Genomic DNA, 144,179 nt, shown 5'->3' with positions numbered 1-144,179 from the left:
GGGCAGTTTTGAGGCGGTTGGGCTTGGGTGAAACCTTCCTCCAAAAAATTATGTCACTATACAGAGCACCCTCGGCACGGGTCCGGGTCAATGGGGTTTTGTCGGACACCATACATATTGCCAATGGTACGAGACAGGGTTGCCCACTTTCGCCCTTACTTTTTGTAATTTGTATGGAAGCACTGGCGAGGGCAATCAGAAGTAATCCTAATATTACTGGCCTTCAGATTGGTTCTCAGGAATATCGTCTTGCTCTCTTTGCAGACGACTTGCTGGCAGTAGTAACAAATCCTGTGACCTCTCTCCCTAATGTGATGGAGGAGTTTGATAGATTTGGCAAGCTCTCAAATTTCAAAATAAATTATACCAAGTTCACTGCATTGAACATTACCGCTTCAATGGAGACTGTTTCAGCTCTTCAGACCTCGTTCCCATTCACTTGGCATCCCACTCAGCTGAAATATTTGGGGATATTAATACCTAGCAGATTGTCCAAGCTATATGATTTAAAATATGTCTAAAATATGTCCCCCTTCTCAAAAACATCCGATCTGATTTTTCTAGATGGCTTCCAAGGAAACTGTCATGGCTGGGTAGAATGAATGTGGTAAAAATGAATGTACTTCCCAGATTACTGTATTTATTTCAAACTATACCTACAGCTTTACCTCCTCACTTTCTTTCATTAGTTCACAATGTTCTGAGGGATTTTGTGTGCAATGGTAGGAGGCCGAGGTTTAAGCATCAGGTCTTGTTTAGACGAAACTTGCAAGGCGGTAGACAACTCCCTATGGTTACAGCATACTACCAGGCCACGGTCCTTAACAGAATTGTGGATTAGTTTCGTGGCTCGCAAGAGAAACAATGAGTTGCCATTGAATCTGCTTCTACGAATTTATATTTATCAGTTATTCCGTGGTGCAATAAAGCGGTTAGTTCAGATCATCCTACCGTGGGACCGACTCTTAAATTGTGGTGGAGACTGAGGGGGAGGACTGGTGTCTCTTCCTTAGTCTCCCCCCTTACTCCTTTTATACATAATCCTTGTTTTGTACCCGGAACCACAGGTCATGTAGCTGCCAAATGGAGAGCCTTAGGTGTCACTAGGTTAGGAGGATTGGTCTCTGAAGGGGTAATTAAATCTTATACCATCTTAGCTAATGAATTACAGTTGACTAAACAAGATTACTGGTTTTATCTGCAAATATGTTCTTTTGTGTCCTCTTTAGGTGGGAGTGCCCAAATGGGGAGAGCCCTGACTCCTTTCGAGTCATTATGCACGGTTGATGCCGCCCCTAAACGTATTATTTCCGTTATTTACCAAATTCTTCTTTCCACTTCTCTCCCAGTTACTTCGGCATACCAGGATGCTTGGGATAAGGATATGGCCCCTAAGGGAATACAATTAAATTGGGATACAGTTTTCCATTACATTAATGCCTGTTCTACTAGTTTAGAAACTATGGAAACACAATTTAAGGTGTTGACAAGGTGGTACCATTGTCCAGATAATTTACATAAGTATTCCCCAGGAGTATCTGCTCTTTGTTGGAGATGTAAGAAGGATACAGGATCATTATTTCACATTTGGTGGGATTGTCAGTTAATTACACCATTCTGGGAGGCAGTTATAGCTTTGGCATCAGAAATCCTTGGTTTTTCTGTCCCCACTGGCCCAGACTTCTGGTTACTATCCCACTCTGACATTCCTATTTTTCAATACAAAAAATCCCTTCTGAGACATATGAATAATGCAGCGAGAGCAGTACTTCCAGTTAGGTGGCGTTCCCACTGTCCACCCACCATGTGGGATTAGTGTCAAAAATTATATTTTTATATGTACATGGATGACATATTTCTCTCCACCCCAGAAAAACAGTCTATTTCACTACCCAGTGATTTAATTGGTTGGAATTCAAGCTTTCTCCGTCTTATAAGGAGCTCATCCCTCAGACCCCAGGCTAATGTTTATTATTTGTTAGCTGCATAGGAGACCAATTGATACTTGATTAAGTGTGGATGCTGTACTACCACGCATTCGCTCTATTAACAGGAAGTAGTTTGTATGTTTCCCAGGCTTATCCCATCTGCACATCATCTTACTTCAGATCTTTCCTCTCCTTTTTCTCTTGTCTTTTCCTCCCCCCTTTGTATTGTCTTTATATTGTTTTGTTTTTGGGTTTTTTTGTTGATTTCTGTATATTGTTGTTGCAATCTACAATGTAAGAGCAAGTATCCTCTATATAAGTGTATCTGTTGGAAATGCAAATATTTCTTTCATTGAAAAACTAAAATAAAGAATTTACAAAAAAAAAAAAACTTGGATCCAGCACGGTCGCCAAAATCTATTGATCCGATTGTAAGATCCTGGCAACCCTTGGATCCTGGCAAAGCGAATAAAAGACTTGATCTGCAAGTCCAACATGATTAGTGGAATCTCTTTGTGTTAGCTCCTCCTTCAGTTTCTCAAACTGCTTTTCCAACAGTTTAATTAGGGGAATTACCTGACTTAAGCTAGCAGTGCCTGAACTCACTTCACAGGTGACTACTAGGGTTTCAGAACTTTGCACAACACATAAAGTATTTTCCACTATGCTTGAGTGAGGTAAATTCCCCCTCCTCTGCCATAGTTTGTTGTGTAGCTTTGGATGGCATTTTGCTGTTCCAGTTGCACCTTGTAACTACCTTTTGCTTCAGCTGGTGACAGAGCAAATTCAATATTTCTTGGTGGTGCTGCAATCTTCTACGTGTACCTGCTGAATGGCAAAAATATCCAGAAATTTTGCAGGCCACAGAGACCATCTCCTGCACGGCCTGTCTTTTTTTATAACATTTTGCACCACCAAGTTTGAGCAAAACATGGAACATGTTGGAATTCACCATTGTAATGCTCCCACAATATTGGTGGCATTGTCAGAAATCACAAATCCCTAGGAGAGTCCATGTGGGGTAAGCCATTTTGCAATGACTTCCCTGAGATTTTCTAAGAGGTTGTCATCCTCTTAGTGAAACCGGTGATATACAGAGTAGTTTGCCTTTGAATGAGCTGCTGTTTCTTAAATGCTGCTGCTGCTGTTGGTGGCACTGAAGGCAAACACCCACCCATATAATCTTTCATTTTCCCTGTTCCACTTGTCCACATATCTGTGGTTAAGTGGACAGTGGGTACAATGGCATTTTGGAGGACACTCATTTTTTAACGTCCCTGTACAAAATAGAAATTGCTTTTCTAGTGAAGTGGAACCTAGATGGGATCTAGTAGCAGGGACACAGGACTTCAATTAAATGTCTAAAACCCACTTCACTAATGGCGGATATTGGACGCACATCTAATACCAGCATAGATGTTATGGCGTCAGTGATCCGCCATGCAACTGGGTGACTGCTGTCATACTTGATCCCCCTTGTAAAGGATTGTTTAACAGTCAATTGTTTTTTTTAACTACTACTAGTAGTCTCCTGGTCCCCTTCTGGGATGAAGATCCACTCCCACCAGCAACAGCAGGCATTGTGCTCAAGGATTCTTCTAAGGAATCCAGGATTGAGGAGGACTGAGTTAGCCTTATCAATATGGATGCAGAACTAGTTCCGATCATGATTGAGGATATTGTTGGTGAAAGTGTTGGTGGTGAAAATGCCAGGTGCTTGGATCTAGCAGAGCGTGTGTTAGCATGACGCTGGACTGCTTGTTACTTTTTTAGCCAAAGTTTTTGAATTTTGCAAACACTTTTGAAGGATGCGTTGTAGATGATGTAACAGGGAGGAGGTTCCTAGATGGTTAAGGTCCCTACTTCTACTTACTCTGGCATGACAATGGGTACAGATGGCTTGACAATTTTTGTCCAGATTTGGGAAAGGATTCCACACATAAGAAGTGGCTTTTTTTGGTTTCTGCCCAGGCATGTCAATGGGCTTTTCCTTATCATGGGCAACAACTGTTTCCACTGGGGCCTGATTTACACAAACAACATCTTCATCAACAACATCCTCATCAACTTTCTTATTAGCATCAGCTACACAAATATCCTTTTCATCCTGGTGCACTTCCACAGAAGCATCCTCAATTTCTATGTCAGCATGTGACATTTGCAGAGGACGCACAGTTTTGGAAAGGTCAGGCTCACACATGGCACCTGCCGACATTTTTTTAAAACTTCTACAGGAAGAAGGGTTTACATCATAAGAGGCTAAATAAAGGCCAAGGCCTTAGCCTTTCCTTGCCACTTTGTGTGGAGAAAGGCATATTGCCAATTTTTGGTCTTTCTGCAGCTAACTTTCACTTTGATGTTTTTTTCTTTACCAATGTAAAAGATTGCTTCTTTGATTTTAGATGCAGTGACTTAAGCCCTGTATGCTCTTGGGCATGGGCTTTAATAGGTGATGTAGACGGACTAGCAGCAGCTCCAGCACTAGTATGTGGTTCCTGCTCTCCTCTCAACTGATCGTTCTCCATATCAACAAACACAAACAAATTGGGGTATAGTACACACGTCAATTTCTGCAAATCTTAAATATTACACTGTGGTATAAATGACCAGTGTCACAATATTTTTTATGAATTATGCACTGTGCTACCACTTACAGTGTCACATTATTTTTTATGAATAATACGCTGTGCTACCACTCACAGTGTCACAATATATTTAATGAATAATATACTGCGCTACCACTCAGTGTCACAATATTTTTTATTAATAATACACTGCATTTCCACTTACAGTGTCACTAATTTTTTATGAATAAAACACTGTGTTTCCACTTACAGTGTCACAATCTTTTTTTATGAATAATACACTGCACTATCACTTAGTGTCACAATATTTTTTATGAATTATGCACTTCTCTACCACTATCCCCAACATAGCCTGACAAAGCCCGCCGTGATGGGTGAAACACGTTGCCTTGTGGGTAATGGTTCATACAATCTTATTACACATATGTCTGCCGGCGGACGCCCTACCACTGCACCCTGCAACTTGATGCGCCTCTTCTTTAGACAGCACAGGAACACCGATCGGAAGATTGGAATTATTGCTGGTGAAAGAAAGGGTTTTCTCTACCACTGCACACCCTTGGGAACTCACACCGCTGAATACTGCCAGCCATGCCAGGTGAGTAACTTTATGCATTTATGCATTAATGATCCATATTCTATTCAGCACTATTCAGCACAAAGTGTCAAATACACTACGTAGACTTTGATCTCAAGTGCCATTAAGCTTGCTTGGATTTTTTTTCAGTAGTGACTTTTGAAATAATTTTTATCTTATATATGTTTGTCATGTCATGTTCAGTGTTTGTATACCGGTATTAGCTATATTTTACCATCCCTTTTTATACCAACCTTTTGGAGAGCAATATATGCAACATTTTTTAAATAACGAAAGCATATCTTTACTCTAGGTGAAAGACTCACCTGGATGAATTTATACTACTTTTACCATAATAAATTTCTATATATATCAATTGCAATTTGTATTTATTTATACCATCACACTTTGGTGAGCGCTGGTCCTCTGCATTAACCTTAATCCATTTTCGTGTAGGTGGGTTAACCTACTTAGTTCTAGCAGCCCCTTGTGCAAAGTGTCAGTGGAAGAGCACTTGTCTTTCACTTCCTTTCTTGCTACCACTTACAGTGTCACAATATTTTTTTATAAATACACTTATGAATATTTTTTTATGAATACAATATTTTTTTATGAATATTGTGAACACTATGCTTAGTGTTCACAATATTTTTTATGAATAATACACTGGGCTAGCACTTACAGTGTCACAATATTTTGTTATGAACACACTGCGGTTCCACTTACAATGTCACAATATTTTTTATGAATAATACACTGCATTTCCACTTACAGTGTCACAATATTTTTTATGAATACATTACGCTACCACTTACAGTGTCACAATAATTTTTATGAATACACTTGCATTTCCACTTATAGTGTCACAATATTTTTTATCAATACTACACTGTGCTACCACTTAGTTTCACAATATTTTTTATGAATAATACACTGTGTTTCCACTTACAGTGTCACAAAAAATTTTATGAATACACTGCGCTACCACTTACTGGGCCTGATTCAGACCCGGACGCTCTGACCAGAGCGCTCGCTCTGAATCAGGGCCCTCCTAAAATGGAGCGGCCTCTTGGACGCTCGCATAGCTGTGGGTGACCACCCACAGCTATAGCGAGCATCCATGACGATGGTCGCGATGGTCAAGACCATCGCGACCATCGGGCTTGTGACTGAGACCCTGTGGTAGGGGCTCGCTGCCACAAGCCCTGGAGTGATTTTGGCTCTATCAGAGCCAAAATCACTCCCACTGACATCACTACTGATGTCAGTGGGGCCGGATTCTGACGGTAGGCATTCCCATGGGAACGCCTCCATCTGGCAGCAACGCCCCCGGCACGCCCACCAAAGGGGGCGTGCTGTCAATCAACATCAACAGCACGCCCCCTTTGGTGCGAGACCCGGAGCGACGGCTACCCCGTCGCTAGCCGGGTCTCGCTCATGCGCACGATGGAGCTCCCTCCATCATGCGCATGCCCAGTAGGGCACCATCGACCCGCTTGTGAGCGTCCTGCGCTCGCGAGCGGGTCTGAATCAGGCCCACAGTGTAACAATACATGTTGAATATTACACTGCATTTCCACTTAGTGTCACAATATGTGTATGAATATTACACTGCACTATGATTTAAAAAAAAATAATATAGTACACTGGGGTACAAAAAAAAGCACAAAACAAAATAAAAATTTTAATTATATTATTAGCTTTTATTTTTTTACAATGGGCACCCTTGGATGGACAGAGCACCCCTGGATGGACACAGCAGCACCTGCCCTGGATGGACACAGCAGACCCTGGATAGACACAGTAAACCCTGCCCCTGGATGGGCACAGCAACCCCTGGATGGACACAGCAGCCCCTGCCCTGGATGGACAAAGCAGCCACTGCCCCTGGATGGACACAGTAACTCCTGGATGGACACAACAGCCCCTGCCCTGGATGGACACAGCAGCCCCTGCCCTGGATGGACAAAGCAGCCACTGCCCCGGGATGGACACAGTAACTCCTGGATGGACACAACAGCCCCTGACCTGGATGGACACAGGAGCCACTGCTCCTGGATGGACACAGCAACCCCTGAATGGACATAGCAGCCCCTGCCCTGGATGGACACAGCACCTCTCTGCTCACTACACTCTTCACAGCTGGAGTGAAATGGCACCAATGACCTGGTACTTTTCTTGTATCCAAAACCTGCGAGAATCTGACAGTGGGAGGATGATGTTTTGCCTCATTTTGGGATCCCTGTCAGGTGGGGAAACCCTGAGCCAGACTCAGATCCCGGCCCGGATCGCGAAGTTCTTTGGGGGTTCGGTTCTCTGAGAACCAGACCCACTCATCTCTAGTTCACATGTGTATTCATTGTGTACAGTGGATGGAACATGGAAGTAAAACAAGAGGACAGGAGCAAGCCATGTCCATCCAGTATCTGTCCTGAATGCTCCTATGTATTGTTGACACTTTATTCTTAGGGATCATTGAACCCTACTTGTAGTGGCAGTTGAGCTACATTATCCAACCAGGAAAAGTGCAGTGTAGGCATCTGTGCATATCTATATTAGGAGCAATTCCTACATCCAAGGGTCTGTTATTGTTTCTGAAGATCTGGATGAGGATCTGGCTGGCTCCTCATTCAGGAAGAGCACCAGGAGAACATACAACATACATTTTTAGAGCATTTTGAATCGGTCTTCGAGTGCCATATTATTTTTTCACTGGGTCTTGTTTTGCATCTCCAAGTCTCACTTCAGTGGAGAAGCAAATTTCATGTTGCCACTCAGAATAATCTAAAGAAAAATGTCACCCACACAAAATGTTAACCTGTAATATAGGCAGTCGCCCTGTCCCCTCAATTTCAGGATTCATTCTTCTACCTAGAGATGTGCTTAGGTTTGCTGAGACATTTCCAAAGAGGGAAGATGTCCACCTCAGTATTGTCTGGATTATCCAGATGCACTGATATAAAACCATTTGGTGGTGCACATCAGCTGCATTGGTAAGTGACCCCTGTTGTATTTCAAAGTTAACTTAATGTAACTTTTACCCAGCATACCCTTTCCACCCAACTAGGGGCTTCATGTCAAAGAGAACTTAACATCACCATCCCAACTAACAGGAGCAATTATCAATCTAAATCTCCTGGCACAAGCGCTGAATAAAAAGAACTAGGGATCTGATCTGAATAGGTCAAACATCCCACTCGCCCCTATTGTCTCAACATTGCCCAGTTGTGTCAAATTCGGGCCATCCAGCTGCAGTGGAACTACACATCCCAGCATGCACTGCCACAGTTTTACTCTGAGGGCATGCTAAAACTGTGTAAGGGCATTCTGAGATATGTAGTCCCACAGCAGCTGGATGGCCATGAGTTTGACACCCCTGCTCTAGACTTTAAGCTCTCTCAAGCAGCACTTTCTAAAAACACACAATATTGCCTTGATATAAGATTTCAATTGAATTATAATAGACATGAAGTGCTTTTTGACACCAGAAAAAAATATTTTTTTTGCACTAATACATTTTGGGAGTGCAGCTGACAGGGACACCACAACCAGTAAGTACAGTAACATATGCTGCCTCTCAAAAATACACAATATTTCCTTGATATACTATTTAAATTGAATTATAAAATACATTTTTAAACAAGAGAACAAAAAATGTTTTTTTCTGCATTTATAACTTTTTGGGTGCAGCTGACAGGGACACCACACCCAATAAGTACAGTAATATGCACTGCCTCTCAAAAACACATAATATTCCCTTTAGATATGATTTTAATTTAAATATAAGACAAGATTTTTTTAGACACCATTAAAAAAAATATATTTTTTTGCAATTATTATGTTTGGGTGCAGTTGATGGGGATACCACCACACCCAGAGTATGCACAGTTATATACATGCTGCCTCTCATACGCTCTTGAAATATGAAAGATGTCTTCTTTAAGTTCTTTGGGGTGTAGCTTATGCTTACAGCACAGTATTTTTTGGACAAATAAGCTTGAAAACAATTGTACTGTCTCTGCCCTCATGCACAAGTGACAATATATACTGCAATGTGGATAGAGGGCCTGATTCAGAGCCGGACGCTATTTGCGCTCGCTCATTCAGAAAAAGGGGCCGGCTATTTAAATTGAGTGCTCGCTCTTTGCGGTCTGTTGACGCCTCTATGTCTGAGCGAGCGAACGAAACATGCGCTCGCTATTTTGTAAAGACGCCCCCTGGCCGCTCGCATCCTACGTCATCTCCGCTATTTATTAGATGAATCGAGTACATCGAAAGGCGTCTGAACTGCTCTCAGTGCTTGTGGTTGGATTTTCCTACTGCAATCATGCGAACAGTTCAGGCTAAGAAACAACCAAGTGACGTGGCCGATGACGCTGCTTTGTTAATTATGCACACCCTTAAAACGCCCGTTTTGACCGTTTGGCACGCCTGCGATCGGATCTCCACTCCCCGTTTTCAAGCACCTTCCCTTGTTACCACCCACAAACGCCTCATCCTGTCACTCATATTAGCAGGCACTCGCAATTTTGCGAACAAACGATTTCCGACCGCACTGACTGGTTGGAGCATGCGCATTATGACCCATACGCATGCGCAGATGTGCGAACATCGCTTGTAGCGAACGAGCGGCCGCTTACGAGCGGCTCTGAATCAGGCCCAGAGATCCTTGTGAAAAACAAGTGCAAATTCACTGTTCACACAAGAGCCTGTTTGTACTGGATTGCAGGTTGTACTAGTGTATCTCAAACAAACACACAGTGACAAAGAAGCCTGCAGTCACCCTTCCCACCCACTCCATCTAACTACAACTCTCTCTAATGGCATTTATTTGAAACACAACTACAGCCCACACCCTCTTCATATACTCTCCTGAGCATGGGCGTATCTACCATAGGTGCAGGGGCATATTTATAACGGGTGCATGGTGTGCGGTGCACACGGGCCCACACCGCACACCCTGCACCCATGCTTTTTTTTTCATGCTTACCTCTCTGATGTCCCGCAGAGTTGAACTACAGAAAACACCTGGAAAACGGCCACCGTGGCAATTTTCCCGGCATTTTGCGCACGTGCAGTAGGAAATCACCGGGAAAATGGCTGCCGTGCCATCCTCCCGGTGAACAGCGCATGTGCAGTAGACGTCTGGTACACTCTAGTGCCCGGAGTCTACTGCTGTTATCAGTTCACTGACGGCAGCTGGGGAGAGAGGAGGGGGCCTCGGATGTGAAGTGAACACGGGCCACCTCCTCTCTTAATACGCACCTGCATAGGTGTAAAGGGTGCAGCTGCTATGGGGCCCAGAGCTGAGTGGGGCCCATCTTCCTTGTGAAAGCTACATGTGTTATATACATTTTTCACAATTGTTGCCACATAGGGACCCTTTTGCTATGGGGCCTTTAAATACCTTGTTACGACCCTGCTCCTCAGTGAAATAGCACCTGATCATGAGGGAGGGACTCATATATGTACTCCGATAAATGCGAGATCCGAAATTTCTGGGAAAATTACGTTTTGTCTAGTTTTAAGAACTGAACCTACTGGGAAGACCCGAGCCGGGACTCGGTTCTCCTCAGAAACCCTAAGTTCGGGTGTGCTCGGTTTTCTGCAAAAAAGGAACTGCTCATCTCCTTTTTCTATAGCCTTTGTCTCATGTCTGCTCAATCACACCAAGATACAATTACTCTACTGTATATTGCTGAACTGAGTTGCTGGTCAAACGCAGGTACAGTACTGCATCCTAAAGCTATACACGGTGGATATTGCTGTGGCATATAGTTTGTTCACTACTTTATACTCCTGTCTGCTGGACTGTGTTGCTGGCCCCATGCAGGTATTGCCTCTATTTTCTTAAAGACTGTGCAAGTTGGATAACAAGTGCCCTATGCTATCTCCATCCATTAGTGAGAGACAGCGGTCTGTAAGACCACCGCAACTTTGTTAGGAGGTCTGACCTGTGACATGCACTCCAGCACGTGTGCGGCTTCTTTGCATGTCTTTCTCCTCTGAATCCATGTTAAGAGGACGTGCCCAGAGACTCTCTCCAGCATTTCTGCCATACAAGGCCATAAAGGTGCCGTCCAGGCACCCTGTACCACCAACACTTTTCTAGTGGAGCACAGTGCCACACACCCCTAAGGTGTATGCTCCATTTCCACCTGGCGCACTACAGTGCCCAGCATACCCAATCACTCCAGGCTGCATGTTTTACAGTTATATTGTACCTGCTTTATCACCGTGTTGACAACCACCTCTATTTCTGCCTGGCTAATAAACCTAAGAACTGGTTAAGCTATTTTATGTGTGGACTAACTGCTACTAGCACCTTTGCTGCATACTTCACCTATCCAGCAGGCACCATCAGTACTCAGAGAGCTCAGAGTACTAGAACACCAACTCCACTAATACTCTGCTAATAGGTTACGGATCCAGGGTCCCATCTCTCAGTGGCGTAACTTCATCCCAGGTGCCCGGAGGCATGATAAATGTTGGTGCCCCCAAAAATTAAAGTTAACCACGCCCCCAGCACCTATGCCAGCCCTAGCTGCTGTTGCCCCCCTATGCAGTTCCCCCAGTAGTGGTTCCCCTGTGCAATGCCCTCTGTAGAGGTCTCCCTATGCAGTGCCCCCCAGTAGTCCCCCTATGCAGTGCCCACAGTAGTAAGCCACCTGTAATGCCCCCAGTAGTAAGCCCCTGTAGTGCCCCCAGTAGTAAGCACCCTGTAATGCCCCCAGTAGTAAGCCCCCTATAAGCCCCCAGTAGTAAGCCCCTGTAGTGCCCCCAGTAGTAAGCCCCCTGTAGTGCCCCCAGTAGTAAGCCCCCTTAGTGCCCCCAATAGTAAGCCCCCTGTAGTGCCCCTAGTAGTAAGCCCCCTGCAGTACACCCAGTAAAGCCCTCTGTAGTAAGCCCCCTTAGTGCCCTCAGTAGTAAGCCCCCTGTAGCACCCCCAGAAATGCCCTCTGTAGTAAGCCACTGTAATGCCCCCAGTAGTAAGCCCCCTGTAGTGCCCCCAGTAATGCCCTCTGTAGTAAGCCCCCTGTAATGCCCCAGTAGTAAGCCCCCTTAGTGCCCCCAGTAATGCCCTCTGTAGTAAGCCCCCTTAGTGCCCCCAGTAGTAAGCCCCCTGTAGTGCCCTCTGTAGTAAGCCCCCTGTAATAAGCACCCCCGCCACGCACACGCGGACAAAATTTAAAAAAACACTTACCTTAAACCCCGCTCCAGTGCTGCTGCCGTCCATCCCCGGCGCCCTCTCCTCGGAACTATGGGAGTGACGTCATGATGTTACTCCCATAGTGCATTGCGGGACCCAGCGGCCGGGGGAGGGAGGAAAAAAGAAGTGGGGGCCCGCTGAGCCACACTCAGCGGGTGCCCGGCCAGTTTTAACATTATACTTTTGTGCTTTTGATACATAGCTTAAATCTGTGTATTTTTTTTTTTACACACTAAAGACACTTTAAATTCCCCTCTTCTATACCACTGTAAAGTGGTACCTACAGGTCAGTTCTATATTCATACTAGCATCCTTTCCTATCAATCATCAATTAATCACCGTTCCGAGGTTAAGTCATGGGGACAACTAAGTACAGACAACCATAAAGCTTTCCATGGAAACGGGGGTTGCTATAGCCAAAAAACTCCCCAAGATCCTTACTGGTGACTTGTCATGTGTAGTGGTCTGTGACAGGAGATTTATTGTTCTGCATACAATTAGTCACGATACTATGTCCTAAGTGCATTTCTATAGCAAGCTATTATCTATGAAATATGCTTTTAGGTATACGTTGAACTTTTTGCATACAGGGATCAAATCACTTTATAAGATGCCATGTAATGTATAACCCGCTGTACAATTACTGGTATTGTTAAATATTTAAAAGCTCCAACATTTAACCCCAATGCCGGGGATACAAAGTAATAGATTTAATTTGTTACAATGGAGCTACATTAGGGAGTAGCATTCTGTTCTGTTTTCTGTCATCTGTATTGTGTTCTAACATCTCCCCTGGAAATAGGATTCAAGGTTTCCTCTTAACTCCACATAGGGAAAATGAATGAATAGTACAAAATGTGACAATTACAATATAAAGACAATGAGAGGTAACACGAGATCAGTGAATCATTAGAGGATGCTTTGGATTTTTATGTGAATTTTGACATAGTTTATAAATGTTCTCAGGTTCCAGTCTTTTGTCCCTGGAAATTCTTTTCATTTTCAGATTGCACAATACAATGAATTAGTTTACCTCCACCATAAGTGCCATTTTTGCCATTTCATCTCAGAGCACAATGCATTGATATGTTTTGTCCATCAGTATCTTAAATGCAAGAAAGTGCATTATTATCACATTCTGGGGTCTATTTACTAAGCAGTGTTAGGAGACAGAGTGAAAAGTGATAAGGTGCCAGCCAATCAGCTCCCACCTGCCATCTCACAGATTGTGTTTGAAAAATGACAGTTGGGAGCTGATTGGCTGGAACCTTATCACTTTTCACTCTGTCTCCTAACACTGCTTAATAAATAGACCCCTCTATAATGATGGCAGGCACGTTAGCTCTATGCACATTTCATGCGCACGCGTCGCGCTGCACCATCATTTTCCGTATCAACAGCAGCCATCTACTGATACTTACACCTACCCCATTCCGGTGAACGAGAGATCAGCGTGAAATAGGTGTCCGTTCTGCATATTCACAACTCAGAATGGGACACAAATCTGGCTACACGCCCACGACACTCCCAGGAGGCCATTTTCTTACGTGCGTCCCGCTGTTACCACCAAGAATCCCCCATTTCATTTAATGTATGGAGAGAAAAAGCTGGAATTCCGTCTGACCTAGAGATATGCAAAAAATCAGTATGTTCCCTATGGCGCAATTGCAAGATGCGGCCGCGTACGGAGCTAAGTGCAACTCAGAATTAGGCTGAATGTCACGTGCGACAGGCTAAAGATTCATCAATTTAGCAGCAATGAGTCACTCAATATCATTTTAAAATGTTAACAATTGTATACTGGATGGTCAGTGCTATAGCAGGATCATCAATTAGGCGACCTAGGCTCAGACTGCAATCAAAGAGTAGAATATAGATTCATACATTCACATTAGACATTAGTATTCTGGGAAATCACATAATTGCATTGAGTCGATACTGAAGGTTAATGAGAAATCATCACAAGAGGGAAAATACATCAACATGTTGAAATATTATTTACTAAATGTTTATTATCTATTTGAGGTGTTTTAGTTGTATTGAGGTTAAGCGTCTATTTATTGCAGTAACATTTTTATTATTATTATTATTTGTATTATTATTATTAACAGTTTCTTATATAGCGCAGAATATTCTGCTTCTTTTAGTAGTTTAATAGTATATGTAGAAGTCTAAGAGGTTGTTTTTATTGTAAAGCTTCTTTGTAGACTGTTACAGGTTTCAGCTTCAAGAGTGCAGACAAATAGTGGACTTGCCCTACAGACTCTGGAGCAGGCGATATATATATGACCGCGAGAGAAGCAGCTGGTCCTTAGGTCTACACCTGCGGTCCTGAGTGTCTGCCCATGTGATTTGTGTCACGCGGCCCTACACGCACAGATTGCCGCCAGCCGCACAATAACCCACCACTCACCCCGGAGCCATGTGGCCCTGCACACAATTAGGTTGGTGTTCACTACTTACCAACCTTGAGTATAGATGAGATGATCTACAGTATAGCCAATATTATTTCATGATATATACAAAATTGAATACTGAAAGTTTAATCAAAACCGGTCCAAAAGTTTTTAAGTTAATCCGGAACAAACAAGACCATAAAGACAAAAGTTCTAAAAATGCCTAATTTAGTCGAGGTACCCTACAGACCAACGTTTTTCAACCTCTGTGTCCTGCAAGTGGCTCTCAACCTCTGCGCTCACCAGTGCGCATCCTCATCACCAGTTTATCTTAGAACTTCGGGCCCAGCCACCGCTGGGCTCTTCCGGGTTGTTCAGACGCGGCCCCGGCAATGACCTGTGCCCTGTCCTATGAGGATGCGGCGGCGTGACTTCATAGGTCATGCATGCTGCGTGGCTCTTTTTTCAGTGGGGGTCATTGGGTCTACTAATTTGAACAGAAATAATAACAAATATCAACATATATTAAGTATATGTTGATATTTGTTATTAATATTATATTTGAAAAAAAAAAAACTAACGGTGTGCCTTGGCAGTTATAAAATTGTGTTTAGTGTGCAGCGAGTTGAAAAAGGTTGCTATAGACCAGTGTTGGCTAGCCTTGACACTCCAGCTGTTGTGGAACTATATATCCCAGCATGCCCTGCCACAGTTTTAGCATGCCCTAATAGCAAAACTGTAGCAGTGCATGCTGGGTTATGTAGTTCCATAACAGCTGGAGTGTCAAGGTTAGCCAACACTGCTATAGACTATACGTCTAAGCTGAACCCACCAACAAATTGTACAATTACAGAAAAAGCTAAAAATTTTATTAATTCATGAAACCAGACAGTTAACTAAAATCTCCTTATCAATTAATGGGATATAGTTACAATGCCGACACCCAGGAAGCCGTCTGACACAATCCTGGCGCAACCCTTAGTGGGATGTAGTTATAATGCCGACACCCAGGAAGCCATCTGACAGAATCCTGGCGCAACCCTTAGTGGGATGTCCTGATGCCCGGGAATCCCGGTGTCGAAATCTCGACATAGGACTAAAGATAGGCGTCGAAATTCCGATGCCTATCTTTAGCCCGATGACGGAATCCCGACAGACGGCTTACCGAACAAAGGTAGGCGGGGACAGGGTTACCGTTAGCCCCGGGTGGAAGGGCTAGGTTTAGGCACCCCCGGGGGGACTTAGGGTTAGGCACCCCCCAGGGAGGGTTAGGGTTAGGCTAGGGGAAGGAGGGGTTAGGGTTAGGCACCCCCGGGGGGGAGGTTAGGGTTAGACACCCCCTGGGAGGGTTAGGTTTAGGGTGCGGGCAGGGGGGGTTAGTTTTAGGCACCCCTGGGGGGATTTAGGGTTAGCCACCCCTAAGGGAGGGTTAGGGGGGGAGAGGGGTAGGGATAAGGCACTTACCTTCTCCTTCGGGATTCTGACTGCTCGATCTTCCAGCATCGGCATTTCATACGGCGGCTATGCAGCCCCCAATATTACATACCCAACCACCATTAGTCACTCATCACAGCTTGACATTTGTCTGCACAGCGCAACCTAGTGTTTGGAAGAGATGCCTAAAATGAAACAGATTGCAAACAGAATTAAAATATTTTGTTCATCTAGGCTACATTTATTCTGCTACTCTGTTTTGATTTACTGATTTATATAGTCCATATATAAGGGTGTATCCAAATTGTGTCCTGACATAAGGCGCCCCCTGTGTCACTCCAGCCCCCCAGGTTTCTCATATGATCCGTATGTGTCTTCAGGCCCCACTGTTTCTCTCCAGGACCCCATGACACTTCCTGTATCTCTACAGACTCCTCTGCGTCACTCCAAGCTCTTGTTATGTCACTCTAGGCTTCCCCCATGTCACCCCTCTTTGTCTTTCCGGGTCCCCCATGTCACCCATCTGTGTTTCTCCAGGATCTCCTGTGTCTCTCCAGCCCTTTACAGCCCAGTCACTTACCTTGTTGTCTTTTGGCTATAGCTCCTCTTAGCGCCTGGCGACAGCTCCTCTGGTTCTCAGTGGTGCAGTGTGGTGTGACGTCATGACATCACATGCACTGTGCTGCAATTAAAAATAAACTTGAATTCACTAGCCAACTGTACCGGATGGGGGCCTGTGAATTGACCAGTTGGGGAAGGGATGACTTCCCTTGCCGTGGGTGGTACCGTCAGGCGTCGCCCCTGGCATGTGCCGTCCTGGCCTTGATGAAGATAAGCCCCTGGCGATACTGCACGTTAATGGCAATCAAGTTTCTAATGAGTTGGTACCAAAGCTTGCACTTCATAGACAAGCAGTGAATATACCACAATAGAGCAGACATCACTGAAAATATGAGGTATGGGATCCATTAGGTTTCATTGTCATGCCTGTTTATATCATTTTACTGGTATCAACAAATCTGCTAAATGCATTGATTAGTTAAGGCGAGAAAAGGGGCCTTAAAATAAATGTCTTGGGAACTGCAGGACACATGGAAATCGCAGACATCTGACACACCTCCCAAACACCATTCATTTCGTTCATGTGGGTTGCATAAGATAACCAACTGAGGCAGAACATAACTACATTGTAACATTAGCATTAAAGCTCCACCAACCCATTTTGCTACAGAGTAATCGCAACTGTCCGAAACAGTGAATCCTGTAATTTTTTTAAAATGTGATTTCAAAGTGCTCTTCAGCTGTCATATCACACAAAGCATAAATCTGGCTCTGTTTTTATCAGTCAGAGGGAGAGGAACCTGCAATTTTCAGGGCTGCCGCATTAAAGCTGGCTGGCTTGAAGGTACCTATAAAGGATAAATTGATTTTTATAAAAGCACAGAGCTGTCTCCGTAGCGAGATCATAGGCAGGTAATGTAATCATGCTGGGGAAGGAAGAACATAACAGGAAAATTAGGAGGTGGACACACCGTAGGCAGCAGAAAATAAGTGTAACATCTGTTGGGAAATATACTTTGAGATTTAAGACTCAGATACTGTTGTCACAACACCTTCATTGAATTGTAACTATTTTTATCACTTTGTTTAAAAACAGCGATTCATAACGGGTTTCAAAAATGTCTCCACACGACTCCCGGGATGCAATAAAGTCTGTTAAATCATTTAATGTCATACTGTTCAGCAACTTTTACAGCTTCTCACCACAGTAATCATATTGATTATTATCCAGTATGTTTACAAAAGGCTCTCAAAAGTGTGTAAGGTGTTTCTTATTAGTATTGCAAAAGCACATGGATACAAAAAAAGGTTACAATAAGCATTTTATTAAATGTCTCCAAAACATACATACAAATGGAAGTATTACTTCATGGCCTAAGGAAGGGGTTGCAGTCGACGGCCGAAATGCCGACCGGTGGCTTCCCGACCGTGCAATCCCGACAGGGGACTAATGATAGGCGTTGAAATCCTGACGCCTATCATTATCCCTACGCCAGGAGCCAGACGGCCGGCATATCGAACGAAGGTAATCCGGGTGGCGGGCGCGGACCGCCGTGGGGGAAAGGGTTAGGTTTTAGGGCTTAGGGTACTCAGGGTTAGGCACCTCCCCCGGGACCTGATGTGTAATAGCAGACGACCTGTTATTAAACATCAAAAACCCAAACGAGGCTATCCCAGGTCTGTTGAATCTTCTAGGGGAATTTTCTAAGCATCAGGTTTTTTAGAAAATTATAACAAAACAGAAACACTAGCATTGCACCCAATAGCTAAAGCAGGATGGAATAACTACTTCCCATTTAAATGGGCAAGAGAAAACATAAAATATCTAGGGATAAATATTACACCTCAAACCCCTATATTCTATACTCTACATTCAGCCAACTTTCCACATATAATACAAAAGACATTAATAGACTTTGAGAGATGGAAATAACTCCCCCTTTCATGCCTAGGTAGATGCCAAGTAATTTTAATGATAACTTTCCCTAGATTCTTGTATTTATTCAAATGTTACCATTCCTAATGACTAAATTGGATCTAAAAACTATACGTAAAGCATTTACAGGTTGAGTCTCCCATATCCAAATGTTCCGAAATACGGAATATTCCGAAATACGGAATTTTTTAAGCATGACTGTGATAGTGAATCCTTAGCTTTTTGATGGTTCAATGTACATAAACCTCATTTAAAGCACATAAACATAAATTAATTTCATGTATGTACACTAACTTTGAGCCACAAAATTATTGAAAATATTGTATAAAATGACCTGCAGGCTGTGTGTATAAGGTGTATATAGAACATAAATGCATTCTGTGCTTAGATTTGGGTCCCTTTCCCAAGATATTTCATTATATTATGCAAATATTCCAAATTATGGAATATTCCGATATCCAAAATACTCCTGGTCCTAAGCATTTTGGATATGGGAGACTCAACCTGTAGTAGATGTATTTGGGCTGGAAAGAAACTAAGACTATCGATATATAAACTAACCCAACCAACGGACTTAGGTGTTATTAACGTATGTCATAGCTGCAAATTATACATATGCAGTAGATTGGATAAAAGATACAAATGAATTTGCCTACACTAAAGTAGAACAGTCTTTTTGCCCAAATAAATCTTTAGTGAGTTTATTACACACAAAATCACTTGCACATAATTCACAATTAAAACAAAATCTTTTAATTCACAATTCATATTTGGCATGGAATCAGACGAGAGCACAAAACAGTTTAAGCTCTAACATATCACTATTTTTACCTATTGGACATAACCCAGGATTTCACTCGGGGTTTTTTAATGCACCGTATAGTAAATGGCATAAGCAAGCGTTAAGATACAATCACCAAATTTTTGATAAGACAAATAAAAAACAATTTTCACATGTGAATACTTTAAGGAGAAATTTCCACAAATATAAATATCTTTATTCATGTACTTTCAAGTAAGAAGCTATGTCAATACAACAATCACAATAATTTTGGGTATGGGAATAGAAAGTGGTTAGATGACATCCTGCTCCGCAAGCTCAGGACAGGTCATTTTGACAACCAAAAATATATAATCAGATACGTAGTATAATAAATCTGGAAGCAGAAAAGATAGGCGTGGCTAGATGGAAGGAGATATTTCCAGATAGAACAATAGAAAATATGATTAAAAATATAGTAAAATGAAACAAACAACTTACTACTGCATCATAGAAATATAGAATTTGACGGCAGATAAGAACCACTTGGCCCATCTGGTCTGCCCCATTTTTAAACATGTTATTACCTCAACCCTTATTGATCCTTACTTCTTCTGAAGGAAATCCTTATGTCTATCCCATGCATGTTTAAATTGCTCTACTGTCTTAGCCTCTACCACCTCTGATGGGAGGCTATTCCACTTGTCCACTACCCTTTCTGTGAAGTAATTTTTCCTCAAATTTCCCCTGAACCTACCACCCTCCAGTTACAGAACATGTCCTCTTGTTCTAATACTTCTCTTTCTCTGAAGAATATCTCCTTCACCTTGTTGAACACCTTTATATATTTGAACGTTTCTATCATGTCCCCCCTTTCCCTTCTCTGCTCCAAAGTCCAAACTATACATATTAAGATCTTTTAGTCTTTCCTGGTAAGTTTTGTTGTGTAGACCTTGCACCATTTTAGTTGCCCTATACCATATACCGAGATGCATCTTAAAATACTATATAATGCATATATAACTCCAGAACTGAAATACAAAATTGGATTGACTTTAAACTCTGATTGTTTTAAGTGTAATCAACCTGAAGTGGGGATAATGTATTGTTTATAGGATTGCAGGGAAGTAAAAGCACTTTGGATACGAGTACAATTGTATATTAAAACAGTGTTGGGAACAACAGTTGAGATAACGCCAGAATGGGCAATATGGAATATCACAAATAGAGAAGGTAAGGATGGATTGACAACAGGGGGAAAAAAAAGGATAGGTAAAATTATAGCAGCTACAAAAAAAAAACATATTAGCCCAATGGATATCGAAGAATCCAATAGATATAACATTAGTGCATATAAGAGTTACATACTAATTCAGAATGGAATGGATAGAAATGTCAAAAGACAAAGAAAAGAAAGTAAAAGGGTTCATATTCACATGGGTGATATATATCAGAAATGCTTTACGAAGAGAAGTCAGACAGACGAAATGGTACGAGGAAGAAATTACACAAATAGGGGAGGAAATATTTTGATGTTGGATTATGTTATAAAATATGTAAGGAATATAAGATGTTAATAGAGAAGAATGGAAAATGATCGAGTAAGCTGTGTTAAAAAGTCGGATATAATATGTGCATAAATGTAATACCCCTGTGAAAGAATAATATGTAAAATGCAATCTTGAAATAAAAAATTATTGAAGCTAAATCATTTAATGTCATACTGTTTAGCAACTTATACAGCTTCTCACCACAGTAATCATATTGATTATTATCCAGTATGTTTACAAACCTAAGGCTCTCAAAAGTGTGTAAGATGTTTCTTATTATTAGTATTGCAAAAGCACATAGCTACAACAAAAGGTAACAATAAGCATTTTATTAAATGTCTCCAAAACATACATACAAATGGAAGTGTTACTTCATGGCCTAAGGAAAGGGATGCAGTCAGGAAGCCGACGTCCGAAATGCCGACCGGCGGCTTCCCGACTGTGCAATCCCGACAGGGGACTAATGATAGGCGTTGAAATCCCGTCGCCTATCATTATCCCTACGCCGGGAGCCTGATGCCCGGCATACCGAAAGAAGGTGAGCTGGGCGGCGGGTGCGAACAGCCGCGGGGAGGGGGCGGTTAGGTTTTAGGGCTCCCGGAGGGACTTAGGGTTAGGCACTCCCCCGGGAGGGTTAGGCTAGGAGAAGGGGGGTTTAGGGTTAGTCACCCCCGGGAGGGTTAGGTTTAGGCTGTGGGGACGGTGGGGTTAGGTTTAGGCACATACGGGGTGGTTAGGGTTAGGCACTAGGGGGGGAGGTTAGGGTTAGGCACCCCTAAGGGAGGGTTAGGGGGGGAGAGGGTTAGGGATAGTTACTCTGCTTACCGTTCAGGATTTTCACTCCTGCTGGTGTTCCAGCGTCGGGATTTGAATCGCCGGGCATAAGTCCGGCGGTCATTCATACTGATCCCCTAAGGATGTTTGCGCTGCAATACAATATAGAATTATTGGTGATAAGCATTGACTGTTGTATAACCATTATTGCAGGGGTTCCCTGCCATGCTTGAGCACAGGTGTATTAATTAGTACCGCAGTTATTTTGATTTAACCATCTGTGCTTAAGAATGGATATCACTAAGTCCTGGTCTGTTAGTGTGCCTTGAGGACCGAGGTAGGGAAACACTGCATTATTGTATAGATCCCCTATAAATATTATGGACATTAGATGTATTAGTTTAGTAGGTAGTGCAGACATTAATAGTGTTCATTCTAGCACCCTGCACCTGTCACAGCCCGTGCAGTTTCTCTTTCCTGCCTGGGGTGTCGCTCTCTGCTGTGGTGCTTCTAGCACACTCAGCTGATGCAACAAACTGCTGAGCTACTGACCAGAGTGTGCTAGAAGCACCAGAGCAGAGAGTAATACCCCAGGCAGGAAAGAGGAACTGCATGGGCTGTGACAGGTACAGGGTGCTTGAATGAACACTACATTAGCACAGTGCTCCTTATATCTATTACCCTTTATTTATATGACACCTCAAGGGTCTGCAGCACCTTACAAAGTACATAAACAGAAATAATAGGAACAAAACAAGATAAAAAGAGACTTACGTTATAAAACATGGCAGGACATGGACTACAAGGTTTATAAACATGGCTGCATCAGCAGTCACAATACACAAATAAGCAGCAACGGCTAAACCCAAAGGTTTGGTGCCACAGTTGGTATAACAGTGTAAGTGAGGGAAGGTAAAACCCATAAGAGAATAGAGCCCCTGCTTGTGAGAGCTTACAATCTAAGAGATGAGAGACAGGGAGCGAGGACCATGGAGCAGTGGGTTAGGATGAGAGCTAGATGGCTTTGATGAAGAAGTGGGTCTTAAGAGCCCGTTTGAAGCTTTGTAGTGAGGTGGAGAGTTTTATAGGGAAAGCATTCCAGTGGTGGGGGGCAGCACGGGCAAAATCTTGGAGGCAGGAGAGAAAGTAATCAGTTGGGAGGAGAGGTGGCAATCGTTTGTGGCGCTTAGTGGGTGGGTGGGAGTGTGAAGGGAGATGAGGTCGGAGATGTATTGTATGTGAGTGTGAGGAGTTCCACCCACAGCTTTTGCGAGCGGCCTGGCGATGGTCATGATTATCGCGACCATCGGGCTTGTGACGAGACCCGTGTAGTAGGGTCTCGGCTCCCACAAGCCCCAGTGAGCTTCCTGCTTTAATAGAACAGGAAGTTCACCACTGACATCACGAGTGATGTTAGTAGGGCCGCCCACAAACGGCAGGCGCTCCTTCGGGAACGCCTCCGTTTGTCCAGCCACCCCCCCTCCCCGCTTACAAAACGGGCGAGCTGTCGATCAACATCGACAGCCACCCCGTTTTGTAGCAAGCCCTGGAGCAAGTGAAGTTCTCACTCACACTGGGGCTCGTGCGTGCACACTGGCCGACCATCGACCCACTTGCAAGCGCTATGGGCTCGCGAGCGGGTCTGAATCAGGCCCTAGGTTCTGAAGGGGCAAGGGAGCCAGTGTAAGACCTGTAGGAGAGGAGAGGCAGATGTAGTACATTTGGACAAATCGGAACAACAAATTGGGCATATCGCTCAGTGTGTATGCCCGATTTGCGCCCTCCCGCAGTCGGATACAATATCGTCTGTTGCTGCACAGCCAACCGGACGACATCGCATGACGCGCAGCGCATATTAATGAAGGACGGAACAAGTGATTGTTCCGTACTTCATTACATCGTTGTAGTATGTACCGGCAATCATGTGATGTCCAGGGTGTCCCTGGACATCGGCACAATTGCCAGTTGCTCAAATGTGTACCCGGCTTTAGAAGAAAAACACTATGCAGACTAATATACACTGATTAAGTATTGTTGCTAAGAATGTGTGTTCATTATTTACAAACCTTCCAATACCATCACAATGCAAACGCTGGCAACAAGACTGTAAAACAAACAGTGGGAGAGCAGCGTCACCATTCTATTCCTGATCTAAGATAAAGTCCTGTCTAAATTCAGACTATAAAATGCGGATATAGATTAAAGACCATTTACAAAAAATATTTTTAATACAGCACTTCAGATCCACTAACAGTTTAGCAGGTGCAGGCAGTATTGGACCGTTCACCAAATACTATTTATATATGAGGGATGCAGTCGGGAAGCCGACGGTCGAAATGCCAACCGCTGGCTTCCCGACTGTCAGAACCCGGCAAGGTACCAATGACAGGCATCGAAATCCCGACGCCTGTCATTAGACCTACGCCGGGAGCCCGACATACTGAACGAAGGTAAGCCGGGCGCGGACAGCCGCGGGAGGGGGGGGTTAGGCTTTAGGGCTCCCGGGGGGACTTAGGGTTAGGCAGCCCTCCCAGGAGGGTTGGGTTCAGGCTAGGGGAAGGGGGGGTTAGGGTTAGGCATGCCCGGGGGGAGGTTAGGGTTAGGCACCCCCCAGGAGACTTAGGTTTAGGCTGCTGGGAAGGGGGGGTTAGTTTTAGGCACTAGGGAGGGAGATTAGGGTTAGGTACCCCTAAAGGAGGGTTAGTGGGGGGGGAGTAGGGTTAGTAGATACTTACCTTTGGAGCTGTCGGGATCTTCACTGCTGCCGGTCTTCCGGTGTCGCGATTAGAACCGCCGGACCTATATATGGGATGTATCTGAAATTATCCAATGTATTGTTACTCCTTTATTGTACTCCTTCTGCCTCTAACAAGGGCAAAAACTGATGCCGCGTGTGTTATATTCGCGATGGGTTATGCTAAAATGACTCTAGGCTTTCACAATTGTATTGCGTAACCTGCGGGAGTGCACTTGTTGAAAATAACCCGTGAAGTGCAAGGACAAAACTCCCGGCTGATTGAATCGGCATCAATGACGCAAAACATCATTTTAAAATCAATTTTTTTTTTAAACTATTGACACCTTAGGGACTAAGGGTCTCATTCAGAGGCGGTCGTTAGATGCAAGCGGTCGCTCTGAATGAGGGCGGCCGCTTGCATCTTGAAGTGCGGCCTCCTGGTCGCTAGCTAAGCTGTGGGTTACCACCCACAGCTTAGCGACCGACCATCTTGACCATCGGGGCTTGCAACGAGACCCTAAGGTTGGGTCTCGGCACTCGCAAGCCCCAGGGAGCTTCCTGCTCACTGGTGATGTCAGTGGGGCCGCCCCCAAACAGCAAGCGTTCCGTCTGGAACGCCTCTGTTTGGCCGTCCATCCCCCCGGCCCGCCTACCAACCAGAGCGAGCTGTCAATCAACATCGACAGCTTGCCCCCTTTGGGGCGAGACCCGGAGCGACGGAGCGCCCGTCACTAGCCGGGTCTCGCGCATATGCACGTCGGAGCCTGCTCCGACATGCACATGCCCAGTGGGCAAACATCGACCCGGTTGCGAGCACTTAGCTCTTGCGACCGGGTCTGAATGAGGCCCTAAGCCTTGTAGAGTGATAAAGTGGAGAGTGATCAAGTACCAGCCAATCAGCTCCTAGCTGTCATTTTTTCCCAGATACAGCCTGTATAATGACAGTTAGGAGCTAATTGTTTAGTACTTTATCACTCTACAAGGCTTAGTAAATATCCCCTTAACAAGGGTATCTGGCTAGTATATAAAATGAATATTTTCCTTTAAAGGCATATACTGTATGTACTGTGCAGAGGCCAAGTAGACCCTACCTGAATATCACTATGCAAATATTACAACTGAGATGAAACAATTGAATGGAACGGTTATAAATACTGTACACAGTGATATGCAGAATTCATTTTTGTTATTTTGTTTTTTTCTTAAACGAAACACATGCCAGCCTCCTGGGTGCCATATGGCACTCATTTGTTTTCTGGGAAATAATGTTTTGTTTCCTATCCAAACTCTAATCTCCAGGCACAAAGCAACTTAACACAGAACATATTGTACCGTTCGGTTACCTGCCGCTATAAAAAAAAACAATTATACAACTTTCTTTAGATAAGATTTGTTTTTATTAACTGTAAACATAATTTAAAGCATTAAGGACCTCATTCAGACCCACTCGCAAGCAGGTCGATGGTGGGGCACTGCTCACGCGCCATGCACAAACCCCGTAGCGAGTGGTAAATTCACTCGCTCCGGGGCTCGCTACAAATGGGGCGGCTGTCGATGTTGATCGACAGCGCGCCCCGTTTTGTAGGCGGGGAATGGGGGTGGCTGGTGAAACTGAGGCGTTCCTGAAGGAACGCCTGCCATATGTGGGTGGCCCTATTGACATCACTCGTGATGTCAGTAGTGAGCTTCTTGCTTTATTTGAGCAGGAAGCTCACTGGGGCCTGCGGAAGACGAGACCCTACCACAAGGGTCTCGTCGCAAGCCCGATGGTCGCGATAATCGCGACCATCACCTGGCCGCTCGCAAAAGCTGTGGGTGGTCACCCACAGCTTAGCGAGTGGCCAGGAGGCCGGGTTAAAAAAAAAAAAAGCGGTCGCCCTGATTCAGAGCGAGCGCTCGCTTTTTGCGAGCGCCTCTGAATGAGGTCCTAAATCTGAAACGAAAGCGACATTATTTAGAATATATGACTTCTGTATTAATATAAAAAGTAAGTTATCAGGCCTGAATATATTTCGGGTAATGATGTCATTTGGAGGGACATATTGTTTTCTATGCAGATCACTCTTCCTGTTTGTGAACTCACTTGCAACCACTCATCACTGGGGCATTACCAACTCACTAGCAATCAGTGTGATCACTGAGGCTCTATCAACTCACTAGCAACCAGTGTGATCACTGAGGCTCTATAAACTCACTAGTAACCAGTGTCATCACTGAGGCTCTATCAACTCACTAGCAAACAGTGTGTTCACTGAGGCACTATCAACCAGTGTGTTCACTGAGGCACTATCAACTCACTAGCAATCAGTGTGATCACTGAGGCACTATCAACTCACTAGCAACCAGTGTCATCACTGAGGCACTACCAACTCACTAGCAACCAGTGTCATCACTGGGGCACTACCTACTCACCATAAACCAGTGTGATCACTGATGCACTATCAACTCACTAGCAACCAGTGTCATCACTGAGGCTCTATCAACTCACTAGCAACCAGTGTCATCACTTGGGCATTATCAACTCACTAGCAACCAGTGTGATCACTGAGGCACTATCAACTCACTAGCAACCAGTGTGACTACACTGGGGCATTACCAACTCACTAGCAAACAGTGTGATCACTGAAGCACTATCAACTCACTAACGACCAGTGTGATCACTGAGGTACTACCAACTCACCAGCAACCAGTGTGATCACTGAGGCACTATGAACTCGCTAGCAACCAGTGTGATCACTGAGGCACTATGAACTCACTAGCAACCAGTGTGATCACTGAGGCACTATGAACTCACTTGCAACCAGTGTCATCACTGAGGCACTACCAACTCACTAGCAACCAGTGTGATCACTGAGGCACTCTCAACTCACTAGCAACCAATGTGATCACTGAGGCATTATCAATCCACTAGCAACCAGTGTGATCACTGAGGCATTATCAATCCACTAGCAACCAGTGTGATCACTGAAGCACTATCAATCCACTAGCAACCAGTGTGATCACTGAGGCACTATCAATCCACTAGCAACCAGTGTGATCACTGATGCACTATCAAATCACTAGCAACCAGTGTGATCACTGATACACTACCTACTCTAAAGGCACTACTGTTATTACGTAGACACTATTATCTTACTAGGAACTAGAGATATGCGCCGACTCCCATATAAAAAACAGCTAAAAGACATAGGGCCTGATTCAGACCCACTCACGAGCGGCTGTCCGCTCGCAAGTGGGTCGATGTTCTTCACTGAGCATGCGCACGACAGAGTGAGCTCCGTCGTGCGCATGCGCCAGACGCGACGAGCGAAGGAAAGTCCTTCGCTCGTTGTGTCTGTTCAAAGGGGGCGTGCTGTCGATGTTGATTGACAGCACGCCCCCTTTGGTGGGCGTGCCGGGGCATGCCTCCCTGACGGGGGCGTTCCTACGGGAACGCCTCCCGTCAGAAGCCGGCCCACTGACATCACTAGTGATGTCAGTGGGAGTGATTTTGGCTCTGATAGAGCCAAAATCACTCCGGAGCTTGCGGTTGAAAACCTCAACCGCAGGCTCCGGCTCGCAGTTTCGATGGTCGCGATGGTCACGACCATCGCAGCCATCAAAATGCACGCTCGTATAGGCTGTGGGTGGTGACCCACAGCTATACGAGCGTCCAGGAGGACGCTCCATTTTCATGGAGGGCGGCCCTCATTCAGAGCGTGCGCTCTGCTCAGAGCGTACGGCTCTGAATGAGGGCCATAATTTTGACCTGTGAGAATGCAATCCAAAACCCAAGTTCAGTTTTAAAATCCGAGTTCTGGACGAAGGGGAAGATCAAATCCCGGGACTTGGTCCGACTCGGTACCCCAAAGTGATTCCGAGCTCAGACTCTGTTTCGAATCAAAACCCCTAAATTCAGTTGCTGTCGGTTCTCTGAGAACTGGACCCGCACATCTCTACTAGGAACCAATGCTATCACTAAGAAACTCACTAAAATCCATTCCACTGAGTCAGGATTTGCTTACTAGGAAATAGTGGCCACCACTAAGAGAGTATTAGCTCATTACGCAATGGTTTCCTACTGCTAAGTTAGTATTAGCTCACTAGCGTACAGTGCAACCAATGAGGCAGTATTAGCTCACTAGGGGGCCTATTTATGAAGCCATTTTGCCCAATAAATAACGCAGCAACAGCAGTTTTTGCACTATTTGCAGAATGTTTATTTTGGGGCTTTTTATATGGAATTTGTTAATATGCCCCCAGATAATAGCGCTATCACTGAGGCACAAAGTGGATTGATGGGTTGCATAGTAATTAGAAGTATTGGTGACAATATAGCTAAACGATATTGGTGCCTTCACCATCTCCAGGTCCACTTTTATCATTCTTGTTAAATCAAATAGAAAGTTATGTGTTGAAAAATAAAAAGTAATGTGTGTCTACAACGCAAAGTTTGGATTTAACATTACGTCCAAGACTTGTTCTGAATACAGTTAGTAGGGTTGAACTAGGGATTATTAAATCACTTGGTTTCAAAGGATTTATAAATCTGACTACTAAAGGAACCAGAGGCTCATCTGTCTGACATCAAACAGAAATACAATCCATTGTGATAGATTGCAATGCCTTGTGTTCTAGACAGGAAAAAAAATTACTTGAGAACCAACTATTAGCATGTGTCTCATCAGGTTACCTAATTGAACATGTTAAACACAGCCTCATCTGACCTTTCAGTTCGATAGCAATGATTTATCTGTTCAACAAGTGTTCTAGTTTATCCATTTTATTTTTGCAAACAGTAATATTAATTTTAACCTGTGAGTGAATGGAATTTTGCTAAATTAAACATGGAGTATCCTATGTTACATCACACTTGCCTCTTCATGAGGATGTTCCGGATGCCTGGAAGAGTGGCCCGCCAGTAGGGATTGTTTATGGATGATGTCGAATGCTTTTACCATTGATGGAGAACCAGATGGCTTCCCTCCATCAGAGTTAAAGCATAACCAAATGGTTTTTTTTGCAATGTGCAGGGACACGGAGCATCTCTCTGTCCCCGACACCCCCGAAGCCCCACCCCCAGGTTCTGATTGGCCCATGGGCCAGTTGGTCAAAGAACAGGGATGATCATCGGTTGGTGAATCCATCGATGGTCATCCATTGCATAGTTGGTTACCATCGATGACCACTTGCTAAATCACCATCGATGGTAACCAAAGCGGTGGCCATCCCTACCCGCCAGCCGCCCACTTCCCAAGAGAAATGGGCAGCTGTGACTCACCCCTGCTTCATAATGGTAGACAGATAGAGAAGGTAGACAGATAGAGGAGGTAGGGCCACGAAAAGCGCCATCACACCCCTTCTCCTTGCGCCGCCCACTTGGCCACAACACACCCCCTGCGTCACTGACCTAGCTGCCTCCTCACGGTGTCAGTAAGTACTGTATGTGTTACATTATGATTGCAAATGCTGGTGCTATCAGGGTAGGGGTTTAATTCCGACCAGGGTTCTATCTGCATGGAATCTGTATGTTCATTGAGGATTTCCTCCTTTCATGTTATAAAGCTATAGTTAATGGTACAGTGCTATGGAATATGCTGGAACTATATAAAATCAATTTAATAAAGCAGTTTATAGGCATTGGTGTATATATTTGTGTGCCTGTGGTAGGGAAATTAGGGATCTATGTACTAAGTCTTGGGGAGAGATAATGTGGACAGAGATAAAGTACCAACCAATCAGCTCCTGTCACTTTACAAGCTATATTTGAAAAATTAGTTAGGATCTGATTGGTTGGTACTTTATCTCTCCCCAAGGCTTAGTATATAGACCCCTTATAGACTGTAAGCTCCACCCAGGCAGTGACTAATGCGCCTGAACAGATTTCTCTTATTGTAAAGGCAGCAATACGAATAAAGGATGATAATAGTAATGTCTATAGCATGGTGTAGAAGTGACGAATAAACAGCCTGGAATCCGTATCCTACGCTACTGAATGTGTCAGCTATACAATGCTGAGGTAATTGGAAAGATTATGCAGGAATAATGGAGTGTTTTAATGTAACATCCAACTGTTTGCACTAGATCTTTGTTACTTAGCCCACATTAACAGAGGTGCTTTGAATGCTTACAAGTAATGCTGTACAGGGTTTTTTCATTGACCATGTCCAATGTTTCCAGTGTTTTATCATCTAAATTTTTTATAAGGTTCATTCTCACTGAAACAAAGGCCCTGATTCAGAGCCGGACGCTTTGACCAGAGCGCTCGCTCTAAATCAGGGCCGTCCTATTTAATTGTGGAGCGGCCTTTTGGACGCTCGCATAGCTGTGGGTTACCACCCACAGCTTATGCGAGCGTCCATGATGACGCTAAGGGCGCCCCGGATTACTTTCATTCAGGCATTCGTCCTCCTGGATTCTGGCGTCGGGATTAAGATAGGCATCGGTATTTCGACGTCCATCTTAAGTCCTTTGTCAGGCTTCCAGCATCGGGATTGAGACCGGCGGCATCGCGGTCGCCGGTCTCATTACTACATCCCGCTATTGAATGCATTGAACTAAAGCTATGCCATGTTCCTGAATGTGGCCGCATGCTATTATGTAAATAATGGCAAATATTTTAGGAGTAAAGTTGCAGCAAAATGTCATCCAAATTGAGTTTATTGGCGGAACAGGTGACATGGCAGATATATAAAGCGCTGGTGGTACAATCTTTGAGCTTTGCGCTGCCGTTCTATAGAATGTTGTTATTCTTCTCTGTATTTGAAAAACTCTATTTGCAGAATGTACAGTCTATGAACAGAGGGCCTGATTCAGAGCCGGCCGCTCTGACAGAGCGCTCGCTCTGAATCAGGGCCGGTCTTTTTATTTTTAGCACGGCCTCCTGGCCGCTTGCATAGCTGTGGGTGACCCCCCCACAGCTATAGCGAGCAGCCATGATTATGGTCGTGATGGTCAAGACCATCGCGACCATCGGGCTTGCGACGAGACCTTTGTGGTAGGGTCTCGTTGCCGCAAGCCCCAGAGAGCTTTCAGCTCAAACAGAGCCGAAAGCTCTCCCACTGACATCACTTGTGATGTCAGTGGGGCTGCCCCCAGATGGTAGGCGTTCTCATGGGAACGCCTCTGTCTGCGCAGCCCCCCCCCGGCCCGCCCACCAAATGGGGCGTGTTGTCACTCAACATCGACAGCACGCCCCCTTTGGTGCGAGACCCGGAGCGACGGCTTGCCCGTCGCTATCTGGGTCTCGTGCATGCGCACGACTGAGCCGGCTCCATCATGCACATGCCCTCTGGGCCACCATCGACCCGGTTGCGAGCGCTCAGCGATTGCGACCGGGTCTGAATCAGGCCCAGAGTTGGGACAGAGATGGTCAATTAGATTTGTATCAAGCCTGGTGCTATTTCCCCCATTTTCAGAAGCCCTGACTCAGGCACATCCCCCTTCATCGCTTATCTCACCCCCATAATCCTTCGCATCAATGCACCCAGCTCCTGCTCCAACGTGTCAGACTGAGAGTGTGGCACTGCGCTGTGACCCGATCACTGACACGGAGTATCTACAGTGTTACAGTATATGTCACCCCCCTCTTCTGCCCACCTGCCCTACAAGGTAAGCAATGACAGGAGATGAGAGGACTGGGGGAACCATGCAAGATGTATTTACATAATTACATACATCCCCTAAGTGCAGTGTTCTCCCCAGGCTGTTTTCTGCGGGCGCATCCCTCGGCACTTTCCGCCGCTGTGGAACGCTGGCCTCTGAAGTGACCGGAGGCTAAAGAAGCTTCTCATCGCTTCAGAGGCCAGCGTTCCCAGTGATGCACTACGCGGGTGACGTCATGACATCACCCGCGACGTGAGGAGCCTGCCCCGCGCGCCTGCTGGATCTAGTTAGATCCAGTCAACGCGAGGCAACGGGAGCGGCCAGCAAGTAAAGGTAAGTGCTGAGCTGGGGCCAGTACCAGTCTGGGGGCACTGCCTAAGGGGCACTATTTAAACCTGGGGGCACTATATAGGGGGCCTACTTCAGCCAGGGGGCACTGCATAAGGGCAAAGCTAAACTAAAGGGGGCACTGCATAAAGGGGAAAACTACAGGGGGCACTGTATAAAGGGCACAGATACAGGGGACACTGCATAATGGGCACTTTTGACTGAGAGCCAGTGGGGGAGCAGCCTGAGATCTGTCGGGCTGGATTGGTAAGGGAGATAGCCCTTTTCCCGGCGCACGCATAATTGCGTAGGCCCCCACCCGGCTACTTTTGGATGCCACCCGGCTGGAAAAAATTTCTGGGGAGAACACTGAAGTGGCAACTTATTGGTCACTGTGTGAGACTTACTTTTTTTTTAATGAATAATGGATCAGTATGAAATACCGCCAGATGCATGTCCGGCGGTTCAAATCCCGAAAAACCAGCAGTGAAGATCCCGACAGGTAAGTATTTAAACTATTACCAACCTACTCCCCCCCCAACACCCCCCTTCTCCGCAGTCTAAACCTAAGTCTCCTGGGAGGTGCATAACCCTATCCTCCCCCCAGGGGTGCCTAACCCTAACCCTAGCCTAACCCTCCCTCCCACGCGCGACTGTCGTGCCCGGCTTACCTTTGATCGGTTTGCCGGACGTTGGGCTCCCGGCGTAGGTAAAATGACAGGTGTCGGGATTAACACCTGTCATTAGACCCCTGCCGGGATTAGACAGTTGGGAAGCCGGCGGTCAGCATTTCGACCGCCGCCTTCCTGGCTGCATCCCGTTCAGCTAAGCTTAGATGCAGCAATTCATACAATTTTCTTTGGCCCACCAAAGGAATTACAACATTAGTTATTCATTTTTGCCCACTCGCTTTTGATATGTATTATAGTTTTAGATTTTATCTGTCCTTGTAATGCAACTTTTCATTATCTAGTTGTAGATCTGTAGTTCCGCCTTTGATTATATCTACTGTGGCATTATAAAACCTGCAGGGAACAGGCAGAAATGTATAAGTTGAGATTCAAGTGTCACAGATGAACTTTCTCAAAGAATAGATAATGTATAGGTAAGGTATAGGTAGCGAAGAGGTCCTTCATTACTCGCTCAGAAACGCGTCAGTAAGCACCTATGGGATTTTGGGCCTGATTCAGACCCACTCGCGAGCGGCTGTCCGCTCGCAAGTGGGTCGATGTTCTGGACTGAGCATGCGCACGACGGAGGGAGCTCCGTCGTGCGCATGCGCCAGACGCGACGAGCGAAGGAAAGTCCTTCGCTCGTTGTGTCTGATCAAAGGGGGCGTGCTGTCGATGTTGATTGACAGCACGCCCCCTTTGGTAGGCGTGCCGGGGGCGTGCCTCCCTGACGGGGGCGTTCCCACGGGAACGCCTCCCGTCAGAAGCCGGCCCACTGACATCACTAGTGATGTCAGTGGGAGTGATTTTGGCTCTGATAGAGCCAAAATCACTCCGGAGCTTGCGGTTGAAAACCTCAACCGCAGGCTCCGGCTCGCAGTTTCGATGGTCACGACCATCGCGGCCATCAAACTGCACGCTCGTATAGCCTGTGGGTGGTGACCCACAGCTATACGAGCGTCCAGGAGGACTCTCCATTCTCATGGAGGCCAGCCCTCATTCAGAGCGTGCGCTCTGCTCAGAGCGTACGGCTCTGAATGAGGGCCTTTGTTCCTCTGCCAGAGTGGAACTTTTGAAAAGCAGCTTCCAACCAAGAGATATTCGGCTACATAATGGTTCATGATCCTATAAGCCAGACACACAGGAGGGACTCCACACAACTAGAGAGAGGCTGCTCCAGCTGGGGAGGTTATTCATAATTATCGCAACAGCCTATATATTACTCCTGTACTCTTGTGCAATGTATTATTATCCCCTATTGGAAAATGTCAGCCATTTTACCAACTTGCTGCTAGAGGAGAATTATCATCATGTGACATGCTAATTGCACTTTATAATAATCAGCTATATGAGATACCCTAGGTGGGACATTTATCAGTGCACACAAGTGACTGAGACTAATCATTTAATACTGATTTGAGGTGAAAGTGCTTTTCCACAATTGGTACATTTGAGCATTTATCAGGTTTACCAATTTATTGCACCAGAAACTCTCCCTTTGCCTAAACCCCGCTGCTACGTTGTCACCTCATCCTGAGCTCACTTACATCATCTCTTGAGCTTGCTCTTGCGTTTTTATCACCTTACAATTGCTGCATCTGATGCTGTAAGACAGGGGTGGGGAACCTTTTTTCTGCCGAGGGCCATTTTGATATATATAACATTATTTGTGGGCCTGGTGCAGGCCACACTTCCTACATGTGATGTCACATTGGGCAGGGCCACAATCACCGGTGATTACAGCAATGCCCGCAGCAGGGCAATGGTGTGACCGTCTGAAGCGTCCTATAGACACTCCAGGTGGCACTGCTGCATAGATTCTGGCTGCAGGGTGCCATTCTAGGCACCCTGCTGGCCAAATGAGGCTAGCAAAAAATAGCTCCGAGGGCCAGACCAAATGATTCTGTGGGCCTCATACGGCCCCCGGGCCTGAGGTTCCCCATCCCTGCTGTAGGACAGCATAATGATCTTAATATGTCCATTAATTGATAGAGATGAACAGTTCTGAAAACCAAACAGAACTGACCTTTGGGGTTTCAAGTAGAACAGAGTCCCGGCTCAGGTCTTCCCACAAGTTCAGATCTCGGACCTAAAATTTGAATTTTGTGTGTGGATTGCATGTAAGTCCCCCTCCTCGTTATTTCAGGTGCCAAAATTATTCAACATTGACTGGAAATTAATGTTATTGATATTATAATGCTATAGGAACAAAAACAAGTCAACACATGATTTTAGCGATTTTTATAACATTTTAAAGAAATCCAAAACCAAAAACACTTCAGAGTGGATTTGCCAAAACCAAAGCACTGCGTCTGTGATACCAATAGGATGCAAAATGTAAAGTAAAGGACGATACACTACACCTCTCAGAGCCGCTCAGTTGCGCCTGGCATCTCATGCTGTGTTGCATATGGAGGCTAGGGGGTATATTTACTAACGTGCGGGTTTTAAGAAGTGGAAATGTTGCCCTTACCAACCAATCAGATTCTACTTATCAATTATCTAGCACCTTCTAGGATAGTAGCTGGAATTTGATTGATTGCTATGGGCAACATCTCCACTACTAAAAACTCACACTTTAGTAAATATACCCCCTAGGTGTATGAGGACATCTTTATGTTAAAACTTATTTGAGTATCCTAGCAAAAGAAGAATGCACCTCTGGATATATAGCACCAACTTGTGGCTTTGTAATGTAATGTTAAGTGGCAACAGATCCCCTAGTTGCATTACCCCCACCACCCCAGTGTCCATATGTCACCACGGGTTGGATACGGGATGCCGGCGGTCAGAATCCCAACGCCGGCGTTCCGACAGGACCAGCACCTGTCTGTAAGTATCCTAACCCTATCCCTACCCCTCCCTCCCTGCTGCCTAAACCTAATCTCCCCCTAGTGCCTAACCCTAAGCATCCCCCTAGTGCCTTACCCCTCCCCTAACCCCACTACTTACCGTTGGCATCCCGACAACCAGTATTACAATTACCTCCCGCCACCACTTTAACATTATCCCCCACCTGCTGTCCACGGGTGTACATTGTAGTATTATACCCCCTAGAGTCCATATGTGACTATTTTAGTAGTAACCCCCAGTTACAGAAGACCCCCACCCACAGTAGTAATAAATGCCATAGTGGCAACAAATCCCTTCCCACCCAGTGATAGAAGACCCCCATTAGTAACATTACCCATTCCTGAGACCATTAGCCCCTCCTCTTCATGCAGAGCGCTGCTGGTCTCTGTACTCACAGAGATTGGCCTAATAGTGCTCAGAGTGCAACTGAAGTTCTCCTCACATGCGCCCCATTGGCACATGTGCTCTAGAATGTCCTTCAGATGGCAGTCTGCGGCGCAAAACCATCAGTAACTGTATGTCAATGGTTAGAGGGCCAGATTCAGCGCGAATCGCAAGTGCGAATGCAATAGCGACTACGAACGCAGTCTCACTGCGATAGTACGCTAATCCACTGCGATCACTATGCCGTTGCAGTACAACATAAGGACGCCCACCTTACCCTACACACATCGGTAATCTTTAGCAAGACTGCAAAACCATCGGTGCAATAGATATCATCGCAGCCTCACGCACACTTGCACAAGCCTTGACCTTACTCAGAAATTGTAAACCTTGTCACACGCTGTGAGTACACACACTTACCTACGTCATCGCAGTGAATCATTTATGCACGCCCCTGCAACGGCATGCCTGCGTTTCGCCGACCTCTCCCTCGTCACCACCCTCAAACGGTACTTCCTGTCAATCACTCTGCGATGGGTCTGCTTGGCCTCTGCGATCGCAATCCCGACCACAGTGAAGTGTTCGCGCACGTGCACTGCATACGCAGGACGCCACAAAAACGGCCGCTTGAGTGCGTAATCACAGTTGCTTAATCAGGCCTAGAGACAGCTATATAATGCCTGGGGCCAGTAAAGGGGGAAATCTACTTTGCCCAAGTGCAGAACGGATTTCCTCTTAAAACTATGGGGGAAGGAGCAGGACGGTATGGTCACATGGTTTATGCGACCGTGTCAGGGAATGCCCAGCTGGCTGCTGCCGCATCCCACTCAACAATGGCATTTAAGTAGTTAATGAAAAAAACACAAAGACATCCTCCAACAATAAATCATCTGTAACACACGGGAGAAGCAGCAACGCCAACAATGCACCTAATCAAGCAATTCAATTCTTGTCTCAATAACACACTTGATATAAACAATAGCACAGAACTATTACAAGCGAGAAATAGTAAGGAACTTCTAATACACAGTAACTACCAAACCTTGGCTAAAGAAACCTGCAATACCTGGTCTCCCCCTGTAACTGAAAGTTCTTATGGGAATCTCGTCCCAACTTTATTATAGTACATTTCAGGGAAGATTCTCCTCGGGACCTTCTGTTGTCTCATGATCACAGGATCCCCAGACATTCCCGTGTCTGTCCTGGTTATTTCTACTGTTTTGCACAATATCTCACATAGAAACATAACATACTTCCATAAATAACTTATTTCATTATTACATATATTTTTTTTCCACCTATTGAACTTCTTTTATCTGTTGTGACAACATCCTCTGGGCAATTACTTTACAACAAGCCCTCGGTTACTATATATGTTACATAAGTGAGGTAATGTGAGAATCCTTGATATCAGAATGCATTCACAGCAAGAAACCGGTTATTAATACCTATAGCTTTACACCCTGCAAATTAACAATACTTATTATACTGTTACATACACTTTAGGTTATAAAGAAATCAAAGATAGCACAAGTCTAAAATAGATGTCCTCTCCAGAAGCAATTGCAAATTCAGAAGCGAATAAACATCTGGGTTGGCCCACGTGCAGCGCCCCACCTCCACGTGCCACCGGCGGCGCCATGGTCTGTGTAATCTATTTGGAAAATGGTGCGTGCACAGATTATAGCAAAGACTGCGGCACAGTGCCACAGACTTTACCATCACCTACACTGGCGGCATCTTTCCAAATAGATCACACAGAAGATGGTACCCCCGGCATATTGGATAGAGAACCCGCTCCATGCACAATATTCTGAGTGCAGTGTGGGGCCCCACTTGATCACTGAAAGAAGGGTTCTGGGACTGCGTAATGCTATGAAGCAAGGCTCTATGAAGAGGGAGTAAGGCCAAATGACGCGATTCTCACAGATTTGCGGCATACTGGCCTTGCCCCCTCCTCAGGGACCCACAAAATACAGTATTATGCCGACTGTCCTGCCCATTTCAATAGTGGACAGGATGCAGGAGGGTCACCTACTCTTCCCAGAGTCCATGGGAATCCCCAAGAATTCTGGTGCCTCCAGGAGAGTAGGTAAGCATGGACTGCATCCATTATAGACACGCGGTGGGGCAAAACATGGGGCACTTGCTTTTGAGGAGAAGCCCGTCTCAGTCTTGTCTGCAAGTGCTGAAGCATCATTTAGGAAGGGACTGAAGCATGACCGCTCCTTAAGGAGTCAACATTTTTCAAAAGAAGCGAGAAGTATACAATACATCAGTAGTTTGGAAACAGACGGTTGGTCATTAATACTCAAATCTGTAATTGTAAGTCTGTCCGGATTAGTGCAGTGCAATGGCTGCTAGGCATCTATGAACAACTATGGGTGTTTCAGAGTCATATGCATGTCAGTTGCGTCTCCACTTGCAGCCTAATGGTTGCACTGGGCAGCAGTGGGGAACATCCATATTTATTTACGTGCAAGTAATGTGGCATCTCTGTATCAGGCCCTATATCCATTCCTCTTGACACCTTTACTGTAACAAATACCAGCCCCCCTGCCTCTGCTAAGTTATTAAACTATTAAATATGTCCGACTGCAGGCCATTTACAAAAGCATAGGGAGAGGGGCCCTAGATTGCACACCCTAAGCACAATGTGAGGGGCTACCTGCTGAGACTTGTAGTGCTGCAAGCAGAAAACGAAACAAGTGCAGGTGTACACTCTAATCATGCTGAACCTAATAATAATATTGCTCAATTGCATCAAAGAGGTTCTTAGCATAATGATGGCCATATCCAGGTGACCTCCTTCAGGCAGGTCCCTAAAACTCCTATGGAACAAATACAGGGCACGGGACCCCCAAGCCAACCCAGCAGAACCGCCCCATGGCATCACGCTAGTGTGATGCCATGGGGCGGTTCTGCTGGGTTGGCCTGGGGGGTTCCGTTTACAAAAGCAGTTTTGGTTGTGCCATGCAGATAAATATCCACCGATTTGCATTGGTCTACTAGGCAAGATGGCTGTGTTGACGCAGAAGAAGTCTGGAAACCAGGGGATAGAAACTGGGAGGAGTGAACTATTACATCTAATTGTATGAAGACCGATTACTATAATTGGATAAGTGGTGGTGCACTTTTAGAGGCCTCACTTCCTGTGTGAAGGACACCATTTCCACTCCTCAAAATGACTTGAGGCTTTGCACAAGCTTAGAGTCTTCTCATCCTATACTTCAAATAGGCCCTGTTTTGGACTTTGATGGACAAGCTAATTCCAGGAGTAATGTAATAAAAGATAGAAAACCCAAAAAGAGAAGTTTATTGTCTGAAAATGTCTGAAGAGATGGGAGGTTGGACTTTGAAGTGACATTTACAATTGTGCATCTCAGGGAGTCTCATTGGCTCTCCACACACATAGGTGCACTTCCACATTGAGGAAGAGTCTCCAGAAAGTAGAAGGGTAGGTAGCAAATTCTAGGTCCTCAATGAGGTTGCCCTGGTATACAGAGTGCAACCTGTTGATTTACCTACACCTTGGTGTTCCTATTGTTTATATCCACTGCAAAGTGCTATCTATCTGCTGCCTATTGACTTGGATTGGTTTCTGGAGGTTTTCTGATGTGGAGAGCCTGCTCCCATCATTAATCGATACACATTGAAAAACCAACCACAAGAATAGCGAGCAGTTCATACGCTGGTCGATGTACTCGATTAATCTAATAAATAGCGGACATGACGTAGGATGCGAGCGGCCAGAGGGCGTAGTTTTCCAAAAAAAGACCGCATGTTTTGTTCGCTCGTTCAGACCTAGAGGCGTGAACAGACCGCAAAGAGCGAATGGTTCATTTGAATAGCCACCCCTTTTTTCTGAACGAGCGAGCGCAAATAGCGTCCGGCTCTGAATGAGGTCCTCTGGCTTCAGTCACGTCAAATAGTCCCCCTCTTGCTTAAAATTATTGTTATTCGCATAAATTAAACTGGAAGCGACAAAACTACATTACTAGTTTACACTGATCAATTTGATGTGCGACATTTGTACATCTCTGTGCGAGTCTGCATCTCTGTAAGTAGGGCTTCGATGCAAGTGGCTCAGGCTTTTCCTCACGCTAAGTTTCATTGTGTTTAATCTGCAACTACGTACGTGCGTAAAACCAATTCCTCTGTGGTTATTGTCACAGTCAAGTAACTCTTGTCGAAGCCGGATACTTGGCTGAGACAGGATCAGTTTAAAATCAGATTTGCGCGATGCCATCTTGCAAATGGCGACACGAAGACTCCATCTTAGAAATAGGTCACACAGCGCCATTTTATCAAATCCACATAGTACAAAAAAACACAACGCTAAATTGCTAATTAATAGCACTTTTAATAATCTTCCCCAAACACATCCTGACAGTGTTCAACATACATAAAAATGACTTTCCAGCATTCACATTAACACATACATGCGATGTTAAACAGTGTACAACGCAAAATAGCTAATGATTAGCATGAGAACACTTTTATTAATCCTTCTCAAAATCATACTGTCAGTAGTCAAAACACCTAAGGATAACATTCCAACACACTGCAACACTTAGGCAGCGCTAGTTAGCGCTGTTTTCCCTGCACTCTCAGTAAAACACCTAGCCGCGAGGTTAACACAAATCTCATAGTGCATAGAGTGTAATATAGATAAACTGTGCTGTGCATCTGAAACGCATTAGAACACTTTATACAATCCCCACACAACCAATACTGACTTAGTCCTACACACTCAGATACCTTTTCAGCCTAGCGCTGCTCGCTAAGTACCCCACAGACTCCCAGACACACGCTATTTAGCGTTGTTTCCCTTGCATACATACATTTAAAGCAATAGTCCCGTAGCACAAAAGGGTTATTGTTACGCGATTCATTCACAATGCCAGCATGTAAATAAATGACTGTTTTCTGCAACTAAGGTTTAGTACATGGTAAGCAGACCGTGTCTGGTGTTGTACTGATCCACTGTGTTTCCACAGATTTCCGGTACCACCGGTGAGAAGATCGGAACAGACGTCTGCAAACTATGGACTGTAGAGAGTTAAAACATTAAAATGTACTCTTTAATGTTAGCAGCTTAGATTTGCATGCAGCGGGAAAAAGGATACAAATGGCGGTTGGAGGCCGTTTGTCTCCATTTGAAATTGCCCAATAAATGATCCTGTAACCAAGACAACTTTAAGAAGAACCAATCGAATCATGCCAAACTTGCCTATTGTATTCCCAATCCCTGAAAGAGTATATATGTGTGCTCTCTGACCCCAGTCTGCAGTCTTCTAAGCTGATGCTGTTGACGGAGGTTTCTTGCTGATGCTGGTAGCTGGTCACAGAGCGCGTGCGTATGTAACAACTGTACCTTGGGTCTGTATGATTTATTTACGCTAATTGTCTTTAGATCGCAACGTGTAACCATATGTTTTTATATTGAATAATAACTTTGTGCTTTGGAAACACATTCAAAGTCTGAAGGCATTTATTTACTGTGCGACTCATTACGCTAAATTGCGACAATTCTAGAAGGTATAGGCAGGATTTAGAAGGTATAGGCAGGATCGTACAGAGGTTTTAATTAGGTATCTATACTCTGGTACACCGAGTGATGTTTTGCTGCATCTGTGATGCGTATAAGATGCAGGTTGTAAAGATAAGTTTAGTATTTGTTATTTATCAGATTATATTTCAGCTCAACACCATCTGTAAAGCAACCTCTCGTTTCATGTCAGTCACCAGGAGACTTCTATAGAGGACAGTAGGGCCACCTTCCCCTATGATGTGATGCATTTAGGTACTTACTGTAGGAATAAATCAAAACAAGCAACACAAAAAGAACCAATTTCCACCTTGGCAAAAGCATGTTACACGACTGGTGGGGCACGTTTAAAATGAGCAGACAATTTTAGAGTGTTCTATTTTAATTCTAAATGTCAGTGTACCACCAAAGCTGCCCAGTATTCATTCACTACAGGAGAAAGGCCCACCCACCCAACTGCATGAAACCAATTTTTAACCCAAAAAGGGCTCTAACACTAATCAAACATACTTAAACAACATGATAGAACTAGATTACTTGTCATGAGTTACAGCGATTTTTTCCATTTATTTTACAGTTTGGTTGAAAGTCTCTTAAGTATTATATTGTAAGTATCTGGTAAAATTGGCAGTTTCAATTTATAAATTAGGCATTTATTGCAGTTCGATGTCAGCTTACACTAATTTGGTAAAAAACAAAAATAAGTCTTCCTATGTCATCGCATTGTCTAAGTCTTTTATCTTTCTTTCTCAGAATCTTCAATAACATCAAACTGTGTTTTAGGTTTTGTAGCTTCCCGCATAAGTTCATGTAACTGGCCAATCTGCTCCTCGCTCAGCGCGTCGAGTTTCTGCTTAGACAGAGTAACGCCATATTGGTTCCTTGTATCTGATTTATTCAGTCCTTCTTTGGCTTGTTCCCACAGCATCCCTGCATAGCTCTGGATAATAAAAGACATATTAGTGACAAATGGCCTGAACGAAATCTGGAAACATAAAAGACTAATAAACATCACAATGGGTTTGTCACAAAAATGGTATCTTTAAAACAATGAATATTGATTTGTTTAGTTTACATTATGGTAAAAACATATTTTTGTAATAACTATTTAATCCTATTTGCAAAATTGCAGGAGCTGGGTCATGTTCGTTTTTTACTTCTAGAATATCTGAAAAACACCATAAACTTCTGGTGCTAATACACAAAAAATACAATTGTAAATATACAAGAATATAGTATATGCAAATTGTAATTAAAGCACCAGTGTATCCTAATGGTAAGTATGTGGAAAGTCACCTAAATTAGTACAATTAAGAAAATGCAAGGTAAGAACTGTGCTATGAAAAAATACAGTATAGTGCTTTAATATGAGACAGCAGAAATTAGATCAATCGGGAAACAATTTCAGCTTGCATAAACCTTCGATATAAGGAAGATACAGTTTCTAGCAAAATCCTATAAACATCAATATCAAATTTATTTTAATTTCCACTTCTAGGGATCGACCTCCTGACCCTAAAGTTGTCAGTTCACTGCCTTGGTTTTCGAGGCACAAAAAGGTTTTATCAGAGATCAGAAGATCAACTTTCAGTGCAATGTTGTGCACTGGAAGTCCAGCTGCACTATCTTGTAAATCCCAAATCGGTTGCTACTTAACCTACAGTAACACTGAAAGGTTACAAGTAACATGACCAGCGACTCTATGATATGTAGTATTTGTCTTGGGTCACCATTTACTGGATTGACTTGCATATTGAAACCTCATGAGTCAGGATAAGCTGCCTGATTGGTGCTTAATATACTTGGATTTTCCTGCAAAATAGATCTTGAGATATATACATTTATGTATTTATATACATACATATAGGGCTCGATTCAATTCAGTGCGATGCCGATTAGCCTCGGGAGGGAGCTACCAGACATATTCAATTCACCATGCTGTTTGGTCCAGCAGTTGTCAGTTAAGTTGCAGAGTGACGGTTCCCGCAACTTAACATGGGTGTTTAGTCACAAGAACCGCCGTTCTCCAACTGTCAGCCACGTGGATATTAGTGCTGCGCTAAGCAGGAAAACAGCCGTGCAGCCGGCACCTTTGTAAGATTTCTCCTTGCACCCTCAGGAGGGTGCGAGAAGAAATCCTTTATTAGGACCAAACAGCGCGGTGAATTGAATAGCTCCGACAGCTCCCTCTCGGGGCTATGCAGCATCGCATTGGATTGAATCGAGGCCATAGAACTGTTTGCGTTCGGGGTGTGCAAAAAATAAAAGTTTGTCTCCATAGTACATAAACAGTCCCTAAAAGTATATTTGTCCCAAAAAAAATTATACAAGTATTTATATACATCTAGTCATTTTTGGCTTGAGGAGTCTGCACACGTCGAGTGTCAAGAGTCTGGTTTTTCCATTACTGCTCCTCTCCCTGATGTCACATTGTGATAATACATACCTCAGTTTCTTTCTAGGTGACTAAGCTGTACAATATTGAAAACACAATCCAAATTCATCCCGTAGTGTTTTTGCGAGAAGCCGGAACAAACAGACAAAAATTCTGAAAAAAATGTTTTTGTCTCCATAGTTCATACACAGTCCCAAGGAGAACATTTCTCCCCGAAAAACTATATGTACAAACACAACAATTACAACTTTATAATAAGTATAGATGCTACACAGCAAATGTAAAACTAAATGTTAAACATCAAGTTTATCCTGGGACGGTGAACCTTTACATACATTTTTTGAATGTTATCAGCAGCTCTTTTATCCAGTATAACTTGTATTTTAGGTTTAATGGTTGTTTATTTGAAAACGTAACCATGCTAGCAGCTACAGTACACCCCTAGAAGCCTCACCATGTAATCATTGCATGTAATTTATGCCTAGTAAAGCGTTACCTGACCAAGGGGATATTTTCACACGGTGACAAAAAGTTGATGCACATCTAATTTCAGACAATTCCTGCCGAATGCCAAACTTTACTTCTGAGCGTGATCAGTTTCCATAGTTTCAGCACAGTGAGGTTTTCTTGTACAGAGATGACAATTTCTCCAAATGACTGATGTGTGTAATCTTACATTTTGATTTTCTCAGAAACACTGACAATTTATTCAGTGGAAGACAAATGTATTTCATGTAGTTCAGACCCCTAACTGTGCATCCAATGCACAGCGTTATCATAAACTATGACTCTGTGCATAGATGCAGCTTCTGTACCGTGTGTGCTTGTCAATGCCAGCATTATAATGTCAGACAAAGGGCATCAGCTGGAGGAAAAGTCTACTCCGTATGCCAGCTTCGGCCACATACGGCTATTGTGATACAGGGCCGTATTCAATTTGGCTGCGAAAAGTCGTAATCGGCGATAAATTATCTCAGATTACGTTCTTTTTTGCATGTTTCAATTATCCCTGTATTCAATTACAAAGACTTTTCGCCGGTGCGAAAAGTCTTTGGAAAAAAGACGGGGACAAGTTTTCCCCATGTTTGACATGGCGAAAAAAAGTGCAGAATTGGGGTTTAGGGATGCAGGCTTAAGAAAAAAAATAGCCTGCACCCCTGAGGATAACCCCTAAAAATTAACTGTGTCAAAAAAAAAGTTTAAAAAAAAAAATAGGGACACCACACAAAAAAATTTTAATTTTGGGGTTAAAAAAAAAATATGGGGAACAAGTTTTATAAATAACGATATTAATTCAGGGGGGGTTCCCAAGTATGCGGCAGGTGTTTAAAAGAATGCGGGTGGTAGCGGCAGGTGGACTTTTGAAGAATTTTCAAAATGCACTTTAGGGACTTAAAAATATACTTGCACATATTTTGATGTACCCCAAATTTGATGGGAAGTTATTTTCCCCCCAAAAAAACCCAAAGTGCTATTCTTCATCACTTCATTATGCACCTGCCGTGGTTATTTAAAAATCCCGACCCAAATCGGGGGTACCTATAGTGATACCCCATGTCAGGACATATTTTGGGGTGTGCCAGGATCAATTCCCGAAAATTCAGAGGAATTTTCGCCAGTCAGTTTTTCGCCAGGTCCCGATTCCCCACCTTTTAAGTTGAATGCGGGAATAAGCGGGCACGCGCCCGATACTTTATCCCCACTCAAACCTCCGATGTGGAGCGAAAAGTCCAGCACAGACTTTTTGCTGCCATATTGAATATGCCCCAGAGTGGGTTGTATAGTCTGAGAAGTTTCAATGCTTTTAAGGTCAGTATAATATGTGCGTAAGATGTCACACAAACCAGGCGTCTGGGGATCATCGAAGTTAGCAAGCAGAGGACAGAAGTGCTACAATGGGTATGGCCGAGTCTGTCAAGTCCGAGAATTAAGCTGAATAAAATTATGTTTTACTGGATTTCATTCTATGTACTTTAGCTAAGAAAAAAAAAGAAGTTAGCCCCGGTTGTCTGAGCTGTTGCTCAAAATATTTCCACCTTTTCCAAATTGGACGTTGTCCATTAATGCAATGAGGTCCGGATTCAGAGTTCCGTCGTTTGTAAATATAAGTGGATCTCCATCTGTGTACAGAGTTGGCCGGATCTATGTGACCGCATCGCCCCTTGTCCATCTTCTGGCGATGGCAGACAAATCATCATCATGCATTTGCACCGGCAATAGCCCTGGTGCAAGAGAGCAGTCTCAAGTCAGCCATCTCTCTGCATACTCCCACTTCTGAATAGCGCGCAATCCCATGTACACACCCACGGAACACTTATCCGACAAGTGAACGGCCAGTTACACCCACTCAGCCACAAGTGACTGAGACGCCCACTTTGAGCATCTATAGATGCTCTAATAGCGCCTAGTGCATCTTTAGACGCCATCATCGGTCGCACCATCAAAACTTGCGCCAGCCCTATGGTAGGTGCAGACTCTCCGCCCAAGTATGACCTCCAATGTGAACGATTTTGCGCCTGTATACGCAAACACTTCTGCGACATGCCCACGACATTCTCATAATGCGCCCATAGACTGAACCATCTCCGTGCGTCTGAATAGCCACCTCCCAGTCACCGCCCAGGAACGAACAGCACATTTCCCATACCGCGCATTACATCACTTCTGTGCGTAAACTCCGTGTAACACATCTACCCTTTCAGTTTTTAGGGATTTTCGCGCACAAGCAAAAACAAAACCCTGCTCTCAATCAGGCCTTTACTGCAAATACTGTACCCCTTTTATGGGATGGTATACTATAAAGACAAGGGGGTATATTTACTAGAGTGCGGGTTTTTAGAAGTGGAGATGTTGCTTATAGAACCAATCAGATTCCCTCACCAGTGCCTAACCCTAACCGCCACCCCTAGTGTCTAAGCCTAACCTCTCCGTACCCTAAACCTAAGACCCCCTTCCCCGTGCCTAAACCTAACCCCCCTCCCTAGTGCCTAAACCTAACCTCCCCCTCCCCGCACCCTAATGCTAACACTCCCTCCCCGGAGCCTAACCCTAACCCTCCTCCTAATGCCTAACCCCGCACCCTAACCTCCCTCTAATACCCCTATACTTACCTTCGTGATGCTGGCGATCGGGATACTGGTGCCGGGATCCCGACCTGTCGGGATTCCAGCGACAGTATACAAACAGTCGGCATCCCACACGCCGGGATGCCGACTACATCCCGACCAGTCCATATGAAAAAACGAAAGCTAGTAACAGAACAAGTACTGTTCAGATTTGGTGATTTCGGTCCCTGAATGGAAAATCAGGACAGGCCAGGCCCTCATTCATCTGAACCACGCAACGGTCTGTCCATACCATACCAATTTTGGAGAAGACTCCTTTCCAGCAGAAGATGTCCCTGTTTATCGAATGGAAATTTGGACTATTGTCAGATTCAGAGTTGATGATATATTTTCGGGATTAATCTGCTTATGCTCACAGCGGGCTCCAGGAACCATGGGATTCATCGATATAAAGTGAACGAATACAAAAAAAGTGTGAATTTGTATCCTGTTGTATCCTTAAAGAAATGGAAATCCTAGTATATGGATACAACACAGCAGGCCAGATTTACTAATATTTCAATTTGGTGCAAAATTTGCACTAAACCACAGCAACTAATCAGACCTTTGCTTTCACTGTCAAACTGGCACAAGGCAGACGCTAACTGTTGATTGGTTGCTGTGGTTCAGTGGCCCTGATTCAGAGCCGGATGCTCACTAAGCTGTGGGTGATGATGGTCGCGATGGTCAAGACCATCGCGACCATCGGGCTTGCGACGAGACCCTTGTGGTAGGGTCTCAGTCCCGCAAACCACAGTGGGCTTCCTGCGCTAATAGAGCCTACAAAACATCGACAGCGGCCCCATTTTGTTGCGAGCCCCGGAGCGAGTGATTTCTCGCTTGCTCCGGGGCTCGTGCGCACAGCCCGGCCATCGTCCCGTTTTGCGAGCGAGTCTTAATCAGGCCCAGTGCCCTAAAATGCAATATTAACAAGTGAACCATAATTTGATCCCTCCTCATTATTTCCCATTGATTTAATAACCTAAAAGCACCAGACAATACGGTCATTCTTCTTTTCTCTACAAGTCAATTACGAAAGCCCAGCGACACATCTTCATTTGGCGAACTGTCCCGTCTTATCCGCCAAGTGCGTTTAAAAGTGCACGTCTCTTTTGTTTGATTGATTGACTGATTGAAGCATCCTGGCATCGCGTTTTAGTAATGTGCGGATAGCGGTGTCCTGATATTTTTGTCATTTTGTAAAATAAATGTAGCTGGCATTATACAAAAAAAAAAAAAAAACACATTACAGACGACAGGTAATATAGCAATGTACTAAAAGTTTCAATTAGCGGACTGAGTATAATAATAGGAGAAAGGTCATATTACATCAAAGGCTTGGCTGCGGAGCAGCGCGTGCCTTCAGAGGTGAAGGTCAAACCGTAGCTGAAGAAAATCAATAGACGTACAGCGATCATTCAGATGACAATTAAAGCAATTAGTCGGGAACAGGATGAGAGTAGACTGCTAAGTGAGTACAAGGAGCATAGTGTTATATCGCAGATGTGATGCTGCCCACTCTAAAGTTCTTAATAAAATATGTTTATCAATAAAGTGTCACCGCCTTCACTATTACTCAGAATTTAAACCTCCCAAGCCGGTTATACAAATAATTGTTGGTGTAATCTGTGTGCGACGGAGTGCTTGTCATCATAGCTAATGGCACGCTGTCCTTTTTACACTGTATAGCAATGTAGGTAACCTATGGCTTTATAACTAGCGTGCATGGAACGGTGGTACTTTTAGTTCCACTTTAGCAGCAGAGCCACAGATTGTATATATAATAGGTGCACCCAGGTGAATTTTATAGACGTTTTCCATTCAGTCTCTTTTGGGTGTTTCAGTAATTAGAGGCACAGAAGAGATTGAAGCTCACAGAGAACTTTTATCTTGACGGGCAAGGGGCTGGGAGGACAGTAGCCCAAATCCTACCTACTGTACACCCTTGCTCATTACCATTCATTGCTTATAAACGGAGGCACAAACATTATATTGCCAACGCGATTTGCCGATCCTGTCAAAACTTCAGTCTAAGGACGGTATCGAATTAGCTCCCAACATTGTTCGGCCGCTAATGGTTCCCCGCGATCGGCGAAAAACTGGGATTTTTTTGCCGATTATCCCCGTTTTTCAAACGAAATAATAGGAAATAGCTCACAAAAACACATAGGGTCCGCGATAAGTTCTCAGATATGTGTGTTTGCCTTTTTTGGGGTGGAAAAACTGCACTTGTCGCGGATTATTTTTCAGGAAACACATGAGGTCCCGAAAAATATCCACGATGAGTGCTGGCGCCGGTCGGCACTTCGGGGCTAATAGGATAGCCCCGCCGCAATCAATTAGCAGCGCTACTTTAGCGCTGCTAATTGGATACCGCCCTAAATAGTAATGAAGAGACTCAACAAGCTTCCGATGCTGTGAGACCTTGTATTTAAAATACACAAAACAACATTTTGAAATTTTCCTCTAATATGACCTAAGACCCTTACTCCATAAGGATGCAATGGACACTGGGCCTGATTCAGAGCCAGACGCTCTGACAAGAGCGCTCACTCTGAATCAGGGTCCTCCTACCTATTATTGGAGCGGCCTCCTGGACGCTCGCATAGCTGTGGGTGACCACCCACAGCTTATGTGAGCGGCCAAAAAGATGGTCGCGATGGTCAAGACCATCGGGCTTGCGACGAGACTCTGCGGTAGGGTCTCGCTGCCGCAAGCCCAGGAGTGCTGTTGGCTCTATCAGAGCCAAAAGCACTCCCACTGACATCACTAGTCACTCACCATCGACAGCACGCCCCCTTTGGTGCGAGACCCATAGCGACGGCTTGGCCGTCGCTATACGGGTCTCGCGCATGCGCACGACGGAGCTCCCTCCGTCGTGCGCATGTGCACTAGGGCACCATCGACCCGCTTGCGAGCGCTCAGCACGAGCGGGTCTGAATCAGGCCCCCTGATACTGATGTATTTGCTAATGGGAAATTATTTGGGGCCTACAGTATGCGGAGGTGGATGGAATTTGCATCCAAATCACAAGTGCAAATTGCGGCACAAAAAAGAAAAAAAGGCGCAAGTTGCTTAGCTCGCACAGCTGACCGTATGGCATGAGTAGCATATGCGCATGCTTCACTCCTAGGGGCTTATTCACTATTCAGCCCTCACTGAGCTGCCTAAGTGAAGGATCTTACTCAATGCAAGTTGCGACGATAGATCCAAAACAACCGGTTTGACGCAACAACGTTACTGCGCATGTGAGAAAAATGCATACGCACTGCGAGGGCCGGAGAGGGCGGACAAAACTAAATAGGTGCAGTCTTCACAACCCAGACTTCCTTCTCAGATGTGTCCGTGCGCATCTAGCCTCAATACGCCATGCAGAGCGACATGCCTGGCACGAGTGAGCATTGTAGCCAGGTCCCCTGCGACGCTGCTAGTGTCTGACGTCTATTTACCCTGAAAGTGTGTCTAAGTCGCAATGGAATGCGACTAGGACGCACCAGGAGAATGTGCTGATTCATTTGATATGTGACACATGTATATCTGTAAACGGAACTTGACGTAGAAAAAATCTGCGGCAGCTACACTGTCGCACTTCGCACGCTGATTGTATATCGCACACAGATATACAAAAGTCACATATTAAATTAAACAGCGCAGTCTCCTGGTGCAAACATTACGCCAGGCGCGCAGAGCATACATGCCTACCCTCCCGGTTTTCACGGGAGGCTCCCGATTTTTCTGGAGGGGTGCGAGCAGAAATCCTTAACAGCACGCTGAATTGAATAGCTCTGGGAGCTCCCTCCCGGCGCTATTAATTTACACTCAATGAAATCGAGCCCTAAGAGTCTGCACTCACCAAAACCTTTAAATCAATCAGAAAGTTTTTGAGCTTGTTCATGAATCTGGTTGACAGGAGACCAATCACTGCCTGTATGTACCGATATCTGTCTCCTGCACTAAAAAGACGCCATATGATTCAGCCCTTCAGACGCAAAGGCCAGATCTCACGTCATATAGACATCCATGTGATGTCAAACTGGAAAAGTCCGATCCACTAGGTCGGGACTATGTTTAACCAACCAAGGGCATGATTCTGCGATGGACACATCTGTGAAAATAGGCGCATCTCCAATCGCAGAACATAGTCCACGCATGCGCCGCACCATGTATCTGAAGTTGCAAGCAGGTGCATGCGTGCCGCATCCTGTGGAAACGGAGATCGGCGCGAAATAGGCATTTTTGGGGGGCGGCTATTTCTGATGGGCGTGTATGTACAGCTCCATGCGATTCCAAGTCGCGCATATGGGGAAGGGACGCCTGTTTCTGACTGATCTCTTGCAATTGCCAATATTCATGATGACGGTTGAGTCTGTGGGCGCTGGAACAGTGGGCAGGATAGGCTCGCACTTTCAGACGCACAGATTTGCGACTTAGGGGGTGTTATTCAGAGGTGGACGCTGTTCCGATTCGGTTGCAAATGACAGATATTTTCTATTCTGCGCATGCGTCGGTGCAGCAGTGCGCTTGTGCGGTGATGGTGTTGAGGCTCCGGAAGCACTGTGGTGTTACTCAGGGTTGGCAGGCGTTTTGGGGTGGCGAAGGGGAGTGTAGCTGGGATACGGAGGCGTATCGGTGCCATTTGGTGGGCTTGCCGAAGCCAGCGACTGCGTCTTCTCACGCAGATTCACTGGCCCCGACAGCCTAGTTGCAGTGGACTTTCCAAGAAACCTTAGGGTTGCCCAGATGTCCGATGGCCTGTGTGACGTTCCAAATATTGATCTGATGCTGAGTTTCTGGACACATGCAGCGAATGTGAGAAGCCAGCGGTGGGTGTCTCATTTCAAAAGAAGAGACCTACATCATTTAAAGATGTGCTGCAGAGATGTGCTGCAGCAGCACCGATCCCTTGTGTACCACCCTCTTAGCACGGCAGATCGTCGCATTAGCATGTGAAAGTGAGTACAAGACCGCAGAAGCGTGCAACTTAGAATCAGGCCCCTAATAACATTACCAGACCCTATATTGTGCAGGTGGGTGGGATCCAATCAAAAATCAAAAACACATATTAACCAATTGTTTTCTAGTTATGTGTCCACAACAGTGATGTTAGCGCCCTGAACTCCGATGGGCTGGGGTGAGAGTTAAAAGACTCCTGGGAATAATTGTATTACATGGGGTAAATTTACTAATATGAGAGTTTTTAGAAGTGAGTTTTAAAAGTGGTGTTGCCCATAGCAACCAATCAGATTCTATCTATTATCTTCTAGAAGGTGCTATTTAAATGTTAAGTAGAATCTGATTGGTTGCTATGGGCAACATCACTTTTAAAACTCCCTTCTAAAAACTCTCACTTTAGTAAATTTACCACCTAGTGTTTTGTGATAAGTGAATTGGGATTTTTGTCCCCGATATTCATTATCATTCCGTACATGGGGAACTGAATCTAAAAATGTCATATAGTACTTTTGTCTTTTACGGAACTGAACGCGGGAGGCCATTTTAAAACTGCGCACTTTCATACAGCAAAATACTCCTCAGAGTTGTATAAGTGCTTTAAAAAACACCTATTACACCACATTTATGTATAAGCATCGATAAAATAGGAGTTCATTTAGCCTGTGCTATGAATTTCAATTTTAAGCCATCTGCAACCTCGTAACCAATTCACCAAAGGGGCGATTTACTTTGTTATAGGTTTAACATTTTGGGACATTTCATTTTGCAAGGCATAAAATGTATCAGTCTGGGGTATCGGTAATACTGTGATGTCGTGCTGATAGAGCCTGCCAGGGAACGTGTCGCTCCACAATGACTCCCCTGCAAAATCAGTGCAACTCCCCTCAGTAATAACTCTCAGTGTAATTAAATCACTGCATCATAGCTGCAAGGCAACACAGTCTGAGAGAGACTCGGCACAGACATCGGAGCAGTCTTGTTTTCCTCCGAAAGGCTTCTAATCCTAATGGGCTGTTAGCATCTAATTGCAAAATGAGATTTAGCAAAATCGATAGTATAACTACTTTTGGTCCAGTACTGAGACAACCTTCAAAGGTAAACAATCATCACATAGAATTGTTCAATAATTGCATAAAATATGCATATGGGAGTATGGCAATTCATTTAACCTGAAAATTATATACTGCAGGAAGTTATTTAAATGCTTATGCCACCCCAAAAATTTATTTTTTAAACCATCATCATTCCTGTCCCGTGTCGGGATACTAAGATACAAAAGGATCTATGTACTGATAATCTCAGAACTATCGCATTTATTATCTATCCATATCGCAGAGGATATTTTAATTTTAAATGAAAATATCGATGCTATGTACAAAGAACTCGCAGGGTCAGCGATTGCGGTAACCACCGTCCCTGTAAGTTATATCCCCGGCAAACTATAGAAGTCTTTCACAGAAGTGAAAGGCATGGTTGGTATGTGCCGCAAGCTTTTATTTGACTGCTATTTGTCACAAGCTGTTGGACCAGGAGCAAGATAAGTAAAGCAGTGGGTCACGTACTGACCGCATTATTGATGCCTGGGTCCTACACAGGGGCATATATATAATGGGTGCAGGGTGTGTGGTGCACACAGGCCCCTGGGTCCAGGGAGTGCCAGGCCGTACACCCATCCGTTTTTTTTTTATACTTACCTCTCCGAAGTCCCATGAAGTAGCACTACACAAAACGCCTGGAATAAGGCACCGCTGCCATTTTCCCAGCGTTCTGCGCATGTGCAGCAGGAAATCACCGGGAAAATGGCTGTCGCACCATATTCTGTCATATCTACCATGGCTGTCAGTTCACTGATGGCAGCTGGGGAGAGAGATGGGGGCCCCGGACGTGGAAAGAAAACACGGGCCCCTGCCTCTATTAATACGCCACCGGTCCTACAGTACTGTTACTGCTGTAATGATTACTGGGTACTTATATAGTTGACACTATTGGGCATTACTACACCTTGTGGCATTACGGTTTTTCCTGACAAATTTTATACCAGGGAAATAATTCTTCTGTCATCTACCACAGTTGTTTTCCGTGGTCTTCCGGGTCTTTTGGTGTTGCTGAGCTCTTCGATGCGTTCTTTCTTTTTAAGAATGTTCCAAACAGTTGATTTGGCCACACCTAATGTTTTTGCTATCTCTCTGATGGGTTTGTTTTGATTTTTCAGCCTAATGATGGCTTGCTTCACTGATAGTGACAGCTCTTTGGATCTCATATTGAGAGTCAACAGCAACTGATTCCAAATGCAAATGTCACACCTAGAATCAACTCCAGACCTTTTACCTGCTTAATTGATAATGAAATAACGAGGGAATAGCCCACACCTGTCCATGAAATAGCTTTTGAGTTGATAGTCCCATTACTTTTGGCCCCTTAAAAAGTGGGAGGCACATATAGAAACCGTTGTAATTCCTACACCGTTCACCCGATTTGGATGTAAGTACCCTCATATTAAATCTGAAAGTCTGCAGTTAAAGCACACCTTGTTTGTTTCATTTCAAAGCCATTGTGGTGGTGAATAGAGGCCAAAATATGAAAATTCTGTCAATGTCCCAATATTTATGCACCTGACTGTATATATATTATTCACCACTAAAACTACAGGTGTCATACTATGGGACACAGTGGAATGTTAGACATTGCAATCGCTGGTGGATTATTACAAGGCACTGTTTTTGCTTTTATATTATTTAGGCATTACTAATGCTAATGGCTTCTAAATGATAACTACTGTAACTACTGACATATGTATTATTAGGAACTACTACTGCTGATTTATTAACGGGCATTACTATTGCTCATTATTATGGGTATATATTACTGGCCGACATGTGCGGCACATTTTCACCGCTGCTCTGCTATGTAGAGTTCTCAAATCAGGACAGTTGGGAGGCAGTGTTCTCCCCAGGCTGTTTGTTGCGGATGCAACGCCCAGCAAGAAACGGCTACCGCCCGGCACTTCCCTCTGCCCCAATGCCGCTACCCCTGCCCGGCTACCCCCCTCCGCCCCAGTGCCGCATCCCCTGCCCAGCAATCCCCCCGCCCCAATACGCTGCATCCCCTGTCATCCGGTCACCCTCAACGCGCCCTTGCTGCCACAGACACCGGATGTGACGTCAAGCCATGCCGACGTCACATGTTCTTCACATCGGAGGCTCCGTGTCCACTGGCAATAAGGCGCGTTAGTGAGGGTTCCGGGTGATGGGACACAGTGCATTGGGGTTGGGGAGGTGCCGGCCAGGGGACATAGTATTGGGTCGGGGGGGTGCAGGATTGGGGTGGGGGAAGATGTCCATCACAGGAGCGGTGTCAGGCTGGAGGGCACCTGTATAAAAGCACCGGCGCACTGTTCCGGCGGGAACAATTGCCTGAACTGATTAAGGAGAATAGACCTGCGTCCACTCTCTCTGTGTAGGAACTGAAAAAAAAAAAGGGGGACAGTATTTGGGAGTTTGAAAGTGGGGCCAGTATCTGTGGAGCTGTATAAAAAATATATTCTGTCGTGCCAGCAAGTTGGGCCTGTATCTGTGGAGCTGTATAAAAAAATATATTCTGTGGTGCCAGCAAATGCGGCCTGTATCTGTGGAGCTGTATAAAAATATATTCTGTGGTGCCAGCAAGTGGGGCCTGTATCTGTGGAGCTGTATAAAAAAATATATTCTGTCGTGCCAGCAGGTTGGGCCTGTATCTGTGGAGCTGTATAAAAAAATATATTCTGTGGTGCCAGCAAATGCGGCCTGTATCTGTGGAGCTGTATAAAAATATATTCTGTGGTGCCAGCAAGTGGGGCCTGTATCTGTGGAGCTGTATAATTTGAGATATGAACTTACCTTTGTTATCTCTATTTCTACGAAGTCCATAGGGTTCCACAGGATACCTTGGGGTATAGGTGATGATGTCAGGTATCGGGCACCATAGAGTTAAGTTTTCAGCCTCCCAGGATGCACCAGGGTCCCTCTCCTATACCCCACCCCGAGCCAAGGCATCTCAGTTACGTAACAAGCCATAGGCTGGAGGAGGAGAAGAAAGAGAGAGAAGAAAGATCTGGAAACACACAAGAATCACATTCTCACCAGAAGGAGATGGAAAAAACGGTGACCAGAGCAAAGCCCATCTGCAGTACAGGTGCGACAGGGCGGGAGTCCTGTGGAACCCTATGGACTTCATAGAAATAGAGATAACAAAGGTAAGTTCTTACCATATCTCATATTTTCTACATCAGGGTTCATAGGGTATCCACAGGATACCTTGGGGATGTCCCAAAGCAGTATCCTTTAAAGGTGGGGATGCTCCTGTGCTGAAAGGAGAATCCGCCGTCCGATGGAAGCATCCTGAGAGGCAAAGGTGTCAAAAGCGTAATACCTCACAAAGGTATGGACAGACGATCACGTGGCAGCCTTGCAAATTTTGACAGCAGAGGCACCACATCGAGCTGCCCACGAAGGACCTACAGACCTAGTGGAATGAGCCCTCACAGAGGATGGAACCGGAAGGCCTTCATGAAGATAAGCTTCCGAAATTGCCATACGAATCCATCCTGCTAAAGTTTGCTTTGAAGCAAGCCAACCCTTTTTATGGAAGCCATAGAGGACAAACAAGGCATCCGATTTCCGAAATGAAGAGGTGCGGTCAACATAAATCCTTAAAGCCCGCACAACATCCAGGGTGGCCTCACCCGCTGAAAGATGAGGGGATTTAAAGGCCAGCACAACGATTTCTTTGTTGATGTGGAAACTTGATACCACTTTAGGAAGGAATGCAGGATGAGTGCAAAGCACTGCCCTGTTCCTATGTAAAAATTAGAAAAGGGGGTCAACATGAGAGAGCCCCTAAATCCGAGACACATCAGGCCGAGGCAATGGCCAGAAGGAAAATAGTTTTAGTAGTAAGCCATTTGAGGTCCACTGAGCCCAGTGGTTCAAACGGCGATCCCTGAAGAGCTCTCAGGACCACAGCCAAATCCCAAGGAGCCACCGGTGGAATAAAAGGTGGCTGAATGCGAAGAACTCCCTGCATAAAGGTGCGGACATCAGGGAGCGCAGCAATCCTACAATGAAACCAGACTGACAGGGGAGACACCTGCACCTTCAGTGAAGCAAGGCAAAGACCGTGATCTAAGCCAGCCTGTAGGAAAGCCAACATCCTAGATAGGCAAAACACCCGAGGAGCATAACCTCTAGGGTGACACCACTGAAAGACAGTATGCCACACACAATAGTAAATTCTTGCAGAGGAAGGCTTTCGAGCTCTTAACATGGTTTGCACCACACAGCCGAAAACCCTCTGGACCTTAACAGGCCGTCTCAACAGAAACGCCGTCAAAGACAGCAGAGTCAGGTCCAGGTGAAGACAAGGACCCTGTGACAGCAGGTCCGGATGTAGCGGTAACCACAGAAGAACGCCTACTGATAGACTTTTTAGGTCCGAGAACCAGTGCCGTCTGGGCCACTCGGGAGCTATCAACAGGAGCGTGCCTCCTTCCTGCTTGAACTTGCGGATTACCCTTGGAAGAAGAGAAAACGGAGGGAAGAGGTAGGCGAACTGGAACGTCCACTGGACGGACAGTGCATCTACTAGAGACATCTCTTGTTTGAGACCCGTACACCGTCAACTTGTTGTGACAGGAAGCCATGAGGTTTACATGAGGAAAACCCCACCTATCCACCAGAGACCATTCTCCCGGATGCACGTCCTGTCGGCTGAGAAAATCTGCTTCCCAGTTGAGGACTCCCGGGATGAATACCGCTGATATGGCCGGGAGATTGCGCTCCACCCAAACCAGGATGCGGGACACTTCTGCTAGTGCTGCCCGACTTCTGGTTCCTCCTTGGCGGTTTATGTAGGCCATGGCGGTGGCGTTGTTTGACTGGACCTGCACCGGTTGTCCTTGGAGAACCTGATGTGCCTGCTGGAGAGCACTGAACACTGCGCAGAGTTCCAAGATGTTTATTGGAAGCCCTGCTTCCTGCTGACTCCACCTGCCCTGAGACAAGTATGGACCCGTGACAGCACCCCAAACCCGGAGACTGGCGTCCGTTGTCAAAAGGACCCAGTTCACCCCCCAAAATGGGCGACCCCTGCTGAGATGGGTCGTCTGCAACCACCAGGTTAGAGACAGGCGAACTTCCGGAGTGAATGCCATTATCTGAGACCTTATGCTCTGAGGCAACCCATTCCATTTGGACAGGATCAATTGTTGCAGAGGTCTGGAGTGAAACTGGGCATATTCCACCATGTCGAATACTGACACCATGGAGCCCAGTAGCCTCATTGCCGAGTGCACAGACACTCGGCGATCCTGTAGACAGCTGCGCACCCTCAACTGTAAGGCTGAGATCTTTTCCTCCGTCACAAAGATCCGCTGCTGCTGAGAGTCCAACAAGGCTCCGAGGTGTAGATTCCTCTGGGATGGGATCAGAGTGGACTTTGTCCAGTTTATCAACCAGCCATGATTCTGCAGGACCGAAATTGTCAGTTCCAGATGGCGTAGGAGGATCTCTGGGGACTCAGCCAACAACAGTAGGTCGTCCAGATACGGCAACAATCGGACTCCCTGTGTTCGCAGGTGAGCAGCCATGACCTTGGTGAAAACACGTGGTGCGGTCGCCAGGCCAAAAGGCAGCACCCGGAACTGAAAATGGTCGTTGCGGATTGCAAACCTTAGGAATTGCTAATGATGCAAAAGAATAGGGACATGCAGGTAAGCGTTCTGGATGTCCAACGACACCATGTAATCCCCAGGTTCCAGTACCAGAATAATACAACGCAGGGTCTCCATCGAAACCGAGGCACCCTCAAAGACTTGTTTAGGGCCTTGAGGTTGAGAATTGGACGATAATACCCATTGGGTTTCTGCACCAAAAAGAGATTGGAATAGAAACCCTGGCCCCTCTGGGATAACGGAACAGGTACTATAACTCCAGCCTGGAGCATAGTGTGCAATACCTTCCGCAGCGCCAACGCCTTGTGCTGGTCTAATGGAAGGCCGGTGGTGAAAAACCCGGGAGGGAGGCCTGAGTCGGAAGGAGAGGGCATAACCCTGAGAAACCACCTCGTGAACCCAAGTGTCCTGCGTTGTTGTCAACCAACACTGGGTGAACTGAAGCAGGCGACTTTCCACACTGGGATTCCCCAAAGGGAGGACCGGACCGTCAGGCCGCAGGCTTGTCATCCGACTTTGGAGCCACACGTCTGGTACTCTAGGCCTGTTTCCTGGGCTTGGCAGATTTCTTGGGGCCTGCCTGTCGTGGAAAAGACTGTGCTTTGGGCCTACCCGGGGCCCTGTAAGGCCGAAAGGACGACGTACCAGAACCTGAAGGGACCGTTGCAGACGGGAGACATGCAGACTTGGCTGCTGCCAGCGTAGCTACTATCTTGTCCAGATCAGGACCAAAGAGGACTTCCCCATTAAAAGACAAACATTCTAAGCCATTTTTGGAATCTGCGTCCGCTTTCCAGGAACGCAACCATAAGGTACGACGAGCGGAAACAGCTGCAGAGGAAATCATGGAGGTGAGGAGACTGATATCCAGGGCCGCCTCATTAATATAAGTGGCTGAGTCCCTGAGAATGCCCACTAACTCAGCCTGTTCCACCGAACAGTCCGAGTCTAAGGACGCCTCCAGGCTATCAGCCAGCCCAGCGCTCCATTGCTCTGGATACCCAACACACAGCCATAGCCGGTCTGGACACCTCTCCAGCAAGGGAGCAAATGGACTTAAGGCATATCTCAACCTTGCGGTCCGTAACATCCTTCAGGGAGGACATGGAAGGCATGGACAAAGTAGCACTTCTGACAAGATGTGTCACATGAGAATCCACCTGTGGAGGGGATTCCCACTTAGAAAAATAATTATCTGCAAACTGATAAGCCACCGCCAATCGCCTCTGAGACTGATCCACCGGTTGACCAGAAAGAGGAAACACTGTGGCATCACCCTTAATATCCTTGAAAAAGGCATATTTGGATTTGGCCACCGGATGATCGTCATCCTCAATGACTAAAGCCGTACGGACTGCCCGAATAAGGGCAGGAATATATACCTTAGACTTAGCGTCCGACTCTTTAGTACGGAGAGGCTCTTGTTCAGATAGGTCAAGAATCTCCCCATCATCGGTCGACACGTCATCATCATCATGAGCAGACTGAGACGCCAAAGGGCGCTTATGTGGCCGCAACAAAGACTCTCCCTGTAAAACATCGGACAAATGCTGTATCGTATTTGTCAATGAATTAACCCACGCAGGCTCTTGTGTAACCTGGGGAGGGGAAATAGGGAGACTGTGGGGTACCATCAGTTGTCTCGGGAACCCTTGCATGGGTGACGATACCACTGCTGGGATAATCCCATTTGAGTGAACGCAGGAGGCGGAGCTAGCTGGCCCACCAGGGTTGTAAGCACCTTAGTGAAACAAGCCCAGGGAGGTTCCTGCACCGGAGCAGTGACAGTAATTGGGCACGCCAATAAGTAACACTGCCAACATAACCCCTCCGCGTTACCATCTCCCTCCGCTATTGGTACACTGCATGTAGTACACAGAAGCTGGCGAGGAAAGTCACTCTCGACCAGATGGTAAAGTATGTGACCATCTCACTGATACTTATTAGTATAGTGGGAGAACACCCTGCAACACCGCACCGCAAGGGCATTAGCAGAGTAAGAGCAGGGACAGTAAAATGGCTGACAGTATAAAGTGAAAGTACAGGCAGCAGCGCTAGCAATAAGTCACATACAATGCAGAAGAAATCAATCCCTGCACTATCAGCGCTGTTTCTCAACTACACAGACACAGAGTCTGGTAGGACACAGCGCTGCATACACTGACCTTTTTGGAGGAGAGGCATGCAGGGGGACCCAGACCACGATGCCGCAGACACTCAGCTTCCAGCAATGTTCACCACACTTCCAAGAAGATGGCCACCGAGGAGCAGAGAGGAGGCCGGCCTGGGGGAGGAGCGCTGCCACAGGACCAATCGGCAGGTGCAGAGAGGACTGTGTGCAGCAGGGGAGGCGCCGGCTGTAAACAGGGAAGGCGCGCTCCCCTGGCATGCAATTAACCCCTGGGACGCCGTAACGCTTGCCGCTCAGCCGCGGCCTGCTGTCTCTGGGATATAGTGGAAGCACAGGTTATTTGCCTGGCTCCACGCTGCAGCCAGTACCCAGGGAGCCCCCTGCCTGGGGACTCTGGACAGTGTGTTCAGCGGGGACCCACTGCAGGACCCAGCCGCTTACCTGTCCCTCTTGGATCCGGCCACGTTCCGAAGCATCTGGGGTCTCCGCTAGCCGTGGCCCCAGATCCTTACCAGCATCCCCAGATCAGTCCTGGTGTTCTGGTACCGGTGGGGTGAAGGGGAGACTGCATGGACGTCAGTAGTGACTGTCCATGCTGTACTTCCAGATGTGCAGCCACAGCTGCCGTTTGTAGAAAACTTCAGGGGCTAATCTTAGCCCCCCTCTAAACATGTGCTCCGACTCCGAGCCGGGCACCAACAAAACTGAGATGCCTTGGCTCGGGGGCGGGGTATAGGAGAGGGACCCTGGTGCATTCTGGGAGGCTGAAAACGTAACTCTATGGTGCCCGATGCCTGACGTCATCACCTATATCCCAAGGTATCCTGTGGCTACCCTATGGACTCTGATGTAGAAAAAATATATATTCTGTGGTGCCAGCAAATGCGGCCTGAATCTGTGGAGATGTATAAAAAATATATTCTGTGGTGCCAGCAAGTGCGGCCAGTATCTGGGAGCTGTATCAAAAATAAATTTTTTTGGTGCCAGCACTAAATAACGTGATGCTGATTTCACTAGAGGGACCAGATCCTACAGACTTGACTATGAAAAAGCTGCAGACAACTGGGACTCTAAGTAGAAGAGGAGAATATATAAATTGTTATTTCAAGTTTAAATCATTATAAGGTCAAGATTTAAAAACATTTTATTATTGCGAAGGCCCCCACCCGGCTATTTCTTGATGCCACCCGGCTGGAAACATTTTTTGGGGAGAACACTGGGGAGCTTCGCCAAAGTGTTTTCATTTATGAACAATGAAAAAAAAAAAAAAAAAAAACTTGCAAATTGTCTTACTGCAAATAGAAAGTTCGGGGGCGGGATGCCCTAACGTCAGAAATGCGGTCAAACGCCATTTTCGGGGCTTTGATGAGGTGGGCAACGCCATCTTCATTGCCCAATAGAAGCCTACGTGCTTCTATTTTGCAGCTTCCCCCTAGGAGGGATCCAATCGGATCACTCCCAGCACTCCCCGCATCCATCTGCGCATGCGCAGAAAGACGCCAGAGGGACTTCTGGGTCATAGACCCAAAGTCTCTCATTCGCAAAGGTCAGCTCTTACCAAGAGAGCTGTCCTTTGTGATTTCCTTCATGCACACCGGCATGCATGATTGGGAAGGGTGGCGGGATGCATCGGATTCCAGATGCGATGCCTCATGCATCCCGCCCCGGATGAGTTACACAGTTAAGTATCGCTTACGCACAGAGAGAGGGGATACCGTATTCATGAAAGATTGGAGAGAGATACAATTGTGAAAAATAAAGTACCAACCAATCAGCTCCTGTCATTTTTCAAAGCAGTTAGGAGCAGATTGGCTGGTAAAATTGTGAGAAAGTACCAGCCAATCTGCTCCTGTCACTTTAAAAAATGACAGAAGCCGATTGGCTGGTACTCTCACAATTTTCTCTCTCTCCAAGCTTTCATAAATACCCCCCAGTGTAAGATGCTATCCAATAACAACTGGTAATTAGGTGCCTATTTATCAATGAGTTTTATCAACGAGTGGTGCTCCAGCCAATCAGCTCCCAACTGTCATCTGTTTGAAAAATGACAGTCAGGAGCTGATTGGCCTGAGAACCATTCATAATACGCGACAAGTTTGATCACTCGTTGCTTATGATAAAACTGGTTGATAAATAGGCCCCTTAATAATATTAGTGATCACTTATCCAGAGAAGCAGCTATTGATGAGTGCTCGTTCCACCCTCACTGTGGCTTCACTAACGTGTCATGTGCCCCCCTCCTCCCTCCAGCCCCACTTCCGGTGAAATAGAGCCATGTGACTTGCCATTGCCAGCTGTGGTAGTGTGAGAGGGGACTTGGTGGGGAACAAGTGGCGGTGCCTCAATCTTAGCTGTAAATCCGGTGACGGATTTACGGCAAATACCAAGCCAAGGAAACATCGTGGTGCATATGAAAAGTTATGGAGGAGGACTTGTCCATCCACAACAGCTGCAGAAAATGACATAGAGGGAAGTGGTAATGTGCAGCTGTCCATAATGCATGTAACAAAGCCATTCAATGCAGAACTGCATAAAAGAACAGACATTATCAGACTTATCAGAAAAACATCTAGAGCCAAAAGCTAAGTAAGATCAGTGCGGTGACCTCTCTGCATGCAGACTGCACCCTACACAGCTGGATTTACTAACAACTGTACATGACCGTAAATGATTCAGATTTGGAGGCAGCCGCGTCCGTGAGTTTTGTCTGTCGCACGTCTGCGACTCTACGCTAATGCCGCTACAAAATCCTTCCCTGGTGTACATGTGTGCGTCCAAATGTGCAAGGACTAAGATGCCCACTTACAGTGTCTACATATAGACCCTGCATTACCGTCTGGTGGGTCATTCTAGCACCCTGCACCTGTCACAACCTGTGCAGTTCCTCTTTCCTACCTGGGGTGTCATTCTCTGCACTGGTGCTTCTAGCACTCTCTGCTCTGTATCTCAGCAGTGTGTTGCATCAGCTGAGTGTGCTGGAAGCACCAGAGCAGAGAGTGACACCTCAGGCAGGAAAGAGGAACTGCACGGGCTGTGACCGATGCAGAGTGCTAGAATGAACACTAGTATACACTGCACAGGTGTCCCCATATAATAAAATTAACGTCCTTACAAAAGCTAGAGAACCATTCAAATAGAGCAGGCTTTGGTAATCTGTGGCTCTAAAGTGGTTGTGGGACTACATGTCCCAGAACACCCTTCTGGGTTTCTATTTCTAGGTGTCTGCCTGATGAGAGGCCATGGCTAGAGGGTACAGGCAGCCTGCAATGGTTGTGTTTTTTTTTGCTTCTATACCCTTTAGGAAAACCTGCAAGTTACTGTATCAGATGTATCATATGTATGTAGCAATGCCGACAACGCACAGTAGCAGCAACTTTCGGAGATTGATCATTCGCTGCCTAAACACACTTCCCACCATTCAATCACTCTCCATACATTTCTGTCCATAAAGCGTTTCCTTTATCCTTCCAGCAACATTTGGAGAAAGTCTTTAAAAAAATCAATATGAAAATAAAAAGAAGGAATGTATGGATTAGTGTTTAATAACTACCCACCCCACCCACACACACCTTGGACAGTAGCTTACAAGAGACAATAGTACTGAATAGCAGGCTCCAGGCATTACATGGAATAATAAATATACTCATCGGAGGCGCTTTTCCAGTTTTGTTCGTGATAAACAAAGATAGAGGCTACACAAAGGAGATATACTAGCTTTGTGTTTTTCTATTTTAAAGGTCACGTTATAATAAAACAGAATAAAAAAAACAGTAGGAGTCATTGGCTGAGTTTTATCCGTGCTGGAATCATACCTGGGAAATACAATATATGTATCTACCTCAATAGACAACATTACAGTACTTACTTAATACAAGTTTGGGTAGAAAAAGGGTTATAATCTATTGGAACCTATCACACACTAAAAGCATTTTTTTTTTTTATCATAGATTATAGTGAAACATTTTTCAAAAGACATATGGGAGCTTTTTAAAGCGCCAATCATTTTAAAGGCAAAATCAAGCTGGTTTTGCCTTTAAAATGATTGCCGCTTAAAAAATACGTGAAGACTCGCAGGAGTTCCTGCAGTGGCTGCAGATCGGGGGGAGATGTACTAAGCTCTGAAAAGTGATAAACTGGAGAGTGATAAACGACCAACCACTCAGCTCCCAACTGTCATGTTACAGGCTGTGTTTGAAAAATGACAGTTGGGAGCTGATTGGTTGGTGGTTTATTACTCTCCAGTTATCTCTTTTCAGAGTTTAGTACATCTGGCCCAGGGCATTCCATAAGCCCCATGGACACTTTATACAGTACTGGTGGCGTCACATGGGCGCTGTTTCAAACTGCAGAATCACTCCCAAACAGTGCGCCACCCTGGTAGAGCCTTTTAGGCGGTTGAATACTTTTGCAGGACACTGTATATGTATATACTAGGGATGTGCAGGCTCGGATAGGTTCGAGTTTGCACGTGGAGGTCGGATTTTTCCCTCCAAAAAAACGGAACTCAGAACGAGGCAAAACGTCATCTTACATGGACGAACATCATCATTCCTGGTCTTTTGTCCAGGAATGATGATGTTCGTCCATGTAAGATGACGGTTTGCCTCGTTCTGAGTTCCGTTTTTTTGGAGGGAAAAATCCGACCTCCACGTGCAAACTCGAACCTATCCGAGCCTGCACATCCCTAGTATATACTAAACTATAACTTAATTACGCAGTAAGGTGATCTATTACATCTTCCGAGCCAGTTTGTCAGGGGTCATGTTTATTTTCGCAGACAGGCAGGGGCTTATTTATAATGGGTGCCGGGTGTGTAGGCACATGGGCCCCCGGGTAAAGGGGGGGCCCGCACCACACACCCTGCACTCATATTATACTTACCTCTCCGGAGTCCTACGTCGGCGCTGGTGTCACCGCTGTAAAAACAGCAGGAAAATGGCCGCCGCTGCCATTTTCCCGTCGTTTTGCGCATGCGCAGTACAGGGAAAATGGCCGCCGTGGCCATTTTCCCGGTGACCTGCTCATGCACTATAGACTCTGGGCTCACTCTAGTGTCTATAAGTGCGGCTCTGGCCGCGCAGCTCTCAGTGCGCTGCTGGCCACCAGTCTGAGAGGAAGGGACCCGTGACAGAGACTGCACACGTGCCCCCTCCTCTCTAGAAACGCCCCTTCTGACAGGAATAAGTGATTGGACGAGATGATAATGCAGAGAATAGTGTGAGCCTGCTGTGCTTATCTATGTCTCCTGTCATTTGTCCCAGGACAATCCAAGCTTTTGTCACTTGTAGTCGTTCATTCCAAATGACAATTTTCTTATGACATCTCTACGTGGACCCATCCCGGATTTTACCAGAAATGGGAGACTATGGCCCTGATTCAGAGCCGGACGCTCTGAAAGAGCGCTCGCTCTGAATCAGGGCGTGTTTTTTTTTTTTTTGTGCGGCCTCCTGGCCACTCGCATAGCTGTGGGTGACCACCCAGAGCTATTGCAAGCGGCCAGGATGATGGTCGCGATGGTCAAGACCATCGCGACCATCGGGGCTTGCGGCGAGACCCTTGTGGTGGGGTCTCGTGGCCGCAAGCCCCAGAGAGATTTCGGCTCTAACAGAGCCGAAAGCTCTCCCACTGACATCACTGGTGATGTCAGTGGGGCCGTCCAATAACGGCAGGCGTTCGCATTGGAACGCCTCAGTTTGTGAAGCCACCCCCTCGCCACGCCTACAAAAGGGATGAGCTGTCGATCAACATCGACAGCCGCCCCTTTTGTAGTGAGCCACGGAGCGAGAGAATTTCTCTCCCGCTCCGGGGCTTGCGCACGCGCAGTGAAGACACTGCACGTGTGCAGAGCTCACCATCGACCCACTCGCAAGCACTCAAGCGCTTGCGAGCGGGTCTGAATCAGGCCCTATGTTCATTCTTATATATTGCAGTAGGCAGCCAAGCATCGGACGGTGCAGATACACAGCCAGCTATCCTCATGCCATAGGGGAGTCCCAGCTTTTTGCTTCATTATTATGTGATCCCTACGTTATTACAGGGAACCTGATGGAAGCTATGATTTTTTTTCATCCATTACATGACAGCCAGCTCATTAAGTAATACACTTATCCCAGCTCTTGTAAAGGGAAAATTGCTAAATGAGACCACTTCATATATCTCTATGATCATCCTGCTTGATGTACGAAGCTGCAATTTTCTGATATAAACAGAGAAGGGATCTTACTCGCCCCAAATCAGAACTTCTAAAGGAGATGCTGCACAAGGACACCTATACCCAGTGTACAATCTGCACCAAACAAGGTAAAAACAGCACAGGCATAGGAAAACCACACAGGCCCATGAAAGAGACCCTTTAACCATATTATTACTGAGGTCCTATGTGACCAGAACAATTTTCAGATGGATGCGATTGTTACAGAGTATAATTTGTATTATTACTATGTATTACTTAGGCTCAGCAAAGTGAATTTTATGATGGTCTTGTTCTAAAAGCTTTCCCTTAGCAGTATATGGGAATATTCCATTTAAACAACTCGTAATCATGATTCTGCCCTTTGCTCCATCATTTTTTTTCCTTTACGTTTAAATTCCCAATTCTACAAAAGTTTATATACAGCTTGTATTTCATACTAGAAGATATAGGGGAAATATTCTAAAGTAAGATTTGGGCGACAAGGTCCAATTATGCCACTAATCGTGGTAAAATTAGAGCGATTTTGGTCGCCAAACCTCCGGATGCATTCCCAGCCATTTGGAGCGTTCTAATGCAAATTCGATGTGCGTCGATTTCTGATGAGTTTGAAAGGCCAAATTCACAGACCACCAGAAAATGTCTCTGGCTGGCGACAATCCTCACACTACACGTTTCATCCATCCAGAACATAATACAGGCGGCGGTCGGCATTGCGACCGTCTCTCTGGGGCTTGCGGACACGAGACCCTACCACAAGGGTCTTGTCGCAAGCCCGATGGTCTTGACCATCGCGACCATCAACCTGGCCGCTCGCTATAGCTTTGGGCGGCCAGGAGGCCGCACATAAAAAAAAAAACGCCCTGATTCAGAGCAAGCGCTCTTTCAGAGCGTCCGGCTCTGAATCAGGGCCTTGGCCCTCAAAGCCCCCTTACAGTGCAGGTATTAAGGATATCCATACAGGTGTAGGAGTATTTTATTGAGATAAGAGGTGGAAAGGGCAAATTACAGGGAATCCCCTATTTTGCAGGCGGGCCCAGGGCCTGTCCCACCAGCAGACGGACACTGCAGAAGTCCTCTATATGTACTATTAGACACAGCAGGTGACCGCACAGGTATTTTGCAGCATATTGCTGGTTCTATTTCTGCAGGCAGATCCGCCTCATTGCTCCGGTTGCGGTCATGTCTATGATGTCACCTGGGGCCTGGCCCTTTGCTGATGCTCATTGGAATCAGCTACTTTAAATATCCAACAGTTTGAGAACTTATCATACGCACAAGTCATCCGCTAGGGCTTCTAAGCCGTCTGCCTTGTGCTGTTCTGTCTGCCGCCGGGGATATGATCACTGCTTGTGAAGTGTGCAAAACTGTGCTACTGGTGACGGGGGTCCTATTTAATGGATTAACCGGAGGTCACCAACCTCCCTAATTATAAATGAGAAATGGTACAAGGCCAGACACTCTCCTTATGTATTGATCCAGTGCATTTCTGGGTGAAGAATAATTCCAATATAGCAAACTATAACAATTACACAATCAAGTTTTATTAAAACTACTTTGTGAATATCCACGTTACATGTATGGTATAAAGGGCATAGGAAATGTCCCATGAATGTTAATTGTAAATGAGATCCTACTGTGATATATGCGCACTAAGGATACGGACACTGTACTACTTCGGAGGATTTTAAAAAGCTGTCCTAGACCAACGGTGCTAGTGTATGTGCCCAAATGGTGCACACAGAGTACATATAGGTGAAAAGCCTGATGCATGGTAACGTAAGTTGTATTCAGACTGATACACTGCTGCTTACTAAGGTGGACAATGGATAAAGGACACCACAATTTGGTGCATCTATATCTAAAGAGGCCTTACTGAGAAATAACACACACGAGACAACACCCACTAATGACAGAAAAATGAAATGGGGGGAGGGCAGATAAGGGGTAGGCAGTGGGAGTGTGGGGGAAGAGGAGGGGGGGGGATCTGGGTGCGAGCCTCAAATTTGGTCAATGTCACTGCTTATTAAGGTGAATTCTTAGTAAGGGCCCAATGGCGACCTCTGGACGGCGCAATGGTTCTTAGTGTGAATGGGAATCTCAGTTCCCCGATCTGTGCTGTGGTGATCAGTGGGGATCCGGTTGCATGCAGGACAGGCTCGGCTATACCGTTTGCTACCTGGACGGAATCTTAGCCTGTGACCCTGACAGGACCTTTACCTGTCGCCCCGGCTATCAGGCTGCTTTGCTGTCTGTTCCGTCCTCCCTATTGTGTACTGTCATTAATTTTGCACACCTCTACTGCCGCTTACCTATCTCCTAATCTACTGATGTGTCATCTGGCCTGTGTCACCTGCTTTGCTGGATAGTGTTCATTCTAGCACCATACATCTGTCAACATCCTGTGCAGTTCCTCTTTCCTGCCTGGGGTGTCACTCTCTGCTCTGGTGCTTCTAGCACACTCTGGTCTGTATCCCAGCAGTTTGTTGCATTAGCTGAGTGTGCTAGAACACTAGCTGGACAATATCTTAATTGCGATACCGCTTTCCCACTACTTCAGGTTTGCCCATTTTCATCAGTTACTATACAATAAGTATTTCTCTATACTGTCACAGACTAGCTGGTAAAACCCTGGAACTAGAGGATACAGTACACATTCCAGTACTGTTCAAGCACGCAGTGATCACCAATTTGAAAAAACTAAATTCTGACCCTAACTCTCTATCAAATTACCGTCCTATCTCCCAGCTCCCTTGCCCCTCCAAGCTACTGGAGAGACTTGCCTACACCCGCCTCACACACTTTCTTAACACCCACAACTTATTGGACCCACTTCAGTCAGGCTTTCGTTCCCAACACTCCACTGAGACAGCACTGACTAAGGTAATAAATGATCTGGTCACTGCCAAGGCTAAAGGCCATTACTCACTTCTAATTCTTCTAGATCTCTCTGCTGCCTTTGACACTGTTGACCACTCTCTTCTCATACAAACACTACAATCCCTAGGTCTTCAAGACACAGCCCTTTCTTGGTTCTCATCCTACCTATCTAATCGCTCTTTCACTGTTCGCTTTTCTGATTCTGCCTCCTCTTCGCTACCTCTATCAGTGGGAGTACCAAAGGCTCAGTATGGGTCCTCTGCTTTTCTCAATATATACCACCTCTCTTGGCAAACTAATCAGCTCTTTTGGTTTTCAGTATCATCTGTACGCGGACGATACTCAAATTTACCTATCCTCCCCAGGTTTGTCGCCATCTGTGCTGGTCCGTGTCACTGAATGTCTCTCTGCCATTTCATCTTGGATGTCATCTCGCCACCTCAAACTTAATATATCCAAAACAGAATTAATTATATTTCCACCGGCCAATGGCAGTTACCAACCTGATATCTCTATTACTGTTGACAACTCGACAATCAACCCCACATCACAAGCTCGCTGCCTAGGTGTCATCCTTCACTCTTAACTGTCTTTTGTTCCCCACATTCAATCTGTCTCTAAATCCTGTTACATACATCTAAAAAAACATAGCCAAAATTTGACCATATCTTACACAAGACACTGCAAAAACTCTAATGCATGCACTCATTATTTCCCGCATTGACTATTGCAATAGTCTCCTTACTGGTCTTCCGAAAAACAGGCTCTCCCCACTACAATCCATTTTGAATGCAGCTGCGAGGCTGACCTTTCTCACCAAACGTTCAGTGTCTGCTGATCTACTCTGTCAGTCCCTCCATTGGCTGCCGGTGTTCTACCGTATTCAATATAAACTACTTACACTCCCACATAAAGCTATTAACCAAACCACACCAACATACATCTCTTCACTTATCTAAAAAATATCTTCCAACACGACATCTCCGCTCCACACAAGATCTGCGTCTCTTATCCCCACGCATTACTTGTTCCCATGCACGGTTACAGTACTTTTTTCGGGCTGCACCCACCCTGTGGAATGTCCTCCCAGGCACAATAAGACTTTCCACTAGTTTCCCAACATTCAAGCGTTCTCTGAAAACTCACCTCTTCAGACCAGCTTATCAGATTCCAGGACCGCCTACCTAACCTTTTATAGCTCCCTATCTAACTCTCTTCTTATAGTAAACACCTATCACATCTTCTCTTTCTTCAATTTAACATCCTCCTAACCCTAGGCCAACTTTCCAGTGTGATTGGATTATACAGCCCACCAAGAATATCTGCAATCGGGTTGGACCAATTTGCAATATGTAGCCCCTATCCTTGTGTATCAACACCTATTTCCCTATAGATTGTAAGCTTGCGAGCAGGGCCCTCTTACCTTTATGTATATCTTTTACACGTGTCTTTTATGCATGTATATCTGTCTTTTACAACCCAGTAAAATGTTAATGTTGATTCAAATTGTAAAGTGCAACGGAATACGCTATATAAGAAACTGTTAATAAATAAATAAATTAATTACTGACTTGAATCATTTACACTGGTTTACTCAGCTACTATTTACTGCCAAGTAGGAGTACTGCATCCAGCTTATTTATTAATGGGCTTTTTTTCCCAGTGATTTCAAACCTGACATAATGTGCGGCTGGTTTAAAAGGTGAATCTCGCCAGTGATTTTGGCTCAAATGACGAGAAAATTGTCAGAAAATGTCAAAGACTGGCGAGGCTACATACAGTCTTACTGACCAGAGGCACGCCTGTTTTTTTCTGCAGTTCGAATGAAACAGCCCTATAGTAAATCAGACGATTTGTAATTAGAAAAATCATAAGAAGAAAACAAAACGGGATAATGATTTGCATCGAGTCGTGTTTGAAACTTCAATGCAATGTAACAGTCACAGACCAGTGAATAAGTACTGTAGCTCATGTGTGGGGAGTACAAAGGGATTTGAGTGACTTTGTTACATAAAATAGTTGCTATTCTTGAAACAGGGAAAGGCAGCAATCCATAGGACACGTTACAGAGCAGAAATAGGGAAATGCTGGTTATGGAACCAAGATACAAATGATTTGTCTTCTGTGGTTATTTGTCAGCAAAAAAATAAATAAATAAATGTCGCCAATTGCACTAAAAAAAATAAAAAAAAAATAAAAAAATCAGCCTCTGCAGGTAACAGTCACAATCAACACAGGGGATATACGGTTCTCTTGATAGACTAATCTTATTTCTTGAATATTTCTCTGCAATTTTTTTTCCACGGCAATTAGCTTGTAATCAGTAGCATTGTTTTTACCGAAGCGTAATTCCACAGTATCAGTGAGCGCCATCTACTGGCAATCAGCTGTAGTGCAACAGGGCCACAAACAAGAGAACCAGCATCGATCGATTTTAATTAAGAAAATAATTTACCTTTATTTATACAGCACCAACATACTGTGAGCCCTTTACAGAGAATATTTAATGATTCCCATTAGTCTGTGCCACAATGGAGCTTACAATCTAAATTCTCTATCATGCAAGCACAGAACTAGGGTACATTTGTGGGAAGAGATCAAGTACCAACCAATCAGCTCCTGTCACTTTACAGGCTGTGTTTGAAAAATTACAGTTAGGAGTTGACTGGTTGGTACTTTATGTCTTTCCACTTTATCTCTCTCCAAGCTTTGATAAATAGCCTCCTAAATTAGAAGGTATGCAGTGAGTAAGCCGACAGTCGAAATGCCGACCCCTTGATTCTCGACTGTGCAATCCCGACAAGGGACAAATGAAAGGCGTCGAAATCCCGACACCTATCATTATTCCTACACCGGGAGTCTGACATCTGGCATACTGAACGATAGCGTTCACGCTAGGCTGTTTTAGTGGGGCGCGGTGCCCTGCCCTCCTTCTGGAGGGCAAAAAGCACCCTGCCCTCACAGCCTGCGGATGGGGAAAAGCACTGCCAGCATCTATTCTCCCTGTTGGCAGCGCTTGGGGGCTGCCCGGCGTGTCCGTAAGTGCCGGGCACGCCCCACAAGAGTGACGAAAAGGGGATGCGTCTTATAGACACGCCCCCTTTTCATTGGCCATGCCCCTTTTCGGGGGCGCGCAAACCTTCAGCGCGCGCATGGAAGTGCCCTCTCTATCTCCAGCGCCCTGCCTGCCACCAGAGCTAAAGTGAACACTAGAACGAAGGTACATCGGGCGCAGACAGCCGCCCGGGGGGGGCAGGTTAGGGGCCCCCTGGGGGGACTTGGGGATAGGCACCCCTAGGAGAAGGGGGGGTTAGGGTTAAGCACCCCCCCCCGGTTAGGTTTAGGCTGCGGGGACGGGGGGAGGTTAGGATTAGGCACCCCTAAGGGAGGGTTGAGGTTTGGGGGGGGAGAGGGTTAGGTTAGTTAGTGTACTTGCCGATCGGGATTTTCAGTGGTGCCGGTCTTCCGGCATTGGGATTTGAACCGATCCCAATTAGAATGCTGGGCACAGGAGCCCCTGCAGGCTCCACCCAATTGTTCCATATATCCCTGCATTTCCCTGTAAAAGCAAAGGTCTTTTACACAAAAATAGGTATGTGACCTCCCAAAAGTGCTATTACACTGTGGTTTGCACTTTGGTCAATGGGCCTTATTACTAATGGCACTCATATTTTTTCACTGGGATTCAGCAAGAAAAGGTCACCCTGTTTTCTGATGGGCAAGTGTTTTGATATGTCTGGTACGCCCCATTTTTGATTTAAACGGTGTTGTTAATAATGTGTCATGTACACTATGAAGCTCCTCTTCCTTTACAGTGTTAACAGATTTACGAAGCCTGTTGAGGACCAGTAACAAGGAGATCTAAATAGAGTTTGCTAGATCTCCAAGTTATCCTGAGAACCCTTAAAGTTACCAATCCCTTTGAAAGTCCCATCATTTTATCTTATTGGTCTGGTCGGGATGTAGTCGGCATCCCGGGGCACACGATGCTGGCGGTCAGTATCCTGGCAGTTGTGATCCCAACTATGAGTATTAGGGTTAACAGGATCGCGTACCCAACCCGTCTGGTCAAATAACATTTAACATAAGGCAATTCACTTTATTTTATAAAAAAAAAAAACGGTCCTTTTCTATAGTTTGTGAAGTACACAACTTAATTATATTATGAATGTAATGAGACAGATACAGTCTGGTGCGTTTTCGTGTATGCTCAGAAAGCGGACGTGCCTAAATGTACAATAGCAAACCTGACACATCTGACTCCCTGCGGCTGGAGAGGTGGAATGGGGGAGGGAATAGGCGTTCTAACGAGTACAGTAACGGCAGTGTACGTAAATATGTTAGGTGGTGTTAGGTGGAGGGTTTGCATTTCTGTCAGTAAGCCTTACTATGAACGATACTCACTAATGATTATGACCTGACATGATACCAGCGCATATGCTCTCGAAGCAGAGGAGTATGCTTCTTAGTATGTACAGATGGGTCCTCATACATCTAGCCTCCTTGTACACCAAACAGCCCTTCTAGTCACGCCATGCTTCTTTTCGTGTGATTTTTTACCTTCAAATGCGTCTTTTTCGCACAACGATGCGAATAGATAACACAAGTAGCTTCTGCTGATTAAAATGATATGCAGCATGCCCATGTTCTGTGTGCGTCTGCGGGTGAATCTGCATGCGAAGTGCTACATTACAATACCAGCGGCTGTAACAGTGTAACGTAGCGTTTCCTATGCAGATACACCCACAGTCGCACACAGAACATAGGAATGCTGCATGTCATTTTAATCAGCAGAAGCTGCTTGTGCGAATAAGAATAAGGTAAAAAGCCGCATGAAAAGACGATCGGTGCTATCGAGTCACACGGAGCGACATGTAGCGCACGGAAGATAGATGTGTGTGTGGGCACATATGTATATGGCTATATGCTAACTTAATGCGATTTTTTTTTCTTTACAGCAATTCTTTCTCTTTATTGGACTCAGGAGAAAAAGAAACAGCGACACTGTGTAACAGAGAATTTTAATTTAAAAAAAACAACGCACACTATGTACAAGAGTTAAAAGGAATGCACTCTTCTCTGTGGGTTGGTAGGTTCCATCATTATGGTGCAGTCCTCTACCCGGAATTAAGTCCTTAATAGTCTTGGGTAATAATAATTTTTAGGGGATCCCCTAGAGTCTAGAACAAACAGTGACAGTTCTATCCAGCACAGAGGTAAATGAATGGAATCGTAGATAGTAATCCAATCAGTCTAGCTGGAGACTTCATTAAGGGAGACGCAGCATCTTGACGAAACGTGTGAGAATCTTTACCCCTCACTGGTAACGCCCGAGAAACAGCATCTATAAAGAATACCTAGGACCGTGATCATAAGCTTTACCTAATCCCTTATTTGGTACGCACGCACGCTATTATTATATACCCGATAACTTAAAATTATACACTATGGGGTCTACTTACTAAGCAGTGTTAGGAGACAGAGTGAAGAGTGATAAGGTGCCAGCCAATCAGCTCCCAACTGTCATTTTTCAAACACAGCCTGTGAGATGACAGTTGGGAGCTGATTGGCTGGCACCTTATCACTTTCTTATCACTTTTCACCCTGTCTCCTAACACTGCTTAGTAAATAGACCCCTATATGGAGCTTGATTTTTTTTCCATTTTTACAGATTTTTTTCATCCGATGCATCAATTGGCTCACGACAGGATCGCAGCCACCGCAACAAAAGAGGGAGCCTTGTCTAGTACTCTATTGCGTGCAAGTTTTTTTCATTGTTCATCTTGTATGACTGTACATTGTATTGTACTATTCACAGAAAGCCTGTAACACGCCAACACACACATATATAATGTGCATGTTAATTAGTCTGAAGCAGGTAATCAAGTGCTGTTGTGGGACTACAAAACTCAGAATGCTGGGCATCTCTGTTTCAGAACAGCTGGACAGTCACTGGTTGCTTACCTCTATCATAACAGGCAGGTAGGGAGTGCTGGGAGTTGGGACATATAGTTCCACAACGTCTGATGGGATGTAGGTTGGGTGAGCCTGTATTAAAAGGAGATGGTATGATGTGCAACCTAATGAAGTCTCCAGGAGTTAGCATGACATGTCTAGTTCTAAAAACAAAAGCACCTGGGCTACACAAAACATTTAGTGGTTGCAGGCGTTGCCTATTGCTACTCTCTTTCCCAAAATCTGGCTTCAACAATTTTTAAAATCTGCTAAATAAAGGTATTACATTTCCTGCCCAATATGTGCATTTTCTCCGTTCAGTTTGCTCTAACAAACAACATAAAATGATTAGGAGGAGAAGCATTCTCCAGGAAGGATAATGACACTTACAGCAAGCTGTCACATCGAGATCGCTCGTCTCTTGGGACTGAACTCTCATCCAGTCTACGAGTGACGAGTGACGAGTGAAGCTTATACTGGCACAGTGTTAAGTAGCTGGGGAGTTTCTATTCTGGAGCATGATTTAATGGTGATGGTAAGCAACTACGATTATCCTGTATATATATTTTATTTGCTCTCCTAGGACTTGGGCTCCCAGGTGAAGGGCTTTAAAGACAAAACACCACCAGATAAAAGAACTTTATAAATATTTTTCTTTTTCTAAAAAGGGAAGCGTGAAAGAACTTAAAGTGGTTATACAACTTCCCTTCTATAAACGCTAATTATTGGTGTCCAACCCGTTCAAAAGGTATATCTACGCCAAAATCAGTGAGACCTCCTGAATCCCTGGGAGAGGAGGTGATTCTACCAAGACACGTTCTCCTGCCATTAGGATGATGGAGATATGCGACAATGATGGGCTTGCGACAAGACCCTTGTGGTAGGGTCTCGTCCACCGCAAGCCCCAGTGAACTTCCTGCTCTAATAGAACGCCTCCGTTTGTGCAGTCACCCCCCCGACCCGCTTACAAAACGGGGCGAGCTGTCGATCAACATCTGCGTATTGTACAGAATGGGCCCTGCGTGATCTCACACAAGCTTCAGTATGCCTCAGCCTGATAGACAGGCAGAGGCGTTTACGGGGTGATGCGGGGGGCAGTGCGGGGGGCAGGGCGGTGCGGTTTATGGGGCTGTGTCCATGGACGCAGATTCCTGGCCTCCCATGCCGGCCAGCCTGCTTAAGCTGAGGCTTACTCAGTTGGCCGGTACGGTCTAATGATCGCGACCGATGGCCGCGATGGTGATCCCAGGCTAGGACCTCGGTCGCAGCGCTGGAATTGCAGATGCAGAGAGGAGGTGTCAGACGCCTTCTGCTGTATTTGTACTTTAGCAGGTACGGAATTGCACAGCTGCTTGTGCGTGGTTCTACAATTCCATCCTCTGCTGAATCACCCCCATATAGTAATAATCATGACCGACACCGGCAACATTTAATACAATGCGCAAAAATACACGCCGTCAATTTACAATGCACTTCAATTTAATGCAACAAATTCGTTGTGAGGAAGGGGCCAAGCGGAATTAATTCCTATTTACAACCGATTTCACCAAAACATACATCTAGACGGATCTTGAGATGCATCTGACCAAACAAATGTATGGAAATGCGCTTTTTTATGCAAGATTCTTTTTCTGCTAACAATCCGAGAGCAAATGCGTAGAATACTAAATGAGCCCCTGAGCGGGCAGTGGCGTGATAAGCTAAAAGTACCCCATCCGGTCACACTATCCACCAAATCCACTCATTCCTCCTCCGCTACCTGGGCGCGAGGTATGGACAGTATACAGGAGAACATTAATCCTTTTATATACAATAAATACTGAACTCAAAATAAACTGCGTGCAACAGCTTCAAATGATAGTACGGTACGTAAAAAGCATTTCTCATCTGTCATTCTAATTATGTTAAAGAGATTTAAAGAAATGATATTAATATTTAACACAAAAAAAAGCATAATAAAAGCGACATTACCAAGTAAAGAGTTTGCTGAGAGCGATTTGAGTTTATGAGCAGAAATCACATGAATCGCTATAGCCCAGATAAGCGGACTAATAATATTCTCTATTTCATTACGTGACTGATGCAAACATTAGCCGCTGTGTGTACAGCATATGAAACGTCTTCATTTTAATAAAGGCCTGAAGCTTTCTGCTTGCTTTTAAAGTTACTAAATAAGCATAGACAGGTCCCATAATTACACGATGCTCTCACTCGCTCACTGAAGTCTCCAAAAAAAAAAAAAAAACATTACTGAAGTCTTAATGACTTTTTTTTTCCAAATATCTCCTCTTCCTGCTGTTATACAGAGCTTCAATGAGACTTTGCACTGTTACAGTTACATCATTCCACCTTCAGCTGGGTGACGGAGCGTGCATGCTCTGCTCACCAATCGAAATGCACGCTCAACTCTCCTCCAGTTTCTAAACCAGTGGCGGTGGTTGTTTGTGCGTGTCAGGGGATGAGGGTGTCTTCTGCACCCAGTGAAGTGAGCAGTCTGGGTGCTTGAACTGCATTACCGCTGCCCTGCCCCCTTTGTGCCATGGCACAGATAGTGGCATGACACAGCGAAGGGCAGGGCCAGAATAATAGTGTTCATTCTAGGACCCTGTACCTGTCATAACCTATGCCTCTTTCCTGCCTGGGGTGTAGCTCTCTGTTCTGGTGCTTCTGGCACACTCTGGCCTGAATCTCTGCAGTTTGTCGCATCGTCTGAGTGTGCTAGAAGCACCAGAGCAGAAAGCGACACTCCAGGCAGGTAAGAGGAACTGCACAGTTTGTGACAGGCGCAGGGTGCTAGAATGAACACTAAATGCTGCTATTCATGAGGCCATGCTAACTCTCCTCTAAGCTCACATCAGCCCCCAATCTCCCTCCTTGATCTCCCAAAACATATGAGCAGACAAAACACAATTACAGATATGTAAAATGTACTGTTTGTTACAGCTGTATACTTTATAAGTATTAATGAGAGTGTGAGCGAGCGGCCCATGCACCTGAGTGACATCATCAAACTGCCAGATACCTGTACATTGGCTGTGACTGATCACATGACATCAGTGCCTGGACTTTATGACCACACCAACAGCTAATTTAAATCATACCTACCACATTCATAATACGGGGAGGGGAGACAATTTTATCACGTTATTTCTCAGAATATGGTTTGTGTGTTAATAACTGTATATTGCCATTAAGCTTTTCCGTAGACAGCAATATTGAAATGTAGATTTTTCAAGACTCAGGGACAGATTAAATGTAGCCCAAGGTCCCATTGCTTCCGCAGGATGTTTCTGCAATAAATATCACTAATTTATTATAGCTGCACTCAAAAACAATTATTATGTACCGTAATTGCTGGAAATGTGCGTAGCAGCACATTGTGGCTTAACTGAATTGGTCCCCTTAATTACAGAAACACTATGCCAAACCTGTAATTATAAATGGATATACAAAACAGAAAACAATTGAAGAGAGTCCTCTACTCCTCTTCTCAACCTTTTAACTTAAATGTATATGGAGGTATGACCCTTCTATATAACGAGTACACTGTACATTCAAGGGATTGCGCTACAAATTACGGACAGAGGGCCCCATCCATTGATGGACACTCATACCGCAGGTATTGTAAATTTGTACTCAGCGGCTGTGCGAAAATATGCAAATATTGTAGCTGCCGAGATCTGTATTGAGACGCCCACCGGAGGCTTCGCAAATCCAAGCGCCTGCGTAGAAATATGCAGCTCGGCCGCAGATAATTGGCCTTTTGAGAAACTCTATGGTCGCGCAGAAACTGCGACACCTGAACCTTTTTCACTGCGGACGGGATCGCAGACTCTGCCTGAGACATGCCACGAAAACGGACCACGACACGTCACCATTCCCCTGTTACTCCAAACTGACCCCACCCATCACTCACTTTGCGAATAAATCCTGTCTGCGACCGCCTTCGCAAGACCATGGCGACACATGAGCAGCGTGACTCCGAATAGCGGCTACTTCTGAATAAAGCCCAGAGACCGTAATGTAAAAGGTGAGGCTGGCCCTTTCAAACAATTTACCAGTAATAATAAAAATGTACAAACAAAACAATGCTCCTTGTTTCAAAAAATGCAGTGACCATGTCTATCTACCTTTTCATTAGTCGTCCAAAATCAAGCAGAAATCCCATTATTATAGATAATATTACTTTTGGGTGACTGTAGATCTCTTGCCCATTCAGTAACTAAATAGTGATTCCAATATGAAATGCATCATGTTTTTGTTTCCTTTATAGTATATATAAAACAGTGACACTAAAGATCGCACCCAACAGCAGAGAGTAACGCGGAGAATAGCAATGACTGAACGTAAGGTTCTGACGCCACCTAGTGGAAGAATGTGTAATTTTAATGTGAATTAGATTTAGAGAAACCGTGGTACACTCGCCAATGTACTTTATCCAAGATGGATAAACGGAATAAAAAAAACTAAATAAATTTCACGACGGGGGGATGTTTCGGAGCCACGACGCAGCAGTGAACAGCAAAAAGGGGGTGGGGCCAGCTATAGAAGGGGTGGGGGATTATACCAGTAATACAATAAATCTGCACGATATATTTCTCACATATTACAATTTAAGGATCATTTAAAATCCACAATACAACTATAGTCCACATTTTAAAGCTATTTTATGTTATAACAATTACAGGATAGGCTTTTTCATTTTTTAACTTTAGTGATCTAAAATTTTCAGCAACTTTATTCTGAATCAACTAAAAACTGGTAAAACATATCATATGCTTCTTGAAGAAACAGCAACTGTTGAGAAACGTGTCAAGCCTCCATTCCCCGCTTGCTTTTTATGCACCTCTGAACTTGACGCTTGTGAATCGTTCATTTACCGCAGCCTGACCAGAGTCTAACCAGGAGTTTCCGGCTAAGCGCTGTCTGCGTTCCGCAGCCCGATCCCTGTAGCTTGGCTCCATCCACATTACAGACTTACGTGAGCCGGAGCGTCAGCACAGGGAACTACACTGCAGTTTGTTGTCCCGCTTATCGGCTAAGAGCCCTGACAGTCTTTCATTAGGCGGCCACGAGTGCACTCGTGGAAGGCCTCATTCCGGACGGCCGGCGGCTGTGGAATACATTTATTGGACACTGAGGTACCTCATTACCATTATTATTGTTATCCCCACACGTGCCGCTTTTTTTCACTGGCTCCGGAGTGTCTTCTTGTCAGGATACTGCCGATATATTGTCCCTCTACCGTATTGGGACCCCAAATACAGACCAAAATCGGGACTTTGCAAGCGGTGCTATAGGGATATACTCCTGGCGTTTGTTTATGTGCACAAGGTGTACACCTGTCCCCGACCAAATTGTTACCAATGATGGATACAATCACCACTCGCAGTGTCTCTTGACATATTACTGACAAGGTTGTTGCAGTTTACTGCTAGTGTGTAACAAGTCAGTTGCCAACGAAGGCATTTCTTTATGTAGGTTACAGGTCTATGCTCCAAATTGATTTTTGCAAGCTTCTTTATGATTTTATTGTAATACTAATTTGTTGGTTTTAAGGCCCTCATTCAGAGCCGTACGCTCTGAGCAGAGCGCACGCTCTGAATGAGGGCCGGGCTCCATTTTCATGGAGCGTCCTCCTGGACGCTCGTATAGCTGTGGGTCACCACCCACAGGCTATACGAGCGTGCATTTTGATGGCCGCGATGGTCGTGACCATCGCGACCATCGAAATTGCGAGCCGGAGCCTGCGGTTGAGGTTTTCAAACGCAAACTCCGGAGTGATTTTGGCTCTATCAGAGCCAAAATCACTCCCACTGACATCACTAGTGATGTCAGTGGGCCGGCTTCTGACGGGAGGCGTTCCCGTGGGAACGCCCCCGTCAGGGAGGCACGCCCCCGGCACGCCCACCAAAGGGGGCGTGCTGTCAATCAACATTGACAGCACGCCCCCTTTGATCGGACACAACGAGCGAAGGAAAGTCCTTCGCTCGTCGTGTCTGGCGCATGCGCACGACGTAGCTCCCTCCGTCGTGCGCATGCTCAGTGCAGACCATCGACCCACTTGCGAGCGGACAGCCGCTCGCGAGTGGGTCTGAATCAGGCCCTAAGTCACTAATTGTGCATCATCATTATATGACTACATTTGATGTGTATTTATTATTTTTCTTTTTATCTGTGTATTTTTTGTGTTTCTTATTAAATTTTCTTATTTTTTTATTTTGTGTTTATGGTATTTTCCATTTATTATTATTATTATTATTATTAGTTTAATTTAAACTTTGATATTAGATATCATCACACTGATTTTTGAAGTCCTCAGGGACAGCGCTTCCAGTTTTTTGGTTTCCTTTATTAAACATACAAAAAACAGTAACAGGCTGATGTCACAGTCACATGTTGTGACATCGGGTCACGGTGTCAGCAATACCCCTTTTACACTGGCCAAATAACCCGGGTTATTGCCAATGTCATCCCAGGGTGGCGGCTCAGTTTGAAAGGGTCCAGGGTTGGATTCCCGGGTCAAGTTATCCCTAGGACACTGTACCCCAGGTATACTAGTGGCCACATTATTATATACAAACTTTACGGCTCATACCCTTTTCAGATAGAAGCTGGGCTTGAACCCGGTATTTTGCCGGGTTACTGAACACGGGTTGAACATGGGTCATAGCTCCTACACCCCTTTCATTCTGCATCTGCCAATGAGCAGCTTACTAGTGTGACCCGGGTCGAATAACTAGGTCGCACTTCTCACACTACAGGCTAACCGGGCCGGTACCGGAAATAACCCTGGTAGCAACCAGGGTTGAGCCCCCGGCAGTTTTGACCAGGGTGGACCCATTCAGACAGAGCAAGGACCACGGGTTGACCTGGCTTGCCCCACAAATTCCAGAGCAAACATCCCTGTCTGAAGGGGTACTAGTATGTGTTTTGTCATCTCACCATGGCTGGGTGTAACATTATGTGTTGTACATTTGTCACCAGAATGTGGTCTGTGTTATATACATCACATGAGGCTCTATAATGAATACTGGCCATTAAATGGGGATCTATAATGTGTACTGGAAATCTGCTTTAAGGGCCTGATTCAGCAAATCCAAGATGTACAAAGATGCAGCCACAGTCTATACTCGGACTTCTAAGTGACCCTGTAGTTGTGCAGGTTGGCGGCAGGAACGGAGACGCCAGAACCATTTTTATGTCAAACGTGATGCCAGTCGCAGGGTGAGACTTGCCCGGAAGACAGTCATGACACGCCTGTGCTCGATTCTGTTTTCCACTGAAATGACTAAAATATTTTTGTCAATGACAACTGTCTCTTTGGAGAAATCCCTCCCTTATCACCGGTGCTGTTACACTATTTGCAACTCAAATATCCGATAAAAAAAACATTACCCTCACTCACACCTGTAATAACTTATTCCCCTCCCTCACCTCTGGAGTAACACATTACCCCCCCCCCCCGCGCTTTCCCCTGTAATAACACATTCACTTCACCTCCCTCACCCGTGTTGTAACACATTCCCTTCCTTCACCCTGAAGTAACACGTCTGACATTCCTCTCCCTCACCTGTGTAGTGACACATGCCCCTCCCTCACCTGTGTAGTACCACATTCCCCACCCTCACCTGTGTAGTAACACATTTCCTTCCCTCACTATTCAAATAGTGGACCACACCAACTGCCAGTGATGTTTGGCAGCACTTGGGGTGACAGTTGGTGTTTGAATATGAACTGTGCTACAGCCACGATGAGAGAGTCAGGCAGGACATTGCACAGGGGGGGGGGATATTTTAGTCCTTTTCACCCCCTTAGGAGTCGAATTTCGAAAAATCCCTGCTTAGTGGGCACCTACATCATGGAAGGAATACACTCCCCGACTTTCATGTTTCTAGGTCCAGAGGTTTGGGCTGGACACTGATGAGTCAGTCAGTCAGGACATTTGATAATGAGATATGGTAAGAACTTACCCTTGTTATCTCTATTTCTACAAAGTCCATAGGGTTCCACAGGATACCTTGGGGTATAGGCGATGGCGGAGACATCAGGCACTACAGAGTTAAAGTTTTTAGCCTGCCAGGATGCACTGGGGTCCCTCTCCTATATCCCGTCCACGAGCCAAGGCAAACCAGTTACGTAAGAAGCCATAGGCCAGAGGAGGAGAAGATAGAGAGAGAAGAAAGATCTGGAACACACAAGAATCACATTCTCACCAGAAGGAGATGGAAAAACCGGTGACCAGAGCAAAGCCCATCTGCAGTACAGGTGCGACACGGCGGGAGTCCTGTGGAATCCTATGGACTTCGTAGAAATAGAGATAACAAGGGTAAGTTCTTACCATATCTCATATTTTCTACTTCAGGCTCCATAGGGTATCCACAGGATACCTTGGGGATGTCCCAAAGCAGTATCCTTTAAAGCTGGGGACACTCCTGTGCTGAAAGGAGAATCCGCCGCTCAAAGGAAGCATCCTGAGAGGCGAAGGTGTCAAATGCATAATACCTCACATAAGTATGGACAGAAGACCACGTGGCAGCCTTGTAAAGCTGAATAGCAGAGGCACCACGTCAAGCTGCCCACGAAGGACCCACAGACCTAGTGGAATGAGCCCTAACAGATGATGGAACAGGAAGGCCTTCATGAATATAAGCCTCAGAAATTGCCATGCGAATCCATCCTGCTAAAGTTTGCTTAGTGGCATGCCAACCGTTCTTCCGAAAGAGATAGAGGACAAACAAGGAGTCTGACTTCCTAAAAGAATTGGTACAGTAAACATAAATCCTTAGAGCCCGTACCACATCCAAGGTTGCCTCACCAACTGAGAGGTCTGGAGAATTAAAGGCCGGCACTATGATTTCCTCGTTAATGTGGAAACTAGATACCACCTTCGGGAGGAAACTATTGTGAGTGCGAAGCACCGCCCTACCCCTATGAAAAATGAGAAAGGGAGGCTGACATGAAAGAGCCCCAAATTCGGAAACCCTTCTGGCCGAAGCAATGGCCAGAAAAAAATACAGTCTTAGCTGTAAGCCATTTCAAATCCAATGAGCCCAGCGGTTCAAATGGCGGTCCTTGGAGAGCCCTCAGGACCACAGCCAGATCCCAAGGAGCCACTGGTGGAACAAAGGGAGGCTGAATACGAAGTGCACCTTGCAGAAAGGTGTGGACATCAGGAAGAGTAGCAATCCTACACTGAAACCACACTGACAGGGCAGAAACCTGCACCTTCAGAGAAGCAAGACGAAGACCGTGATCTAGGCCCACCTGTAGGAAAGCCAACACCCTGGATATCCGGAACACCTGGGGACCATAGCCTCTAGGGCGACACCACTCAAAAAAAGTATGCCATACTCGATGGTAAATTCTTGCAGACGCAGGCTTCCGAGCTCTGAGCATGGTGTTAACCACACAGCTGGAAAAACCCATGGAACTTAAGAGGGCTGTCTCACCAGCCACGACGTCAAAGACAGATGACCCAGGTCCGGGTAATGGCAAGGACCCTGCGACAATAGGTCCGGAAGTAGAGGCAACAGCATCGGAGTGTCTACGGAGAGACTCCGAAGATCTGAGAACCAGTGATGTCTGGGCCACACCAGAGCTATCAACAGGAGTGTGCCACCTTCTTACTTGAATTTTCAAACCACTCGAGGAAGAAGGGAGAACGGAGGGAAGAGGTTCGCAAACTAGACGGTCCACCGGACCGACAAAGAGTCTACCAGAAAAGCCTCTGTGTCTCTTGTTTTTGACCCGTACGCAGGCAGCTTGTTGTTGTGTCGGGAGGCCATGAGGTCTATCTCTGGAAGGCCCCACTTGTCCACCAGGAGTTGAAACACCTCCTGGTGAAGAGACCATTCGCCTGGATGCACGTCCTGACGGCTGAGAAAGTCTGCTTCCCAGTTGAGGACACCCGAGATGAACACCGCCGAGATGGCGGGGAGATTGTCCTCCGCCCAAGTCAGGATGCCGGACACTTCTGTCAGCGCTGCCCGACTCCTTGGTGGTTTATGTAAGCCACCGTGGTGGCGTTGTCCGATTATACCTCCACGGATTTTCCTTGGAGAACATGTTTTGCTTGCTGGAGAGCATTGAATACCGCGCAAAGTTCCAAGATGTTTATTGGAAGCGCAGATTCTCATTGGGCAAACCTGCCCTGGAACAAGTGTGGACGCGTCACTGCTCCCCAGCCTCGGAGACTGGCGTCCGTCGTCAAAAGGACCCAGCTTGCCACCCAAAAGGGACATCCCCTGTTCAGGTGAGTTGTCTGCAACCACCAGGCCAGAGACAGACGTACCTCCAGAGAAAGCACCATGGTTTGTGTCTTTGGGCCTGATTTAGAGCTGAACGCTCTGACCAGAGCGCTCGCTCTGAATCAGGGCCCTCCTCCATGAAAATGGAGCGGCCTCCTGGACGCTCGTATAGCTGTGGGTGACCACCCACAGCTATAACGAGCGTCCATGATGATGGTCGCGATGGTCTTGACCATCGCGACCATCGGGCTTGCGACGGATACCCTGCGGCAGGGTCTCGCTGCCGCAAGCCCTGGAGTGATTTTTTTCTCTATCAGAGCCAAAATCACTCCCACTGACATCACTAGTGATGTCAGTGGGGCCGGCTTGAGACGGTAGGCGTTCCCATGGGAACGCCTCCGTCTGGCAGCCACGCCCCCGGCACGCCCACCAAAGGGAGCGTGCTGTCAATCAACAGCCCATTGCTCCACAGGTCTCGCGCATGCGCATGCGCACGACGGAGCTCCCTCTGTCGTGCGCATGCGCAGTGGGGAACATCGACCCGCTTGCGAGCATACTGCCGCTCGCGAGCGGGTCTGAATGACTCCCTTTATCCTATGGGACAACTCATTCCATCTGGAGATGATCAACTGCTGCAGAGGTCTGGAGTGAAACTGGGCATATTCCACCATGTCGAACAGTGACACCATGTAGCCCAGTAACCTCATCGCTGAGTGAATAGACACTCGGCGGCTCTGAAGGCAACTGTGTACCCTTGCCTGTAATGCAGAGATCTTTTCCTCCGTTACAAAGATTTTCTGTTGAGAGTCCAACAGGGCCCCGAGATGGAGCATCCTCTGCGAGGGAACCAGGTTGGATTTCTACCAGTTTATTAACCAGGTGTGACTCTGCAACACAGATATTGTCAGTTGCAGATTGAGCTGGAGGACCTCTGGAGACCCTGCTAAGAACAGAAGGTCGTCCAGGTAAGGCAACAAGCAAACCCCCTGCATCCGCAGGTGGGCTGTCATTACCGTCATGACTTTGGCAAAGACACGAGGCGCTGTTGCCAGACCAAAGGGCGGTGCCTGGAACTGAAAATGTTGGTCGAGCACTGCAAACCTGAGGATTTGCTGGTGTGTTAAGATAATGGGGACATGCAGGTAGGCGTCCTGAATGTCCAACGACACCATGAAATCCCCAGGCTCCATCGCCAGTATAATGGAACGCAGGGTCTCCAACCTGAACCGAGCTACCCTCAAGGACTTGTTGAGGGATTTGAGGTTGAGGATGGGTCGGTAAGACCCATTGGGTTTCTGCACCAGAAAAAGATTGGAATAGAAACCCATGCCCCTCTGGGAGAATGGAACAGGCAGTATAACTCCTGCCTGGAGCATAGAGTGCAACACTCTCTGTAGTTCCAGGGCTTTGTTCTGATCTGACTGAAGGCCTGTGGTGAAAAATCAGCTGGGGGGCCTGCGTCGGAAGGAGAGGGCATACCCCCGAGAGACCACCTCGTGTACCCAAGTGTCCTTGGTAGTCAGGTACCAGCACTGGGCGAACCGAAGCAGGCGGCCTCCCACTGTGGGATCCCCCAAAGGGAGGCTCGTCCGTCAGGCAGAAGGCTTATCGTCCGACTTGGGAGCGGGGCGTCTTGTACTCCAAGCCTGTTTCTTTGGCTTGGCCAACTTCTTGGCCCCGGACTGTCTCGGAAAGGACTGCATTTTGGACTTACCCTGGGCCCTATAGGGCCAAAAGGACGAAGTACCAAACCCTGATGGGACTGTAGCCGAAGGCAGACACGCAGACTTAGCTGCTGCCAGAGTGGCCACAATCTTGTCCAGATCAGGGCCAAACAGGACCTGTCCATTAAAGGGCAAGCATTCCAATCCCTTTTTGGAATCTGCGTCTGCTTTCAAAGAGCGCATCCATAGGGTGCGGCGAGCGGCCACTGCTGCCGAGGAGATTCTGGAAGTGAGGAGACCTATATCCAAGGCTGCCTCATTAATGTATGTGGCTGAGTCTCTGAGATTGCCCACTAACTCCAGCTGCTCAGCAGAAGAGTCAGTGTCCAGAGACGCCTCCAAGCTATCAGCCCAGCGCTCCATGGCTCTGGCAACCCAGCACACGGCCATAGCCGGTCTGGACGCCCCTCCAGCAAGGGAATAACTGGATTTTAGGCATATTTCCACCTTGCGATCCATAGCATCCTTTAAAGGAGGACATGGAGGGCATGGGCAATGTAGCACTCCTCACTAGGCGTGTGACATGAGAATCCACTTGAGGAGGGGTTTCCCACTTAGAAAAGTAATTATCCGCAAAAGGGTATGCAAAGGCCAAGCGTTTTTGAGGCAGGAACCGCCTACCCGGATTTTTCCACGTCTCCTCTAAATGATCCACTAACTGACCAGATAGAGGAAATACAGTGGCAGCACCTTTAATATCCTTAAAGAAGGCGTATTTGGATTTAGCCACGGGGGGGATCATCATCCTCAATAACCAAGGCCGCACTGACTGCCCGTATAAGGCCAGATATATAGGATTTAGACATAGATTCCGCCTCCTTAGTACATAGGGGCTCCTGGTCTGAAAGGTCAACAATCTCACCGTCATCAGACGACAAATCTTCCTCATCATACAGAGCAGTCTGAGACACTAAAGGCCGCTTAGGAGGCCGCAATGAGGACTCCCCTTGTAAAACGTCCGACAGGTGTTGCACCGTATTGGACAATGAACTTACCCACACAGGCTCCTGCGAGACCTGGGGGGGCGAAAGCGTGAGACACTGGGGTACCATCAACTGCCTGGGGAAGCCCTGCATGGGTGATGACACAACCGACCGCTGTGATAACCCCATCTGGGGGAACGCAGGGGGCGTCGCTAGCTGGCCCACAAGGGTTGTAAGTGCCTTAGCAAAACAAGCCCAGGGCGGTTCCTGCACAGGCACAGTGACAGAAATCGGGGGTGATATAAGGTAACACGCCCTACATAACCCCTCAGTGTTTCCATCGCCCTCCGCTATTGGTACAGTACATGTGGTACACTTTAGCAGAAGAGGAAAATCACGTTCACTCTCAGACATGATGAGTGTAATGGAGTGTATGTGACTCCCCTCACAGATAAATGCTTTTACAGTGAGGCAATGAACACCCTGCAACCCCGTACCGTAAGGGCTTTATCAGAGGAAGAACAGAGATAATAAAATGGATGACAGTCAGAGGTGAAAGTACAGGCAGACAGCGCTAGCATTAAGTCACATACAATGCAGAAATAAATTCCTTCCCTACCATCACTATGATCAACTACACAGACCAAGAGCCTGGTAGGAAACAGTGCTGCATACTCTGACCTTAATCGCAGGAGAGGTATGCGGGGGACCCGGACCGCGATGCCACCGGTATTCAGCGTCCAGCAGCGTTTGCCAGCTCCTAGAAAATGGCCGCCGAGGAGCATAGAGGGGGGGGGCCCGGGGGAGGAGCGCTGACACAGCCAGCCAGACCGCTATGGAGAGGCACTGTGCAGCGGGGGAGGCGCCGGCTGTGAGACAGGGAAGGCACGCTCCCCTGGCATGCAATTAACCCCTGGGACGCTGGAGCTTAATCCGCTCTGCTCAGCCCGCTGTCCCTGGTGGTCTAGTGGAAGCGCAGGTTAATACCTGGCTCCACGTGCAGCTAGTCCCCAAGGAGCCCCCTGCCTGGGGACTTAGGACTGTGTATCAGTGGGTACCCTCCGCTCACCTGCCCCCTTGAATCCGGCCACAGTCCGGGTAATCCAGGGTTACCGCTAGCTGTGACCCCCAGACACCCACCACCATCCCCGGATCAGTACTGGCGTTCTTGTCCGGCGGGGTGGAGGAGCGACAGCATGGACATCAGTACTGACTGTCTATGCCGTGCAGCTCATCTTGTGCAGTCACAGCTGCCTTGAAGAACTTCCGGGGCCAGTACAGCCCCCCTCTGTATATGGTGATCCGACTCCAAGCCGGGCACCTACGAAACTGGTTTGCCTTGGCTCGGGGGCGGGGTATAGGAGAGGGACCCCAGTGCATCCTAAGAGGCTCAAAACTTTAACTCTGTAGTAGGGATGTGCAGGCTCGGATAGGTTCGAGTTTGCACGTGGAGTTCGGATTTTTCCCTCCAAAAAAACGGAACTCAGAAAGAGGCAAAACGTCATCTTACATGGACGAACATCATCATTCCTGGACAAAAGACCAGGAATGATGATGTTCGTCCATGTAAGATGACGTTTTGCCTCTTTCTGAGTTCCGTTTTTTTGGAGGGAAAAATCCGAACTCCACGTGCAAACTCGAACCTATCCGAGCCTGCACATCCCTACTCTGTAGTGCCCGATGTCTCCGCCATCGCCTATACCCAAAGGTATCCTGTGGAACCCTATGGACCCTAAAGTAGATAGTATGTCATTGGGTCATGGTACAGCAAAGTATTGTCCATGTGCCTGAAATCTCCCCACTTCATATATTTTGCATATTATTTTTACACTGGCCTGGTATGAGAAGGAGGACACTGTATTCCTGTCATTGACAACTCTCTTTCAATAACCCACCACCACCACCTTCCTAAAGGTCTCTTAATTGCAGGCTTTGACTGTGGTCGGCAGCAGTTGTCTTCTTACTGGGACGCTCGATGATGGTCTTATTCTGCCGGTTATGCAAGGACGCCACTGAAATCGGCCTGTGTATCACTCCAAGTTCCAAAACTCAAGTCTGTCCAATTCTTTTTCAGAGGCATGTATATATACTTATTGATACTTTCAAGATATTTGAAATCATTAAATAAACAGCTACATAAAATAGCACTGTGAGGGGAGCAGGACCAGGGGAGCAGTTAACCCACATTTTTTAGTGGATTCCAGTCTAGTTAACTGGCTAAACAGTTTGCACATCTGCTGAATTTTCCATATGTCTTTACCACCACCTTGTGGGAGAATATGGTTACTACACTTATTTATTTTTGGTTATTTATATATCGTATATAGGGGCTGATTCACTACAATCGGCCAATTGTTTGTGTTCTGTGCATGCATATACAGTGCATCCGGAAAGTATTCACAGCGCTTCACTTTTTCCACATATTGTTATGTTACAGCCTTTTTCCAAAATGGAATAAATTCATTTTTGTCCTCAAAATGCTACACACAATGGGGGTCATTCAGACCCGCTCGCGAGCGGCAGGACGCTCGCAAGCGGGTCGATGTTCCCCACTGCGCATGCGCACGATGGAGGGAGCTCCGTCGTGTGCATGCGCGAGACCCGGCGAGCGACGGGCTCACCATCGCTCCGGGTCTCGCACCAAAGGGGGCGTGCTGTCGATGTTGATTGACAGCACGCCCACTTTGGTGGGCGTGCCAGGGGCGTGCCTGCCAGACGGAGGCCTTCCCATGGGAACGCCTACCGTCTGAAGCTGACCCCACTGACATCACTAGTGATGTCAGTGGGAGTGATTTTGGCTCTGATAGAGCCAAAATCACTCCAGGGCTTGCGGCAGCGAGACCCTACCGCAGGGTCTCCGTCGCAAGCCCGATGGTCGCGATGGTCAAGACCATTGCGACCATCATCATGGACGCTCGCTATAGCTGTGGGTGGAATCAGGCCCAATACCCCATTATGACAATGTGTAAAAAGTTTTTTTGAGATTTTTGCAAAATTTCATAAAAAAAACTCCTAAGAAATCACATGTACATAAGTATTCACAGCCTTTGCCATGAAGCTCAAAATTGTTTCCACTGATCATCCTTGAGATGTTCCTATAGCTTAATTTGACTCCACCGGTGGTAAATTCAGTTGTTTGGACATAATTTTGAAAGGCATACACCTGTCTACATAAGGTCCCATACTTGACAGTGCATGTCAGAGCACAATCCAAGCATGGAGTCCAAGGAATTGTCTGTAGACCTCCGAGACAGGATTGTCTTGAGGCACAAATCTGGGGAAGGGTACAGAAAAATATCTGCTACTTTGAAGGTCCCAATGAGCACAGTTGCCTCCATCACCCGTAAATGGAAAAAGTTCGGAACCATCAGGACTCTTCCTAGAGTTGGCCGGCTATCTAAACTGAGCGATCGTGGGAGAAGGGCCCTAGTCAGGGAGGTGACCAAGAACCTGATGGTGACTCTGTCAGAGCTACAGCATTCCTCTGTGGAGAGAGGAGAACCTTCCAGAAGGACAACCATCTCTTCAGCAATCCACCAATCAGGACTGTATGGTAGAGTGGCTAGACGGAAGCCACTCCTCAGTAAAAAGCACATGGCAGCCCGCCTGGAGTTTTCCAAAATGCACCTGAAGGACTCTCAGACCATGAGAAACAAAATTCTCTGGTCTGAAGAGACAAAGATTGAACTCTTTGGCGTGAATGCCAGGCGTTATGTTTGGAGGAAACCAGGCACCACTCATCACCAGGCCAATACCATCCCTACAGTGAAGCATGGTGGTGACAGCATGCAGGAACTGGGAGACTAGCCAGGATAGAGGGAAAGATGAATGCAGCAATGTACAGAGACATTCTGGATGAAAACCTGCTCCAGAGCGCTCTTGATCTCAGACTGGCGCAAATGTTCATCTTTCAGCAGGACAACGACCCTAAGCACACAGCCAAGATATCAAAGGAGTAGCTTCAGGACAACTCTGTGAATGTCCTTGAGTGGCCCAGCCAGAGCCCAGACTTGAATCTGATTGAACATCTCTGGAGAGATCTGAAAATGGCTGTGCACCGACGCTTCCCATCCAACCTGATGGAGCTTGAGAGGTGCTGCAAAGAGGTATGGGCGAAACTGCCCAAAGATAGGTGTGCCAAGCTTGTGGCATCATTTTCAAAAGACTTGAGGCTGTAATTGCTGCACAAGGTGCATCAACAAGGTATTGAGCAAAGGCTGTGAATACTTATGTACATGTGATTTCTTAGGGTTTTTTTTTATTAAATTTGCAAAAATCTCAAAACATTTTTTTTTTTACACGTTGTCATTATGGGGTATTGTGTGTAGAATTTTGAGGACAAAAATTAATTTATTCCATTTTGGAATAAGGCTGTGACATAACAGAATGTGGAAAAAGTGAAGCGCTGGAAATACTTTCCGGATGCACTGTACATCGCAGTGCGCATGCGCGAACACTCCACTGCGATCGCAGGGGCTTATGCAGACCCATCGCAAAGTGGTTTACAGGAAGCACTGTTTGGGGGTGGTGACGAGGTGTGGTCGGAGTAACGCAGGCGTGCCAATGCGTTTGAATGCCATTGTATAGGCGTGCAAAAATTATCCACTGCGATGCTGTACGCAGCTCGAGTACTCATAGCATGCGATGAAGTTAGCAATTTCTGAGTAAGGTCAGAGCTTGTGCAGGTGTGCGTGAGACTGCGATGGTACTCCATGTTACCGATGGTTTTGCAGTCTTGCTAAGGATTACGGATGTGTGTAAGTGGGCGTCCTTATGTGGTGCGGCATAGCGATCGCAGTGGATTTGTATACTATGCGTGCGTCATTGCTATTGCATTCGCAGTTGCATTCGGTAGTGAATCAGGCCCATACTAGGCAGCACTATTTGCCAAGAACATTTAGCCAGCCCCTGCCCCCAGTGGAGCCGACAATCAACATGGACACACTAATGCTGGCCATACACTAGTGCGATTTCGGGCCGATTCCCCCGATTTGTGACGTGTCGTACGATGAATCGTGTGGAAACCGTGTAGTTTTTAAGGTAGGATACGAATTGATGCGTGCTCCCGCAGCTCTTAAAACATATATCGTATGATCAGACGTATTTGTGCATGCGATGCATCGTGCGTCCGACCAGCGTCATTTCAGTGACATTTTGAAGACTAATGATAAGTTTTTCAGCAGAGACACGATCGATCGTAACGTGAGTTCGTATGTACACCGTGTGTCCCAAGTGCGTTCGGGACTGCCGGGGAGTTCAACGGGAAATCGTAAAATGAAGGTTCATTTTCCAGCATTAGGTTCATTTTCTGGTATGTTTCTGGATTGTAGGGGAATCCGAACTACCCTGAGTACAGTCATTGCATACACAGGAGGATATAGTAACTCCACACAGATAGAGCCTAGGTTAGAATCTACCTCATGACATCAGCACTGTGGGGCAGCAGTGCTCACCAGTGAACAACCGTGCCGCCCGCTTCACATTTATTATGTTTTTCACAAGGATGTTAATACTAGAACAGCATTGGACGTATAAGAGGGTTCATTAACATGACTGACGGTTTATGATGTCACGCATTTGTGCATGAATGAGCCCTTCTATAAGGTTTTACACAAGATGTAGGTGACTGGGGTGATTTACAACTTCTGACAGGAAGAGGCTGTTGGATTGTTGGATTCAGGGAAGCTGCATTTTTAGGGTTCTTGATAAATAAGGGGACTGCCACTGGTAACCACCATGAAGCACAATAAGACGCTGGTTGCGAGACGCATGGCTACAGTCCGGGAACACTGATGACGTGGTTTGTAAATCGAAACAATGATCGCGGTAAAAGACTAGTACAGTTATTAGCTATTCCCTTACATCAGGAATGAATAAAAACGATTTGCAGATTCTGCATTTTTTTTACCCAAGTTAACAAATCTCCAATCTACCTATATGTGCGAATACATTGCCGATGTTTTTCAGTGATTTGCAGATCTTTTTTATCCAAAGATCAGATCTGCAAATCATGAAAGTGGCCATTTTACAAGTAAAACACTAGCAAATTTGGTATCACTAACGGGATCTAATACAGTTAATAAACGAGGAAACTCCACCAATAGTGTCCTTGAGGAAGACGCCGATACCTTTATGGAACGTTTCTTAGACCTAGCCATGAGGCAGACACCACCAGGAGGGACAATGCAGATTGCAGGAAACAGAACGTCAAGACCAAAAGGAAAGTCAAGACCAAGGAGGGATCCTCACAAGGAGCAAGACCAAGGACAAAGAAATAACGAATCATGGAATCTCTAATATAAGCAAAATAACATTAACAAAAACACAGGAGAATGTATTAAAATGAGTGTTCAAGTCTGCCCTGGACAACAAATTAAATAAATTTGAAACTTACATAAGTCTCCATAAATTCATAAGAAAACTTACGCTAAGAAAATATTTTGAAAAAAAATCAACAATTCAAAGCCTACGACTAATGAGATATACCAACATACTGACCTAAACACCCAATCTAAATTCTATCCAAGTCATCGGAAAGGCCCATATATAGAAACCTTCCAGAGAATGGTGGAAAGGGATCTGGAAACACTGAACACCAAACGCCGCCATATAAATCTCTCCAAAGAGGAAAAAACTGCACTCAAGGAGTTGGAGGATTACACACAAATCATCATAAAACCAGCTGATAAAGGAGGGGGCATTGTGGTCATGGATCGAACACAGGAGCTCATTCAGAGCCGCTCGCAAGCGGCCGCTCGCTCATTTCTGGCCAATGGCAAGCGACCGCGCATGCGTATGCTTCATTCTGCGTGTGCACGAACTACTCGGAGTGATCGGAATCTGCTCGCTCGCCCAGCAAAGACAGCCCAGTGTAATGAGTGACAGGAGAGGCTGTTTGTGGGTGGTAACAGGGGCAGGACTCTAATAACGGGGGAGTGGAGGTGCGAACGCAGGCGTGCCTGAGTGTTTCAATGCCGTTTCAGAGGCGTGCATAATTAACAGGCAGCGTCATAGTACACGTCACATGCCTGTTTTTTTACACTGAAGTCCTTGCAGTGCTTGCAGCAGGGTAAGGCAACCACAAGCGCTACGATCGCTTCCAATTGTCCTCGATGTACCAATGTTTTAATACACTTCCTGGAGATGATGTGCGCTGGTGGGCGTCTCCTCAAAAGCTAAAAGGCATCTATAGAGACAAAGTGATCGCTCGCCAAAACAAAGTGGGCTTGCGTATGCCTTTCCGAGCGAGCGCCTGCCATGCCGTCACTTAGCCGAATTTGCATACGCTGGGTGCGAGCGATCGCATCTAGTGAGCGGGTCTGAATCAGGTCCACAGTACATAGAGGAAGCAAATAGAATACTTCAGGATAAAACCATCTATGAAGTTCTAAAAGAAGATCCAACTAACATCTATAAGAAAGAACTAGATGTCCTGCTAAAAGAGGCATTTACCCTAGAAATTCTAAATATGAAGGAGTTGCAATATATTACCTCAGATCACCGTATACTACCGGTATTTTATATCTGACCCAAGGTCCTCAAAGATCTCACTAAACCCCCGTGTAGACCAATAGTGGTGGGTATAAACTCTTTAACAAGCAATTTGTCTGAATATATCGACAAATTTCTTCAGCCACATGTTTCTAGAAGTTACCTAAGGTATTCCATGCCTATCCTAAATATAATGGAGGATGTTATATGGGAAGAAAGAGATTTACTAGTGACATGTGACATCACGTCCTTACATAGTGATCACAATAAAGGATGTGAATACGTGCATGAGATTCTGAACAACGAGAGTAATTTGCACTCAAGACAAATTAACTTGATCATGGAAGCTATACAATTCATTTTAGGTCACAATCACTTCTAGTTCGAGAACCGCCACTACAGACAGGTTTGCGGCACCGCAATGGGTACGAAGTTCGTGCCGGGGTACGCAAAACTGTTTGCGGCACACTGGGAAAATCAGAATAATTGGACAAACGTTCCATATTACGACCACATTAAAATTTGGAGAAGGTTCATAGATGACATCAACTTTATATGGAGAGGAAGTACTGAAGATCTAGAAAAATTCATTGGATTCATGAACCAGAATGAGATCAATCTGAAATTTACTTCTAACATCAATAGAACAGAGATTGCCTTCCTGGATTTATAATTCTATGTGGAAAACAATACATCGGAAACTCGGACACATTTGAAGAAGGTGGATTGCAACAACTTCATAGAATGCAAAGTGACCATCACCCAAATTGGCTGAGGAATATACCCAAGGGACAGTTTAAATGCATCAAAAGAAACTGTTCAAAGGCCAAAGAACTATACACAACAAGCAACAGCCCTGAAACATAGATTTTTAGAAAAAGGGTATGGAGCAGAAGAACTTGATAAGGATTATGAAGCTACCCTGAATTTAGAAAAAAAGACCCTGCTGGTACCCAATACACAAAGAACGAACATGAACTTTCTTTCATTACTCAGTATAGTAGCCAATCTAGGAAGATGGAGAACATATTGAAAATATACTGGCCTATTTTATGTAAAGATGAAAAACTAAACAAGATTCTCCCCGAGAAACCAAGAATAATTTACCGTAGAACCAACAATTTAAGATCATAAATTGTCAAAAGTGCCATCCCTCTGGAGAAAAATGTGAAAACAACATGGCTCAAGGAAAATACCAACAGCTTCTGTCATTGTCTGAGATGTATGGGATGCAAAACGACTGCACAAAGAAACACCAAGAGAATAAATACCTGCATCTCAAAAAGCAGAAATGTCGAATACAAGATCAAAGACAAAATAACATGCGACACCCCAGGGGTGATCTATTAATTAGAATGCCCCTGTGGACAATAATATGTCGGGAGAACCCTAAGACCATTGAAGACAAGAATTGCGGAGCATATCCGAAATATAAAAAAAAAAAATAGATACCCACAGCGTTGCCAATTATTTTCCAGAATACCAGAACAGTAATCCAACGGACTCGAAATTTCTGGGAATAAAAAAAAGTTACCAGCCATTGGATAGGTGGAGATAAAGGGCAAAATTTACGAAGCAGCGGGAGTGGAAGAAGTGGGAAGGAGTTGAATAATGTACAAAGGGCCTGATTCAGAGCCGGTCGCTATTTGCGGTCGTTCGTTCAAAAAAAAAGGGGTGGCTATTCAAATGAACCGTTCGCTCTTTGCGGTCTGTTCACGCCTCTAGGTCTGAACGAGCGAACAAAACTTGCGGTCGTTTTTTGGGAAACTACGCCCCCTGGCCGCTCGCATCCTACGTCATGTCCGCTATTTATTAGATTAATCGAGTACATCGACCAGGGTATGAACTGCTCGCTATTCTTGTGGTTGGTTTCTGCTACCACAATTTTGCGAGCAGTTCTGGCTATAAAATAACCCAGTGACGTGCTCAATGACGCTGCTGTTTTAATTATGCACACCCATAAAACGCCCGTTTTGACCTTTAAGCACGCCTGTGATCAGATCTCCACTCCCCGTTTTCAAGCACCTTCCCCTGTTACCACCCACATACGCCTCTTTCTGTCACTCATATTAGCAGGCATTCGCTATGTTGCGAGCACATGAATTTCGACCGCTCTGACTGGTTCGCGCATGCGTATAACGATCCGTACGCATGCGCAGTTGGGCAAACATCGCTCGGAGCGAACGAGCGGCCGCTTACGAGCGGCTCTGAATCAGGCCCAAAGATCGACTTTTGGTTATAGGAAAGAACCCAGATCAAAATCAATGTTCAACCTTTTTGGACACATGCTCTGCATATGGTAAATCCATTTGGCCTCTTCTTTGTAGATTTTTGCTACTTTGGGAAAAATTTACTAAGCGGCGGTTTGACGGCGGTTTCTATTCTATTCTAAACCCCGGTGGTTTGGTGGCGGTTTTGCAGCGGTTTCTAAATGACTGTTCTATTCTGTTCTAAAATGTGTTTTGATGGCAGTTTTGGCCTTAGTAGATCTGCAGATAGCAAAACCGGCGCCAAACCACAGTCAAAACACATTTTAGAACAGAATAGAACAGGGCTGTCATTTAGAAACCACTGCAAAACTGCCACCAAACCCCCGGGGTTTAGAATAGAATAGAAACCACCACCAAACTGCCAGGGTTTAGAATAGAATAGAATAGAACCCGCCGTCAAACCGCCACTTAGTAAATTTTGCCCTTTAAAGTAGCAAAAATCTCCAAATGAGAGGCCAAATGGATTTACCATATGGACAGCATGTGTGCAAAAAGGTTAAACACTGATTTTGATCTGGGTTCTTTCCTATAACCGAAAGTCGATCTTTGTACATATCCCCACTCCTTCCACTGCCATCTTTCTTTCTTTTTTTTTCCTACCACTATGGGCCAAATGTAATAGGGTGAGAGTTTAAAAAAGTGAGAGTTTCTGACACTTTTTAAACTTTGCCAATGTAATAAAGTCCAAAAACAAAGTAACAGAGCGAACTTGCATGTTTTTTTAGACTTAAAAAACTCTCACGATTTAAAATCTCATTCAGATGTTTTCCCATTTTGAAGATAAAACTAAACCAATGTGAGAGTTTACTGCTAAACTCTCACATTTTCTAAACTCTCACCCTATTACATTTGGCCCTATGTGTCTAATTTGGATCATTCTTATTTCTTCCCTATGCTCTAAAGATGCCTCTAAATAAATGAATTTGAAGTTTAATCTCATTTTATTATTTATTTATTCAGGTGAATGGATAGATATATATATATATTATATATCGTGGAAACCAGTATTGGTGTTGATTGAACAATTAGTCTCCAATTATATGTTTATATATATTTTTGCTTCCTTTAACAGTTAGAAAATTGTAACAGTCTAAAGGCGCGTACACACGCAGCTTTTTTTTGGATGACTGAACCATAACGCCACCGTTATCGTTCAGTCGTCCAAAAAATCGTTCAGTTTCTGCCCCAAAACGATGAACGATAACGACCAATGCGCGCTACTTTGGCAGTTATCGTTAATCGCCCGAACCTCCCGTCCAACCTGACGATAGTGTCAGTTTGAACATGTTCGGCAATGAGGGAGGGAGCCCGGCACTGTACGATATCGTTCATGAGATCGTTCAGTGTTTGCGCTCAGTGGCGTTAAAGACGCTGAGCACACCCCTGACGGGGGGACACGGGACGATGTCGCTCATGGAGCGAATCGGCCCGTGTGTATGCAGCATAAGAATATCAGCTTTATATATCAGCAAATCTTAACGGTTCCTTTTTTTTTTTTTTCGCACGTGAAGGAATATATATGCAACATTATCTCTTTGTTTACTGCAAGGAAACGGTTTAAGAAACCTGTTAATCAGTTAAGGTAATGGGCATGGCTACATAAGGGCTACATCCAAGCAGTCGGAAGGGTGCATAGAGCGCGGCAGAAGGACGCCGAGGTGCTGTACGCCGGAGCACAGCCAGCGTCAAAGAAACGGGGAACCATCGCCAGGAGAAGAGAAGACCAGGTATCGCCAGTCACTGTTATGGTCTTACTATTTTACTCCATATTGCAGGAGACAGAGCAACGTCACGTATAAACGGAATAACTTGTCCCGTTGTTTATAGAACACATTTCAGCCATTGGGCTAACGGTTAAGATTGTAGCAGGAGACAGAAGTTTTTATGCGTGCCAATCCTTGTTTCAAAAGTTTTAAAAAGGATTACAGGTCCCTGGACATTATCTAAGCCGTTCAGGCCTAATTCTTTGCATCACAAGCAGATGCACCTCGTGTGTTGTGTGGATATATATATACATAAGCACATTATATATTGATTTATTACTGATTGCAATTGTGCCTTTTATTATAGATTTATTGTTTATACACTTACAGGTACCTGGTATTTATTGTTATTTGTGTAACAATTTTTTAAATATTTTGCTTTAGGAAAAAAAAAAAAAAACATTTTTTATTAGCCATTTAATGCAGAGCGGGAAAATTTCTCATCTTTTCTCTTTTTTTTTCTTTCTTTTACTATCTTGGGGGTCTATGTACTAAGCAGTGTTAGGAGACAGAGTGAAAAGTGATAAGAAAGTGATAAGGTGCCAGCCAATCAGCTCCCAACTGTCATTTTTCAAACACAGCCTGTGAGATGACAGTTGGGAGCTGATTGGCTGTCACCTTATCACTTTCTTATCACTTTTCACGCTGTCTCCTAACACTGCTTAGTAAATACACCCCTTGGTCTTATATCCCATTATATCTTTTCTCTACCTAATCCTGCAATGTTTTAGCGCCATAAGCATAGCTACAGCTACCACACACTAGCAATCTACAGCCCCGGCCGGTCGGTGAAGTCCAACATGTTGGACAACCTGATTCACACACTCCGATCACTTTTTTGGTCGAAATCGGCAATCAGTGAACCCCATGTTTGCACAATCATCTGGGAAAAGCAGCATTGCCCCAAATTGATTGCTGATGTATGGACCCCATAACACAGGGCAGCGAGTCAGTACCTCCCATTCCTTCATGAAGAGTTTGGCCTCAGCGGGGGCGACATTCTTGTGTCTCCTGAACTCGTCTTTCACGTACTGGTCTCCGAGGGCCTTCAGGTGTAGAGGTAATGTCCGGTGAAGGAGGAGGATCTTCTTGTAGAGGGATCTCACCTGGGAAACGTGAGATGACATTTCCACCAAAGACCTGCAGAAAAAAATAAGTCTGCATATAAAATTGTGTAGATTATAAGGGATTCCTCACTTTACACTGTTTTTAGACATACTACTAACAGGAGATAGATAGAAATGAGACCGATAGAATGTATGTACATACCGATGTGTCCTCATTCACCTATCCCGTTTGCGCTTGGCGCGATTCCTATGCTGCATACTTTTTCCTCAGTTTTGTGTCCTAGTTTGCTTATAGTGTACTAAGGACCTCATTCAGAGCCGGACGCTATTTGCGCTCGCTCGTTCAGAAAAAAGGGGTGGCTATTCAAATGAACCGTTCGCTCTTTGCGGTCTGTTCACGCCTCTAGTTCTGAACGAGCGAACAAAACATGCGGTCGTTTTTTTGAAAACTACGCCCCCTGGCCGCTCGCATCCTACATCATGTCCGCTATTTATTAGATTAATCGAGTACATCGACCAGCGTATGAACTGCTCGCTATTCTTGTGGTTGGTCTTTCCTACCGCAATCTTGCGAGCAGTTTGACTATAAAATAACCCAGTGACGTGGTCAATGACGCTGCTGTATTAATTATACACACCCTTAAAACGCCCGTTTTGACCTTTAAGCACGCCTGCGTTCGGATATCCACTCCCCGTTTTCAAGCACCTTCCCCTGTTACCACCCACATACGCCTCCTCCTGTCACTCAAAATAGCAGGCATTCCCTATTTAGCGAACAAACGATTTTCGGTCGCACTGACTGATTCACGCATGCATATTACGATCCGTACGCATGCGCAGTTGTGCAAACATCGCTCGGAATGAACGAGCGGCCGCTTACGAGCGGCTCTGAATCAGACCCTAAGTATTTAGAATTAGTGGTTTTTGTAGCAAGGGAATTAGAATAAAGTCGCCAATCGAGCATAACATGGATGGCGCGGGACATACCTGTCTTTTGCCTATTTAACATCGATTGTGTACTTTTTCTTCCACTGTGCTACTTTTTCCTCAGTATTGCGGTTTAGTTTACTTATAGTGTACTACGCATTTCGGATTAGTGTTTTGGCGCAGCTAAGTAGCAAAGTCCATTGCGTCCCAAAACACTAATCCCTCACGTCTTACTGCATTTCCACTATCACTACCTGGATGTCCCAACACAATCTCAAACTTAATACGGGTTGAGTCTCCGATATCCAAAATGCTTGGGACCAGGGGTATTTTGGATAACGGACTATTCCGTATTTTGGAATATGTGCATACCATAATGAAATATCTTGGGAATGGGACCCATATATACACACAGAGGCCCTGATTCAGAGCCGGACGCTCTGACAGAGCGCTCGCTCTGAATCAGGGCTGGCCTTCTTGTTTTTTAGAGCGGCCTCCTGGCCACTCGCATAGCTGTGGGTGACCACCCACAGCAATAGCGAGCGGCCAGGAAGATGGTCGCGATGGTCAAGACCATCGCGACCATCGGGCTTGCGACGAGACCCTTGTGGTAGGGTCTCGTTGCCGCAAGCCCCAAAGAGATTTCGGCTCAAACAGAGCCAAAATCTCTCCCACTGACATCACTCGTGTGAACGCTTCCGTTTGGGCAGCCACTCCCCCGGCCCACCCACCAAAGGGGGCGTGCTGTCACAACATCGACAGCACGCCCCCTTTGGTACGAGACCCGGCTCCGTCGTGCGCATGCGCACGCGCACTGGGCCACTTGCGATCAACATAGCGCTCGCGAGCAGGTCTGAATCAGGCCCAGAATGCATTTATGTGTTATATACACCTTACACACACAGCCTGCATGTAATTTATACAATATTTTCAATAATTTTGTGGCTCAAACAAAGTTTGTGTACATACATGAAATTCAATTATGTTTCATATACACCTTATATACACACAGCCTGAAGGTAATTTTATACAATATTTTTAATAATTTGTGCCTTAGACAAAGTTTGTGTTCATTGAACCATCAAAAATCAAAAGGTTTCATTTTCTCAGTCAAGTCAAAAAAATTCCGTATTTCGGAATATATGGATATGGGAGACTCAACCTGTATTTCCAAAACCAAGCTCATCGTCCTTCCCCTCTACACTGCCCATCCCATCAGCTCACTATCTCCCACAGTGACCATATTCGCTGTTATGGTGTCATCATCGGCTTTGCCCTCAGCTTCGCCCCACAGATCGCGTCCCTCTCAAAGTCCTGTCACCTCCTCCTTCATAACATAACCAGACATAGCCCCTTTCTCATTCTGGACTTAACCAAAACCCAGGTCCATTCTCTCATTGTCCCGCCTTGATTACAGCAAGCTCCTCCTAGCTGGTCTTCCACTCACGCGCCATTCCAAACTACAATCTGTCCTGAGCCAAGCAACAGGGCTAAACTTTCACCCCTGCTGCTCCTTATCTGCAAATCCCTATGCTGACTCCCCATTCCATCCACAATTCAAATTACTAACCTTCTCCTACAAACCCCTCACTAGCCTTTTCCCCTCATACACCTCGGACCTTGTGACGAGATACAACCCAGCTTGACCTCTCCTCTCTGCCTCTGATCTGGGAAACTCAGATAAATAAAACATTATCAGGATGATGTAGGAAACAAAAGGATGGTTGAGAGTACAGGGTGAGAGAGAGCTATAGGCATAGGGTATATTATGCTTTTGTCATTAGCAATGTCAGGTAAGTGGGTTCCTCTATAGAGCAATATTTACAATTGCTTTGATGACGACTGGACGGGACATTGGCTGAGCTTTTACTTTTTCCCTTTATGGGACGATTCAATTGTTTGTGCTACCAGCCCCGTGCTGGTCGTAATGGCTACCTTCTTGTGCCCAAAATGCACGTGATAGCATGGGAGAAGTAGCTCTGCATCCTAAGTGCCAATTAAGAAGCCAGGGCACTGCAGCTAAGGCACCCAAAAGCCTTACTTTGGCCGGATATCTGCTTGGGCCTCAAGAGGGTCCGAGGAGAAATCTGCGATAATTGACAGGTGCCGAAAACAATTGATTAGCTCCAGGTCACTTTAGATGGGAGCTACGGGTGCCGAAAACAATTGACTTCCCCCCCATGTAACACTGACGAAATCCTGTTCAGGATTATTGGTGTGCACACATATATATGTATGTATAGTGTGATTGTCAGAATGCATTATATGGGTCAGTGATCGCACCGGTGAAAAATATGTGGTTCCCAGGGACCAATCACTTAAAAAAATTGGCGTCCTACTTAACTGTGTCTGGGTCCTATCACAAATTATGCTTTTGATATATGCCTCCCCACATAGCATCAGACCACCCACATGTACACCATGGCAAGTCACACTTTTCAGTACTGTGATATTGCTTATAAATACATTGCCTTGATCTCACATAGCCAACAGTTGCAGTGCTGGGGGCAGAGTGGAAGGTGGGGGCAAGCAACAGTTGTGACCGTGTCTGGGGTGAGGTCAACTGGCAGCTTGGGCAGTGCTGGGGGCAGGTGCAGTTGGGGTATAGGGAGTTAAGGACAGGCAGCAGTTGGGGTAGAGCTGGGGGCTGAGACAGGGAGCAATTGGGGCAGGGAGGGGGTAAGAGCATGTGTCAGTAGGAAGGGGGGATAAGAGTAGATAACAAGTGGAGCAGTACTGGGGCAAGGTGGGGGTTAGGATAGATAGCAGCTGGGCAGTACGGGGTATATTTATAATGGGTGCAGGGTGTGCGGGGCACACGGGCCCCTGGGTCCAGGGGGAGCCTGCACCCATAAAACTTACCCCTCCAGAGTCCCACGTTGGCCCCGGTGTTTCCGCCTGAAAAAATGGCCGCCACAACCATTTTCCCATCGTTTGCATAAGAGCAGTATAGGGAAAATGGCCGTCGCGGCCATTTTCCCGGTGACCTGTACATGCGCTATAGACTCTGGGTACACTCTAGTACCCAGCGTCTATAAGTGCCGTGCACTGCTGAGTGCGCAGCCAGCAACGGGACGCAGAGGAGGGGGCACGTGTTGGAGACTGCACACGGACCCCCTCCTCTCTAGAAACGCCCCTGGGAGGGAGTAGAGGTAGATAGCAGCTGGGGCAGTAGTGGGGCAAGGAGGTGGTTAGGGGCAGGCAGTACTTGGCGCAGTAGTCACCTCCTTCTTCCTGCTGGGAACCCCCAGCTATGTCACCAGAGTTATCTCATCTAGCATGAGCTGCAGTCTCTGCTTGTCCCTCAGCACAGGGGTGTAGAGCTCCAGCTAACTCCTAGACAGGGCAGTGTCCACCTCCCTGGCTTCCTGTGTGCGAAGAGCTGGTTGAAGGAGTCGGGGATGGAGAGGAGGCTGCTGAACCAACATGATGGGGGCAACACCGCTTCTGCAGCCAGGAGAGTCAAAGGGTAACTGATGGAGAAGGTGGGTGTGTGCAGAGACCAAGGAGGATGCAGAGCCTCTGAGCCGCCTTCTGTATACACCGGGTGCCGGACCTGCCTACACCATACGCCGGGTCTGCCTTCCCAATATGCTGGATGCCGCAACCACCTTCCCTGTATATGCCGGGTGGGGCAGCCACTGCATCCAGGAATGAATGGTGCCAATGGTTGGCTCCTCCTCCACGTTTTATAGTTCTCCCAGAAGCCTAGCTTTGCACTGGCCAGGGAGACTTTACAGAAGCCATGGGATTGGCCGCAGGGCCTGGGAGACATCACAGGAGCCACTGTATTGGCTGGGATTGGCCTTCGCAAAGAGCGTCCCCAGGGACTCTCACATTCTGTAAAAGTCCCCGGTCCTCATTTTGCGATCACTGATGGGTGTTTCTGTGAAATATGACAGTAAAATAAATTCATTAGTGCTAGTCTGACATCTTGCTGACACTGATATTACTTGCCATGAATTGCACCATCAGATACCATATAACCAGAGCATTTCAATTTTGCCCTGGCGCAGGGACAGCTGCTCAGAAAAGCAGTAGCCCCAGCCAGAGCCGGCCTTAGGCATAGGGAAAGTAAGCAAATGCCTAGGGGCATTCAAGCCTGTCCAGGGCTGGCAGACTTCTTGGGCAGGGATGGCCGAGGCAATTGCTGCCGCCTGGGCTGAGACTCTGGCCGCTGTGCAGCGTTCATGATCGGAGCTCAGCTGACACCACCGATCGAGCCCGGCAGCAGCAAACAGTGAGCGGGCAGCGGCGGAAGAGCCGGCAGTGGTTTGCGGGGGCGGGACACCTGGACGGCCACTAGTGATTACCGTCTGCTGGCTCTGGAGCGATATGTACGGGGGTTGGCAATGAGGTTCTGTGCATGATCAGAGGCTCATCCAGAACTATAAGTAAATGGCAGCGGGATGGCTGCTGCACCCTCAGCAGCTCTTCCCATAGGCCTTTGCAGAGCTCGGAGTAGTGAGTTACACCTCACAGCTCCGGGATCTGTCTCCAGCAATCATCACTCACAGCTGCAGCCTGCCAGCCTGTGCCAGGAAAAGCGGGTCCGCCACCTGCGGCTTGCTGTACCTCAACTCGGGCGGCTCTGCAGGCTGTGCTCAAGTAAAGTAAGTCTAGAACTTGGGGAGGGGGCCGGGGTGCTGTGGTGCTCATGCTGGGAGAGGGGTGCTGACACCGTGCCATGCTGGGAGAGGGGGGGTGTGTTGTGCTGGGATAGGTCAGGTGAGGGGTGCTGACACCGTGCTGTGCTGGGAGAGGGGGGGTGGACCGGGGTGAGGAGTGTTGTGCTGGGTGACGGGGGGGAGCTGTGGTGTGATAGGTCAGGTGAGGGGTGCTGACACCGTGCTGTGCTGGGAAAGGAGGGTGCTGTGATCTGTGATGTGCTGGGAGAGTGCTGCTGGGCTGGGTGCGGGAGATGGGCTGGGGTGTTGGGAGAGGGGTGTTTTTGCTGGGTGAGGGGGAAGTGCTTTGCTTGGATAGAGGTGCTGGGTTTTGTGAGAGGTGCTGACATCGTGCTGTGCAGGGTGAGGGTAGGGGTGATGGGTGCTGTGATCTGTGCTGGGTGAGGGGTGCTGTGATCTGTGCTGTGTGCTGGGAGAGGGGTGCTGGGTGCACAGCACAATGGGGGAAGGGGCCACAGCAGTGAGACCACGCCCTTTTCATGAGGCCACACCCCTTTCCATGATCCCAAGGGGAGGGCACCACCCAATAGTTTGGCTAGGGCCGGCTCTGGCCCCAGCCATTGCCGATTACACCGCTAATTACTAGCACCAGAACTTTACACTGTTGGAGTTCATGCATGAGCACTGCCAGAGAGGACGCGCTGCGCAGGATCCCTCTCCATCCAATAGCAGGGCTTCGGGAACCAACGCCATGTGAAGGTGGGTCAGGTTCCCACAGTCAAACATAACTTTTAGTTTTTGGGGCTTGATGACTGAAGGTCCCCATACTAGTGTATGGGGACCAGCGGTGGCTCCTACTCTCTTAGATGAGGGGGGCTGTCGCTGAGGAAAACGAGAGGGTGCAATCGCTCACGGGTTCCTCCTGGCCGGTTCCCAGCGCCTGCGCAATCGATCTGTCAGCCGCCGGAACTGGCACATGCGCACTAGCGGCGGGGAGCCGCGCATGTCACCGGCTTCCAAAGGGCTGCATGTGCAAAATAATATTTTCACTTACAGTATATATTAACTATATGTAATAAAATATGATCAGCTATATGAGGGGAAGTGCATTATCACTTGTGCTGCAGAGTCAACAGTTCATAGTGATCAGGCTAATAAAGAAATATAACAACCCCAACGTCAGAGAGAGGGGTCAAGTTACACAACCCACCAACTAAACAGCCATACATACCACACCATACACAGCCAGGTGCACTACATGCACACACAGCAATGAGCATTACATGCCACTTTATATCATTCAATAAACCAATGGTATAATGCTGAGAGCAGGCAGCCTCTTCTTACCCCAGAAACGCGATTTTCTAATCACAGGACAGGTATAGACTTGGACCTTAATGCACACTGTACCCAGGATCCTTAGCGCTCGGTATCACCTGACAGTTGTACGGAATAGGTCCCACTCCCCTACATGCCGGAAGAGGAGCAGACTCCATTTTTGTTGCGGGTATCATGTTACATCAGGCTGTGCAGTTCCGTCGGGCAGCTGCAGGTGGCGCTCTTGTTTGTTGATCAGTTTAAGCCTAGTAAGCAAGGCATGAAATGTCATTTATGTATTTATTTATTTATTTCATTGTAGTTTACTGGGTTCATTTGAATACATTTGCATTATAACTTTACATAAGTGCTGCATTAGGAAAACTGTACAGCTGTAAGGTTTTCGGTCATTTGTGGTTCTCCACTATGTGAACCACTAGTCCTAGCATGCCTTGCTTGCTTTTAATCCTACATCAGCTGCCATGGAGAAGTTCTGGTTGCCTCTCATGTGAATTGCTCAGGCTGTCCCATAATGTATCATGGTCTAAATGACTCTAATGTCTCTGTAAAGCCCAATGCACATGGTGCTCGCACAGAAAGCAGGCGCAGGACTGTCATACTGCAAAGCACATATGTCATGTTTCTATAAATGTGACCAAGGCTTAGTGAGTATACAGTATACATGCCACACGTGTGTGTAATAAGAAATAGGTGATCACATCGCACATGCAAAATAATTACCGCACTCCAGTTGCAATAGCAGGGTCCTATACATCTGTACTTACGGGGGAGAGGCCGACCTGCCTGTGTACCGCTACCCAGTTATAACCCATAAAGTAGACTCGGAAACAAGGTTTTGGGGTATTAATCTGGCCACACCGTTATGTTTTTTTTTTAACCTCATTAGCATACGTTGCAGGGCACCAAAATAAGCGGTGGGCAAGGCTAGCTTAACTTCACCGGATTATTTTTGCCGGGACGTGCCCCACCCTTTACAAGCACCTGTGCTATGTCATTAAGCTGATATGAGCGACCACCATACTTTTTGTTTGTAGTCTTGAGAAGCATGAAGGGAGCCAGCATTGGGAGGAAGTGCTGGTCCTTATAGTGCCATGTGGAGGTTTCTGGGGTACCTCCAAGGTGAGTCAGCTCTCAGCTTATACATGTGCTGTTATCATGCAGTACAATAATTTGTAATTATATGACCCAGAGTGGGTGCTACTATTATGTAGCAATAATTATTTTGGGGTGAACGTTTGGGAGTGGGGCCCCTGGAGTTTTTCTGGCTGGACCTTTCTCATGGCATCACCACTTAATTCACATAGATATTTTTTTTATCACTTTTCTAATTGTTTGTTTATTATTTGTCATTTTAATTCTTTCTCATTTCATTAACACTTATTGATTTATCCTTACACATCTATTCTTTACACTTCACTATCACCTTTTTTCCCCGTTTCGTGTGATGACCCGGGGATGGTCCTTGGCTGGAATTTTTTGGGGTACCTTGCTTCTCGGACGTGAACCCCTGATGTTGTGTATGATAAAACTCATTGATAAATGAGCCCCTATATTTTTAATTAGCTAGTGGTGCTCCCTGGAGTCAGTGTACTCACTGTAGAAAAGAGAAAGGAAAGAAGACCACTTTGCGGGGTAATCAACTGAAAAGTATTTTATTGGTTAGTATTTAAAATGTATTAATAGTGCTCCTAATATGACACACAACATAAACATACTGAAAACATATAATATATTAAGCATATGTTTAGTAGTCAGGGACCCACTAGGTGAGTATCCTAATAAAAGAGCCAAAAAATATATTTTGTGGCAAAATATCAACCAACTGGAAATAACAGTATTCAAAAATAGTATCTGGGGAAACATCTACATTGTTATTCCTGGGAGCTCACATCCTCCCACAATGGAGGTAATGCTGACTGCCCAAATGTTAGCCAGTAATGGGGCGAATATATACATCCACAGCCCACTGCTGGGGAGGATTTTGTCTCCTAATTGGAGATCCACTGCTGTGTTTTAGTATGTGGACAATATATACTAGGTTGATATGTCAGTGTCTGGACTTAGGCAGCGTAGTATTTTCTATCAATCATTAGCTAAGTTCCAAAATACAATGTAACAGTGGGTCTCATTCAGACCCGGTCGCAAGCGCCGATGTGCTCGCAACCGGGTCGATAGCCCTGCGCACACGCAGCGGCCGCACTGCGTGTGCGCAAGCCCCGGAGCGAGAGAGAAACTCTCTCGCTCCGGAGCTCTCTACAAAAGGGGCGGCTGTCGATGTTGATCAACAGCTCGCCCCGTTTTGTAGGTGGGGTGGTTTCCAAAATGGAGGCATTCCTTAAGGAACGCCTACCAATTTGTGGGCGGCCGCACTGACATCATCAGTGATGTCAGTGGGGAGCTTCCTGCTCGATCAGAGCAGGAAGCTCCCTGGGGCTTGCGGCTGCCGAGACCCAACCTTAGGATCTCGTCGCAAGCCCCGATGGTCGCGATGATGTTCACCATCGCGACCATCAACCTGGTCGGTCGTTAAGCTGTGGTTGGTAACCCACAGCTTACCTAACGACCAGGAGGCCGCACTTCAAAAATGAAGCGGCAGCCCTCATTCAGAGAGAGCGGTCGCTTCTTGCGACCGCCTCTGAATGAGGGCCTGTTTTTGCAGAAGAATTCTGCATACATTGTAATGAAGGGATGTAGTTAATTTACCTGCCATGGGGATGCCAGCTGCCGAAATCTGAGCGCCAGAATCCCGAACCGCGGACACAAGACCAACACCGGAATTCTGACATCAGTGGAGATGCCGACGCAAGAATGCCGACCGGCCGGCATCCCAATCGTAAGTACAGCGGGCGCTGTTAGTTGCTAGCTGTTGGGGGGGGGGGGGAGGTTAGGTTTAGGCACCCCGTGGGGGGGGGTTTAGGGTTAGGCTGCGGGAGGGGGAGATTAGGGTTAGGCTGCTGACAGGGAGGGTTAGGGTTAGGCACCACCAGTGGGAGGGGTTAGGCATCACCGGTGGGGGGGTTAGGGTTAGGCTGCGGGAGGGGAGATATTAGGGTTAGGCTGCAGACGGGGCTTTAGGGTTAGGCACCACCGGTGGGGAGGTTAGGGTTAGGCTGCGGGAGGGGGGGAGGTTAGGGTTAGGCTTAGGCTGTGGACAGGGGGGGTTAGGCACGAAGGGGAAGGGTTAGGTTTAGGCACGAAGGGGAGAGGGTTAGGTTTAGGCACTAAAGCTGGCCACACACTAGACCAACTTACATCCAACCAGCCAACTTGTTGATTGGTTGGAATGAAAATCTGGTAAGGAATGAAAGCAAATGACAATCAGCAATTTGCTCCCAAACGCCGGAAAATGGATAAAAACTGTTGTTTGAACAAATTGTTTAGATCAAACATTTAACAAACTTGTCTGACGTCATTTTCATCTGTTTTCTGGCATTTACAAGCAAATTGTTGATCATCATTTACTCTCATTCCTTACCAGATTTTCATTCCAACCAATCAACAAGTTGGCTGGTTGGATGTAAGTTGTTCTAGTGTGTGGCCAGCTTAAGAGGGAGGGTTAGTGTGTGGGGTAAAGAGGGTTAGGATGCAGAAAAGGAGGGTTAAGGGCTGAGAGTTAGGATACTTACCTAACACCTGTCGGGATATACTATGAGGGGTATTCAATATGAAACGTTAACTTCACTGTCGAAGTTAACGTTTCATATCGGAGTTAAAGTCTCGTGCGCGCTCCCGCTTATCCCCGTATTCAATATAAAATTAACGAAAACGGGAAACTCCGAAGTTGGATTTGCGTAAAGTTACAAATTTTTCCTTAAAATAATTGTAAGACCCCTAAAGTTGTAAAAACATGGGGGAACACTATGGGTACCCCCGTTTTAGCCTTTAATTGAAAATCGGAAGTCGGGGATTTAAATAGCGGTAGCAGGTGTTTTTTTCCCGACATTGAAGAAGTGATGCAGAAGAGCACTTAGGTTATTTTTTGGGTTTTTTTTTAAGTGGTCCCATCAAATTTGGGGTACAGGAAAATGGGTACTAGCATATTTTGGTGTCCCTAAAGTAATTTTTTTTAAATTCTGCATTTGTGCACCTGCCGCTATAATTCTATTCTAGAAAACATCTGCCGCATACTTGCAGAATAGCCCTGAACCTATTTCCCTATTGTTATACAATTTTTTCCCAATTTTTTTTTTTGCACCCCAATTTTTTAATTTTTTTTGGGGGTGTCCCTATTTTTTTTTTTTACTTTTTTTGACAGTTCTTTTTTAAATGTCATTCTCAGGGGTGCAGGCTATTTTTTTTAAGCCTGCACACCTAAACCCCAATTCTGCACTTTTTTTCGACACCTATTCAATGGTGAAAAGTTATCACCGTTTTTTATCAAAGACTTGTCAAAACTGCGATAAGTCTTTGAAATTGAATAGGGTGTAAAAGTAAAACCTGCGATAATGACGTCATAATTGCGATATTAACGCAAAAACGATGTTATCGCACCCATATTGAATACCCCTGTATGAGTATGATACGCTCACATATATTCATAGCCGAGGCATAAATTCTCATGACAGGTTCAAATATAATATTCTAGAGCACAGGTTCTCAAACTCTGTCCTCAAGACCCCAAACAGTGCATGTTTTCCAGATTTCCTTTCAGAATCACAACTGATATAATTAGCTCCACCTGCGAATCTTCTAAAATGTGTGCTTGGAGACACTGCAGCAAACTGGCAGATGGTGGACTGTACATGCACAGTACACATTCTGTGCCTGCGCAGACTGCTCGCCATCAGAGATGTACACAAACCATTGGTTTTGCTTACATTTCTGAATGAGGCCTTTGATCCACAATATATAGTAACTTGGATCATGCCACCAAAATATATCACAGATGTTGTGAGTTTAAAAATGACCTCAGTTGGGATGGAATATTATGCATAATCAGAATGTGACATAAAGATAATCAGGGTAGTAGGACCCCTGCTTCTGCTGTGTGCGTAAGCAGTGAATATGGGAGCGAGAGAGCAGGAATGCATCAAACTCACAACTAGAAGGAAGGACAGAAGTTGCATCTGCTGTTGAAGCAGGATAAAGTCTGGGACCAGTGCCCTGTTGACCTGTGGTCAATTCAGAGGATTTGCGGCTACTACTGTACCTCAATGAGAGTACAGCTAGAGAAGAGGAGATCAAAGGTCAAAGATTGGTACAGTTAAAATAGGCATTCATTTAATAGGAGCTCTATAGGTTCAGATGGGAAGTAAAAGACAGCAAGCCACCATTGACATCATGATGTCATAACATAGAATCCTACACTTCTGCGTGACCTCTTCTGCCCTCACTATGACAGCAGCCGTGTCTGCCACTCCATTGTCAGCGGCCGCCCCTCCATCACAAAACCAGAACATTTTGGCCTCCTTAATATTGTCTTGGACACAGAACCCAATTCCAGTACGATCCTGGAATAAACAGAATGTATAGCATCCCTAGTCACACAGGGCATAGGCACCGTCACTGCCCCGCGGCACCCTGCAGCCAGTAGCGCTACTGTATAGTCGCACAGAGCATCCAAGGGACGCTCCAGGGGGTTCGGTATGATTTACCGCCGCATGGCCGGCGGTTCAAATCCCAACAGCGGCAGCCCAACATGGGTGAAAATCCCGACTCCACTAAGGTAAGTATAAACTAACCTAAGCTCACCCCCTAACCCTCCCTTAAGGGAGCCTAAACCTATCCCAACCCCCAGTGCCTAACCCTAATCCCCCCTCTAAATGCCTAAACCTAAGTCTCCCGGGGGGTGCCTAACCCTAACCTCCCCCCGGGGTGCCTAGCCCTACCACATCTTCCCCTAGCCTAACCTCCCGGGGGGATGCCTAACCCTAAGTCCCCCCCGGAAGCCCCCTAACCTAACCCTCCCCCCAGCGTGGCTGTCCGCGCCCGGCTTACCTTCGATTGGTAAGCCGGGTGTTGGGCTCCCGGCACAGGTAAAATGACAGGCGTCGGAATTTCACACCCTGCAGCCTGTGGAGCTTCCCAGAGTGTCCTTAGGATGCTCTGGGCAATGCTCCACTTTCTAGAGCTGACGTTCCCAACCACTAGATGTGATGTCATGTTATCATGGGTATAGGGGTTAGGGCCAGCACAGCGCGGTCTGCCGCCCTGTTACGGCCCAGCTCTTGTACACTTCCATGCGACGGGCTGAGCTAACCCTGCAACTCCCACTTTGCATATGTGAGCAATGCTCAGCTGTTATGGTGGATCCAATCACTCCACCATCAGTCACAACATCGACTCCTCAAGCAGCCCCTGCTTGGTGCACAGCCTCCTTTCTAACTTTTTCAGGATATGGATACTGTGGCTGCCAATTGAGAAAGCCAAAGCATGCCCATGCCATCTCCTTTTTATTGTATTACTTTAGGTCAGATCCCAGTCTCCACCCTGAAACGCCCATGTGTAGTAAATTCCATCTCTAGGGATTACTAGTCGTTTTGCGCAGTAAGAGATTACTAGACTTTTTGCGCAGTAACGGATTACTAGACGTTTTGCGCAGTAAGGGATTACTAGATGTTTTGCGCAGTAAGGGATTACTAGATGTTTTGCGCAGTAAGAGATTACTAGATGTTTTGCGCAGTAAGGGATTACTAGACGTTTTTGCGCAGTAAGGGATTACTAGAAGTTTTGCGCAGTAAGGGATTACTAGATGTTTTTGCGCAGTAAGGGATTACTAGACTTTTTGCGCAGTAAGGGATTACTAGATGTTTTTGGGCAGTAAGGGATTACTAGACGTTGCAGTAAGGGATTACTAGATGTTTTTGCGCAGTAAGGGATTACTAGATGTTTTTGCGCAGTAAGGGATTACTAGATGTTTTTGCGCAGTAAGTGATTACTAGATTTTTTGCGCAGTAAGGGATTACTAGATGTTTTGCGCAGTAAGAGATTACTAGACGTTTTTGCGCAGTAAGGGATTACTAGACTTTTTGCGCAGTAAGGGATTACTAGATGTTTTTGCGCAGTAAGGGATTACTAGACTTTTTGCGCAGTAAGGGATTACTAGATGTTTTTGCGCAGTAAGGGATTACTAGATGTTTTTGCGCAGTAAGGGATTACTAGACGTTTTTGCGCAGTAAGGGATTACTAGATGTTTTGCGCAGTAAGGGATTACTAGACTTTTTGCGCAGTAAGGGATTACTAGACGTTTTTGCGCAGTAAGGGATTACTAGATGTTTTTGCGCAGTAAGGGATTACTAGATGTTTTGCGCAGTAATGGAATACTAGACATTTTTGCGCAGTAAGGGATTACTAGATGTTTTGCGCAGTAATGCAATACTAGACATTTTTGCGCAGTAAGGGATTACTAGACTTTTTGCGCAGTAAGGGATTACTATACGTTTTTGCTCAGTAAGGGATTACTAGATGTTTTGCGCAGTAATGGAATACTAGACTTTTTGCGCAGTAAGGGATTACTAGATGTTTTGCGCAGTAAGGGATTACTAGATGTTTTGCGCAGTAAGAGATTACTAGACGTTTTTGCGCAGTAAGGGATTACTAGATGTTTTGCGCAGTAATGCAATACTAGACATTTTTGCGCAGTAAGGGATTACTAGACTTTTTGCGCAGTAAGGGATTACTATACGTTTTTGCTCAGTAAGGGATTACTAGATGTTTTGCGCAGTAATGGAATACTAGACTTTTTGCGCAGTAAGGGATTACTAGATGTTTTGCGCAGTAAGGGATTACTAGATGTTTTGCGCAGTAAGAGATTACTAGACGTTTTTGCGCAGTAAGAGATTACTAGACGTTTTTGCGCAGTAAGGGATTACTAGATGTTTTGCACAGTAAGAGATTACTAGATGTCTTGCGCAGTAAGGGATTACTAGACATTTTTGCGCAGTAAGGGATTACTAGATGTTTTGCGCAGTAAGGGATTACTAGACTTTTTGCTCAGTAAGGGATTACGAGATGTTTTGCGCAGTAAGGGATTACTAGATGTTTTGCGCAGTAAGGGATTACTAGACTTTTTGCGCAGTAAGAGATTACTAGACTTTTTGCGCAGTAAGGGATTACTAGATGTTTTTGCGCAGTAAGGGATTACGAGATGTTTTGCGCAGTAAGGGATTACTAGATGTTTTGCGCAGTAAGGGATTACTAGACTTTTTGCGCAGTAAGGGATTACTAGACGTTTTTGCGCAGTAAGGGATTACTAGATGTTTTGCGCAGTAATGGAATACTAGACATTTTTGCGCAGTAAGGGATTACTAGATGTTTTGCACAGTAAGAGATTACTAGATGTTTTGCGCAGTAAGGGATTACTAGACGTTTTTGCGCAGTAAGGGATTACTAGATGTTTTGCGCAGTAAGGGATTACTAGACTTTTTGCTCAGTAAGGGATTACGAGATGTTTTGCGCAGTAAGGGATTACTAGATGTTTTGCGCAGTAAGGGATTACTAGACTTTTTGCGCAGTAAGAGATTACTAGACTTTTTGCTCAGTAAGGGATTACAAGATTTTTTGCGCAGTAAGGGATTACGAGATGTTTTGCGCAGTAAGGGATTACTAGACTTTGCGCGTGCACAGTAGCGAATGATCGCTCACTGATGCAAACATCGGGACTGCGTCCACCTCTAAATCAGGCCCTATATTACAACCAGGAAACCGAACCCACTTGGTTTTACCTAATCCGAGGAGATTGGAGCCGCTGTTTGGATCTCCTCGCCATTTTCAGGTTCGAAAACAAGGCATGACGTCCTCTTCGGCAGCTGATCTTGCAAGTTATGGATCTGATATAAATCCCTCCCGCGGTGATTCAGCGTCATTTGTCACAGGACCGCGGGAGGGGAAAGAGGGTAGGCTCAGGAGCGTAGAGAGCCCTGCGGGGCCCAGGTAAAGAGGGGGCGTGGCATAATTACGGCAGGCATGGCCACACCCCCTTGAGCAAAATAAAAACACTTTAACAGCGCCGCGGAGCTTGGGGAAGGGGGCCCTGTTACCCCCTCAGTCCGGCGCAAAGTCAGGGTGATCGCTCCCCCCCCACAGGCATAGGATACTGCTGTGGCTGCTGATAGAGCCAAAATCACTCCGGAGCTTGCGGTTGAAAACCTCAACCGCAGGCTCCGGCTCGCAGTTTCGATGGTCGCGATGGTCACGACCATCGCGGCCATCAAACTGCACACTCGTATAGCCTGTGGGTGGTCACCCACAGCTATACGAGCGTCCAGGAGGACGCTCCATTTTCATGGAGGGCGGCCCTCATTCAGAGCGTGCGCTCTGCTCAGAGCGTACGGCTCTGAATGAGGGCCAAAGTTTTTAATGCATATAAATGTGTGGAGTCTCCCAGCTACAGTCCCGGGTAAGCCTCCGTCCAGAGCTCCGTCAAAGCCGGATCGTGTACATCAGTCACCGTGGTACCCATGCGTTCTGAGTCTGACCCTCCCCGGGTCTCTCTCAAGGTATGCCAGAAGTTTGAAATTGGTGGTCAGTGGCATATAATACACATTGGTGGTCAGCGCCATATAATAAACATTGGTGGGCAGTGACATATAATAAACTTTGGTGGTCAGCAGCAGCACAGACTAGGGGTAGGCATAATACTTACCGATATACGATGATGTGTGGAATCCTGATCGCGCCTGGGCATTGCTGATGCTGTTGCTCCTTGCATCTGTGATCCAGACACAAAATGGAGGAGGGGAGTGTCCAGGGAGTGCCTGTCAAGTGACGCCTGCATCGGCCAGGTCGGAACGACATATCGGTCGTTGTTCGGTAGTGCGTACACTGCACGATCTGAGAGGAATCGTTACCGAGATTGACAGACACTGTGTATGAGCGCGTAGGAGCTCATTCAGAGCCGCTCGCTTCCAGCGTATGCAAATTCGGCAAAGTGACGCCATCGGAAGCGCTCACTCGGAAAGGCATTAGCACACCCACTGTGGCTGTGCGAGCGATCGCTCTGTGTATGCAGACACCCATTAGCATATGTAGAGACGCCTACTAGCGCACATCAACTCCAGGACGTGTTTTAAAACATTGGTACATCGAGGACCATCGGAAGCGATCGCAGCGCTTGTGGTTGCCTTACCCTACCGCAAGCACTGCGAGGACTTCAGTGTAAGAAACAGGCAAGTGACGTGTACAATGACGCTACCTGTTAATTATGCACGCCTCTGAAACGGCGTTGGAACACTCAGGAACGCCTGCGTTCGCACCTCCACTCCCCCGTTATTAGTGTCCTGCCCCTGTTACAACCCACAAACGGCCTCTCCTGTCACTCATTACCCTGGGCTGTCTTTGCTGGCCGAGTGAGCGGTTTGCCATCGCACAGAGTAGTTCACGCACGCGCAGAACCAAGCATGCGCATGTGCGTTCGCATACCATCGGGCCGCTTGCGAGCGGCTCTGAATGAGCTCCATAGTGCGTAAATTGACGATTTGAATGATTTGTCCTTCTGATGTGTCAGAATCGTTTAAATCATTCAAAATATTGTCTAGCGTGTAAGGGCCGATAACACTAGATCTAATTTCTGTGATTTTGCCCTCTGATAAATCAGCCCTTTAAAGAATGGGCCGTTGCTCCTGGCACGGTGCTGTGTGCTTGCCCACCAGGATAAAAAATATGTGCCCGAGGGAGTATTAGACTGCCCCCAGGTGTGTCCTCCTCCCCTGTCTGTACACTACCAGGATCCAGCCACCTTGAATAGGGTTTACAGAATAATAATGCTAATTATTTTCTTTTTATATTAATATACTGAAAAGGAAAGTCCTTTGAAAGAAAGTCAACGTAATTAGGCAATAACACCTCGCGCACTTTAAAGTTTGCCCATGCTAATTATAGTTTTTATTAAACCTGTCTGATGGGGACTAACATATAATTACAGCTAAGTACCTGGATCTGCTGGATTTCACCGTCACTAAACAAACACAACGATATTGCAATCTGATAGCGGGAAATAGAAGAGCGGGTAATATATTTCCACTATTGTATAACTGCCGTAGTCTCCCTCGTGACTTCTCCTGAACATGCCACATACACAATCACAACATTGTATATTTTTGCATTTTCCGTTTTGTTTCTTAGCCAAGAAAAATTGTAAATCTTTATCGTATCACTTTTTTTTTTTTTTTAAAGCTTAGACTGGCCTTTGTGAGATCTTGTCTGGGAGAGCTAGTAAAGTGCAGCCAAGTGTTTCACTTCAAGGTATTTCACGTTTCGTTTCCAATTAATGCCTCTTGCAGTATGATTGCAGCGACTAAAGCAGGCCACGTATCAGACCAACTTTCCTTCAGCCATCCAACCGACCAACCATCCAACTTCTCTGTCCAACTATAGGAGCATACACACTGGGCGATTACAATGAAAGATTAAACGATTACAATATCGTAATCGTTTAATCGCTCATTAATCGTTTAGTAATCGTGATGTTCATTGTCGAAAACGATCAGCGATGCGCGCTCCCGCTGGTCATTTTTGACATTGCTCATCGTAGGTACATGCTGCCCGATGTGGACGATGACTTAATCGCTATCATTATCGTTCAGTATGTACATGTTGATCACTGAACGATCAAGCGATAACGACTTGTCTTGGCGCTCGACGGACACTCGCTTTTTTCAGAAGCGGTGCGCGTGGATAACTTCACAAAACAAGGCAAGTAAAGTCCACCAATGTTCCTGAGGTCAGTACTGCAGAGGCATTTTCTAGCTAGCTTTTGTGGCATGAAAAAAGTGCCCATTACATAGGGGGCTCTGCATAAGGGGTACTGCATGTACTGCATAGGGGGCTCTGCATAAGGGGTACTACTACTACTGGGGGCATGCACAGCATAGGGGGCTCTGCATAAGGGGTACTGAACGCACTGCATAGGGGGCTCTACATAAGGGGTACCACTGCTACTGGGGGCATGCACAGTATAACGGGCTCTGCATAATGGGAACCACTACTGGGGCATGGACAGCATAGGGGGCTCTGCATAAGGGGTACTGCATAGGGGGCTCTGCATAAGGGGTACTACTACTACTGGGGGCATGCGCAGCATAGGGGGCTCTGCATAAGGGGTACTGAACGCACTGCATAGGGGGCTCTGCATAAGGGGAACCACTACTACTGGGGGCATGCACAGTATAACGGGCTCTGCATAACGGGTACCACTACTACTGGGGGCATGCACAGCATAGGGGGCTCTGCATAAGGGGTATGACTACTACTGGGGGCATGCACAGTATAACTGGCTCTGCATAAGGGGTACCACTACTACTGGAGGCATGCACAGAATAACGGGCTCTGCATAAGGGGTACACTACTGGGGGCATGCACAGTATAACGGGCTCTGCATAAGGGGTACCACTACTGGGGGCATGCACAGTATAACGAGCTCTACATAATGTGTACCACTACTGGGGCATGAACAGCATAGGGGGCTCGGCATAAGGGGTACTGCCTGCACTGCATAGGGGGCTCTACATAAGGGGTACCACTACTACTGGGGGCATGCACAGTATAACGGGCTCTGCATAATGGGTACCACTACTACTGGGGGCATGCACAGTATAACGGGCTCTGTATAAGGGGTACCACTACTACTGGGGGCATGCACAGCATAGGGGGCTCTGCATAAGGGGCACCGCAACTACTGGGGGCATGCACAGTATAACGGGCTCTGTATAAGGAGTACCACTGGGGGCATGCACTGCATAAGGGATACCACAACTACTGGGGGCATGCACAGCATAGGGGACTCTGCCTAAGGGGCACCACTACTACTGTGGGCATGAGATTTTTTATTATAACGTTTCTTTGTTGTGTTTTTTGGGGGTTTATTTATCTATTTGATTTAATTAATATTTTTCAAATATGCCTTCATCAAAGGATACCAAGTTTTGGACAGGATTCATTGAGCTCTACCAAGCCAATAAGTGTCTCTGGAGGGTAAGAAGCAAAGATTACTCAAATAGAGTCAAGAAAAATGAGGTATTTGAAAAATTACTCAACTACAGTAGAGTGCAAGACAGTGACGTGGACCTAGACTGGTTGAAGAACAGGATCCAGGGTCTATGTACTGTATTTTTGAGGGAGCACAAAAAATATTTTGAAACGCAACGTTCTGGAGCAGGGGCAGATGAGGTCCGCAAGCTTTCGTTATGGTACTACAACCTGCTCCTGTTTACCAACGACAAAGAGCCAAAGAAACGTTCCCGGTGCTCGCTGGAGCCACAGTCACCAGATGTGATGCCCCAGGAAACTGAGAGTCAGGATGTTGTAAGTTTTTATATTATCCTTCTAAAAATGTTACTTTTTTTTTTTTTTACTTTTGTTTAAAAATGTAATTTTAGTCTATTTATTTTGTGGCAGCGGTTTAATTCTTTAAAATTTTATTTTTACATGTTTAGTCTTTTTATTTGCGTTATTTTGCTTATTGTTTTACTTTGGCCAACTGTCTATTGTCTATTTTTGGGATATTTACTCTTGTAAAATTTAGAAACTTCAGAATAATCCTTAATTTTAAAGTTTCTATAATTTTTTAAGTTTTTTTTAAGACTGAGGTAGAAGTACCTGTGATGGAGAAGCCATCCAAGGCCCCCGCTAAGAAGCAGAAATCATCAAGCAAGGCTTCTACTTCTGGAACGTCAAGTAGTGAGCAATTTTTCAACCATGTGGAGGAGGTTCTTCAGAAATCCCCGGACGCAAATCAAATTTTTGGACTCAATCTCGCCAATGAAATGCAGGCCATTCCTCAAGAACAGGTCATGCCTTTCAAGCGCTTAATATATAAGGCTTTGGCACATGCTATTGAAGGGGACTTGAGCATGGCAAGTACCATCGTTTTAAATGCTAGGCAGCAGCCCACCCCAACAGCCCTAGGCAACTTCACCGCCCCAGAAACTAAGTTCTGCGGATCCCCATCCTCAAATTCCTCCTCCATCACAGCCCCACGCCTATTCTGAGTCGCGCAGCCCCTCGCCACCAACTACCTTTCCCGGAACTTCAACCAGTGGTGTACACTCTGCATTTGTTAGTGCACGCACCACTGTTTTTGGTGATGATGATTTTTTGATTATGTAATTTTTTTACATTTAGCAGCTTTAATTATCGTGTCTTAAAAATTGCTCACTCTTGACTTTTTGCCTCATAGTGAACAGCAGTATGGTCGTAGTACAATAGCGATGGCAATTGTACCTCATCTGCCCCTTGTTTCTAGTTCTTTGTGTTTTCAAATATTTTTTGTGCTCTTCTCTAATACGGTTTCCAGATCCTGGATTCATACCTTGTTCCTGGTATATGTTCACATCACTAATGTTTGTACTCTACTGTATTTTTTTCTTTTTCAAGTGCCTTATTGTCTTGGCTCTATTTGAATAATCTTTGTTCCAGAGGCACTCATACTCCTGGCTTAGGGCCTGATTCAGACCTGCTCGCGAGTGCACAGCGCTCGCAAGTGGGTCGATGTTCCCCCAACTCCGGCGTGCGCATGTGTGAGCCCCCAGCGAGCGACGACAGCTCCGTCGCTCTGGGGCTCACTACAAGACGGGTCGGCTGTCGATGTTGATTGGCAGCTTGCCCCGTTTTGTAGAAGGGGAGGAGGGGTGGCTGCAGAAATGCAGGCGTTCCCTTAGGAACGCCTGCCGTTTGTGGGCAGCCCTACTAACATCACTCGTGATGTCAATAGTGGACCTCCCGCAGGGTCTCGACGCAAGCCCGATGGACACGATAATCGCGACCATCGCTAAGCCCCTCTCACTAGCTGTGGGTGGTCACCCACAGCTTTGCGAGCGGCCTGGAGGCCGAAGCCAAAAAAAAAAAAGCCCTGATTCTGAGCGTGCGCTCGCAAAAGCGAGCGCCTCTGAATCAGGCCCTTAGTTAAATGAATCGTGTCCAAAACGTTAAAATATCCAATAGTATAAATAATATACTTTTTTGGTGAAAAATTTAGTGTGTGATGTGTTTTTTAACGACAAATTTCCATTTATAAGTGAAATATAGGGGATATATGTACCTATGTTGTATTGAACATGGCTATATAAATGCTTATTAACTCTCTAAGTTGGTTTTTGATGTTTCTAGTACATTCTAAAATTTGCCAGCTGTGTACTAGAGTGGAAACACATGCACAGGGGTAGTAAGAATGGCTATCCATGCAATAGATAGCCAAAGCACTTTCCACAAGTGGTTTAATCAATTGAAACAGTTTTTCAGCAAAATCTGACACTGCACATGTGCAAAATGTAAGCTTACAAGTCAGCCGGGAGCAGCTGTAGAGGAATACTATTTTATCCACCTTGAGAGGCCAAAGGCTTTCAGTATAGAATAGTTTATTTTAGTGTGCCAGGTTATTACTTACGGTCCTGATTGTCGTCCACCATGATAATAAAGTTTTTTTTGTGATATGTAGTGGTAATAGCTGTTCGCCATGGAAACCATCAAATATGACCTGTACAGTGCCTTTACTACATTTCTCTAATACCTGAAATTACAATGCTAATGCAGTTTCCACATATTTTTTGATTAAAAACTCCTAGTCACATAGGACAGTATGTGTTTGGTTTTAGATTAAGGTTGTCAGGATGCCCCCCGTTAGCTTAACAACAGATACTTACCGACAGCCAGAAACCCAACACCAATATAAGGCAACGGTAAGTAGTTATCCATCACCTACCCTAACCCTCCCTGCTGCATAACCCGAACCCTCCACCTAAATATCTTACCCTAACCACGCTAGTTAATGTTAGCGTCCCCCAGCAACCCGATACTTACCTTTAGGGATGATGGTCTGGATACTGGTCCCTGGAATTCCGATTTTTCTAAATCTTTTATGTAGGTATTAAGAACATCGGCATCCCACACGCCGTGATGCGGACGACAGATTCCCGGTGGGGTCAAGCTACTTTTTAAAAACGTTACAAGTCGTCAGTGTAAACTGCCAAATGTTTTAAACTCACTCCAGTGGCTGGATCCAAAAAGAAACTTCACTCCACCCGGGAAACATCCCCTTGCCGAACTGGCTGCACCGTAAATCCTCATCATCGGACACCAAATTTTTTTCAAGGATTGTAAGGTCTATGCAAACAAGGGTTAGGTATGGTTTGGAAGGGAAACATAATGTTTTGTAATATAAGTAGGGATGTGCAGGCTCGGATAGGTTCGAGTTTGCACGTGGAGTTCGGATTTTTCCCTCCAAAAAAACGGAACTCAGAACGAGGCAAAACGTCATCTTACATGGACGAACATCATCATTCCTGGACAAAAGACCAGGAATGATGATGTTCGTCCATGTAAGATGACGTTTTGCCTCGTTCTGAGTTCCGTTTTTTTGGAGGGAAAAATCCGAACTCCACGTGCAAACTCGAACCTATCCGAGCCTGCACATCCCTAAATATAAGTAATAAAATATCAAGCCATTTTTAAAACATATCAAACAATTAATGAGAAATAGTACCATACCAAAAAAAAACAAGTATAAAATACATTTATTAGTTTACAGTATTTTCAGATACAATCAATACCCATACATGAGTATATTTATTCCTGCCATGACACCGCACCATCCCCATTGAAATATGCCATGTACTGGTCTCTGGCCTCTTTTGCACGGCCAGAGGCAGTAGAGGGAAATGTTGGGCGATTCAGAGAGGTTAAGAAAACACTTTCCTCTGTACGGTCTGTATTAGCGGGCAATGAAGTTGTGGCTGGCCTTTGACCCATTATTTTGGCTCGCAAAAAATTATGAAGGGCACAGCAGGCCAAGACAAGCCAGTCTATTTTATCAAGCCGGAAATTGACACTTCTATGAAAGATTCGAAACCTATTAGACATTATGCCAAAGGCATTCTCGACAGTACGCCTTGCACGAGAAAGTCTATAATTGAAGATTCTTTTTTCTTTAGATAATCCCCTTTGTGGAAATGGTCATCAGCAACGAATACAAAATTCAAGCCTTATTTGGTTTGGGAAGCCGATGATACAGTAGGTTTTAATTTATTACTCATGAGTCTCTCATAATAAACAGTCTCTCGGAATGATCCACCATCCAAAGACCGGCCATTTTTGCCAACATCAACATAGATGAACTGATAGTTGGCATTCACAACCGCCATCATGACCATGCTGAAGAATCCTTTGTAGTTGTAATACATGGATCCTGTGTTTGCCGGTTGAGTAATCCGAATATGTTTCCCATCTATGGCACCTCCACAATTAGGGAAATTCCACCAGGTCTCAAATTCCCTGGCCTCAACCTCAATCCTCAACCGATGAAGGGAACTTAAAAAAAATACAAAAAAACACAAATTTGAACCTTAACTTTAAAAAAAAAAAACATAGGATGGGCAGCCGGCTATTTAAACACATTTGGGAGACATATAGTAGGGAGCAGCAGCAGAGGCTTAGGATGGGCAGCCGGCTATTTAAACACATTTGGGGGACAAATAGTAGGGAGAGACATAGAATGGGCACATATAGAAGGTAGCAGCAGTATTAGTATGTGACAGTGTTATTTAAATTTTAATACCTTGAAGTACTGAGGCTTGAGGACTGTAAAGATGGCTTTGGAGGTCTCCGGAATAATGAGACCCAAAGCCTGGGGTGAGATGAGGGAGCCAAATTTGAGGTCGGCCAGGGATCTTCCAGTAGCCAGGAAACGCAGGGTCGCAATGAGCCTCTCCTCTGCAGGAATGGCCCTCCGCAACCTGGTATCCTACCTTTGGATGTAAGGAGTCACCAAGGCCAGCAATTATTGAAACGTAGAATCTTTGTTTCGCAAGAAGTTCCGGAAGTCATCCCGGTTGTTCTCGCGAATCTCCATGAGTAGCGGCATGAGACAGCGAATCCCTCTGCTGCAGCCACTCCTTCATCCAGCAGGAATGAAGCCTTCTCCTCTTCTCAATCCTCTCCCAATCGGTTAACACCACCACTCCAAGCATAAGCAACCATCACTCGATAACGGTACAGATCCATCACGAGAGATAGTAGAGACAGTTTGTGGGGATATGACTCAGAACCCTTGGGACAGCCCCCCAAAGGACAAATATGCAAATAAAAAAAAAACCTAAGAACACCCCAAAAAATTTCATTTTTTGGGTGAAAATGTAAAAAGGGGGGGGACAAGCGTAAAAACTAGTGAAATAGGCTTCTTGGGGGGCTGCAAGTATGGGTCAGGTGCTTTTAGGATTGCAGGTGCATGCAGCAGGTGGATTTTTCATGTTTTTAAAAACTTCATTTTAGAGACATAAAAATATGCTAGCACCCATTTTCAAGCACCCCAAATTTGATGAGACTACTTATTTTCACCAAAAAATACAGCTTTATGCCATTCTTCAACACTTTAACAAGGACGCTAATAGCAAGCAATTTACACAATTTAAATACCCAAAATAGTTTTATTAGGGCTATTAGTACACATTTATATTGATTTCCTATGTTAGTGCATCTTTTTCTGGGGTACAGACTGATTTCCCCAATTCTTTCAGTACTTTTCGCCTGTTCCGCCTTCGCCTGTTTTGCAATTGAATTAGGCAAAAAGCGGGGACGTGCACAGAATTAATTTGCCTCTTAAACAGGCGAATGAGGCGAAAAGTCGGACAGGTGAAAACTTTCCGACTTTTTGCCTCTAATTGAATAGGGGTCACTGTATGCTGCTAATTTATGAAGAATTGATTATGTAGTATTATAGGTATAAATAACCTTCACTTATTATACCTGGTTTATGTGATTATAGTGAACCTTCCCCTGGAGGGATAAATCCAGTATCGATATATCGCTTCAGTGTCTTCAGTTATAGTAAAGTAAATGGATAAACAGGTAAGTATATTTCTTATAAATATCTCCAGGTCAATAAACTGTCTCTGGTTATTAATAGAAAATTATCAAAACATTTGTTTCTAATGGTACACCTACACCTCAGACGTGTACCATTGGAAACAAAGTTGCTGATACAGCCTGTGTTGTGTGTCAGGAGAATAGTGCATCCAGCAAGAGCCATTTCCACTTTCAATAACTTAAATAAATCTTTGCTAATAACAATATTTAATTTAAAGAAGAAATTATACTCTCAAGTGGAATATATCTGCAGCGTCCATTGGTACCAAAATGATTTAATATATTCACATTAATAGTATATCCATATTTATATCTGATTTTCTCAGGTTAATTATTTTGATAATTTTCTATTAATAACCAGAGACAGGTTATTGGCAACTATACGACATCTTTTCTCCTCCTTTGGAAATTTCTATTTGAATCTGTTTAATGTCCTTGGCAGCACCCCCACCTATTACTAAAACTGTATATTATGAACATGTAGGATTGGGGCTTGTTAACTCAAACTAACTAGTGCAGTAATCTCCCCTTCCCCATTTTTCCCTTGGTTTTACAACTTGTGATGTCACAGAAGTAGACGGGCAGTGTCTGCCTACTGCTGCATGCTTTGAATAATATATATATTACACACACATATAAATATATATATATATATATATATATATATATATACATATATATATATATATATATATGGTTGTGTGTGATATATATATATATATATATATATATATATATATATAGTGTGTGTGTGTGTGTGTGTGTGTGTATATATATATATATATATACACACAAACATATATATATATCACACACAACCATATATATATATATATATATATATATATATATATATATATATTTGTGTGTATGTATGTGTGTGTGTATATATATATATATATATATATATATATATATACTGTGTGTGTGTGTGTGTGTGTATATATATATATATATATATATATATAATCACACACAACCATATATATATATATATATATATATATATATATATATATTTGTGTGTATGTATGTGTGTGTGTGTGTGTATATATATATATATATATATATATATATATACGCACGCGCGCGCACACACACACACACACACACACACACACACACACACATATATATATGGGATGCAGACACTCAGGATCCCAATGCCGGCATCCCAACTATTGGGATTTTGACCGGATCGTGTGACCAGATTTTGACCGGAATGTGTGTGTGATCGTGGGGAAGTGATTGTTGATCATGAGGGGGAGGTGCGAGCTGGGGTGACCTTGCTGCTGTTTGGGGTGGAGGGGATGTGGACAGGGGAGACTGCTGCTGTTTGGGGGGGGAGGTTTGCAGACAGGTGAGACTGTTTGGGAGGGGGGTTTGCGAGAAGGGGAGTTTTAGGACTCCCTGGCTACTAAGGAAACTCTGCTGCTGCCTGCACAGAGCCTGATCAGAGTATGTAGCAGAGAGGTGACACAGCAGGAGGTTGTGCTGCCCCAAGCCAGCCCCTGCAACTTCCAGCAGCTTGTGCCTGTCTCCTGGCTATATACATGGCACAGCACACAGACAGCCGCAATGTGGAGGCCTCATACCTGTGGACAGTAATATCCTCCCTACTACACTGCCGGCAGCCTCCCCCTCTATAAAGCAGAGAGTCCCCAGGACCGGACCAGTAACAGCGCTGTAAGGGATGGAGGCAGGAGGACACAAGGCCTGTTTCTGGCAGGGTCTTTGGGTGACACGGGCATAACTGCAGGGATGGACTGCTGCAGCCTGCCCCTGATCTTCAGCCTGTGTACCGACACTGCTGCCGCCATGGATCGTGGGCTGGCATGGGCAGACCGATCCGGCAGTGATTGACTGCAGCCAGCCCCTGATCCTCCGCTCGCTGTACTGCCGTGGCTGCTGCCAAGGATTGCAGGGGACCCGCTGCTGCTTAAAGGTGAGTATGACAAAGTAGGCGGACCCTGCCTGGCAGTGCCCGCCTACTTATCATTGAGTTGGGGGGAAGTTCCCCCTACACTGGAATGATTAGTTGGTGAAAATCATACTTTGGAATGAGCATTTTTGGCAGTTTTTCGGCATGTGGGAGCAAACAGCTGATTATCGTTTGTGCAGCTTGTATGTTGTCACAGTGTTTGCATGGATTGGTGGTGCTATATAAATTAATGTCAGGAGTCAAAGTAATAATAGTAATAATAATAATATTTTTTATACAGTGCTTTACTCCAAGAGGACTTAAATGACTTTACAATTGCAGGAAAGAAACCATGTTACAAAGGAGGCGGCCATCTTGGGCTCGCTACAATGGTTACAATGGATGAAAGAATACAAAATACGAAATACAGGTACAAGGTACCCATTGAATCATCATTTCCAGAAATTGTTCACCCTAACATGAAAGCACCAGAGAAGGCAGCCATCTTAGGTGCACAACATAGGTTACAATGGGTGGGATAAGTAAAATGTGGAAATATGATTGTACTTTGGTCACATACAGAGAAGAAGCAACAAGATACACACCGAAACACCAATTCCATGGATTGTTCGTCCAACCCACAAGGTTACCATGCGAGGCAGCCATCTTGGGTGCATTACAAAGGTTACAATGGGAGGTATAAGCAATCCATGGAGATATGATGCATGGAATCATCTTTGATACATATTGGGGGAAATACAAAATTTAACATATCCACAGATTGTTCATCCTACACACAAGTACCAAGTGAGGCAGCCATCTTGAGTGTACTTCATATATGGGATAAGCAGCATATGGCAATAAAATAAACTTTGGGGAAATACAAAAGAGAAAGGTGTGCAGTGGTCAAAAATAAGACATAGGTTAGAGTGGCAGTTGGTTTTTACAGTATGTCCAAAGCCACATGTGTTACGGAATATTGGTATATTTAAAAGTATTTCCACCATCTTAACTTTCTTGTGTAAGGATACTGAAATACATACTTCAATCCATGAATCTTTGATCATTGAGTTTGTGTCCCATGTGTTTCCTGTAGGAAGGCACTGTCGGGATAAAAGGTCTTGAGATTTTGTGGTATTTGGGGTTATTTTGGTATTTGTTGTGGTATTTGTTTAATTTTCACCAGACTGGGCATCGCTGCTTTGATTAGTCTCATGATTATGGCCTAATAAAGATATTTGGGAAAAAAATATCAGATCTGTGCTGCTCTGATGGAAACGAGGAAGAAAAACCATTGCTTAGACCCATAAATAAAAAGAAGAGGCTATTGTGGGCAGAAAAGTACAGGAGCTGGACAACTAGTCAGTGGAAGAAGGTTTTTTTTTCACAGATGAATCGAAGTTTGAGGTGTTTGGGTCCAATAACCGCTGGTTCGTTCATCGTGAGACAGGTGAGCACATGCTTCCTGCTTGCATTCAGCCCACAGTCAAGCATGGAGAAGGTTCCATTATGGCAGGGGTTCCCAATCACGGTCGTCAAGGCACACTAACAGTCCAGGTTTTAAGGATAGCCACACCTGAGCAAAGGTGACTTAGTTAGTACCTCAGTTATTTTGATTTTAGCACCTGGGCTCAAGCATGGATACCACTAAAGCCAGGACTGTTTGTGTGCCTTGACGACTGAGGTTGGGAATCACTGTATTATGGTCTGGGGATGTTTCGGAGGTGGTGCGGTTAGTGACTTCGTAAAAAGCGAAGGAAGCAACATTCTAGTGTGCCATGCCATCACTTCTGGCACCAGCCTTATTGGCATGGCTTTCACACTACAGTGAGATAATGACCCAAAACATAGCTCCAGCCTTTGAAAAAAATATGTTCAGTCAAAACAACAACAACAGGTGCTGAAGAACATGGTTTGGCCACCCCAGAGTCCAGATTGCAATACATTGGAACTCCTGTGGGGTCATCTGGACAGATGTGTTCGAGGTATGCGAGTAACGAGCCAAAATCACCTTTGGGAGTTGCTACAAGACAAGTGGGCTGCAATTGGACCTGAAACTTTAGACAAGTTGACCGGCAGAGTGCCCCGTGTTTGCACTGCTCTGATACCCGCTTAGTGTGGATACTTTAATGAAAGAAAAATTTAAGGAAATCAAAACTGAGTTAAACAATGGGTATGAGTACAAAATATGTTTATTTGCCAAAATAAATACATATTCAAAACTAGCTTCTTTTGTTTGTAACTTTCTGAAAAATCAACGATTTGGGTGATATATTGAAATTAATGCACTGTAGTGTAATGTTTATTTCTATTTTATTTTAAGTAAACTGTTTTGCATATTTTTGTAGGTTAGTTTGATTAAAAAATATATATTTTAAAAGCATTGTGAATTTTTTGCCGTATTAAACTCCACTAAATAAAGTTTTTGTGTTCTTAAAGAATCCACATCAGATAAGTCTGGTTTTTATATTGCTACATTTATGCAGGGAGTCAGGAAAACGGAATTACAAATTGCCCTTTTTTTCATATTTTACCTGATATTTGAATTGTTTTATACTTTTCTTCCCTCATATTACTATTTCCTGAATTTTACATGGAGGTTTACTGTGTAAACCTATAATCATAGATGAAAAAATACAATTAATATGACACTTAGGTATGCATGTTGTTTTATAAAGCCAGTCAATTCTACATATGGAGATAACTGATAAGCAGACATTAACCTATATAATAAAATTGACTGCTGATAAAAATGATGTAATCATGTTACAATTTAATGACATTTGCAATGACATCTGACCCCTTCCACCAGTGTCTGTGATGTTACAGGAGAGAGTGATGGGGAGGTGATAGAGAGAAACAGTGGGGGAGGAAGAAGGATAGGTAGGAGAGACTGAGAAAAAGGGGGGCAGAGAGAGAGCGAGAGAGGTGGGAATAAAGAATCAGGGAGAGAGAGTGGGTGGGGAGAAGAGAAGGAGAGCGGAGGAGAGAAAGTGGGGTGATCGGACAGAGAGGGAGAATAAATAAAAGCCAGTCAATGCCATTCATTACAGCTAGTTGGAATTGTTTATCATCAGTCCTGAGTCCTGAACACATGACAACTGCTTTAGTATTTTCCATATTGTTTGTAGGGCTGTATTTATAGGTAACATTGCCGTAGGCACTTGTAAGTTACATTTGCACTGAACCACGACAACCAATCAGCAATTAGCTTTAATCTGTAGTCTGATTGGTTAGCGTGATTTAAGGCAAATTTTGGACATAAATATAATGTTATGTTAAGTTGTTAGGTCCATTGTAAAAGACACCAAACCAAAGGACAGTATAAATCGACCTTTTAAAAAAAAAAAACATCCTTTGCCATTTTACTATTAATTAATTTGCATTGTTGGAAGTCTGGGCCTGATTCAGAGCCGTTCGCTATTTGCGGACGGTCGTTCCAAAAAAGCCGGCTATTTAAATTGAGCGCTCGCTCTTTGCGGTTTGTTGACGCCTCTATGTCTGAGCAATCGAACGAAAAATGCGCTCGCTATTTTGTAAAGACACCCCTTTGCCGTTCGCATCACACGTCATCTCCGGTATTTATTAGATTAATCGGGTACATCGAAAGGCATCTGAACTGCTCGCAGTGCTTGTGGTAGGTTTTTCTTACCGCTATCACTGCGAGCAGTTCAGGCTAAATGACAACCAAGTGACGTGGTCAATGACGCTCCTTTACTAATTATGCACTCCCATTAAACGCTCTTTTTACCGTTAGGCACGCCTGCGTTCGGCTCTCCACTCCCTCGTTTTCAAGCACCTTCCCTGTTACCACCTACAAACGGTACATTCTGTCAATCAGCCCCTCGCTGTTTTGCGAGCGCACGATTTCTGACCGCAATGACTGGTTTGCGCATGTGCATTACAACCCATACGCATGCGCAGTTGTGCGAACATCGCTCATAGCGAACGAGCGGCCGCTTACGAGCGGCCCTGAATCAGGCCCTCTGTTCATTATTTCTTTCTCATAGCTAGTGAGTATGATTATAGACTAGTATACATTTTTGTTACCCTCCAAATAGTTGACATCCCCCAGTCTCTTCATTGTGTGTGTGGAAATGCTACAATCGACCAGTAGGTGGAGACATTTGTCATTCTATCTATAACAGGAGTGATATGAAACCTCATCATCATTAATTATGATGTTTTAACATTTCTGATAAGAATGTATGCATTATCATGTTTAAATATGAAGCAGATAATTGTTATATGCATTTCATGCTACTACAGGCCAGTCAATCAGGCAGATTATATTCTGTGCACAAAATGCACTGAAATTCTGCTGAATGTTTGCAAAAATTCAAAAAACGCTTTTGTGTAAAATTAAAATTTTCACTTTTACTCTCTTCAACCTTTAGGTTAGGTGGGAGAGACTCTGCCAACTAAGGTGGGCGGCATACTTAACTACTCTCCCGGAAGTTGCGGGAGGTTCCCAAATTTCCGTGCAGCCCCCCGCTCCTGCGGAAGAGTTTCCGGATCTCCCACATACCACCCACTCCCTAGTGAAGTGGGCCGGATGGGGTGGATAATCGCTGGGTATCGCGGCTCCGTATGGAGGGGGTGGGGCTAAATAACGGGAAAATGTGGGGCGGGGCCTAATGACATAGGAGCCCGCCCCCCTCCCGAAGTTGCCAGCTTTGTCTCCTCTCTGGGCTTCTCCCGGAGAGGAAAGTAAAACAATCTGCAAGAATGGTGGGCAGTCTTTTTAGAGAGGAGTGCACTCCAGCGCCATCTCCTATTCTGAATTGAAGCCGGCCAGCCTCCTTTACCAAGATGGCCGTCGGACCAGTTACTGAGCATGCTCTGCTCTGTGCAGCATAAGTTCCTCCGAGGTGCAAGTACCTGTAATACCACCGCTGTCTCTTGTGACATAAACCACATACTCTATATTACTCTGTGTTGCCGCTGAAAACCTCTGTTATATATGTTACTGCTGTTCGCCTAAATAAACCTGCAAGCCTGGTTAAGGACAAACTGTGTGGCCTAAACTCCATTTCACTATTCCACTAGTGCCTATTGTTCTACTGAGTGGCATAGCTAGGCCTATGCCCCCCTCCCCTCCCCCTTTGCAGCTTTGCCTGCACTCCCAGTATACAGCTAGGCAGCTCTCTGTGCCTAGGGAAACTATATGCACAGTTTGATTACTGCTCTGTGATCATACATTGTCACAGAGTTTTTGTCTTCCCTCACCTGTCTGGGTCGCGCTGTGCTCCGCACTGCTCCTGCTGTGGAAGGACACACACAGACAGCCACTGCTTTACAGCACTGGTCTTGCTTGCCTGGTGAGTTCTTGTAACAGGTGCTGCTGGGAGATTCAGCATCTACTGTCACCGCAGTGGCACTGAATCCTGGCCCAACCTGATCAGCCTATTGGTTGATCAGACATTGACGGCATGGGAGGCAAGGTGCGCCGGGCCCCTCAGGAGCTTAGGGCCCGGTACATGTGTCCCCTTAGTACCCCCATGTGAACATGCCTGCAGGGGGAGATGGGTCCCATAGCAACTGCAACCACAGGAGCTCTGGTCTACCCCAATAGGGCACATCAACAGTTCTGAATATGAGAATGTTACAAACTGACTGTGTTAGGATAAATCCATCCTGGAGAATCAGTCACTTAATCCGTGGCGCACTACTGTTGACCTGTCACATAAACTTTCCTCTAAGGGGGAAGTACACACGTAACACTGGAAATTACTCAGTGGAGAATTCTGTTGCAGTCAGTGCCCCTTCTAGTGTTATCTGACCCTCTCTGGTCTGTTGAGCAAGTGACTGCATGTAAGTCTGCCTAATGTACCATACATGCCGTGAGAATATAGCCACAGAGTGAACTTATTTCATTTCTGATTTTATCTCTAATTTCCAAGTAGCTCTGCTTAAAGGAAGCATTAGTGGCACATTTCCTTAGCATTATGGGCCTGATCCGGACGCTATGCTGCGTATGAGTCGCAGTGCGCGTGCGTGAATCAGTCATTGTGATGGGAAAGTGCTCGCCCGTAGCTCGCAGTCGGGCCGCTATTTTGAGTGACAGATAGTGCCGTTTGTGGGTGGTAACAGGGGAAGGTGCTTGAAAACGGGGGTGTGGATGTGCTAACGCAGGCGTGCCCGACCATCAGAAGGGCGTTTAATGGGTGTGCATAATTAGCAAAGTAGCGTCATTACACACGTGACTGGGTTGTATTTTAGCCAGAACTGCTCGCAATGTTGTGGTGGGAAAAGGCTACCACAAGCGCTGCGAGCAGCTCTGATGGCTCTCGATGTTCCCGATTAATCCTACAACTGCCGGAGATGACGTGTGTTGCGAGTGGCAAAGGGGCGACTTTATACAGGTGCGAGCTCATAGTGCGAGCACGTGATTTAAATAGCCGGCCCCTTTTAGCCAGCGAGTGGCCGCAAATAGCGTCCGGGTCTGAATCAGGCCCACATTTCCTTAGCATTATGGCCCTCATTCAGACCCACTCGCGAGCGGCTGACCGCTCGCAAGTGGGTCGATGGTCTGCACTGCGCATGCGCACAATGGAGGGAGCTCCGTTGTGCGCATGCGCGAGATGCAACGAGCGAAGGACTTTCCTTCACTCGGAGTGTCTCATCAAAGGGGGCGTGCTGTCGATGTTGACTGACAGCACGCCCCCTTTGGTGGGCGTGCCGGGGGCGTGCCTGCCAGACGGAGGCGTTCCCAAGGGAACGCCTACCGTCTGAAGCCGGCCCCACTGACATCACTAGTGATGTCAGTGGGAGTAATTTTGGCTCTGATAGAGCCAAAATCACTCCTGGTCTTGCAGTTGAGAAACTCAACCGCAGGCTTCTGCTCGCAGTTTCGATGGTTGCGATGGTCAAGACCATCGCGACCATCATCCTGCATGCTCGTATATGCTGTGGGTGGTGACCCACAGCTATACGAGCGTCCAGGAGGACGCTCCATATTAATGGAGGTGGGCCCTGATTCAGAGCGAGCGCTCTGGTCACAGCGTCCGGCTCTGAATCAGGGCCTATGTTTGTCTTTCATTAATGACATTTATAGCACAGGAGAGGTTTTATAGAAACCACTGTGGAATAAAAAAAAATGCTCAGCACCCAACTTCTCATTTTAGATTAGCAGGCCTAGCACTAAAAGGGTTAATAAGCCATGGCTCATGCAGTATGTCAATGCTTAATAATCCATGCACATAAGCATAAAACATTGCAGTACAACAGTGAAGCATTGACACTGACTGCTCTGTCAGTTTTATAAGTAGATTGCTTTCCACAAACAAATAGACTTTTTGGGGCACTGACTAAAATAGAGACCCTCCTGTTAGAATAAATTGGCCCTTGTAACTTGGCACACTGGCAGCCTTACAGAGCCGCCTCCTTTATTTGATGTCTCAGGACAGTAAAGATTTGATCTCACATCTCGGTTTTCCATGGAAGGCACAGAGAGACTGGCACAGAGAGACTGGCACAGAGCGACTGGCACCGAGAGACTGCCGCAGCCATGTTACAAACCAGTGGCTGTCAGACAGCTGACAGTGACAAATGTCCACATTCATAAATGTCGACACCAGAATGTCAACATTTATGGTGTCGACATCGTACATGTCCATACGTGAAAATTTTTTACATAGACAGAATGTTTTATTATTATTATTATTATTATTATTATTAACAGTTTCTTATATAGTGCAGCTTATTCCCTTGCACTTTTAAATTGGAAACAACAGTAATAGAACAAAACTGGGTAATAACAGACAGACGTCGGGGTAGGAGGGCCCTGCTCGCAACCTTACAATCTATAGGGACATAGGGGTTGTTACACAAAGATAGGTGCTACATCATGTTTGCCGACAATCAGCTCCCTCCTTCTGGGAGGGAGCTGATTGTCGGCTAACAGCGGGGGGCGTGCCTGGTCATTAATGTCACATTGGGGTGCGGGCGCGTGATCGCGTCATCATGGCCCCGCCCCCTCTTCACAATGCCGTTATTTTCGGCATTGTGAAGCACGGGCGGGGCCACGATGATGCGATTCACCGCAAATCGCGTCGCCGGCCCACCCCGCTGTGGGGGTATCTAGTTTATTCTGGGGGAAGGTCGGGAGGGTTGCTGGCTGCCAGGCGCCTTGCCTGCCTTTCCGGGGGTTACGGGAGCGGCACCCGATAATTGGGAGGCTCCCGGCCAAATCGGGATGGTAGACAAGCCTGTGCTACATTTGCATATTGGTCCAGTCAGATTGCAGAGGTTCTTGGTGAGCTGTATGATCCAGTCACACAGGCATGTTGGTCTAGGGTTAGGAGGATGTTAAAGTGAAGAAAGACAATGTGTGAGGTTATGTGTGGACTGTAAGAAGGGATGTAATGAGATAGGGAATCTATGAACGTTGTGTGGGCGGTTCTGGAATCTGATAAGCTTGTCTGAAGAGGTGAGTTTTCAGGGAGCGCTTGAAGGTTTGGAGACTAGCGGAAAGTATTACTGTGAATGAAAGGGCATTTCACAGAGTGGGTGCAGCCCGAAAAAAGTCTTGTAACCGTGCATGGGTAATGCGTGTGGATGAGAGATACAGATCTTGTGCAGAGCGGAGAAGTCGAGTTGGGAGATATTTTGAGATAAGTGAAGAGATGTATGTTGGTGTGGTTTGGTTAATAATACACACAATCTTAGGAATAAGGGCCCTCATTCAGAGCCGGACGCTATTTGCGGTCGTTCGTTTAAAAACAAGGGGTGGCTATTCAAATGATCCGTACGCACATTGCAGTCTGTTCACACCTCTAAGTCTGAACGAACGAGCAAAACATACGCTCGTTTATTTGTTAAAAACGCCCCCTGGCCGCACGCATCCTACGTCATGTCCGCTATTTATTAGATTAATCGAGTACATCGACCAGCGTATGAACTGCTCGCTATTCTTGTGGTTGGTGTTTGCTACCACAAATTTGCGTGCAGTTCTGGCTATAAAATAACCCAGTGACGTGGTCAATGACGCTGCTGTTTTAAATATACACACCCATAAAACGCCCGTTTTGACCTTTAAGCACGCCTGCGTTCGGATCTCCACTCCCCATTTTCAAGCACCTTCCCCTGTTACCACCCACATACGCCTCATTCTGTCACTCAAAATAGCAGGCACTCGCTATATAGCGTACAAAGGATTTTCGGCCGCACTGACTGGTTCGCGCATGCGTACTAAAAAGCGTACGCATGCGCAGATGTGCAAACATCGCTCGGAACGAGCGTACTGCCGCTAATGAGCGGCTCTGAATGAGGGCCAAGGGCCTGAATCAGGTTGGGTTGCAAGGCTGCGTTTGCATGCAGCCAGCCGATGTTTGCATCTGCGCATGCGTGTAAAACGCAGTGTGCGTGCGCGAACCGGCCACAGTGATTGGGAAGCGACTGCAGTGAGCACGCAGAGTCTTCACACAGTGATTGACAGGAAGTGAGCGTTTGAGGGTGGTGACGGGGAGGGGAGGTCAGAGAAACGCAGGCGTGCCTGGGCGTTTAAACGCCGTTACAGGAGCATGCATAGTTTAGCCCCTGCAATAGCATACGCTGGCAGAAGTCTAGATGGTGACAGGAAGTTTAGTCGTTTCTGCGGTAGGGTCAAGTCAACCACAACTGTGTGGATGGTTCTGATTTTACTTGATGGTACCGATGTTTTCGCTGACTTGCGGATGCATGTCATGGGAAGTGGGCGGCTTTATACAGTGGTGGGAATCTTGGTATAGTGCTGCGGTTGCCATGTGATTGCATTCATTAGCATATTTTCGCAGCGAGTGGGGTACGTGCGCATGCACCCCGCTCGCTTGCGAACCAACCCGAATCAGGCCCACAGTTCCTTGTTTCCAGGCGCTCATGTAAAGAAAGAAATTTATTTTAGCAGCAGTCACCTGTGAAGTCTATGGAGACATATAGAGAACAAGCTATTCAAAAAAAGAAAAATTAGTACTGCGCTAGATTCTACTATGGCAGAAATTACCGACACCAAGACACAGGTATGTATATAAATAAGGGAACAATTTTATTCCATCTAAAGGTACAGTATATTATATAAATCTAATGCATATATATATAAAAAAAGATTGCACATTAATTTTTCTAATAATCAATTTCTCTATTCAAAAAAGACAGTACAATACACATTTTACTATTCCACTGGGGAATTAATGAAAAAAAGAGTTCCATAATAATTATCCAAGAAAAAAGATGTATAATAGGGAGAATCCTTTATGTATCAACGTTCCAAAAGCTGTGACGAATGGATTTCAATATATAAATTCTCTCTTTAATGTGGTAAAAAAGGTGCTCCTGGGACAAACAATATGATATATGACTGCAAATCGGCACACACTGTTACCTGGCTCCCCGGAGCTAACGGCAGTGTGCAGCTGAGGTCTTCAGCCGTCTGTGGTTTATAATCAGAGTGATGTCAGCGCTGCCGTAGTATGCAGGTATTGAGTAGCAAAATCTTTAGGGTGTCCGTAGAACTGTAGCCGGGGTCCTTTAGATCAGTCCACACAATAGAAGCAATTCCTCTGACATGTTTAGCTCCTATTCTGGGAGCTTTATCAAAGATAAAGGGCTCTATTTATTAACATTATTTTTACTAAAATAAAGTGAAAAAGGGTGTTTTCACACCCTTTTCACATTATTTTAGTTTCACCTGTAGTTATTACAGGGCAATTGGAGTAGAATTCGTAAAATTCTACTCCAACCCCCAGTATCACTTATTTTTAGTAAAGCAGATCGCATTTCCCATAATTGTAATGGGAAATGTGATCTGTGTGCAAGTTACTAAAAATAAATTGTAAAAAAATACCGGGGGAAGCCCTGTGATAATAACGCCACCTGGAGGTGGCGTTATCCAGGGTCTCCCCCGGTTACCGGGCTCCCACTCTGCTCTAACGGGGAGAGCAGAGGCGGGAGCCGGTACCAGTAATCAGCTATGTGGTCTAAAGAGACCGCAAGCTGATTGCTGTAAAAAAAAGAAAAAAAAAATTAAACATTTTTTTTTTCACTTACCTGAATCCAGGGACCGGTGATCGGGCCTCCGGTGATGGCTCCTCTCCGGTCAGCTGGTCTCCCATAGCACACTGGGGCCCGGTCAATAGGTGATCGGGCCCCAGTGCAGTATGGGAGATCACCTGATCGGGAAGCCCGGAGAAGACCACCGGAGGCCAGGAGGATGCAGGTAAGTGTAATGAAGAGAGGGGGGGTCGCGGGGGGGGAGGGGGGGTAGCGGGGGTCCGCGATCGCGGGGGGCGGGGCTTAGCGTCGGTGTGGGGGTAGTAGCGGTGGTCGGTCGGCGCATGCGCGGGCTCTTAGTCGCGGTATTTTTTCCGAAAATACCGCGACTAGAGTGCGGATGGGATCCGCAGGGACAGAGCTTTATCGCAAGCTCTGTCCCTGCAAGGGATTTATAGTAAATCCCTGTGATATTACCTGAATTCGCAATGCGAATTCACTCGGTAATATCACACTACAATCCGCATTCAATATGCGGATTGTAGTAAATAGAGCCCAATAGGAGCAAAACATGTCAGGATATATATAGGACAGCTAGGTCTCAGTCTTTGGGGCATATTCAATTGTGTGCGCGAATAGCAAAAATCCCAAACCTGCAGGTGCGGGTTCTTTGCTATTCAAATAGGTGCAGATTTTTTTCTTTTTTAACGCACCTCCTGAGCAAGTGTGATTTTTTCCTAAAGTCAATAATTTTAGGAAAAATCAGCAGGACTTGCTCTGGCACCCCGGCGTAACCCCCCCTTTGGACTAATTAAGCAATTGGATGTTTTACACATTCCGAAGTGCTGTCTCCTTCATCCAGCGTCGGGTCCCGGACTACTGCAGCAACGGTGAGTATGTCAGTGTGTGTGAGTGTGTATGAGCGAGTATGAGTGAGTGTGTGTGTGCATATTAGTGTGTGTGTGACCCCCGGTGTATGTGTGTGTCCCCCAGTGTCAATGTGGCCCCCCGGAATGGGCGCTGGGAGAACTACATCTCCCAGCAGCCCTCACCCCTCCCACCAGCCCCTGGCGCCTCCCAGCAGCCTCCGGGAATCCCAGCAGCCCCCTCTCCAGTGAGAAGATAGAGGGGAGGCCCCCGTAGCCGCGGAGACCCCTGGGCAGGTAAGTGCAGTATTCTTTTATTTTTTTAACGCGGCACGGGGATTTCAGAGCTGAAAACCCAGTGACCACTTTTTTTTTTTATTGGATACCGGATTTAACGGGAGCGCACTTATCCACGGTATTCCAAAATTGGGCGCGAGAGGCGCAAAATTTTTACCTCGCTTAACCTCACGCCCAATTGAATATGCCCCTTTGTACGTTAGTTTAGCAACTATCTTCTTTAAATGATGGGCTTTTCCAAGGGGAAAATTCACTTTGTCTCTCCTTAGATAATTGTATTAAAAATGTAAAATTAAATAAATTCATTACTTTTCTTAAAATTCGCCCAATGCCGGGCTGTCTCTTGATCACAATTTTCCTGATTTGGACATTAGGACATTTAACACCATCAATCAACCCAGGTCATAATCCGCAAACGTGTGTAACTAAATCTTGACTCTCCGCCACCAAATTGCTAAGACTGTCCCTTTTAACCCAACAACTGGGGCTGTACTGCCTGTTGCGGGATAGGCAGCTCTCCTACAGGGATTGTTGGTTTTCGTAGTTCCCCTGCCCACTCAGATTCTGAAACATTTTTTTCAGGAAGTCCAGTGTGGATATCTGCAGCGCTTCCCATGCAAACTGCGGGCTCCAGAACAATAACACATTAACTTTGCTTTCTGCATATATAGTACTAGGGGCCTGATTCAGACCCGGACGCTATTTGCGGCCGCTCGCTCTCAAAAAGGGGCCGTCTATGCAAAACATGCGCTCGCTCTTTACAGTGTAAGGACACCTCTATGTCTTAGCGGGCGAGGGCTTATTGCACTCGCAAGTGTTTAAAGACGCCCCCTTGCCACTCGCAACAAACGTCATCTCCGGGAAATGTAGGATTAATCGGGACCATCGGAGCTGCTCGCAGCACTTAAGGTAGATCTAGGCTCCCGCAAGCAGTGCGAGCAGTTCATCGAAAAATCATCCAAGTCACATGTTCAATGACGCTACTTTGCTAATTATGCACACCCATTAAACTCCAGTGGGGAACGCCAGCGTTCGCACATCCACTCCCCCGTTCACAAGCACCTTCCCGTTACCACCCACAAACGGCACTGTCACTCAAAGTAGCGGCCAGGCTGTGTACTACGAGCGGACGATTTCACATCGCAGACGCTTGTTTGTGCACGCGCACTGCGACGTATACGCATGCACAGTTGTGCGACCATCGCTCAGAGCGAGTGAACGCAGCTTAGTGTCCGGGTCTGAATCAGGCCCTAGGTCCATACCTGCCATAAAAATAGTGCTTTGCGCAGCTTTGGGATAATAGAAAGAGCAGGTATTATGACCAAAACATAGTCTGTCCAAAAACTCCAAATAAAAATATCAGTGGTAGAACACAACACAGCGATCCTGCTCGTTTTCCTGTCTACAAGTTTTTTAAGCAACAAGGGAACTGTGAGACAACATAACATTATATTTAAGAATAAGAAAACAACTTGATGTCCTGTCTCCTGTTTTAATGAGATGCGTTATGTACATGAGCTTTTAAACACAAGCTGTGTGGTTTCACTGGCAATGTACACCTCTAAGTCAACACTTCCCAGTATGGGAGGCAATCGGGAAGCCGACTGCCTAAATACCGGCAGCCGGCTTCCCGACTGCCATTTCCCGGCAAGGGTGAAATGCCGGGCGTCTAGATGTAGACGCCCGCATTTCCCTGGCGCCGGGAGACCGGCGCCCGGCATCCCGATCGTAGGGATGCCGGGCACCGTGAGCGGACAGCCGCGGGGGGGGGAGGGTTAGGTTTAGGGCTCCAGGGGGGGACTTAGGGTTAGGCACCCCCTCGGGAGGGTTAGGGTTAGGCACCACCGGGGGGGACTTAGGGTTAGGCACCCCCCCGGGGGACTTAGGTTTAGGCAGCGGGGAAGGGGGTGGTTAGGGTTAGGCACTTAGAGGGGGGATTAGGGTTAGGCACTTGGGGGGGAAGTTAGGGTTAGGCACCCCTAAGGAGGGTTAGGGGGGTTAGGCAGTCGGCTTCCCGATTGCCTCCCATACTTTTTAGGCAGTCGGCTTCCCGATTGCCTCCCATACTTTGGTCGGGAGCCTCCCGAAAATCGGGTGCCGCTCCCGACCTCCCGGGAAGGCAGGCAATCCTCCCGGCCCCAGCGATGTGTCCGGACCCCCCACGCTTTTAAATAGAAACCCCGGCAGCAGGGGGGCCGGTGATGCGATTCGCGCTGAATAGCGTCATCGTGGCTCCGCCCCCGGCTGCACAATGCCATTAATCACGGCATTGTGAAGAGGGGGCGGAGCCACGATGACGCGTTCACGCGTTCACGCCCCCATGCTCCGCCCCCAACGCCGCGTCATGTGCCAGGCCCCGCCCCCTTTGGCCGCGTCACGCCCCCAGCCCTGTAAGTCCGACAGCTCCCTCCCGGAAGGAGGGGGCTAAATGTCGGCATGCATGAGGTTAGGTTAGTAAATACTTACCTATCCACGATCGGGATTTCCAGCGCTGTCGGGCTTCCACTGCGTCGCACTCTGCTCCTGTCGGGATGCCGGCGGTATTTCACACCAATTCCCCCAGTATCATTTTCTGTCCTCCGCTACTTTAATGATGCTTTACAGTTTCAAGATGCTCCATGTGGCTTATCTAGTTTTGCCATTAGTAGAAGAGAATGGAACTCCTTTTCATAATGAATGTAATTCCAACACCTTAAGCATTTGTACTTTTACAAATTAAAAAAAAAAACTAGTTAAAGAAAAGTAAAATTATTCTAAATTAAAAAAAAGGTCATTCATGTAAATTACTTTTATTTATGTACTTAAACTTTTGCCACCTTACC

General features: G+C 45.8%; 1 protein-coding gene across 1 annotated transcript; it reads right to left on the bottom strand.

The window, feature by feature from the left end:
- Positions 1-40,628: 40,628 nt before the first annotated feature.
- SDHAF3 (succinate dehydrogenase complex assembly factor 3) lies at positions 40,629-108,659 on the bottom strand. Its single transcript, XM_088442201.1, has 3 exons — positions 108,523-108,659; positions 101,510-101,693; positions 40,629-42,758 (listed from the first exon to the last, which is right to left on the bottom strand). The coding sequence occupies exons 2-3, from the start codon at positions 101,678-101,680 to the stop codon at positions 42,555-42,557; spliced, it is 375 nt and encodes a 124-aa protein (XP_088298327.1). The 5' UTR covers positions 101,681-101,693; positions 108,523-108,659; the 3' UTR covers positions 40,629-42,554.
- Between the last annotated feature and the right edge of the window lie 35,520 nt (positions 108,660-144,179).

The sequence above is a fragment of the Taudactylus pleione genome, unplaced genomic scaffold, assembly GCF_031769625.1.
Source record: "Taudactylus pleione unplaced genomic scaffold, aTauple2 ptg000306l, whole genome shotgun sequence".
Lineage (NCBI taxonomy): Eukaryota > Metazoa > Chordata > Amphibia > Anura > Myobatrachidae > Taudactylus > Taudactylus pleione.
Note: the sequence above shows the minus strand (reverse complement) of the source record. Positions and strands in the feature narration are given on the sequence as shown.

Coding starts and splice junctions, on each gene's coding strand:
- SDHAF3 (XM_088442201.1), bottom strand. CDS start 101,680: ATGTCATCTCACGTTTCCCAGGTGAGATCCCTCTACAAGAAGATCCTC. Junction 42,759..101,509: donor TCTTCATGAAGGAATGGGAG/GTACTGACTCGC, acceptor TTTATTATCCAG/AGCTATGCAGGGATGCTGTG.